General features: G+C 46.0%; 2 protein-coding genes and 1 long non-coding RNA gene across 3 annotated transcripts in view; 1 reads left to right on the top strand and 2 right to left on the bottom strand.

Moving 5' to 3' along the window:
* The first annotated feature begins 57,873 nt into the window (after positions 1-57,873).
* LOC144142076 (uncharacterized) lies at positions 57,874-82,731 on the top strand. Its single transcript, XM_077673502.1, has 4 exons — positions 57,874-58,009; positions 58,076-58,155; positions 81,311-81,400; positions 82,564-82,731. The coding sequence occupies exons 1-4, from the start codon at positions 57,987-57,989 to the stop codon at positions 82,704-82,706; spliced, it is 336 nt and encodes a 111-aa protein (XP_077529628.1). The 5' UTR covers positions 57,874-57,986; the 3' UTR covers positions 82,707-82,731.
* Positions 82,732-90,430: 7,699 nt separating this feature from the next.
* LOC144143378 (uncharacterized) lies at positions 90,431-96,802 on the bottom strand. Its single transcript, XM_077675143.1, has 3 exons — positions 96,736-96,802; positions 92,538-93,574; positions 90,431-90,631 (listed from the first exon to the last, which is right to left on the bottom strand). The coding sequence occupies exons 1-3, from the start codon at positions 96,800-96,802 to the stop codon at positions 90,431-90,433; spliced, it is 1,305 nt and encodes a 434-aa protein (XP_077531269.1).
* Positions 96,803-134,570: 37,768 nt separating this feature from the next.
* The window catches only part of LOC144142075 (uncharacterized), an 18,148-nt gene continuing 8,539 nt past the window's right edge, over positions 134,571-144,179 (bottom strand). Inside the window, exon 4 of the long non-coding RNA XR_013316814.1 lies at positions 134,571-134,657. This is a non-coding gene — a long non-coding RNA (uncharacterized LOC144142075). The remainder of the gene's footprint in view (positions 134,658-144,179) is intronic.

Here is a 144,179-nt window from a genome sequence, read left to right as displayed (position 1 = left end):
CGGTGCTGAAAAATGGACACGTCCTATGTTACCGTGGTCTGGAGGACAGAAGAGCACTGAGAGTGGGATTTCTAGTCAATAAAAGCATAGCTGGCAACATAGACGAATACTATAGCATTAACGAACGGGCAGCAGGTCTTGTAATTAGGCTCAATAAGAGGTACAAGCTCAAGGTGGTACAGGGCTACGCGCCCACATCCAGCTATGACGACCAAGTAGTGGAACGCTTCTATGAAGATGTGGAATCGGCAATGGCTAAAGTAAAAACACAGTATACCGTAGTAATGGGGGACTTCAATGCTAAAGTAGGCAAGAATCAGGCTGGAGACAAGGCAGTTGGGAACTATGGTCTAGGCTGTAGAAATAGCAGGCGGGACCTACTAGTTGAGTTTGCAGAACTGAATAACCTCCGCGTAATGAGTACCTTCTTCTGTAAACGGGAGAGTCGGAAGTGGACCTGGAGGAGCCCGAATGGGGTGCACAAAAATGAAATAGACTTCATATTATGCGATAACGCTGGCGTCATGCAGGATGTGGAAGTGCTAGGAAGGGTAAGGTGTAGTGACCACCTTATGGTAAGATCTCGAATTAGGCTAGATTTGAGGAGGGACCGCAACAAGCTAGTACGAAAGAAGCCGATAAACGAACTAACAGTAAGACGTAAAGTAGAAGAATTCAGGATCGCGCTGCAGAACCGATATTCCGCCCTCAACGAGGAAGCCGAGCTTACGACACAGGAAGCCAGCGACAACCTTACACGCATCATCACGGAGTGTGCAATAGAAGTCGGGGGCACTATGACTAGACAGGATACTGGTAAACTTTCACAAGACCCGAAATATCTAATCAGGAAACGGCAAACCATGAGAATCTCTACCGCAGCTGACAGAATAGAACTAGCCGAGCTCTCGAAGTTAATCAAGAAGCGTAAGACAGCTGACATACGGAAGTATAATGTGGAGAGGATCGAATACGCTGTAAAGAACGGAGGTAGCCTGAAAGCAGTGAAGAGATGTCTTGGCGTGGGAAAAAATCATATGTATGCACTTAAGGATAAGCAAGGCAATGTCATCACAAATAGTGATCAAATAGTCACAGTGGCCGAGGAGTTCTATAGGGATCTGTACAGTAGCCGGGACATACAGGATAATGCCGAACGAGACAGTAGCTCAGAGGAGATAGACATCCCACCAGTAACGACCGAAGAAGTAAGGAAGGCTTTGAAAGAAATGAAAGGGGGCAAAGCACCTGGTGAGGATCAGATAACAGCAGACCTCTTGAAGGATGGCGGAGAAATTGTACTTGAAAAACTGGCAAACCTGTATACGCAATGCCTAATGATCGCAATTGTACCGAAATCTTGGAAGAACGTGAACATAATCCTAATCCATAAGAAATGCGACATGAAGGACTTGAAAAATTACAGGCCGATCAGCTTACTGTCAGTCGTCTACAAGGTATTTACCAAGGTAATCGCTAACCGAATCTCTGGAACCTTTGATTTCAGTCAACCTAAAGAACAAGCAGGGTTCCGTAAAGGTTATTCAACAATGGACCATATTCACACGATCAATCAGGAGATCGAGAAGTGCGCTGAGTATACTGAACCCCTATATATAGCCTTCATAGATTATGAGAAAGCATTTGACTCGGTCGAAACCCTAGCAGTCATTCAGGCATTACGGAACCAGGGGGTAGATGAGCATTATGTAAGAATACTAGAGGATATCTACAGTGGGTTTACAGCTACAATCATCCTCCATAGGGAGAGCAGTAAAATACCTATAAGGAAGGGTGTCAGACAAGGAGACACAATCTCTCCAATGTTATTCACAGCATGCTTACAAAAAGTATTCAGAACGTTGGATTGGGAACAGGTGGGATTAAGGGTTAATGGAGAATACCTCAGTAACCTCACATTTGCTGATGACGTTGCCTTGCTAAGTAACTCGGGGGACGAATTGCAAAGCATGCTTTCCGCACTGGGCGAACAGAGTAGAACCGTGGGCCTGAAAATTATTATGCAGAAAACTAAAGTAATAATCAATAACCTCGGGACAGCACAGCAGTTTGAGATAGGTGGCGAGGCAGTGGAAGTGGTAAGCGAATATATCTACTTAGGCCAAGTTGTGACCCCAGATCCCAACCATGAGGCAGAGATAATTAGAAGGATCAGAATGGGGTGGGGTGCATATGGCAGACATTCTCAGATAATGAATAGCAGCCTACCATTGTCGCTGAAGAATAAAGTGTATGACAGCTGCATCTTACCGGTACTCACCTACGGGGCAGAAACTTGGAGGCTTACTAAGAGGGTTCAACTTAAATTGAGAACGACTCAGCGGGCAATGGAACGGAAAATGATAGGTGTAACATTAAGGGACAAGAAGAGAGCGGAGTGGGTCAGAGAGCAAACTGGTGTTAAAGACATATTAGTAGAAATTAAGAAGAAGGAATGGACGTGGGCAGGGCATGTAATGCGAAGGCAAGATAACCGCTGGTCATTAAGGGTAACAGAGTGGATCCCTAGAGAAGGCAAGCGTTGCAGGGGGCGGCAGAAAGTTAGATGGGCAGATGAGATCAAGAAGTTTGCGGGGATAAATTGGTCACAGTTGGCACAGGACCGAGGTAATTGGAGAATAATGAGAGAGGCCTTTGCCCTGCAGTGGGCGTAGATAGGCTGGTGATGATGATGATGATGAGAAGGGCGAAGATTTTGTTCTGAGAAGTCGCGTTTTATATGCGCCCTGCCAATGCTAAAAATATTTTACACAGGATGTGAACAGTTCTTACTCCTGAATTCCCCTGCGTTGTGGTTCTTTTGCATTGTTCAGACGGGCACACCACCTGTTATGTCTGCTGTAGGAATATGCACCAATGCTTAAATTTTCCCCAATTGCGCAATTTCTATGATATCATGATTGCACGTTTTTTCGAGATACAGAGATACGTTATTGAAGCACGTGTTTCCGGAGCGTGATGGCCACTGCCCGAACTCTGGTGGCGACTTGAGTGGTCAGAGGCCACGGCTTCTAGTGGCGAAAATTCGGCACTTATCCGGTCAGAGCAAGCCGACTCCTCACTCCACTGCTCGCGAGTGGTATTTAGATTGAAGCAGTAATAGAGAATTCTTGTATCGAGCGATTCACATTTATGCACGTGTTGGTGGTGGGTTCTGCTTAGAAAAGCATCACTTAGCACACGCTGACAATTCGCGACTGGAGTATTTCAAGAAACTATTCAGCTGGAGGTAATTGTCTACATGCGCGGACGTTGGTTTCGGTAATAAAAAAGGGTTAGAACTTGATCCTGCCAACGTTCTCCAAAGTTCACCCTGCCAAGCTAGGGAAGTTTAGAGGTAAAAACATTACAGGAGCTCTCGGACATTAAGCGGGATATAATAGGGATAACCCAAAGATAGAACAGCTGGAGAAGCCTTCATGGAGTTAACTAGCGCGCATATTCTGTGCTACAGGGGACCCCCAGACAAGAAAAACAAAGAGTGCGAGTGTTGCTCCACAGAGAAATAGAAGGATAAGTAGAGGACGTTACTGGCGACAAAGTCACAGTGGTGCTGATCAAGCTAAACAAGTGATACAGGTTAAAGATAGTACATGTCTATGAGACAATAACCAGCTATGATGATGAAGCCGCAGACAGCTTTTATGGGCATGCAGTATCAGCTATAGAGAAATAAACCGAGTTTACAATTGTTATAAGAAACTTAACCCAAAGAGACGACGAGAAGCAAAAGAGAAAGTTCGGCGTAAAACTTACGGATAGACAATCACAAAAGTCGCGAAGATACAACAGTGAGATTTGCAGAAAGAAGTTACCTAAGGCTGATAAACACGTTCTTATGCACACAAACAAATGAGACATACACATTGAAAAGTCCGAATAGTGAGAAAAAAATTGACCTTCTTTTAGGTGACAAACCAGGAAAAGTGAAAGTCATCGAGGTGCAAATGAATATTTGTAGGAGCGATCACACCAGTGTATATGCAAGCTAATACTGAATCTCATTAGAGAAAGAAGGAAACTTTTTAAACTGGCAAACCCTTCGTGGAGTCATCAGCAGTTTTAAGTAACTCTACAGAAGAAATTCACGATTCTAGATGAGCAGAACGACTTTAGTGTACAAAGGCTCAATGACGGCATAGCATCCACTATCGGTAAATCAGCAGCAGGTGGTGGAGAAGCAACATGTAGAGAACAAACTGAAGCACTCAGAAAACTAAGGAACAAATTTCCAAACGTAACATACAAATGTTAAGAACGGCAGATCAGATTCAACTAGCCGAACCATCAAAACTGGTTAACAGAAGTGCGCATAACATAGCGATCACCGAAAAACGCTGGAAGTAAGAGAAAGCTTGAAAGCAACTGAAGGAAAGCTAGACGTTGGCGAAGACCACATGTACACACTCGGAGACCAAGAGGGTAACAACGGCAAAATTGGAGAAGATAATAAAGGTAGCAGACTGATTCTACAAGTAGCTGTATGCAAGGGAACATAGATTAGGGTAAACTACTTAGAGTGCAAGGTCAACTTACCATGTCCCACTAGTAACAAAAAAGGAAGAGGAAAAGGCCCTAAAGGCATGAGGATGAGAAGAGCTGGTGCTGACGATTGCTAACTGCGGATCGTTTGAAGCATGGAGAGGAAATTGTACTAGAAAAGCTTGCTGTACTTTTTTCGGAATGCTTGAAGACTCACTATGTAATTCATAGGAACAGAGATTGCAAGAACCAAAAAATTACAGACCCATCAGCCTCTTTTCGGTAGTGCACAAGATTTTTACCAGTATTAGAGTTACCCGCACTGACGACAGGTGGTATTTACAACAAGCAAGAGAGCAGGCTGGGTTTAGGAAACATTACTCAACAGTGGATAAAATCCATGTATTTATTCAAGTGATAGAAAAATCCGCCGAATATACGAAACATATTTACGTGGAATTTAAAGACTATGAGAAAGCGTTGATTTAGTACTCACCGCCGCAGTGCTGGAAGTGCTAAAAGGCAAGGGATTAGAGGAGACCTACATAAAGACATATTTATTGAATGCAGGGTCAGGATAACTCTTCCTTATAAGCAAAGTGATAAATGCTTGATCTGAAAGGAACAAATACCAGGAGATACCACCTCGCCACAGTTCTTCACATCATTTCTGGAGAAGGTATTTAGAAAGCTTAGAAGGGAAAACATACGGTTAAGGAATAACAATAACTGTTGAGCCATTCCAGGCTAGCAGACGACATGGTGTGTGTCAGACTGCGTAACACCCGAAACAATGGTCGAGTTCAGACTGCTTAACACCCGAAACAATGGTCGAGTAACTGTAATCAGAAAGCGCGGCCGTGGGGCTAAAAATATATATGAATACATTTGAAGTAATGAGGAATAAGCATGCCAAAAAGGCGCACCTTAGCATAGAAAACAACGATAGAAGAATTAAAATAGCAAAACTACCTCGGACAGTTTGATAGTGCTGACCACAACAACGACAGAAAAATTCGGCTCAGAATAGGTATGTGTAAGGAGCCCTCGGCAAGCACTACAGAGTAATGAAAAATAAGCCACCTCTGTCACTCAAAAGCAAAATCTACAACCAGTGCGTACCTCCGGTTATGACATGTGGAGCTGAAACTTCTCGACTTACTAAACAAAGAATAAGTGAACTAAGGTCGGCTCAGCGGGCCATGGAACGGATATACATAGGAGTAGAGTTTTTTGACCGGAAACGAGCTACCTAAATAAGAAAGCAAACTAGAGTAGACGAATTCATAGTTGAATAAAAAAAACAAAAAAATGGGCTTCCATGTAGTGAGACGAACACAAAAACGGTGAACAATTAAAGATATCGAGTGGGGAAGAAGGCGAAGCCCATTGATTTGATGGGGATATCAAAAAAAGTTATTTCGCTTCAAACTGTGGAGAGGAAAAGCGTAGGGAAGAAGCAGTTAGATGACAATTGGAGAGGCCTACGTCTTGCGGTGGCCTCAGTAGGCTAATGATGATTATGACGATGATAGTTTTGACTGATCGAGATTCTTCGTTGGGAACGATACTCGCTCTGTGTCGGTGTGTGAATTCACGGCCCATTCTGGCGTCCATATAAGACCCACTGAGCCCTTTCGTGGATTTTGCTTGTGAATATGGAACGCCACGCGGGAGTTTTCACAAGGACAAATTTTGAACGGCTCTTTTGCAGTCTTTCATCATAATTGCGGTAAAGGCCCGATGTGTAAAAACAAGGCCCTGCAGCCTTTTCAGTGACAGTGGGGAAGATGGCTATGAATTGGATCAGCAAATTTGTGACCGGCGATCGCTACAGCCTACGTGACGTTTATTGGCCACAGCATGAAAGTACACTACCCTCGATATATTTTGGAGCCTTCGCCGGAAACTTCACCCGTCGTCCCAAATTATGGATTACGAGCAGGGATTGACAAGTTATTTGAGTGTTGGCGAGTTCGCAATGTGTTCTCGAAAAAAAACTTCTGTACCGTGTGAGGGAGATTTATGCATCCTCTCGGCGACCAGAGATGACCCTTATTGATCACTTTAGCCGTTTTGTAGACTCTTTGTTAGGCGTGTCAGTAGACGCATTGGGGGGACGTTGGTAGGCAAACTCTACTCTGTCCTAGTACGGCCAATTATGTGCACTAGTGTGGTTTGCTGCACAATTGTAAGGCATAATGCACAGGAGTAGGCTAATAAAGAAGGCTTTGTTAAAACGAAGTCTCTGTCGCTGATCCTTGCAGCAATTTCGATTGGCTTCTTATAAAGAGTGCAACAAGAAGGTACCGTGAGTCTCCGGCCTAGTGAGCTCTGTGTTAGACATAATCTGTCGCATGTCCTCGCCAAAACGTGACTTTTGAAGCCGAGAGCGGTGTGTTCCTCAGCACCCAGAGAGAGATTTTAGGTAACGTAGCCGCTCGTTCTCTGGTGTGCGCACAAGTAATTGGTGTATCGGATCTTACCCGTCAATACCAGCCAGGACTGCCTGTTTTAATACTACATGTGCCCCTGCTTGAAGGACGCTCTCAATGTGCTCATCGCTTGCCCCTGGAACACTTAAGGTGATACCGAACGTGCCCATTCCTTACACTGAGGTGTGGGACCTGTCTCAGTGCGTGGGCGACCGGCAGGAGGACTAAGAGGAAAGGAATTAACCACTCCTAAGTCAATGTGCACGCTCGGCTCGCATTTCGCTCACATTATTGTAGTCCGGCGGTCGGTCAGACACACCCTAACGTGGGTAAGAGTGCTCTGGCGTAACGCAAAGAAAGGCGTTTTTACAATCCACCGCTACCAATGCTGTGTTTTGGTGGGTCAGCATACTTACACCAAACAGATTTATAGAATAAGGTCGCGGGTAGACAACTTAACACGAAAACCAACTTCTGGCGTCGTGCTGCACCCGTGTGTTAGATGTGTCGGGTAAGCTGAGCTAGGGCAAACGCCCGGAGGACTTGGATCCCCTCGACTTTTATGAAGGTAGAGAACTCTTCCAAAACAGCTACGAAACGATGCCTGATCCAGGGCGCCTACATGTGCGCGTATTGAGGCACGTAGGAGCGCAGATGTGCGCTCCGAAGTCGGAACTTGAGTGCCTTAAAAATCTAGGATTAGGTACTGCCAAGGTAGTGCCGCTAACCAGATAGACGTTGGTTTATTGCTGTGTATTACTAGCGCCATGCCGAGGTCGGTGCTCTAATCTTTGTTCCATGCGAAGAGCGCATGCTCGTGTTAATATTGTCAAGTTTTATAGGAAATAATTGACACCACCTTCCCGCGGAGGAACCCTGAGTTGATGCGAAGCATCTCGGAGGTTCCGAAACATTTACGAGATTGGGTATTCAAATAACAAAAAATGACGGAACTCCGGACAGGGCAGCGTGACTCAACTGAAGCACCAACTGAGGGAACGGCGCGCAGACCGGGTTAATTAGATAGAGGAGATAAATTGGAGAGTAGGAGATAAGAGACGGACGCGCATGCGCGCTTATCGCGCAGCTGCGGTGATGAGTAGAGCGCCCGCTATACCACTGCTGGCGTGAAGAGGGCTAGAGGAGGAGCAGCGCTCGCGCTATCGCACAGCTGGCGTGGAGAGAGGGAGTGAAGGAGAAGCGCGCGCTCTATCGCACAGCTGGTGGGGAGAGGGGAAGAGGTGCGGACGGACGACGGACGGACGACGGACGACAGAGCCGAGAGCAAGATAAGCTTTGCATATCAAAGCTGAAGCTTTTTTGGTCTTTTTTCGAAAACGGCTCTTGCCGCATCTACAGTGTTCTGGAACTAACTTTATTAGTAGCGACAGCAACGGAGATAATGTTGCAGAAAGGAAATATCTTGGCATTTCTTTCTCAGGTGATCGTCTGTGTACTCAACTCTGCTTCTTCCGCACATTTGTATTTTTGAAGTTCTTGGCGAATTAAGAGTTCGCATCGGGAAACCTTATTTCTTAAAGAACTGAGTCTTTTTTGGGCACGTGACTACTGCTTATGAGGGGACACGATGGAATAATCAGACTTTTTTTGCGTGCAAATACAGCTGTAGTAAGTGTGTTCAAAATCGCCCTTTCTATATAGGCCACTGCTCCTTTATCCACGAAAACAAATATATAAAACACAAAAGGAAACCAATATATCAATAAAAGCCACTATTACTAGGCATAATCGCAAACTATGGCAATCTATTTCAGCAGCGAGCAACAGAATTGCTACTTTAAGGTCCATCTTTCCAAACATGCTGAAAAAGCAGTTGGCGCACCCGCCAGAGAGAACACAGTTGCTCAACCATTCCTCCTCAGTTGCAGTGATGGATCATGTTAGAGCAATTTGCTCCTTCTTAGGTGTTTCGAGTAAAAATAGGACAGGCAAAGACCAAAGGACCAGTTTGACTCAAACAACAAATAATTTTTTGAAAATTATACAGGTTTCAGGGGCGCTTCTCTTTTTATCTCGGGGAGGATGCTAGCAGTGGGTGCCTTTTCTCATTTCTGTGAAGATCATATCACAATGGCCATCAGAGCAGCTCGTAGTCACTATTATTCTAGTTTCGCATAACACGCGTTGAAAATGTTGGTGATAGCAGTTGCCCATATGGAGTGAGAGCGAGAACCCTTTATCAGAGAATAAATTCGGGTGTAAGACATCGTACCTCACAATATGAAAAAGAAGTGGAGCTTGCCTGTACATGTCATGCGGCGAACCAGCCACTGGTCGCCAATGAGCAGCATTTAAAGGCAGGTAGTATAACGACTGGGGAAAAGTAAATGCCGCGGTGTGCACCTGAAATCAGATGTTATTGCGGGAGAAAATGACACCTTCGATCGAGAGAAAAGAACGCCTTTAGGAACATGGTGGAGGCTTCATTCACCACTGCGGGAGAGCAACACAGTTTATGATGTTAAATGTGAATGTTTTCACAGGGCAAAGAATGAACGTTTTCAGCCCTATTTATTTATTGTAAATTCGCACATTTTTGTAGATTTGGCTTTACATTGTTCGTTCGTTTCCTATGTCAGTTCATTATTCATCAGGCTCACTAAAATAAAACCTAATTCAAGACATTCTAGCATCCTGTTTGTATCAGTGGATTCCCTTTACAAAAATTCGTAAGTTAAAATCAGCCTTTAGAACTCGTTTCAAACGAGTCGCACAATGAACGGGCAGCTTTTTTGAAGTGCTATGTCAGAAAGCGCTTATTACACGAACCCGGTGCAGCGAAGCAGTGATAGAGGAGATGATCAAGACCCCATGCACGTGAAGCGGGCGATGGTTGTATATTGATTGATTATGAGGTGTAATGCGAGGACGCATCGCAGGCGATGTGCCGCGCCATAGTCGAGGGGATCTTAACTGGGAATCTCTAACATGCACCGAAATCTGGAATACATGGGCATTTTCGGTTTTTGCCTCAAACAGAAAAGTGGCCACCGTGATTAAGGGGATGGGTTTCCTCATTACGAGTAAAACGCTGATGCAGTTTTTTTTGCAAAAAACCTGTACATCTGGCTGTTCGCACTACTTTTATGCATGCAGAAGTACGAATTTTCAGCAGATTGCATTTTTATGTTCTCCAGACTAAAATGCTGTTTTTTGCCTTTCAACGACCATGTTTTAGCAAAAAACGTTCGCCAAACAGGACTTCGCACTTTTTATCAACGCCGCACGTCTGAAACCTGGATGCTATGCTCAGTGGACGGGCCAGTGGCCACCAAACACAGAGTAAGTCTTAGGGTCAATTCCAAATCATCAACTCAAACTTTCAATATACCCAAAGTGGAATGACCGAAAACGCAAAAATACGCAAAAATAATCATTATATTTGAATCAAGAGGCTGCAAATTTGCTGCGTGAATCTGTGACTAAAGCCCGCTTTTGTAACCGAAGTTAGGAATGATTTACTAAAAGCTTTAACCCACTAAACATACACTTGGTCTATGATGCGCACTGTAGTGTGGTGCTCACGATAAATTTCACCACCTCACCACCTGCGGATCCCTAACTTTTGCGAAAATGTCGTAACACGGGAGTTTGCGCTATTTTTTCTTTATCCCAAATGAAGCCGCCGCTGCTTCATTCAAAACTGCGTCTTTTGAATCAGTAGCTCAAAACATTACAGATTCAGGCTCAGCTGAGTGTTAAATGAGACCACCAAATCGGACCTAGAAAACATTTATTTCAGATGCGAAAATTTATTCCAAAGCAGAGTACGGTGGAAGACAGTATACTCATTGTGTAGTGGAATATATGACCATCCGCAATCAAGTCCAAGAGGCTACGGTGATATGCCCCACAAAGGCAGAGTTGGTAGACGCAACGCTGGCCTACCTACAGTACCGCACAGTGTAACTTCTGTTGTCTTTTCCACTGCACATCCCGGCAAGTCAACAGAAGTTGGAAGATACCTGCGGTGAATAACAATGATGAAAAATATTGGCAAGTAAGCGAAAATAGTACCCATGTATTCAGTGGCCAAGTATGGTAGACAGCCAGTGTCGGTGCCGCACGTACACAAATTATTCGCAGTGCCACCTCGTGACCACTTGTGAGCCCACCAGGCTGGTTTGATCCATGTGGTGGAAATGGTCGGTGTGTGTAGCGCCGAAGGTATTCTTTGTCGAAGAACTGCTTCTAAATTGATTAGAATAAAAATTAAGGAAGTAGATGCGTCGTGAGAGCTATACACGTCGTCACGTACCTCCGTTGCTGTCCAGGGATCCCGTCTTTGAAGCCTATGTAATGTTCACTGTGAAGCGAAGTGAAGCCACTGCGCATCTCTGGACATGGGTGCTTTATGTATTATGTACCTAAAGTACATTCGCAGGATCTTTAAGGGCGTGCATTATACTCCTGGTCAGAATTGTAGTCTTTGGAAGCTGGTGCGGTGCTCATTAAACCAGCCAAAGCTAATCTGATTCGCATATCACGTGCTTGTGAAAACATGGTACGACGCAATGATCGCAGATGCATGTCATATGCTACCTCGTCCCGCTACCGCTTCTTGCCAGGTCATGCACCACCAAAGCAGCAAAACCTGGCGGTTTTGTGGGCAGGACAGAACTTAAACAACTATTTTCCAGGGAGAATTCCCAGCCTCACAACCCGAAGGCATACAATGCTTGGAAATTTACTCACAATAAAATATGTCATTTGCGAAGCACAATTTTTTTTCGGTGTCAGGAAGACCCGCGCAAATGATCGGCCATACCACAAGTGACAGTTCAGTTTCCCAAGTTTACCATCTCAGCCCCAACCGCCTCATTGTTGAATACAAATAATCGTGTTAGCCTTTCGGGGCTACCAATCATCGCAGATGAACCACGACGCGTAAAGGCGAGATGCTTTCGCTGACGAGAGTGTGAATTTTGGGCTTTTTGGTGATGCATTGTTGTTTGTTAAGCGAGAGGCAGACACAGGAGGAGACAAGAGATTGTACGAGGGCGAGCGCTAACTGCCAACAAAGTTTATTTGCCGAAGCAAACAATAATATGGCCTCCAAAACAGTGAAACATGTGATGCAGCTGCGTCGACGCAAACAACTGGATCTTTGTTTCTTCGCTGAGAGTTCATAAGGGTGCGTGAAGGGTGACGGTTACAATGTGTACCTTCACATAAATCGGTGGGAGCTATGGGCCAACTACCTCAATCTCATGTTTCTTCCCAATTTGTCAGCTGTCATCCGGCAGCAGTGTACAAAGATTATATTGCAATCGAGGGTATGTTTTGTTGGAAAACGGAAGCAGCGAGTTGCAGAACCTGGATCTCGCCTGCTGCGTAGCCTTCTGCTTAGCAAGGTATAGTGGACAGAATGTGATGCAATCGTTAATCTCTGAAAGAGAACAAGTGGACGATCATCGTTGGCTTCAACCACGCTCGTGCGTGCGTGTGTGGGTATGAAGCGTTCTATGACCGTGGGGGATGAACTGCATATGGAAGGTTCGATAAAGCTTTAAGAAGCCATCTCTAGTACTACGGATGTATGAGAAGGTTCATTTAGTTTCCCAAGTAATGTGCGTCGTTTTCCGATGTACCATGCTGCACCCACGCGCTTAGAGGACATTTCAGGTTTTGTTAAACAGTTGGTGAGTCAACTCCATTCCAAAATTTATTCCCGAAACAACTTACCGTCAGTGCTTTTTGCAGGCGGAACCGGTAAAGTCAATTCTTGAGGAGAAGAAATAAACGTTTATTGGTTCTTATAAAATAAACATTGAAAGCTGAACGATCTTTGCTGTGGTAGCATTATTCATCCAGAGTAGGTGGCGTGCTAGTACAGGATGCCACGGCGCTCAGTTGATTGTATTGCCCGGGTAACAAGGCCGCTCTGGGCACCCAGGACCTCGCTCGACAGCCGGGCCTCCCACTGCTCCGTCGATGGCGCCAGGACCTCTGGGAGTTCTCTCACACCTTTTCACTCGCACACCGTGTGATAGAGTCTATTGGGGGCTTACGGAAGTTTCAGTCGCAACTGTACAGACTGGGATGAATCATGGGCAGCTGTTAGGCATGCACGAAAGAGTTAATCCAGAGTTTTCTCGCTATGTTGCTAGTTTGGTGAGTTCCAGATGATGACGAGGATATTTCCGTCTGCCCAATCTGTAATGTTTCATTTTATCCGTGGTGCATCGGGGGATAGGTGGGAACAGCGTCGAGGGAGTGGCTCTAGCTGCGGTGACTGTGGTGAGGGTAGCGGTGGTTGCCGGTGATAATTTGCTGAGGCCGTGTCATCAGCCGCATTATTGCCATCCAGAAACTCGAGCCAGGTTTTCACGGGATGTATATGTCCGGCAGAACATCTTTTTGACGTGTTATCTTCAGTACTGCTTGGGATTCTATGATTACAATCATGCGAGCTTGAATTTTCGTTTTTCGTTATAGTTGCAGCCGCGAGAGCAATCACTGCGTGTTCTTCGGAGTCAATGTTTCCAGTCGTGAGAGTTGTCGAGCTTAGCTCCTTTCCTTCGCTCTTGGTCACGGTAATCGCGTGTGCTGCATGGCTTGAGCTTGAATATTTTATGGCGCCCACGTACCTCGTTCCGCCATCAATACCATAGGATTCTTTTTTCAGTATCTTTACCCTTGCATTTCTTTTTCGTTTGTTCAGCTGTGAGGCCTGCGGGGAAGAGTTATTGTTGAGTCTTCTTGATTGATTGGAAGGTTTAACGCGCCGAAGCAACGAAGGTGATGAGTCGCGCCGTAGTGGAGCGCTCCAGATTAATTTTGACCACCTGGGTATCTTTAACGTGCACCGAAATCTGGTACACACGGGTGTTATTGCTTTTCGCCTCCATCAGAAAAGCGGCCGCCGCGGCTGCGAATCGAGCCCGCGACCTAGGGCTCAGCAGCGTAACGCCTTAGCCACTGAGCAACCGCGGCGGGTTCTTGAGTCTTCTTAAAGGCGTTGCTTCTTTTTTGGTGAGTTGTGGATGACGAAGTGGATATTTCCGTGAGCCCAATCTGTCATGTTGCGATATGTCCTTAGTAAGTGGTGGGATAGGTGGGAACAGCGACTGGGCATTGGCTTGAGTTGCTGTGATGGTAGTGAGGATAGCGGTAGTTGCCCGGTGGGAATGATATCGGGAAACAGCATCAGATGCCATGTTACCCTCCAGAAACTTGTGCGGCTGTATTCACACTATGTATACGTTCCGTACATCATCTACTTTCTCATCCTTTAGCCACATGAGTACATTTACCGCCACTGTGAAGACACGACCTCCAAAAATTTCTGGCGGCTGCTTGAGATTCCGTGATTAAAATCATGCCAGCTTGACTTTTCCCGATCCTTGAGCAGCCAGAGCAGCCGCTGCCTCTTCTGCGGAGCCAAATTTTTAAGTCATGACAGTTTCCAAGTTTAGCTCATTTCCTTTGCGGTTTGTCACAGTTATCGCGCGTGCTGCATGGCTCGCGCGTGAATAATTTATGGCGTCCACGTACCTCGCTCAGCTATAAATACAATAGGTTTATTTTGGTGCCTTTACTCAGACATTTTAGTGCCTTTACTCAGCCATTTATCCTTGTTCTTGATAAAGAGGGTGCATGTTTCAAAGGATATTGTCAGCAGTGGCGTACTCCCGCAGAAATCGTGGGATGCTCCTTTTTTGGGTTTGGGAATTCAGGATCACCTGAAATGCGAGACGGTGCAATGTGGTGTGATCTGTTTCTGTGAGTTTGAACCGTTCTTTTTGGTTAACCTTGTGTGCCTCAACTAGTTCCTCCCACGTGTCATGTATTCCTGGTTGCAGTGGCTCCTCTGTCCAAGTCATCGCTGGTAGACCTAGTGCCAATTTGTATGTTTGCCTAATGAGGATTTGGAGTTTCTCTTTTTAGGCGTTTCAGCCATAAATATGTTCTACAAAAGGCAATTCTTCTGATAATCAATGTTTGTAATTATCAGTTTTTATCTTCATCCTTGAGTCCATGTTTTTTGCGCGCATCCATCTTGACTAGGTGGGTTACCTGGGGGATACTGCTTCGGAGTTTGCGGAGTGTAGCAGCTACTCTACCGTCCTTTTGGATAGTGAGGCGTAGTACTGAGAGTGTGTCGAACCTTCCAAGGGTGATTCCATGAAGATTCACGTCCGGGTCCGGTGCTTGCAGTGGGGGTCTGCCTCTCGTCCTTATTCTGGGTACAAGAAGTTCCGACTATTCTCGAGCAACGGAAATTCCACGGTGCTTGAAGCACGCCTCAGAGCGATATACGGTTCCTGCAGGGATTCTGTTGGTTATCTGTTCACCCTCTGGTTGTCCAGAACGTGAGATCATCTGCGTAGATGACATGTCTAGAGCAGAGATTGTATTTAGCTTGTCGGGTAGTTTGATCATCACGATACCCAAAAAGTAGTGGCGAGAACACTGAGTCCTTTGGGCTTTCTTTTGTTGGAACCAGGACTTTGCCACTCTGGAGCTTTCCGAGACCCACTGTCTGCCGTCCGAGACGAAAGGAAGTCCTGAACGTAGTTATTGGCCCTCTTCCCACATCGCCAGTGTTGTAAGTTCTTCAGTTGTAAGTCCCGCGCGATACATTATCAAACGCACCTTTAACATCAACCGCCAGGATGGCGCTTTTCGGTGACCTTCTGAGGTCGTCAATGACCTCCTCTTTGATTTGTATCAGAATACCTCGCATCAAAAAGTATGGCCGGACACCGCACATAGAGTCAGGGATCATCGTTTTGGTGTCCTGCATGTGAAGGGTTAGGCGTTCCAGAAACATGTGCTCCATGAGTTTCCCTACGCACAAGGTCAATAAGATCAGCCTGAGGTTAGACATTCCGAAAGGCTTGTTGGGCTTCGGAATCATGGTCACGTTGACATGCTTCCATTGTGCCAGTATACTCTCTCATACCTCACTCATTCTGTTATAAAGGTCTCCTTGAGTTTTTTCTTGGATGTTGCAGAGTATTCTGTTGTAATCTTGTGCGCTCCTGGCGCAGTGTTCCTTGTGAGGCTCGCGAGCGCCCCATCCAGCTCGGCCCTGTTAACTTGGGTGTCCATGTCGGGGTTCGGAGCCGCAAATTTCCCGAGGAAAAACTTCAGAAATTTGTTTCGTGCACGTGCTCGTCGTCAGTAATGTTGCCATCTTCATTAGGCGGCAATTGGCACATAAATGCACCTTCGCGCTCCTCGTCGGAAAAGCTGAACAAAACATTATTGGTAGCCTCCAAAGGAAGGAAGCGTTGTGCTATAACCTATAAACTGAAGTTTTGTTGTAAATAACGGTGGTAGTACAAAAGAACACTATTTATAAAGTCGTTCCTCACTTACATTCACGAGGACTGAGGCGGATGTTTGCTGCAATTTAATTGCGCCCCTTCAACGTGCCAGAGTCTCAAAATGACGCCAAGGAAAGGCGGAAAAGATAGAATTCAAGCTTCTGCAAGTATTAACTAAAGGGCGCAACCAACACGGGAAAACAAATAGAAAAAGTGACGCGAAGTGCGGTGGTAGGTCTTGGTGTTTCTGGCTCTGTGAAACGCCAATGCTCCAAAAAAGGAACACTCCGACAAAACTCTGACACCAGAAAGGTAGAGTGTGTTTATATTTTTTTATGTCACTCGCAGAGTAATTCCTAACTATCTGCCAATATTTTGGTTCAGTTTTGCAGGTTTCAACGTTATATTTTCCCTCAAAAGTTCGCAACAATCATAAGGTGGTGGAGAAGCACGAAATATGCCTTTTTGTAAACATTTATTCAAATCTTTTTATAGGCTATTAACAAAAATTAAAATTGTGAAGTTTTCCACAAACACCAGTGAGTGTGCGAAAACGATAAATATTGAAATTTGTTATATTTGGCCGGAAATACAAAATCAGGTTTTGCGGGTTCCAATTTTGGAACATTGGGAAGTAAAATGTTAAACACGTTTCAAAGATAGTTGAAAAATCATTAGCCAACTATCCAGCAATTATTGCAATTCATGTACAGCATGCTTTTCCCCGACAAGCAATAACGTTCTACTATCATGCGGCATTTATTCTGTAAACGATTCCATTTCTGTGAAATTAAACTCGTTTCAAAGATAGTTAATAAAGTTACGCAGGTGTCGTTCATCGCAATTTGGTCTTTGAAGTAACTCAAAGAAGGCCCCCCCGCCCTGCCCCCACCTTGGTCTTTCTCTTGTACACGCCGCCGTTTCATCATAAACTGCCAAAGGCCAGCGCCGCAGCATTCCTGAATCGGTTGCACGCACCAGCTTTGTGGAAGCATTTAGCTGCAATATACTCATCGATACGCCGAACTGCATGCAGGCATGAAAAAATTGCACGAAAGTACGGTCTGTCACTTCCAGCTTGACTTGCAGCTTGGCGCATTGAGCATCGTCTGCTATTTGTAGTTACTGAGTAAGGGCGTAAATCACACACATGGCATGCCTCGTAAAAGTCACCTCCACACTCAAGATTTACCCATCCAAAAAAATCCTAGTGATTCTATACGCTTTGCAAGCCATGCTGCAGCAGAACGACGGAAAGCCATGCAATATAACGGTGCGCTGACGGCCCGCCGGCATTCCACTCACGAGCGGTTCGCCAAGGATGGCGTGGTTAGCTGAAGCGACGGTGGTGCCATGCAACGGCCACCCGTTCCGTATAGGGGCGCTCGCCGATGGCTGATCATACACTCAGCTACCCCCGCTGATATTTGTAGTATTGCATCGCTGCACAGACAACCCTCTTCTCCGTCAGAGCAAGATAGAAGTATCAAACGGCTTGCAAATGATTTCAAGCGGGAAAATGTTTAACAGCGCGGAAAGCGCCGGGGTGATGATGGAAGAACGGCAGGTTCTGCGAGTTAAGGGGCGGGAGAAGGATCAGGAGCAAGAGCTGTAGAGGTGTAAATGGATGCATTCTCCTCAACTTGGACAACTGCTTCGGATGTTAAACAAACGATTGTAGGTAGTGTTCGTAGTATCAAACGTTTAACAAGCCACGTCATTCTCTCGGTAAACAGTGCTTCGGCCGCTTTCGAATGCATAGCCTGGCCTAGCCAATTAAGGAAAACACATTTTTAAAAAAATATCAAACACTTATATTTCTTAAAAACACTACTGAAGACCTACATTTATTTTCATTTTTGGGCACTCGGCAAACTTGAGGGGTTGTTCTCAAAGAAACACAAGAAAGAGGAGTAAGTTCGGCGCAATAATTATAATAGTTTGCCATAAAGGAAGCGTCGTTTACCAAAGTGTTTACCAAAACCTGTGAGTCTCACAACAGCGTGATTGTACGTGCGTTCTTCTGTTGGAATGACAAATTTGTTTGGTAGTGATCTATCGCAACACAATATCAATATATAACGCTTATCACTTTACTTTAGGCAAAACCTTTATAGAGAAAGTTGTAAACTGTGACGGGAAGCCTACCACAACTGTTCCTAAAATAATGTAATGTGTGTACAGCCAAAGCACACTCTTTAGGCTGGCGAAACGTGTTAAAAATGTCCCTTTAAAACATCTTGGTGCTAACATTTCTGTCACCCCGATAAAACAAATACATTTTTGAACATTTTACTTGGGGTGTTCTATAAAATCTACAATGTTTTGCACAAATGGGACGATAGTTTGAGCGAAGTTACATAGTGGCAGTTTCAGAAATACATGTCTTCATTGTGTTCTTGAGGTTACTTATGACGCCATTAAAAATCGCCTCGGCCTCTGATAGTTCGAAACATGATCGCCGCCACCAGCGTCCACTGCAATATTTATAAATGGCCACTATCTTGTCCTAACAATGCACATAAAAATCACAATAAACTAAGAACCAAATAGGTGGTGATGGTTTTCCTACTTTTATTTCCAGCTCCTCCCTAGAAGCAAGAACAAAAATAACTGTATTACACCTACAAAACTGTACTACCAGTTCGCGACAAATGCGAATACCGATTCTTCTAACCCTCCCTCCTGTGCGCCACCTGGTATCAAAACACCTGCTGGCATTTTGGGGCCAAGAGAGTGCCTTAATTTATGTAGGCCATGTTCATAAACTACTCTTCCTGCTTAGGCCCTACATTTTCCTTTTCTACTCTATGTAAATTCTTGTGATCTGGATTGTCAAAGTTTGATAATTTGTTCATCATTCCCTCTATCTTGCAGCTTTAAAGTGTGGTTCCAAAACACTCTTCTCGGAAGCCTGCCTGTCCCTTCTACGGGTACCCTGGTAGCCATTTTGAAGGTTCACTTCGATGGCGTTCAACTAACATATGCAAATCCTCCACCTGGGTTTCAACCTGTAAAGGCAAAAGTTCCAGCGCACTTTGGGCTCGGCTTCCTCAAATGCACACCTCCCACAAGCTTCACGGAGTTTGAAGCTGTAAGTTGCGCACAACACAGAAAAAATCATTGGGAGTTTCGGTTTTTGTTTAGGTTTTCCACTTGTTATTAGAAAATTTTGTTCAATTCCCCTTTTTTCTTATTGTTGCAAGGTGGCCTTCTCATGTAATGTCGGAAAAAAAGCAAAATACACGCAGAATACTTGGCAAGCAGACTTGGCTGTAATAAAATTACAGTAATTACAAACAGGAAATACATTACATTTTGCTGTAATGAGTAATGTCGTGACTTACGTTTGAGTAAGGATAAATTAGCAATGTAATAAGGTTCTTCAGGCCAGTAATTTTATGAAAATTACTCCTTACTTTCTCAATTACCTTTCACTGCGATATAGCCTGACCGCTTTTTTATGGCATAAAAATTTAATCAGGAAAAGTTGGCCAAGCACAGTTCCAATGCCCAAGCAGTCTGTGGGCGTTGGACGAAAAAACGTTCTTCATTATGTTCAACTCAAGACTGCCCTCATCTGCGCCAGTGGAGCCTACATATACACTGTTTATTTACAGCGCTATACATTGGTTTGTCATATTCTGTCGTAGAAAAGGGGACACCTTTCTGAAACCCAATTTGAATCACACCTTGTTTTGTCATGTTATAAAGATATCTAACATAAAAATATACAGTGCTGTAAATAAACTGTACTTAATTTGTGTACAAACAAATATATTTGAGATTGCTGTGAATATGTATATGAGTGTAAGTGCAGGTTACATGAATCGGTGGTGTATGAGTGATGAATTTTTGGTAAAGTAATTTTATACTAACTTCATTTCGTTTGAAAAGTAATATTATTTTAGTGTCCTTACTTCCGGCCACCTGTGTTTTGTGATGTAATTTACTTATATTTAAGGTAATTCTAGGAGCGCAATGAGTAAAGTAATTGATTTACTTTTAGTAGTAATTTTACCATCTTTGTTGGCAAGCTCTGGTTTCAGTACTCGTGAGTAATCACATTTTTTATCTTTTTCAGGTCACTATGGATGAAAAATAATAGCCTATTAAGGCTTTCGACGAAAACTGCTCCCTGAGTGGTTGCACACTTATTAGAGCACACAGATTAGCCCGCAGGTCAGAGCCTTCACCTGACTTCTGTTTTCTTTCAATGCGGTCCTCACTTTATTCATAAAAAATAATAAACTGTTATGAATACCTGGAATATTGGGTGGATTCCGGTTGTCATTCCTTCAAATTCTACTTTATAAAACACCATTAGATAATTCATTATCTCTCATAGCTTTCTCTATCTAGCTGCGATTTCTCGCTCTCTTTATTATCCGGGCAGTGGAAACCAAACTTCACTAAATTCTCCAACATGATGCTAAAAGAGTTAATTAGAGAAACTTTGAGCCTTTTTTGCCTGTTTTTCTAAGCACAAGAAACATCGGAAAAGAAATCATGCGCCATTCCGAGCATTGAAGGCAGCCACTTTACGATTTCCTTAAATACATTTACCTCAACCTTGATCCGCATGTAATGGGTACTTATGTCATTACGCGGAAAATATTTTCCCGGTTGGCAGCTATACAAATGGGTTTAAGATAAGTTGTTACAACAGTAAAGAGGTTAGGGAGTCGAGCAATAGCTCACCTGGGCATCGCTAGGTAAAGTTCACCTACCATTTTTGTGTGAAAGTGTAGATTGAACCTAGCTTTGCTAATCAAAAAGTGTTACAAAAGAGAATTTAAATTATTCGCGTAAGCTTGAATGCTGTTGTAACGTACCACCTGTCATTGCCAAATGAAAATTTATAGTGATGCTGTTAGTAACTGAGGAACTACAGCTTTCTGGGGCCAGTTGGTACGTCTTCAAAGATGAGAGATTTTTCAACAAAGATGAGAGATTTCCACCTTTCAACAAGCAACCTTATTCCAATAGGATCCTACTGCATTCATATTTTATGAAACCCGGCGCATATTGCCCTTTGACAAATTTCTTTAGAGCGCAGCACTTCTGTTAAGAATGGAGGCCGACCTAAAGCTATCGGTGTCAGCTGGTCAGAACAAATATTGCTCCCGTTACGAATATATATATATGCACTTATATAAAAGTTTTATCTATAAAATTGCCTGAGACAAGAGCCGGCATATTCTATAATTTCAATGATTCCAACTGAAAAAAGGTCAATTCACGAAACACATTACGTTCCCAAAGGCGCGAAAGTGGTGGCAATTTTTCACTCTTAGGAGGTGCGCATACCCAGTTCGCCGATAATCGGAGCAGCTCCTGGCGTTGGTTGCGAGCCAGGTGACCGAGACTTACTTGGGCCCAGCCCCACCCCCTAATGTCTTGCCTGCGGCAAGCGGACGCGCTTGCAGAGTCAGAAGCGGTTCAGGTAGCAACAATCTCCATGGAGAGGGAGGCTGATCCAGTCGTTTCAGCTCTGCCAGCCCAGGACGTTTGAAGGTGTAGGAAACATGAACACCAGGAAGCCCGCAGCCGCTCGCAACCTCGCCTCACTGTCCGTGCCACACGTAGAACCTCTGACACGTTCGTGTGTGGCGTTTCGAGCTAACAGAACCCGTAAGTGTAGCCAGTCCAAGAAGCCCAAAGAACCTCGGATGAAGACTTGGACGTCGGGAAATGGTTGACAGCTTCACAACAAAAAGGACAGGCCCCTTCGTCCAAGCCTCCCTAGAATTCAAAGAAAGCCAAGCCACTGCCCCGGAAGAGCATGCATAAACTGATTAATAAAATATTCCGAAGAGAAACAGTACTGAAATTGTAAAAACCTTATTCAAATTGTTGATGCTGTATATGAGATCCTGAATGCCAATCAACCGAGCGTCATTTGTCTGCAAGAAACGCATCAAAAGAGCGCACACCGAAACTTCCTCTATAATCAAACGGACAGAGATGGATGCCGAAATTCCTTGGGCAGTGCGGCGATTTGAACATGCAATATATGGACACGCAATAATTTACTGCGGATTTTATCGATGCGTGCCATATATGAAATTATCTACACCATTCATGATGCGGCAATAAATGGGTGAGGGTCTTTATCGGGAAGCCATATATAGTTGCCCAAAATTATATGTAGCTGCCTACACCTACACACGCGGACTGCATACATAATGAACATCGCCTTTTAGCTTCCATTCAAACTGCATACCGAACGCTTCACGACACAGTTCATTGTATACCATCCACAGGTCATACCTAAAACTCCTACGCGTGCAGGCGATTGTTCTGCGGCTTCCGTATCCTTATACAGCTTGTTTCCATTGATAAAATCAAAGGTTTCGGGCGGCACTCTTACCCTTTTGGATTTAAACATGATTTTTCCTAGCCCTGTAAGTAAAACGAAACAAATCGAAATAACTTCAGGTAATATTAGTGCTCTTTATATAACCTTACAAATATAGAACTAAAATTGCGATTTTGTCCTCAAGTATCTGCCCAAAGATCTAACCGGTTTTTTTTATTACTTTTAGTCTGCCTTGAAATCTTCACTATAGGGAAACAAGTAGGAGAAAAACTTTATTTATCCTATCAATTGAGTGCAGTCGCTCCAGACCAGGGAGCGGTGTCCTCTGTCAAGGACTCCCAGCTGTAGCCGGCCTTGCATGCCCTATTCAGCAGCCGAAAATGGGAGTAGGGATCGGAGCTGGTGAGCGCCGCCACCGCCCACTGCGAAGGGGTAGGGTTGGGATTGTTGGAGATGTCTGGGATATTCGGGCATGCCCACACTATGTGGTATAGTGTTCCTGATGTGCGGCAGAATATGCACTGAGGGGAGTATTGGGTGGGGAATATTTTGTACCAGAGCGTGCTTCGGGGAAGGTATTACTTTTGAGCTGGGGAAGGGAAACTCCTTCCCCTTTAGTGAGTTGCTTATGTGGGGGAGGAAACTGTTGGCGGCATAGTCGGTAGTGAGAGAGAGGATATCCTTGTACGTCAGCAGAGGTTGGGGCGTATAGTTATTGGTTGTGGTTGACAGAGGGTTGTGGCTGCCCGCAATGGCCCGGTGTACTGTTTTTCGAGACGCGGTATGAGCCGCTTTATTGCGGACTATGCCTGAATGACTTGGTACCCCAATAATGCAAAGGTCAAGTAGGTGAGTGACATTTTCGAGAATATGGAGGACTGCTGATGAAAGTGTGCCTCGCAGGATGTTGCGACAAGTCTCTTAAGAATCGGTCAGTATGGTAGTAGAGCGCAAAAAATTTGATTCATGAGATCGAAAGGTACACTATACTAATTTTGTCACGATAGTCTTGATATGAACCCTTGATACAGCTTTTATGCGAGAAATTTTATTCATTTAATCAGGAACTCCTCATTGTAAATTTTCTTCATGCGATGTAAACAAATGTATATTAACTAATTACATGATTCAAGCGCAAACCTCTAATAGCCCACAGTCAAATATCTCTGCCTAAGCAGACAAACTTGTCTAAAATGGCACATTTCCCTGAACGGAGACTCGGACACTTTATATGTAGAATGTGTAAATGTTTGGCTTTTTGGCACCTTAAAGAGGACGTCAAGGGGCTAATTTGACTATTTCCTTAACCCACCTCTGTATTGTGTGGAACACCTAAAAAAGAATAAACAGACCGTGTCTAAAATTTCTCAGTATTTAAATTTGGGCTGACTTGACATGGAGGTACTGCTTGGCATCTTGCATTAGCACGGACATATATTTACGGAATTCCTTGTAAACTGTAATAGAAATCTTACTGGAATAATGTGTTACGAGTATACGGAAAAAAAACGAGTTCCCGAAGGAGTACTGTGAAACCTTGATATAACAAACACTGACATAGCGAATCAGCAGCTTTAGCAACAAAACCCGAACATTGCTTGGGCACGCTTTATAGCAGTGACACAACCTTTCACGCGAAACCAAAACCACGATTCGTGAGCGATATCGAATGTGGCAAAAAAATTTGGTTCGCGCTTGTGGCGAAAGCTAACATTAAGAAACAAAATAAAATCAGCAAAACGTAACAAATTTTCTTGAAGAAACTTGTGAAACATCAACACGTTCAAAACTGTGGAATTCAGAATCCCGCTGTCATATGTAAACGCAGTGAAAAAATTACACCCACCTCCCCTCGCGGGAACCCTGGTGTGATGCAACGCATCTCATGGGGGTTCCATTGGCGGGGTTCCATATGGGGGTTCCATAACTTCCATTGATGCCGAAGGACGCTGACTTAAACTTATAGATGAGGTAGGACTCACGCACCTCGCGATCGCGATGCGTTTTAAAACTAGATTCAAGGATTGTGGCCTTCAGTTGTTCAAATGAATGACCAGGAGTGTTAACAGGCTTTAATAGAGGCAAAGAAGGACAGGTTTTTGCATGAGAGTGGTGATTGGAAACATCAAACGAAAGGGGGTTCTGTCTGGCCGATGTATTGTTTGCTGCAGAGGGTTATTCCAGCAGGTATACGACGTTGGAGGAATCACAGTTAAAGTTCCCTTTTACATTAACCTAATTGTTTGCAGCTGTGCTGGCGGCGCACTGTGTGGGGGTCATTTCTGGGTATATCATACACCGTGGTTTGTTACAGGGCATGCAACCTGTACTGTGTGTTCGGCTGATGCTGGAAGTTTTTGCTGCGTCTATAAACAACGCGTGGAGGCTCGGGAAATATTCTTTCATGCATTCACTTTGAGCAAGGATATTGTGATGTTTCATTACTACAGACGCAAGTTTCGGAGAAGAGGCCGAATGGGTCAAAACGAGTTTTTTTGTGTATTGGGTTTTAGAGTTTTTTACACAGAATGTTTGTGCTGTTCAACTGTTTAGCTCGTGTAATCGCGACATCGATCACCGGCTCTCGGTATTTTTTATTCAAAAGCGCGGTTTGAAAGGCACACTGAAGTGATATGTAAATATTGCGGGATTACTAGCGCAAATTCTAGTCTGGAGTACCCAGGCCATGTTTCGACCACTCTGGGTGCGTTTACGCGATTTTATTTAGTAGAAAAATTAATTGGAAAATGCTGTCCTCCTCTCTTTACGCTCGCCTATTTTCTGTGGCGTTTTCGTGTGACGTCGGGAGGAGCCGAGCTCGCAATTGGCTGCGCTACTGCACGGCTCCCCGGCCTTCAGAGTCAGCCGGCCCAACGTTTCGTCCGCCGGCCGCCGACAGGTCGTCGCAATTCGTTCGCTCAGTTGGAACGAAGCCAGGGCGCAGGACACGTTTGTGAATGGAAGAATGTGCCTTTCTTTACTTGGTTAGTTTGTACACAGTAAATAGCTCCAAGTCGAGGTCGCTTCACACAAGCGCTGCACAAGCGCACATGCGACGCTTCGTTGACTGGTACGCCAGTAGGAAAATATAAGGGCTCTTGAAGGGGGGAGAAGAGTCAGCGAAGTCAATATAGGTGTTAAGGAAATAAAAGCAACTGATAGTTTTACCGTACAGCGTAAACTAGGGTGCGGGAAGCACTTTTTTGCGCTGGGCGAACGAACACAACGGCCAGCTGCACGATTACGCATCTGCGAACGCTTTTCCGTCTAAGAAATCAAATTGCTAGACCTGAGATATTGTGGAAACTAGGGGGATGCTTACTGCACGAGCGCAAAACAAAAAATAGTCACCTAAGCTGCTTGGAATGTTAAAACTAAATAAAAGTGTAAACTGAATACACATTATATATCTTATATTTCCAAGGTCGGCAGCATTCGCGTGTGGCCGAGTGGTTTGGGGCGCTAGGTATTTCTTCACAAGCGTTGTGCATGTCGCAAGTTCGAATCCCCGCCGGAACGTGTTTTTTTTATAAGTTAACATTTTCGTTTTCCGCCGATGTTTTCTATACTGAGTTCACCTTTTTTGGAGCCGCAACGTTCATTGCTCCATGAACTAGTTCACAGAACGCGCGCAGGCTGGCAATGGCGCGCTAGCGAGGTCTCGTTGGCGTGCTGTTGCCATAAGAACCGACTGCTTGCGGTCAGTGGGCACAGTCCAGAATCAACAGATCCTTGGCCTCATGCGCACACGTGTTTTACGATACAGGCATTAGTGAGGCAAGTTCCAAATATGGGGGGAAAGCGCAGGGCATTTGAGCGCCTGCGGGGACGCGGAGGGCGTTCATGCACGGCGTAGGCCTCGGCTAGTGAATGCTACGATTCCAAGCCGTCCTGGGAGGCTTATCTTATGCATTTTACAGCCGACAACATGGCAGAAGCGCGGTACGATGATTACTGAGGTATTGAGAATGCCCATCCAACAACGCCATCGATTGTGTTTTACAGAACCGAAACCGAAACCGAAACTAGTTTGATTGCTAACCTTGGGTATCGTCCAATGACGGTGCTCTCTCCTCCCAACGTCACAACCTTAGTTGGTGCGGCCGCCGCAAACCGCGCATGGTAGTTTTTCTTCTTTCACATTTTGTAAAATAATTACCGATTTGTCAACCAGATAAACGATAAAAAGTATGCCAATTTGAGCCAGTCTACGCGGTGGAAGCAAGAACTGGACCTTGTCAAATTGACTTCAGTGTCCCTTTACGTTCTCTGCCATTAGAATCGAAATCCGTTTGCTTAGTGCAGATTTGCCTAAAACGGTGAGATTGGCTATAGGTTATAGCAGTCTTCCAGTGCCGGACATGGCTGCTGTGGAAGTGCAAATCCTGGCGGGAGTATGTAGGTTTTCTATAGAGATTAGTCTGAAGCCGTCCCTCAGAAAATGTGACTGTAACATCCAGGAAATGTATGCTGTGCTTATATTAGGAATGAAAGAGTGAGATAGTAGGATGCATAAGGTTAAAACCTAAATAAACGTACGAAGTTCCAATTTACCATGCTGCCATATCATGAATACATCATCTGTATACCTTTTTTAGTACAGTGGCTTTAAATCTTCGGTTGCGATGAAGTTTGACTCTAGACATTCCATAAAGATATTCGCGTACTTTGGCCCGATTTCTGTTCCCATTGACGTTCGACTGACTTGCACGTAATTGACACCACCAAACTCAATAATATTAAGCTCAAGGATAAGGTGAAGGAAAATTTCACGGGTGAGAGATTCGATAGGTTTGTCACCCGCCGACCGGTCTTACGGAATGATACAGCGATGATTCCAACCGCATGCGGAATGTTAGTGTATCATGACACGACATCCAGGATAACAAGTAAATAGTTAAAATTTTCAATCTTCATGATGTCCGAGAGAAAATTCTTTCTATCCTTAACGAAGGGTGGAAAGCTGTGGGGATTGTCGCGAATGAGAGAGTCGACATAGCGCGAGAGGTTCTGGGTCGCAGTACCGATGCCAGAAACAATGGGGCGACCTGGGTTGTTATTTTAGATGCCGAGCATCTCATCCTCGAGTCTGTGTCACTCCCTCCCTTGTCGTTGCCGTTGTTGTCCGCCGCCCGCAACCCCCACTGCGCATGCCTGGCCAGGCACCGCTGATGATGATTGTGGCAGGATGCCCCTAGGAATCGGACAACCAAAGAATTCATCACGAGATAGCTTCACGTTCGACCACCGTCATTATCTTCTCGTAGGGGAACCGCTGAAGACGAAGAAGAAAAAGAAGACAAACCTGCGATGAGAAGGGCATTTACGTTTCAAAACAACCCTCACCTCAACAACCCTGACGAAGATTACCTATTCTGCAACAGAGACGACAACATCGACATGATGAACTAGTTTCGGCCCCTCGAGAACGACCGCGTGCTCACCGTGACAGAACAGTACTTGCATGCCTTTGCCACCGGTGTGGACCGAGACGCGGAATTCACTCTGGCCCTACTAAACACCAGATCACTTGGGCCTCACGTGAAAGACATCGAACGAGACCCAGCTCTCACCAAAGCCACGGGGCTCTGATTAACCGAGACTTGGAACGGGACACAGTCCAGGATTGACGGCTACAGAGTGATCGTGTGCACCACTGACGCAGAACGCTCGCCCGATGGTGTGGCCATCTACGTAAAGACCCCAACTGCTGCGGTCGACCTAGAGTGGCCGCTAACGAGTCAGAGTCACAATGGTGAACACGCAGCCGTTACGCTCCACACCGACGCTGACATCGTCATCATGACCATGTACCTCGCACCCAAAATCTCGCGCGCAAGCATTGAAAAGTACACCGAACGCGCCATGGTCGCGCATGATATCTCGTACAAGTACACCGTGCCATTTATTCTCGCGGGTGACTTTATTGTCGAAATAATCAAGACTGAGTGGATGGTGCAGTACAAAGCAACGGAGTACGCACTGCGCTGCATTTCCTACGACTACAAACCGCCCACGACCGTCCGTGGGACGTGCATTGATATCGTCTTTGCGAATTTCCACATCGCGCCGCTAATACAACAACAACCCTGGACGGTGCACTTTTGTGATCACAATGCCGTCATACTTGAGGCGCAACGTCGACCTCGACAAGACACTACTTACGTTGACTAAATAAAGAGACCAAAACACACTCGTTTACGGCACCTAACAGGCCTCGCTCTTTACTCTAACACACGCATACACACACACCCTCAATAAAATTACACTATCTTCCCGAGAGGAACCCTGATGAGGATGACAAGCATCATGGGGTTTCACATTACGTTCCCATTTGTCCTCCGATAAGTCAAGCAACATAACGGCAACACAATGGAAGCCCACAGAACCCTTTGATACTTCGCATCCTCATCAGGGTTCTCAAGGCAAGATGAAGTAATTTCTAATTTTGTGTATCTTAGAAGGTAGAATCTACCGGTTATTTCCTTAAGGGGATAAGAGAACGAGCGGTTGTTTCAGTTATTTCCTGGTTTGAACAAGCTCAGTGAGGTTATCTATGACAATCAGCTTATAATCATTAGTGGGATCACTAGGGAGGTCTTCCTAGAACACATAATCTGATAATTGCCTATCAGCCTGGTTGACATAGGCAGCTTTGTCGAGGATCACGATGACGCGTACTTTCTCGCCCGGATTGATTAGTATTTCGGCGCAACCTGCGGGTTCCTCCGGACCTTTCTTTTTCTTTTTGTGATGTTAGGGCGGAAAAAGATTTGCTTTTGGTATGCTGCTCGTACATCGTGATGAGAGGCTTTAATGTACATGTCGAAGCATGTATCGCGCTGCGTGGGAGGGGTTAAGTGCTTATGGCTTGGTAATGCAGTTCGGGCTTCGTCGGTTGGACGACGTTCATGGAAGTACTCCTCTGTCTCATATTCCTTGCGAAGTCATCTAAGTCCTTAAAAGGTTGAAATTCTTCGAATCCGCATGTTGCCGGGCAAAAGTTCAGACCTTTACACAGGCCCTCATCTGATCTGCTGACAGGGTAATACTAGAGATGTTCATCACAATACCAGTGAACTTTTTGGTAGCGTTGATAGCCTGGGAAGAGTGGACAGAAGGGGAATAAAAATTTGGGGTTGCGTTGGCAGAAATAATAATACCCGCGATAATTCGAGCTGGTGAATGGTCAGTATACGAATGTACACTCATTTCTGATCAAAACTGCCTGTCTTACTGCTTTTGGGGGCGACCCTTGCCTCCCACCAACAGAAGCCAAGTATAGTACTCTCATGTTTCACTCACCGGACCCTGATTCTTCGAACGGGTGTGTAAGGCCAGATGTTCGTCCTTGGCGGGCAGGGGTATGTCTTCTTTGGACCCCTCTCTTGCCCCAAGTTGACCCGGGGCACTGAAAATGGCAATTACTCGCTAATTTCTATGTCTTTGTACTTCTTTCTCATGTTCGTACCAGGCGACTGTGATTTCCTTGTTATCTTTCTTTTTTACGCCGATGCCAAATACGGGCAAAAGCATATCTTATTTTTTCCCGCTATCGCCAAGGGGTGAAAGAGTAATTAACTTTTAAATATTTCCCTGTTCTGTTTCTTCTTTATTTAGTTGTTGTTTTCTCCTCGTCGTTCCTTGTGACTGTGATTTTTTGTCGATGTACAATACGTGCATGAGTAATGTTGTTTTGATCCCACTTTCACCCCTGTTGCCACGGGGGAAAGGGGGAATTATCTTGTTAAGTTTTTATTTTTTTGGTTGTTCCCTTTCTTGTTTGGCTCCCCTTTCTCATCTTCTTACCCCTTGACTGTGGGTTCTTGTTATCCTTTTGTCCCCTCTTCCACTTCTCTCATTGTTTTGCTGCTCACCAACCATGATCCCATTGTAAAAACTCTACCTTCCCTTGCCCTGCCCTCGCCCTTGCTACATTTTCTTTATATATATATAACCCTGGAATCAACTTATTCTGTACTCTGACGGAACAAAGTCCCCTTCCTGAAAGGTAAGTAAGCTTTAATTTTTCAATGTTTTTTATGTGTCTCTGCTCTAATACCTTATTTTGCTGCGCTCTGTAAATATATATATATATATATATATATATATATATATATATATATATATATATATATATATATATATATATATATATATATATATATATATATATATATATATATATATATTTATATATATATATATATATATATATATATATATATATATAAATATATATATATATATATATATATATATATATATATATATATATATATATATATATATAATACTTTGGAGAAGGTAGCGACCTCAGACCTTTGCCAACGTTTCGACAAGGAGACTTGTCTTTTTCAAGGCATCGGGGTTCATCTCTGGCACATTGTTTTATAGATCCAGATTGAGTTGGAGAGAAAGGGGGAGGTCGTTAAAAGCGTGGCCGGAAGGAGGACAGCAGAGTGGGTCAACGCTCGGTTGAAAGGGGCGAAATAGTGAGAGAGAAAGGGAGGTGTGGTTCTTGTGACAGGACCTTGCAGTAGAGAAAGAGGGAAGACTACGCGAGAGTCGGAAAAAACAGGGGGGAACGGCTTAAGCTGGGCTGCGGTGGGGCCGGGCGACCTCAAAGGAGGCTTCCGGGAAGATCGGGGACGAGAGGGGTGTCTTGGGGGTGCAATTACAAGGTTACTGAACTGTGTGCAAGAGAGAAAACTCGTAAACAGCAACAGCCCGTATAGTTTGAAGAATTCCGACTGCGGAGGTCAGTTTTCACAGAAGAATAGAAGGGGTATGCGCGGGTGCAACTCCCGCGGAGCTTTGCGGTACATGCAAGAACTTTTTTTTTGCGTGTGTGTGTGTGAAGTAGGTAGTAAGACGAAATGCCGAAGGTCGCAGGAGGCGCGTGCGCGTGGTATGTCAAGATCGGCTTGGAGCAACAGAGAAAAAAAAGGGGGGGGGGAAAGAAAAGCACAAAAATTGTATTCAAGTATCAGCATTGGGGATGGGCAGGCAGGAATATTGCGATCGGAGATGCCCACTTTTTGTAAGAGCATTATTTTTCTGTTCGATTCAGATACCGTAAGGTTTCTAAGCTGCCTTTCGAAGCATTGATTCCAGCCGGCTCCAGGCAGTTGAATTTATGGATTAAGTACGATTCTCTGTATTTCCGGTCCCTTGGTGACTTAAAGATTAACTGCAGAATATAGAGTTTAAGATCATCGAAATTGTGGTTCGGCTGGTTGAAGTGATACGCGACTGCTATGGAGGCACTGTTATGAGTGTCGGCCCGATGTCAATTCAGGCGTAAGTTCATAGGTTGACTCGTTTCTCCAATGAACTGCTTTTGACAGAATGAGCATTCTAGCATATACACAATGTTAGAATAATTGCAAGTGAAGCTGGAATTAATCTTGTGAACTTATTGGCTAGCAGTGCTATTGACAATGCAATCTGTCTGCAGATGTTTGCAGGTCTTGCATCTAGGGCGGAGGCAAGGGCTGATGACTGGTTCTTGGGAAGCGCTAATTTTGGCATGCACTAAAATGTCTTTAGGGTGTTGTTTCTTCTGTAGGTAACTCTTGGGGCTTCCGGAAACGTCTTTTTAAGTGGGTCATTACTGGCTGTAATGGGGTAGTATTTCCGCAGTATGTTGTTTATGTTAGGGAGCGCGTTTCAGAATTTGGTTATTAAGGCTGGTGGTCGGGCGCTTTCGTTTCGACGTTGTTGCTTGAGCACTTCGTCCCTTTCTAGCTTGGATGCTCTTTCGTAAGCCATATTTAGCGAGCTGACCGGGTGATTTCTTCTTGCCAGGGTGGACTTTAGTTCATTAAGGTGTTTTATATAGTCTGTGTTTACACTGCATACTCTTCTTAGTCTGGTAGCCTGTCCTACAAAGATATCTTGTTTGCAGTGTCGTGGGTGATGACTAGTGTAGTCTAGGTACTGTTGCCTGTCTGTTGGTTTCCTATAAAGCGTGTTTTTCAGTTTGGCATTGCCAAGAACAACAGTGGTGTCTAGGAAGTTCACTTGTTTATCCGAGTACTGGCATGAGAACTTAATGGTCGGATGCGAATAATTAAGATGCAAAATGAAACTTTCAAGGGCTGTGCGGCCGTGCTCCCAAAATATGAAGATGTCATCTATGTATGGAGGATAAACCTCCGGCTTGAGGGGGAAATAGTCTAAGAGGGAGGCTTCAAGTTGTCCCATAAAAATATTGGCGCAGGTGGGTGCGAAAGGGATGCCCATGCTGGTTCCAAAAACTTGCAAGTAGTAAGATGAGTCGAACTCAAAATAGTTGAGAGTTAGAACTAATTTTAGTAAGGTAATGTAGACTTCCAACGCATGTTGGTGCCGGTTTTCTGCTAAGGCCTTTGATGTAGCTTCTATTCCTTCGGTGATGGGAATGTTCGTATAGAGGGCGGAGACGTCTAGCGTGACCAGAAGGGCGTCATTGGGTATTTGCCCATCATCGTTTAATGTTTCTATTATGCGGAGGAAGTGTGGGGTGTCCTTAACAAATGAAGGAAGAGAAGTCGGAATGTCTGCCAAATGGTGATTCAGAAACACAGACAATGTTTCCGTGGGGGTGTTGTTGTTAGAAACTATGGGCCTTCCCGGAATGTCAGCTGAAAACAATGCTTCTGTGGAGACTTTATGGATTTTAAGGAGGAGGTAGAAACGTCCTGCATGCTTGTTCGTCGGTCTCATGAAGTTTAGTTCTGTTGTGGTGATTATTTCTCTGGCCAGCAGATCTGTGAGAGTGCGAAGGATCGTTTGACTGTATTCGTTGGTAGGATCATGGTCTCAAGGCTGGTAGTGACCATGGTTGTTAAGCTGCCTATAGGCCTCATCTTTATATTTTTATATTGGTAGGATGACAACGCTACCTCCTTTGTCTGCAGGTTTAATGATTATGTCCGCTCTGGCTGCTATGTTATTTAGAGTGACTTCTTCTGAGGGGGTCAAGTTCTTGCGTTTATTTGATTTCTTGGTTGAGATTAATATTTCTTTTAATACTGATTTTATATACAAATCGAGTTCTGGAGATTCCTCGGCATCTGGTGTCCAAGTGCTTGGTGCACGGAGTGCGCGGTCATTTATTTCACTATTGTCTTGCTTATCGGAAAAGAATTCCTTCAGCCTCATTCTGCGGGAAAATTCGGTGAGATCCTTGTGTAACTCGTATTCATTCACGTGGTTGTTGGTAGGGCAAAAAGTGAGGCCTCGTTCTAGGATAATTTTTTCGGTACCCGATAATGTTTCTGAAATACCTATGACGTTGCTGTTACACGTGACGGGGGAGGCGGATACAACATTCTGTTCGGGAACAGGTGTCAGGTTGCTGTTATTTGTGGGTTGATTATTAGCGGGAGGGAAAAATTCCACCGTAGCAGATTCTGATCTGTCCGCGAGGGACGTCGGATGATTAAGTGCCACGCCTTCAGGCTTAGCGAGGACAGGAGGTCCATTGGTGCAATGTGTGTCAGGCAAAAGGAGCTGGTCACGTTCAAATTTAGTTCTTTGTTTCTTGCACAGCTCGTGTTCCTTACGGTCTCTAAAGGCATCAAGATCAATTTTCTCTTGCTCAGTGAGTGGAATGAGTTCAATGTGCTCATTTAAAACGCTAAGTTGTTTGTCACAGTGCTCTCTGAGAATTTATAGAAGGGAAAGCGATGCATGCGTCAAAGTGTCCTGCCATTTAGCTTCTAGTTGAGGGGGGAGAACTCCAAGGGAACAAATATCTTTAAGGCTGAGGCCTTTGGGGATTTTTTTGGTTCGGAGGTAGGAGGAAAAGGTGTTGAGATGAAATCTGTAGTGTGATTGTTTGCCGGCGAGTTTTCGAACCCTAAGGAAAGCGCGGGATTTGAGGGGCAAGGCGTCGGGTCTGCTTGGTGCAAGTCATTTTCGTTTGTTCCGAGTGGACCTACGGGATGGTTCTTTTTTGTTCGGAGTCAGTTGTTTAGGGGGGCTGTTAGGGGTGGTGTCAACGTCGATGCCTGTTTGCGTGCTTGTTTGCGATTTAGTGCGTGTTAGTATCTGCGTGAACATTGAGCGTGATGTCCTTGGTAGGTCGGGATGTTGTTCTCCTTCGTGCTGTTCAGCTGGTGTTGTGGCTGCATCTACCGTTTGTGTGCTCGCGTCGCATGTGGGGTTCTTGGGTGGTTCGCAATTGTTGGGAATGTCAGGTTCGGTCTGCCGCTCGGTGCTGATCACTGACGGGCCGGTGGTGCCGGTAGTAGAGAGCGTAACCTCAAACGACTTGCTCAGCCTGTACTTGATGTTATTTGCCATTATCCAAACACCTCGGAAGTTAGGGTGTAAACCGTATTTGGCCAGATGTCCCTGAGGGTCATGATAGATTTCTGTGTGGTAGATGATGTCCACGTTTTGTTGGGTGAGCTCTAGGTCAAGGAGGGCGTCGTTGAGCTGAACTGTTCGCTCGTAGTGAGCTATGAGTCTGTGTACCTGAGGTGTGAGTGGCTGGTGATCGTTTTCAATTCTGGGAAGTACTGTTGTCAGGGTTATCTTCACGTTGGGTCGTTTGGTCTGAACATCTCGCACGAGAGATTTGATGTCGTCGAAAGTGTTTTCAGGGCTGTTGTATTTTAGATCATTAGTTCCGAAATGCAGTATAAAGTGCGTGATGTTGCGTGGGGCGGAATCTATGAGCTTCTTAATGTCCTGCGTTGTGGCGCCGCTTTAGAATCTAATGTATGGTTCATGTTGTCCGGACGGAAAGTGATCTTGTATGTATTTGAAGTGGCTGTCTCCAATTAGAGCTACGTGTGCCAGAGAGAGGAGAGGTCGCTTACCTTGTCCCTTCATCTTCGTTGATGAAATCCAGGGAACGAGAGGGCTTTGAAGATGGTCACCAGATAGGAATAATACTTTGGAGAAGGTAGCGGCCTCAGACCTTTGCCAACGTTTCGACAAGGAGACTTGTCTTTTTCAAGGCATCAGGGTTCATCTGTGGCACACTGTTTTATAGATCCAGATTGAGTTGGAGAGAAAGGGGGAGGTCGTTAAAAGCGTGGCCGGAAGGAGGACAGCAGAGTGGGTCAACGCTGGGTTGAAAGGGGTGAAATAGCGAGAGAGAAAGGGAGGTGTGGTTCTTGTGACAGGACATTGCAGTAGAGAAAGAGGGAAGACTACGCGAGAGTCGGAGAAAACAAGGGGGAACGGCTTAAGCTGGGCTGCGGTGTGGCCGGGCGACCTCAAAGGAGGCTTCCGGGAAGATCGGGGACGAGATGGGCGTCTTGGGGGTGCAATTACAAGGTTACTAAACTGTGCGCAAGAGAGAAAACTCGTAAACAGCAACAGACCGTATAGTTTGAAGAATTCCGACTGCGGAGGTCAGTTTTCACAGAAGAATAGAAGGGGTATGCGCGGGTGCAACTCACGCGGAGCTTTGCGGTACATGCAAGAACTTTTTTTTTGCGTGTGTGTGTGTGTAAAGTAGGTAGCAAGACGAAATGCCGAAGGTCGCGGGAGGCGCGTGCGCGTGGTATGTCGAAATCGGCTTGGAGCAACAGAGAGAAAAAAAAGGGGGGGGGGAAGAAAAGCACAAAAATTGTAAAATGCTGATACTTGAATACAATTTTTGTGCTTTTCTCCCCCCCCCCCCCTTTTTTTTCTCTGTTGCTCCAAGCCGATTTCGACATACCACGCGCACGCGCCTCCCGCGATCTTCGGCATTTCGTCTTACTACGTACTTTACACACACACACACACGCAAAAAAAAAGTTCTTGCATGTACCGCAAAGCTCCGCGTGAGTTGCACCCGCGCATACCCCTTCTATTCTTCTGTGAAAACTGACCTCCGCAGTCGGAATTCTTCAAACTATACGGGCTGTTGCTGTTTACGAGTTTTCTCTCTTGCGCACAGTTTAGTAACCTTGTAATTGCACCCCCAAGACGCCCATCTCGTCCCCGATCTTCCCGAAAGCCCCCTTTGAGGTCGCCCGGCCACACCGCAGCCCAGCTTAAGCCGTTCCCCCCTGTTTTCTCCGACTCTCGCGTAGTCTTCCCTCTTTCTCTACTGCAATGTCCTGTCACAAGAACCACGCCTCCCTTTCTCTCTCGCTATTTCGCCCCTTTCAACCGAGCGTTGACCCACTCTGCTGTCCTCCTTCCGGCCACGCTTTTAACGACCTCCCCTTTTCTCTCCAACTCAATCTGGATCTATAAAACAGTGTGCCAGAGATGAACCCTGATGCCTTGAAAAAGACAAGTCTCCTTGTCGAAACGTTGGCAAAGGTCTGAGGCCGCTACCTTCTCCAAAGTATTATTTCTATCTGGTTACCATCTTCAAAGCCCTCTCGTTGCCTATATAAATATATATATATATATATATATATATATATATATATATATATATATATATATATATATCAAGGTTGCAGTCGTCATTGCCAGTGCTATTCGGCGGTTTTTGCAATATTTATTATTGCCGAATAACGTGTGTTTGTCATGTTTCTTTGATACAGTGATAAGTAAGCGAAAATATAATTCGAGAAAAAAAAACCGCCGTTTTTTCCGGGAGCGGGAGACGAACCCACATCTCTGCATAACGCGTGCGGTGCACTGACCATCATGGTACCCCGCAGCGGCTCCCTTCTCGACTTTAAATGGGGGGTTTATATTTACAAGTTCTCTGAGGACGGGTATGAGGAAGGCTATATATATGCAAACAGAATCTACAGTCCTGGGATATCGCCGTGCTCCGATAGGACGCATTATCGTCATAGCTTCGTCATCATCGTCATGGTTTCTCACATGGTATTCATTGCTTCCTGATGTTGGCTTACTGGGCCATAGGAAATCGGAATAAACCGTTCTCTTTCACAAGTCATCGACTATCTCAAGTGGTGGAGGGTGCCTTCGATCCTGCCGTCTACCTCTCCCGATCACACAGCTTGAGCTTCGTTCACATTGGCGCTTACCAACTAGCCAATGCAGCGCGCGAGCAGCAATGATGGCAGCAATGCTGCAGTGCCCGGCCAGCGCACCTTTACTGTTACCACCCCAAACGTGAACCGAACGGTTTCGCTAGTCTTCGGGTGAGACGTTTAGGAATGGCTTGACCAGTTTGAGCGAGTGAGTGCGTTCAATCGGTGGGATGACGCATTCAAACTTAAGAGTGTTTGCTAGTCCCTGAATGAAGTGGCAAATACGTGGTTCCTCAACCAGGATGATTTCTGTAATTGGGCGAGCTTCAAGGAGGAATTACGTAAGATCTTCGGAACGACCTCTGCTCGGTCGGATTCAGCCAAACAGAAACTTGATGCCCGTGTGCAAAGCCCGGAGGAAACCTTCGTTTCATACATTGAAGATGTCCTCACGCTATAGCTAAAACGGAGAATGTACGCGACATATTGGAAGGTTTCGCTCATTTTGCCTTTAATGCTATTCCAATTCAGAATCAACTACCATTGCCGTTGTGCGAACAATCTGTCAGCCGCTCGACCATCTCCAGTCCATCCGCATTATAAGACACCATGCCTGCCTGCCCCTCTGCCTATTCCGACCTCCCTACTCTGATTCGCGCATCATCCACGAAGAGTTGCATCACCGTGACACACTATGTTCTCAGAGCCATGGTCGTGCACCTGGGCTCCGTGACATGATCAGAGAGGATCTGGTGTCCATGACAACACTTCCTCCGCCATGTCACATTGCTCGTCAGCACAAGCCGACTATCTCCGAGGCCGTATCCCGATCACCTGTGCCCATGGAGCATATCGTATCTCCGCCCTCGCACGGCCACTTGACCGCCCTTTTTTTGCCTCCGGCCGCACCGCCTTTCCGTTCATTTTGGCGAGCACCCCGTCACAATAGCAACCGGCCCGTCTGCTGCTACTGTGGCATCCGAGAGCAGAATTCTTGTTTACGCCGTCGACGACAGCTGGATGAGAGCCGTGGCTACGCCCCAGACAAGCGAGATAACTGCTTAAACTACGCCCCTCGCCAGAGTGTGTACTCGCCACCTCCGCCTCGCACTACGCCCCGAAATGATTGAAACGCCCGGTCCCGTAGTCCACGCTCTCCCAGACGCCATTCGCCTTCGGCTTTCCTCCAGTCTTCGCCCCCTCTCCAAACCACATCCAAGTTTTTGACCGACACCCATAAAACTGAAAGCAGCTGTTTTATGGGGGAAAACTGCATCACAGGAAAAATCTCGAAGTCCCCCCTGACTCACCATCGAACGCTTTAACGGTTTTCATTGAAAGCGTTCGGGTTGAAGCTTTAGTAGACACTGAGCCTACCAATATTGGTCATTCACAAAGATTTGTACTCCAGGATATGCAAGGTGACCTCGCCATATCACGGTCCTGCTCTGAGTGTTGCCAACGGTGGAAGGATTCGACATTCTGGACTTGAACATGTTTTGATTGATGGCTTTCGCCACCACATACAGTTCGCGGTATTGTCCAAATGTGCACATCAAGTCATTAGGGTTGGGATTTTCTGTCATCAGAACCGGCAATCATCACCTGTTCTCAACCCACCATTCACATTACTGACCCCTTACCCAGCTAGTGGGAAAGAGGAACGCATCGTCTAGTCGCCAAAACTGATTGTGTGCTCTCTCCATGCGATGTAGCAGTTTTCTCCGCGTTGTCCAACAGAGTCACCGATGGTGACGTGTTGATTGCACCAGCTGGCAATTTCATTCTGAAACTCTAGTCCGTTTTTCGTCTCGTTCGGGTTTCGTTGCCACGGTTAACAAGCAGAGGATGATGATTGTGAACGAGACTTCAGAGACTTTGGTTCTGAAATCACACAATATAGCGATCCAAGCTCGCTTGTTCTATAGAATTCCGGGAAAATGACCCTACTATTTCACTAACCTCGTCGGCTAAAATGAAGTTATAATTGCACTGCTCAAACTATAATTAACTGCAAGGCGTATATTAGTAGTTTTAGTCAGACCTTAGGGCCGTATATACTCCCTAGAAAACTCACCACTATCACCCTCCCCGTCATTTAGCGTTCACCGAGTTATGAACTCACGGATATGAAATAAGTTCGTTTGATTTACTTGTTTTTTTGACTCAGGATACAAATGCCAGATGCAGTCATAAAGGCTATTGACTTGCCCAGGTGAAATTACTCTTTAAGCGGGGAGTCCACATTAGAGCAGAATTTTTTAACCATGTCGAACAGAAGCTTCAGCGGTCTTATTAAATCTGGTGGCCTGTTGAGCATCGCCCTTGTAGCGACATAGTGAAGGTGCTTCCATATGATCCATGTAAATGCAGTACGAGCAAAAGAAAAATTATGTCTCTATACCGCTGCAGAGTCAATTCGGCTACTATGGTGCATTTCGCCCCTTCTGTGGCATTTACAAGCATGGACATCTTCCCATAATTGGTTCAATCAAGCACGAGCTAACTGGAACACATTTACAGAGACATCGAAACTACACCACACATTCATAGGACACCTACACGTTGGAGAAGCTACCCAACTCCTCACGGCGCACATCCTCGTCGCCGCCGAAAGGTCCATTGCCCACGCCTCTGGTGCCCCGTGCAACCATAGAAGGCCTTGGTGGAATGGGGACTGTAGGCGGGCGCGAAAAGCCCAGAACAAGGAATGGGGTATCCTTCATAAGTACCCCAGGTCGGGTAACCTTATTTTGTTCAAACGTGTGCGCCGTGAGGCAACACGACAGAGTTGGCACACCTTCTTGACATCCATTAATTCATACACGGACACACACAAAGTCTGGACACGTATACGCAGGCTCAAAGGACAACAGACACACAGCCTGCCCCTTATTAGCACAACAGGGTACACACTGAAAGACAAGGCGAACACACTTGCACAACACTTCGAACACGTGTTGAGTAATGCACACTACAAAAACTTTCATGAAACACAAAACATCTGCAGAAAAAAAGCCCTTGCACGACCAAGACAAATCATAGACTTCTTACAACTCTGAATTACTATCTATGAGTTGAGGGCTGCCCTGAGCACGTGCAAACCTTAAGCTCCAGGCGCAGATAAGATTACATACACCATGATACCGCACCTGCACCCAGACACTCTTGAAACACCATTACACCTATACAATAAAATATGGCTTTCTGGGCACATTCCACGCTCTTGGAGGGAGGCCATAGTAGTGGCTTTCCTAAAGGAAGGTAAGGACCCTTCCTCTCCCGCCAGTTATCGTCCCATTGCCCTGACAAGCTGTCTGTGTAAGCTCTTCGAGAAGATGATGAACAGGAGACTCGTGTACGTCTTAGAGTACAACGGTCTGCTTGAGAGCTGCCAGGCAGGCTTCAGGGCGGGGCGATCTACCAACGATCAACTCGTTGCGTAAGAGTCATATATTAAAGATGCTTTCCTCCACAAGCAGTACTGTACGACAGTATTCTTTGATCTTGAAAAGCCGTACGACACTGCTTGCGGGTACGGCATCCTCATCGATGTGAAGTCCTTTGGTATGTCGGGTAACATGTTGAACACGCTTGCCAGTTACCTGTCAAAAAGAACGTTTCGCGTGCGAGTTGGAACTGCACTCTCTAGGTTTCATGTGCAGGAAAACGTTGTGCCGCAAGGGGGAGATTTGAGTTGGACTTTGTTTATTGTAAAAATAATTATCTTCGAAAGGCGCTGCCACCATTCATTTCCTGCTCAATCTATGTAGACGACGTACAATTATCCTTTAGGTCTTGACTTGTCTAACTGCGAGTGCCAAGTCCATTGGTGTTAACAAGCTAGCTGGCTGGGCTGTTAGAAACGGTTTTAAATTTAATCCAGGGAAGTGCACTTGTGTCCTGTTTTCCAAGAGGCGTGGCATTCGGCCGGATCCAGACATTCAACTCCACGGTGTCTCTATCCCGGTCAAAAAGGAATACAAGTTTTTAGGTATAATCTTTGATGAAAAGCTCACATTTATACGTCACATAAAACAACTAAAACATAAATGCTTAAAAACACTGACTATCCTCAAGATTCTCTTCCACATTTCTTTTGGTGCTGACAAACCCCTGCTTTTACGTGTTTTTACCAGCTTGATAGGTTCACGCTTGGACTATGGTAGCGTTTCTATGGGTCAGCCACTAAAACATCCCTCAGAAAGCTTGACTCAGCGCTCCATCTGGGGCTCCGCCTGGCGTGTGGCACCTTCCGGACTAGTTCAGTTTAAAGCCTGTATGCAGAGTGCAACAATCGGAACCCACAACGTCAGTGAGCATACACAGATCTCCTTTATGCTTTTAAAATTTCATCCATGCCTCGCCATCCTGTTAAATCGGGTTTTCATGATACATCGATGACTGAACTCCTTTTAAATCGACCATCGTTCTTTGCTCCCTTCTCTTACAGAGTTAGAGAGGAAGCGTCAGAGCTTGCTGTCTCCTTTTTTAGATACAATCCAAAGTTCTATAACAGATTTTATAGCTCAATGGCATCTCCACCCTGTATCATGCGACACATCTTTCACACAAGTAGATAAAAACAGAGCCCCCACATGTGCAATTCTGAAGCACTTCTTGTAACTACAGCAGAAGTATCAGTGTTCTGAATTTTATATGGATGCCTCTAAAACTTCCACCTCGGTGTCCTGCGCGGCGCAAGGGCCCGGCCTTAGTGTCGCTAGAACTCTTAACAGTAATACAAGTATCTTTAGGGCAGAGGCTTATGGTGTACTTCTTGTTGTTAATCATATACTGCAAAGCCACACCCCACAATACATTATCTATACAGATTCCCTCAGTGTTGTGCGGGCATTGTCATCAACAAAGTCTTCAAAAAATCACGTTGCAAATGTTATCATCAAAGGCATTACGTCGGTGTATGTCAACAAATTTGAACTCCTCCTTTGCTGGGTCCCAGGCCACTGTGGTATAGTCGGGAGCGAAGCAGCGGATCGAATGGTCGCTGCTGCTACACTGTTGAATACAGTAGACATAACCACATCAACCTACACCGACGTGAAACCACACACCAGAGAACAACTTCGCAAAACATGGCAAATACACTGGAGTGAACAAACAGACAACAAGTTACACATAATAAAACCTCACTTGGGACCATACACCACCGAAACACTCAATAGATACACTGAAGTCGCCTTGGCTAGATTACGGATAGGGCACACACATGCAACGCACTCGCACCTTCTCACTGGGTCTCCAAGACCTCTGTGCAGCAGGTGCGGAGAGGCCCTATCCCTGATCCACATCCTCATTAAATGTAAGGCACTCGACATTACACGACGCAAACACTTCCCATAACTACACACACGACATATTCCACCACACCCGTCATACTTCATAGGAGATGATGATATGTTTTCTGTTCAGCGCACCTTTGAGTTCCTATCAGAAGTTCACTTTTTACAACTCCTCTGATACCACCCATAGTTTTACCCCTAGTCCTATACACGAGCCACCTTATTTATTTTTTAACCACTCTTGTTCTTCACCCTGGTGCTTTACACCAGCCGTACTCATAGTTTTTAACTGATTTTATTTCGTGTTCTCTCCTCATCAAATAACTTTGCGTTTGGCGCTCTTTGCCCATTTCGGCCTTGCGCCAATAAAATAAAACCATCATGAATCCGTGATCTAATAAGTGCTGCCGTTACTGTTTCTGCACATTGCTCTAACTCCGGCTGCTAGTTAGATTTTAATTGGTGCTTTAAGGTTTGAGTATACGCAGCCAGTGCAAAGTTTTGTGAAGAGACCGCGAAGAGCCTTTTAAAGCAACATTTTTGCATGACAAATGAAATTATGACATATGACAAATGTAATTATTGTTCAAGAAAGCTGAAATATATTGATAGACATATTGCATAAACAAGAATGAACACGTCGAGCGCATATGTCTATTCCCAGTATGAGGCCAGAATCCCAGAATTCTAATCCCAGAAGGAGTTGTTTTAAACAGCTAAAAAAATGGTAGACGAGATATTTAACTGAAGGAGTGTATTATCATTTTAAACGAAATAAGCAATCGTCTTGTAGTTTACTCAGCTTCATTATTATATAAAAACACAGGAATTACCCAAGTGCAGAAAGCAGCTATTAGGGTAGCTTTCAGAACTGGTGAAATTGCATTCTGCCGCATACAACTTTTAAGCATCGCGGTGCCTATGAAAACGCTCTGGCAGAAAGCCAGCAAGTTAGAGTTTACGTACCACAAGGCAATTATTCTATTGAAATTTCCTAGGCCCTCTTCTCACCTCAGCTGTACTGCTTATGAACCTTCATGAGCATCAGGATAAAAACTTTCCCATACCTTTTTGAAGAATAGCGATAATCGAGAAAGCTTACCCAAACCAAAACTGTGCGAAAAGTGCCTCAAATGTCTTTGAACGTTTTCCTAAATATCATTGAAAGAAAGGTTAATTGATCGTCCAACCTTCAAAGGGCCCAATCGAGAAACGAAGAACAAAGACAAGCGAAGATTTTTAGCGAGCTGTGTTAACTCTTCTACGAATGATCTACCTGCATAGTGCTAGGTGGTTTATAACAAAAAGAAATACAATTGCGCGCCCTCTTGAGTGTGAATGCGTGCGCTGTGTTGGCTAGAACCGACGATTTTTTTCGTCTTTCCTGCAACCTTCTGACACAATTGATGCCCAGTTTGAGGCTTGCCCCGTGTGTAGAAGATACTAGCGGCCCTCTCAGTCAACCAATCAGTGAATAGGTAAAATAATTAGTTTCAGTCAGGAAGCCATCAGCCCCACTAAAAAGCTTTCGCTTTAAAACGTCGCCCCGCACCATACAAAAACAGCGGCGCCCTCAAGAAAAAAGCTTCAGCCTGAAGCAATATCTATGTGCGTCGAAAACTACAGTCTTTACAAACTGTAGTTCAATTCAACCTTCAATTCAACCTTCAATATTCAACCTTTACAGGTATAATATTGGTCGTCCGTCAGTATTCAATAACAACACAGACAAGACAAAAGTTCCGCCACACTGCTTCAGCAAGCACCGAGGCGCACTGAATCGTGTGCTCGCCCATTTGTGCCATTTTGGCTCTTAATATTTTGTTTTATTTTGTTTGCTCTGAATATTCGCAAATATTCAAATAAGCAAGAATCTATGCATCTTTGTTCTGTATCACTAAACTACGGATTGCATCGAGGCAGTGGTTGTTTACTTTCAATACCTGTTTCCGCGGATTTTTTCTGACGAAGGACGTGACGGAAAAAGTTAGGTTAAAAACAATGATTACCAGTTTTTGTCCTTCACTTCCGATCTCTTTTATATTTTGGGCATACCGGGATGAATTTGTGTTGTGTACTTTATATTCTTCAGAATGGGCTGGACATAGAAAAGCTTTTTTCTACTTGAAATCATTTCCCAGCTATAAAGGGGGCCCCCCAAAGAGGTTAGGCGGGTACACGGGTGCTCGCAATAACAGTTAAATAAATGTCCTGGTAACACCTCCTTGTAAAATTTTGTTAAAGTAATCATAATTACTGGATTTTTTAAAATAAAAGCATCGCATTTTCCGCCGCATTGTGGTTCTCCCTCGTGTCTTTCAACTCCTCGCACCGCGCGAGCTGAACTGCCCAAGACACCTCGCTTCTGGGTGACGTCTGCGAGAACATCCGGTTGCGGGCGTCATCTGCTACTGCGATATTCCGCACTGAAGTGTCACTCCAGGACGGGGCCATATGGCTTTATGGGCTCCGTTTGGGCCATGTTTTATCATTTTACTTATCCAGCGCTCCACTCACGACTGGGAAAGCAAATCAAAGGAACTTGGAGGCAGTTTTACGCTTCCACACCACGCCGAAACTTCCCGCGAATAGAGAACGACCATGTCACCTTGCGTTCGCGGCGTCGACTTGTGGGTACTTGTGAGAGTCCTAAATATGTGACTGAATGACTGAAGAATCGCCTCAAAATACTTTATTATCAGCACGCACACGCGGTCCGAGTCAACTGCAATTTAAATATTATTTTACTTGCCGATCAGTTGCACTGATGTCGAGCTTGGTCGTGTTGTGGGTCACGCCTTGCACGCACGTACAAAGGCCGTTGTAGCATTCTTTTTTATTATTTCGATAGGCTGCAAATAATTTACCGTAACAAAAAGCAGCCCTAGCGTTGCATGGTAGTTCATAGGGGCTGTTTTTAAAGTGCGCCGTTCATTTCATTTCCTCTTCTTTAGTACGTGATTGACCGCGAAACCCTTACGCGTACCTCTGCTTATCAGCGATTAGCCAAGCACACATTAACAGACGTTAGGAGTTGTCGCGGAAGGATAGTGTGAGCTTGAGGCCTCTGCACGTGCCTCTTTGTTCGATTGCACGCATGATTGCACAAAACAGTACTCAAACGTTGTTTTTTCCTTGGAAAACCTGGAGAACCTCTTCTCTCTATAAAGGCGGTTCGGTAATGTTTTACCTGCCAAATGCTGCCAGTTGCTATGTGTGGAGGGTTTGCCTCCCGCCAGCAGCACCATATTCCAATACCTCACGCCCACATAGTGTATTGTTAGCGCGGATGTGAAGAAACCATGTTTTCTCAACTAACTACTTAACAAATCTGCAAAATACACATCTTAAATTTACGCCTTCTAAAATAATAGTGACTTTAAGTACATACTTAGCACGAGTTGCGTGTGTGCTTGTTTAAATGTTTGTGCGTGGGTGCACGTGCATGCGTGCGTGAGTGTGTATGTGCTTGCGTGTGTGCGTGCGTATGAGTGTGTGTGCGTGCACGTGCCCTCAGGTGTGCATGTGTATGTATTTCTGTGTGTATTTGTGTGTGTCTGCGTGCGTGTGTGCGGCCGTGTGTATGGGCGTGCGTGTGTATGTGCGTGTATGTGAGCGTACGTGCGTGTGTTTGCGCCCGTCCATGTATGGGGGCGTTTTGCGTGTGCGTGTGCGTTCACGTGTGCGTGTCTGCGCGTGGATGCGTTTCTCCGTGTGTGTGCGTGTGTGTGTGCATCGACATGGCGTGTCTGTGTTTGTGCGTTTGTGCGTGTGTGCTTGTGTGTGTGCGTGGGTACCCTGTGTGTGTGAGTGTTTGTGCGTGTGTGTGAGTGTGGTGGGGTGTACGTGCGTTTTTGTGTGTGTGTGCGCGCGTGAGTGGCGGGTGTGTGTGCATTTCTGCATGTGTGTGCGCGCGGAGTGTGTGTGTGTGTGGGTATGTTTGGAGGGTGTATGTGCATTTGTGCATGTGTGTGTGTGCGTGTGCGCGTGCGTGCATGTGTGCGTCTGTGTGTGTTTGTGTGTATCTGAGTGGGTGCGCGTGTGTGTGTCTGCGCGTGCGCATGCGTGCGCGCTTGTGTGTGTCTGCTTGTGAGTGTATGTGTGCGTGTGCATACATGCGTTTGTGGTGTGTGCGTGTGTGTGCGTGCGCGTCTGTGTGTGGTCGGGCGTGCGCTTGAGCATGCGCGTGCGTGTGCGTGTGCGTGTGCGTGTGCGTGCGTCTGTGCGCGTGTGTGTGTGCGTTTTAGCGTGTGTGGGTGTGTACCTGCGTGCGTGTCACAGGGTGTGTGTGCGCAGATGTACGCGTGTGTGAGCGTGTGTGTGTGAGTGTGTGAGTGTGTGTGTGCGTGTGTGTGTGCGTGTGTGTGCGCGTGTGTGTGTGGGTGCGTGTGCGTGTGTGTGCGTGTGTGTTCGTGTGTGTTCGTGTGTGTGCTTGTGTTTGTGTGTGTGTGCATGTCTGAGCGTGTTTTTGTGCGTGCGCGTGCATGGGCGTGTGCATTGTGTGTGTATGTGTGTACGCGTGTGTGCGTACGTTTTTGCGTGTTTGCTTGTGTGCATGTGTGTGTGCGGGTGTGTGTACGGCGTGTGTGTGCATGTGTGTGGGCGTGCATGTGTGCGTGTGTGGGGCAGTGTTGTCGTGTGTACGCGTTTGCTTGTGTGTGCATGTGTGTGCGCTTATGCGTGTGCTGTGTGTGCTTTTGTGTGTGTGCGTATGTGCGTGCGTTTGTGTGTGCTTGCGTGGGTCTGCGTGTGTGAGCTTGTGTGTGAGTGTGCGTATGTGTGCATGCGTGTGTGCGTCTGTGTGTGCGTGTGCGTGTGCGTGTACATATGCAAGTGCGTGTCTTTGTGGTTCTCTGTGCATTTGTGCGCGTGCGTGTGTGTGCGTGTGCGTGCGTGTGTGAGCTTGTGCGTGTGTGTAAGTTCTGTGTGTGTTCGTATGTGTGTTTGGGTGTGGTCGCGTGTGCGTGCGTGTGCGTGCGTGTTCTAGTGTGTGTGCGTTTGTGTGCGTGTGTGTAGGAGTGCGTGTGCGTGTGCGTGGCTGTGTGAACATTTTTGCGTATACATGTGTGTGTGCTCGCGTATGTGTGGGTGTTGTTCGTCTTTGTGCGTGTGGGTGCGTGTTTGTTCTTTTGTGGCTGTGGGTTCCCGAGGGTTCACGTGTGCACTTGCGCGTGAGCCTGCCTGTCCATGTGCTTGTGTTTGTACGTGTTTGTGTGTGTGTTAATTGGTGTATTCATGGGAGGTTGTGGCCGTTACTCCACCAGGGTGGCCAATCCTGCTCTGGTGAGGGAGTGCATTACCGGCAATGGTCGCCAGGGTCAGGCCGCACCCCAAGCCCCTTTGTGCAATTCCATCAATACAAATTTTTTTTAATCCGGTGGGAATTGTCCGGCGATGCAATTCGAACCACGGTCCTTCTACACGAGAGGCGGGTGTTCTACCTCTATGCCATCGCTGCGCCCCGTACAAGGCAGTTGGGAACTATGGTCTGGGCTGTAGAAATAGCGGGGGGACCTACTAGTTGAGTTTGCAGAACGGAATAACCTACGCATAATGAATACCTTATTCTGTAAACGGGAGAGTCGGAAGTGGACCTGGAGGAGCACGAATGGGGAGCACAAAAATGAAATAGACTTCATATTATGCGATAACCCTGGCGTCGTGCAGGATGTGGAAGTGCTCGGAAGGGTAAGGTGTAGTGACCACCATATGGTAAGATCTCGAATTAGCCTAGATTTGAGTAGGGACCGCAACAAGCTAGTACGAAAGAAGCCGATAAATGAGCTAACAGTAAGACGTAAAGTAGAAGAATTCAGGATCGCGCTGAAGAACCGATATTCTGCCTCTAACGAGGAAGCCGAGCTTACGACACAGGAAGCCGGCGACAACCTTACACGCATTATCCCGGAGTGTCCAGTAGAAGTCGGGGGCACTATGGCTAGACAAGACACTGGTAAACCTTCACAGGAGACGAAAGATCTAATCAGGAAACGACAAACCATGAGAATCTCTACCGCAGCTGACAGAATAGAACTAGCCGAGCTCTCGAAGTTAATCAAGAAGCGTAAGACAGCTGACATACGGAAGTATAATATGGAGAGGATCGAATGCGCTGTAACGAACGGAGGTATACAGAAAGCAGTGAAGAGACGTCTTGGCGTGGGGAAAAACCAGATGTATGCACTTAAGGATAAGCAAGGCAATGTCATCACAAATATGGATAAAGTAGTCACAGTGGCCGAGGAGTTCTATAGGGATCTGTACAGTAGCCGGGACATGAAGGATAATGCCAAACGAGAGAGTAGTTCAGAGGAGATAGACATCCCACCAGTAACAACCGAAGAAGCAAGGAAGGCTTTGAAAGAAATGAAAGGCGGCAAAACACCTGGTGAGGATCAGATAACAGCAGACGTCTTGAAGAATGGCGGAGAAATTGTACTTGAAAACTGGCAAACCTGTATACGCAATGCCTAATGACCGCAATGGTACCGGAATCTTGCAAGAACGCGAACATCATCCTAATCCATAAGAAAGGCGACATAAAGGACTTGAAAAATTACAGGCCGATCAGCTTACTGTCAGTCGTCTACAAGGTTTTTACCAAGGTAATCGGTAACCGATGATCTGCAACCTTAGATTTTAGTCAACCTAAAGAACAAGCAGGGTTCCGTAAAGGTTATTCAACAATGGACCATATTCACACTATCAATCAAGTGATAGAGAAATTGGCTGAGTATACTGAACACCTATATATAGCCTTCATAGATTGTGAGAAAGCATTTGACTCGGTCGAAACCCTAGCAGTCATTGAGACATTACGGAACCAGGAGGCAGATGAGCATTATGTAAGAATACTAGAGGATATCCACACTGGGTCTACAGGCACCATCATCCTCCATAGGGAGAGTAGTAAAATATCCATAAGGAAGGGTGTCAGACAAGGAGACACAATCTCTCCAATGTTATTCACAGCATGCTTACAAGAAGTATTCAGAACGTTGGATTGGGAACAGGTGGGAGTAAGGGTTAATGGAGAATACCTCAGTAACCTCAGATTTGCTGATGACGTTGCCCTGCTCAGTAACTCGGGGGACGAATTGCAAAGCATGCTTTCAGCACTGGGCGAACCGAGTAGAACCGTGGGCCTGAAAATTAATATGCAGAAAACTAAAGTAATGATCAATAAGCTCAGGACAGCAAAGCAGTGTGAGATAGGTGGTGAGGCAGTGGAAGTGGTAGGGGAATATATCTACCTAGGCCAAGTTGTGACCCCAGATCTCAACCATGAGGCAGAGATAATTAGAAGGATCAGAATGGGGTGGGGTGCATATGGCAGACATTCTCAGCTAATGAATAGCAGCCTACCATTGTCGCTGAAGAAGAAAGTGTATGACAGCTGCATCTGACCGGTACTCACCTACGGGGCAGAAACTTGGAGGCTCACTAAGAGGGTTCAACCTAAATTGAGAACGACTCAGCGGGCAATGAAGCAGAAAATGATAGGTGTAACATTAGGGATAAGAAGAGAGTGGAGTGGGTCAGGGAGCAAACTGGTGTTAAAGACATATTAGTAAAAACTAAGAAGAAGAAAGGGACGTGGGCAGGGCATGTATTGTGAAGGCAAGATAACCGCTGGTCATTAAGGGTAACAGATTGGATCCCTAGAGAAGGCAAGCGTTGCAGGGGGCGGCAGAAAGTTAGATGGGCAGATGATATCAAGAAGTTTGCGGGTATAAATTGGTCACAGTTGGCTCAGGACCGAGGTAATTGGAGAATAATGGGAGAGGCCTTTTCCCTGAGGTGAGCGTAGATAGGCTGGTGGTGATGATGATGACGGTGTGTGTGTGCCCGTGTTAATGCGTGTAGGCGAGTGTGCGTGTGTATGTGCGTGTGAGTGTGTGTGTGCGCACGCGTGCGTGTGCGTGTGTTCATGTTTGTGTGTGTGCGTGCGTGTGTGTGTGTGTGCGTGCAAGCGCGTGCGAGAACGCGTGTGCATTTGCGTGTACGCGTGCGTGCGCGTGTGCGTGTGTGCATGTGTGTGAATTTGTGGTGAGGTGGAAATGACCTTTTTACATTTTTCTTCTGAATAGGTGGAAGTGTAGTGATTCTCCCCCGTAAACTCTTGGGTTTCCCTATCAAACTACTATGAGGCACCTGTGCTGCCATCTTAGAGCGAACGGTAGTGGGACTATGTGATTAAGGGGGCGGGGCAATTCCTATCACGGGCAAAATTGTAATTTTAAGCACTGCCTTAAGTGCTGTCCGGATAATGGTATTTACTTGACTTTTGTAGGTCCCGGAAGATTTGTGTTATGATATGCTCTCATTATTCGGTTCATGATCAGTGGCCGCGTGAGTGTAATAGTTTATTCTCCTGTTTTTTTCTGATCTTACCGTGGTTGGAGGTTTCGTTGTAATTCGTTAAAATTTGCTTTCCTTGGCGATTTTGAGTTTGGCAATTCAGTTTGTCTGTACGCCAAGTATGCTGAAGTGACTGTTCTGTGGGGGAACATACGTATCGGCTTTAGGTTGATTTTTTTGGATGCGTGTCCCCACGTATAGTTTGCGAAACGGAGCTTGAAGCGGATACAGGAACGTCGCCATATTGAAAACTCTTATACAAATTTATGTAATTGGACGCCATGTAGTGCTAACAGTTTATTTCCTCTAAGCCTATATTCAATGCATTTCTTCACTTCTGAGAGACATGTGTTAATCCTCTCCAAGCTGTTTTAGATGCGGAGCATCTTATAGTCTGGGCGTGTCCCGCGTCGGGGTCCGCACTCACACTGCGCATGCGCAACTCTCCTTTTCCCTCTCTCCCACAGCTGCGCGATACTCCCTCCACTTCTTCTCTCGTACCAGCTGCGTGCACTTTGCTTTCGCTTCTCCCGGGTTCTCGCTTCTGCTTTCGCGGCGCATGCTCGGTGCTTGCGCATCTCACCTCCTCTCGTCTCCTCTCCTTCAACCTTGAATGTAAATCGGGTAGCGCGCTGCGCGCGTTCAGTTCAGCGCTTGCTGCGGTTCACTCCACTTCACTCCGTTCTTCCGATGAAGTGTGATGGAAGCAACAGTCCCGTCAGTTAGTCGGTTGGCGCAAGCAAGCGTCCGCAGCACTCCACAAACTAACAGCAACGCTACGTCCACTGAAGACAAAGCTTGGCTGCGAAGGGCACGCGACGTTGAGCCCAAACGCTTGAAGCGAGCGGCGGATCCTCAGCTTCGTCGGCGCGAATGCTCGCCGCTTGCCGATCTCATCTCCTCTCGTCTCCTCTCCTTCAACCTTGAATGTAAATTGGGTAGCGGGCTGCGCGCGTTCAGTTAAAAGCTTGCTGCGGTTGACTCCACTCCGTTCTTCCGATGAAGTTCTACGTACACAACGGAAACACAACTGAACCCCTTCAGGCTCTGCTTCTACTCAGCGTTTCCTTTGGGAAGACGGGGCTTTTTTTGTTAGGCGACTGAATGCTGTTGGCGGCAACAGTTACTGAGGAAAAGTCGGCGAGGTGGCTGATGAAAAGGTATTGCTCTGCTGAATATTAGTTTGGGTAGTTGGTACATATCGAAGTATCGAAGCGCACCACAAGACGACAAATGCTGTTGGCGGCAACATTTCCACACGAAAAGACGGCGAGGTGGCTCAGTGGGAAGATATTCTCTGCTGAATATTGGCTTGGGTGAGTTGGTACATAGCCAAGTATCAGAGTTCAGAACAAGAGCACAAACAGGAACACCGAAGATGACACACAGAGGGCTCTGTGTTTTGTCTTAGGTGTTTCTGTCCCTCGTCTTGTGCTGCGCTTCGAAACTTCGCATTGTTCTTTTCAACTCGCAGATGCGGCATCGATTACCGGCCGTGGCCGCTGTCCCAATAGAATACTTGACCGGGACTTTCATGACCAGAGAAGCATTGAAAGATTCTGCTTTTACGTTCTCCTGCGTAGGTGCATATGCCTACGGTCGTATGGCGCCTGTAAATGTAAGCTCACTTGGCTCAAACCTAAGGAAATAGAGTTAGAGGGTTCCGGCTACAACAAAAGGGCAGACAGTACGATTTTAAATATGTTACTTCATAAAAAATGAGAAAGGTGATGTGGTTTCAAGCAATGACGCTACACTTGCGTAGTTTAATGTTGACTTCCTCATGACCTAGGAGCTAACACAAGAAAACGTTAGGCCTTCAAAGAAGTTTTCCCCAAGAGACACCAAGCGAGCTATCGTCCGATATTGAGTTGAATTATCGCTGTCCGTTACATATATTATCAGCAAACTCAGGCAAGTATAAATTTTATTGATATTTTTTTGCTCAGATACGCAGAAATGCACCCACACGAATGAACGGAAGAACATAAAAAAATGTATGGAAGATTGTATACGAGTTTTCTGGTTATTGTACTTGTTAACCATACTTCTTAAAAGTGATCCACGAGTTGGGTTCCAGCTGACTCCGATAGGTACTGGCGAAACCGTATTGACGCTGAAGCAGTAGTTTTCAGAAAAGAGACCTCATCAGGGTTTGAAAAAATAAATTTACAGTAGACGCTCGGCTTCCGGAGACCACGTCGTGTGACTGGCAAACTCGCAACAGGTATGCCTTTTTTTCAATTCCCTCAAGTGCGTACCATCCACCAGTTTTTAATTTCAATCTATTACATTGACCGATGAGGCAAAAGAGATGACCAGAAGAGAAGTTACGGCTGGTGGATACTGGCCTTAAGTTCAAGTTGACGTTGGATCTGAACCTTAAATAGGAGTGTGAGAGTTTCTGCGTACCCCACAAATGATAAACTAAAAAGCCATCTGCCCCACTGATCCGGCGGCGTAATTTAATAGGTACATTTCGGGAGAAATCACTATAATTTCCCCATATCGAACAATCAGGACCCATTTATAATTTTTTTGTACCTTCACATTTTCTATCCCCCGCACTGCCGGGTAATGGGGTCCGCCAATTCCAGTGAACTATATCACAGCCATCTGGTATGCAGGGATAGATAGCAAAGCTTCTAAAGCATCTGCTTGCAAGCTTGCCTTGCGATGTGAAAAAAACCCTGTTAATGAACTGAACCTGTCGCGGCAGCCTTTTCCCGCACCGTTTTCTGCTTGGAATTCCTTGCAGTTGAAATGCCTGGCAAAATATATAAACCGTTGCTACACAGAAACTGTTAATTGGCAGTCGACTGATTACAAATGTTGGCGGCAAGCACGTTTTCTTCTTTAATAGACTATTCGTTCAGAGATAACGGAAGTGCTTCAAAGAGGTCTCACAATATCTAAGTTAGATCGAAATCGTGAGCAACACTTTGTAATGTCGTCTGATTTTACCCGCTGTATATTTCGAACTAGAATCTTTTGTTCACTTTTTTGCATCCTAACTTTAGGCAGTCAATGGGGAAATTTCATACCAACCAGTCCAATATGCCATATGCCAAATTCTGAAAAAACGGGATATGAGGACATTGTAGAACTATCGACAGACAGTTTCCGAACGCGTATTACGATGTCTGCAATGTGCCACATTGACATCTTGGAAATACCATAAATGCGGGTTTTTTTTGTTTGTTCCATAGTGTGATGTGTCTATACTAGATGAAACATAAGCATAACAACAGCTCATCAGACTGGAAGTAAATAACACCAATATTCCGCCACACCACAGAACCATTTAAAAAATGTTTAACGATCCTTGTATTGCGAGACGTCGCCAATACGCCGCACGCTGACGAGTCGCGCTAACAGGAAAGACTTGCAACCTGTTTTTATTTCAAAAATACCAGCTATGCTCGATGATCAAGAATCATTGCCTAATATTAAAAGTTGGAATTTTCTCAACTAGGCAATTCGTCCACTCCAAAACCTCAGAATGCATAGAAATAGCTTCCCGGGTGGTCACTTCCGTTGTTTTTTTGCAGAGGACCAGCACCATGGCCAACGCTGTTGCAGAAAGAAACCTACACCCGTAATCTACCGAGAAACGCGCTGGGCAGGAAAGGCGTTGTTTGATCGCCTACGCGTGCACTCACAGTCGTTGCTGAATTATTGTCAATCAATGATTAAGAAGCATTTAAGGTGTTGGCATTAACGATTATTTTCTTTTAAAAACGCCATAAACGTTCATATTTTCAAGCAAGCGCTAACAATACACATCGTGCACATCCTATGCAACTACTTTCATCCTTGCAATGACAAACTCGAAAACATTTTTATTACCTAAGCATGGATTTTTGACAGAACAAATGGGTCATTTCTGAAAGGCGCTCTTGGCTTTTTAAGCCAAACACATCACTTCTATTAAAAACTCATCACGATGGTACAATGATCAACGAAAAGCTGCGCCATAAACCCCTATTCCCGGAGCATTTCTTTATAAACCATTATGTCGTCGTTCTCACTGTATGTAAAGCCTTTGGTATATTCAGACCGCTAACCTTTTCAAAATTTTTAAAACAAGCCGTTACCCTTAGATGGTGGGGCAATTTTTCTACGATACAATACGTTTCTTTATTTCGGTAAACCAATTCTAAAAATTCAGTCATCATCAAATTGAAAAAGCCTCCCCTCAACAGACCGTTTTCTAGGTCAGTTTTTCTCTGCTTTCTTCCCTCAGTTTAATCTGGCTGGCAACAGCAGTCTCCGGATCCACGAAATGTACGTATCATTGTTGCAGGTCGCGTTGATGTTTCACTTTGCAAATTTTGGAAGCTTTGCCAGAAGTTGGAAATACGGTGCTACCCGTCTTGACCTTAAAGAGGTAAGTTTACTTTATTTGCTTGAGACATTTAACGCAAATGTACCGCTGCAGCAATCGACTATGTTGTAAACCTGTGCCGTAAGTTAACACTAAATGTACAAGGTACTGTTTTAAGGTTGGCTTCAGTAGTTTTCTTTGAATGTGACATTTTGGGACACCTGTTTCTAGGATTTTACTGCAGTCTGATTTTTTGTGCAAACACAATTGCTCTGTGTATCCTGAATATTTATAGTGTGTATAGGCAGAATATAAACATAACACAACTAATATTTAAGTAAATTCTAAAACTCCAAATTAGGCGAAGGCTTCACATTGAGCGAAAAGAGAGAGAAGAGCGTGGTTAAGACGTGATCTATTCGGCATCACAGATACTGATGTTAGTACGGCTGTCTGAATATCATATTTCCTATTGCGGTTACGGCCAGGAAAAGTATATGTTTATAGCGCATGAAGGTAGATGTTCAGGAAGTCGAAGGTCTGAAGGTTGCGTGAACGGATCCGGGCGTTGTTCGGTTACTTAATTACGCAGGATTAACACGAAAATCAGGTTTATCCCAAAATACACCATCATCCCGCGAGGGGAACGATGGGGTAGATGCGGCGCATCGGGGTTGCCGTTGCCTTTCCGTTATATTAGCGATGTCAGCGTGTGGATTGCTGTTGTCGTGTATCCTATTTACGCAGCATGTTCACTCCCGATGCGTAGCGTCTACCCCATTGTCCCCTCGTGGGAAGATGGTGTAAATGTTTATTTACCCCAGCGCAAGCTGCGCGCCAACACACAGCTCTCACGGCGACGGGAGCGAGCGCAGCCGAGCGCAAGCTGCGCGCTGACAGCGCTGGCGCACAGATGGCGCTGTGGTGAGAGCGGCGGAGCGCCCAGCTGCCGCGGCGAGGAGAATGGGGAGGGATGCGGGCTACGCCGCGACAACGACGCGGGACAAGGCGACTTAAAGAGAGGCGTTGCATCTGTTATACGGATCCCATACACACTTCTTATAGATATACGTACTTAGGTGGAAAAATGCACTGCATCATTGCGGCCAATTATTGACCACATTGTCTAATAATATGAGCGCTCTCCTGCTCAATGCCGCTCCTCTAAGTAGCATAAAAAATGTGGTCGATCCGTCTTTTATAGGAATCGAGAAAACACGCATGTGAAATGTGCCTTTACAGGAGCAGTTGATTGTTGATCGTGCATCGAAATGAACTTGCAGATCGTCATTTATATTTTGTCAGTATGGGACCGTAAGACGCATCAACGTTGGACACTGGATTCCACGCGCCGGAGCATTGCGTGGATACGATAGACACCCCATGCACTCGCAAACCATGCGTACGATACAGAACTGGTTGTGAGAGAATCCTTTGGTGAAGTCCCGTTCAGCTGCCGTGAAAAGGAGCATAATGTGGGGGTCTGCCGAAGTTCTGTGGGTGGGCTTGGCGAGCGACCTCCTGCTGGCGGGTCGCTTCGGCAAACGTGCGGCCACTTCAGCCCTGCGCTGAAGCGTGTATGGCCGACACCTGCGCTGCAATGAGCTCAGCTTGTGGAACGCGAGAATCAGGGTTCATAGCTTGGACCGCGAATGCCTGAACGCCGTTCCGCTTCACGCTGGCGTCTGTCATCACAACAAAGCAGTCAGGCAGGCGACATTCGCCAGTTTGCGTTGTTGCCTTTCTGCCTTAATGTACCAAGTTTTTTTACACGGCACTACGGTGGAGGGTGTATTCATCTAACCGTTATTGAGGGCATCACACCCGCATCATTGAAAAGGGCGGCTATACAGTGCCCCATCGAGGAGCCAGCTATCGGCGTTCATAAACGTCATGACGCGCTACTTCGCTTCAACTCTCTCAGATGGGAGCACCATCTGAATAGAGGAGGAGAAAAACGCGCCACATGAGATGTCGCAAGTATATGTTTGGGTCTTTTTTCTATAAACAAATAGTTTCGCGTTGGTACCGCTTCGTCTCTGTTTCTTCAGTTTTCGTTTCTCTGGTGTGGGTGCTTCCATCTTTATTATAACGAACTGTTTATATAATGTTTATAGAGGGTAACAAAAAATGCCGCCTAAATCAGTATTCTTTTAACAAGCGAGCTTTATAGGACCGTGCCATTTACCTGTAATATTGTTTCGTTCTAAAATTTATAATAGTTGTTTTTACAAGATCAAGGAACCAGTCACAGTTCCTGAAATTTCTTACATTGCCGGCTTGTATTGTATACGAAACAGCAAAAAGTGTGAACAGAACCGACTGCATCACCTTCGCATTAGATGGGGAGAATGATATGTGGCAATATTTTCTGATTCACTAAGTTGATCATATAACCTTGTTACATAATGAATGGATGGCCAATTTGCAGTTTTACAGTGGAAGGGGCCCCATTTGGACACTTCGTGGCTCACCTGCCGATGCTAAGATAAGATGCAAGGTAGACAGTAAGAAAGAAGTAAACAACACGCATCTTACATTTCTCCGCATGTTTAGGAAAGGAACCACAAAGTAAGTTTGCATGATTAAGTCTTTTTAATCACTAATTTGCTCAAATATTATCCAAAATTTCTGCAGGCACAATCAAACTGTCACAGGGTCGTTTGAGGAGTACGATGCAAGCAACCACTCAAGAGCAATGAGCCTAATATCAACAGGTACACAAAAAATCTTTATTACCTCATTTTATCCAATTTCATTACCAATAACTCAACCCAAAGAAAATAATATTACGAGAAAATATCGAAGTTGCCTGAAAAAATTCTTCATAATTTATTCATAATTCATAATTCTTCATAATTCTTCATAATGGCAAAGCGGTAATGCATTTTAAGCTGTAATATAATACTATATTCCCTTTTTACGCCGAATTTGTAAAAAGACCCCTTTATATTTCTTATGAGTCTGTAAGTTTCTCAACAATATAACCACGATTTCACTGGATTTTATTTTACAAATATTCCGAGCATGTCGCCGGACAATTGTTCCCTGCATGCCGCTGGTTTCTATTGAATATTAACTGTTCCGTGAAGGTCGCGGATTGCCCCGTGCAGGTCCCGTGCCGTAGGCTGTTCTCTTTTCTAACCTTGCTATTTTATGCCTTCAGAGGGGAAACCTGCAGCTTATTACCGAACATTGAAGTCCCTTCTAATGGAATGAGAATAAGTTACTGAACTTATTTCCTTAGAATGCAAACAAAAATGTGCCGCTAGATGGCGCATGGAAGACGTAGCACTCTCCTCGCCTCTACAAATATTGGCCAGATCACCAGACAATATTCTAACAAAACCGATAACTACATTTCCAATCGACTCCTAAGCACCCTATTCAACGGGTGAGGGGGTGGTGTTCTACCATCCGCCCTCCATGTTTATAATCTGTGTTCCTGTTTGTGGAATCGAGGGCTCTCGGCGGCTGAAAAATCTAGGTCACCAATTGGCTGGATAGAGCCAAATTCAATATCCTGTGGGCATCCTGTCACAGTAAAGCAACAAACGTTACGCGGTGCTTCATGGGGCAAATTCGTGCACACAAAGTGTGCACGCATTACACTGCAACATTTACACGACAACCGCCACAACAGACCACCCGCCACCCGCCACCCGCCAAAACATACGAGAACTCCGTCCAGCTGGCTGCTGCAACAGGTTCTCCCTCGTTCCGCCTGGCTCCCGGCCACATGAAATTCTTTCCCTACCTGGACCACCTTGGCAGCCATCTGTGCGGGATGAATGAACTTCTCGTCAACGCGTTGGAGGTCATTTCCTTCCTAACAGATGCTCACAACCAGGTACTGAAGGAGATCGCCCGCCTTCAAATGAAAGCGACGAAGGAATCGGTATTACATGCGGCCGGGATACCGTGCGGCGCCGTGGGCCGCCTGACGCCGTGGAGGTGCTCCACAGTGCTTCATGAACCTGCTAAACAGAATTCTTTTGGCACAGACATGGCTTGATCAGCCACCGACCATACATCCTCGCCCAATCTCTTTGACGGCGCTTCCGCGTGGATCCGACCCAGCCCTGGCAGCTTTTACAAAAAGCAACTCCGCGGTCGCCTCCGCGGCGCTTTCGTTAGGGATACTAGGTACAGTGAGCTAGTGATCGCTCTCCACCAGCACCTCTCAGCCCCCCCCCCCCCCCATCCGAAAGAAATACTTGTTTGCGTCCACTCAGACGCGGTTACCTGTGTGTACACGGTGACAAAACTCGTCACGGCTATTGGCAAAGATATGAATAGTGTTTGTACGCTTCAAATCACGTTGATTGGGAGCCCTTTGGGTCTTAACCTTTAAAAGAATTCGAAGTATGGCCTACAGAGTGCTTATTCTCTAATTTGGCGGTATACCGAGGGAAGACCGACCGCTGAAGCCCCTCCGAAACAAACATTCTTTGAGTATTTTTTTTAGTTCCTGAGCACGTGAGTCCTACCTACGATAGCGCAACATTCCTTTTACAAAGTCAATGCTTCTTATCATGGCGTGTAGAACATTACCGTAACGTGGTTCTCAAGCCACATTTCTTCCGCAGAGTACTTCCCCGACGAGTTGACTATCTTTAGCAACGACAGAAAATACGAACACGCCTGTGAAAAGTACCGCGGAGGAGCTTCAATCTCTCTGCTAAAATCCATGGCCGCGTTTTGGTGTGCTTACTTATAATTTGAGAATGAAGGCATTTTCGTCGAAGCAAAGGCTAAACGCGGGAAAACCTTGCTGATTGAGTTGTATTATTTTCATCCAAATGTAGACATTTCTGCATTCGCGTTTGTTTTTCAGCATTTCTCAGAAACTATAGACCTTTGCAACAACACGTATTGTGGGGAATTTTAACGTAAATTGCACTTATGTTGTCCAGTGGAAAATGATGGAAATTTTACCAAATGACCTGAGCTGATTAACGTCTCCTCATTAGAGGAATATGGCACACGCTTCACTACATTCTAACCACACAGGAAACGTTGTAGACATCGTTTCCCCAACATAATTTCTTCGATCCTAATCAGGCTCTAGAAGACCCCTTCTTGGGGTTGCGTTTTCGTTGGAATAAACACTTCTGGTATGTTTTTTTTGCGTGTACGCAGGTGTAAATTATTACTAATAAAATTTTATTGTCTCTAATTTTTTTCTTTATTTTTCTCTTTTTCTTGCATGCTTTGCTCCCATTTGTTCAGTGCAGTATATGAATGTCAGCCATATTGTATGTATGCTTTGCTATTGTTTCTGTTGAGGCGCTTCCGTACTGCCATTACATTATTTTGCCATTATAAGCTAAAGGATTGCTAACTTCCAACAATGTGTTTTTACATGCTGGCGACCTATGATGTAGAAGCTTAGGAGTTACCGCCCGCAGTTTCGTACTCCGATATCTCCTCTTGTACACTCCCATTGTGTAATCGCACATTGCTTAATTTTTTGCAATAAACTTTGATAAACACGCTAAACAACTTGGTGTTCACACTACGGCTGAGGAACCTATAATTTTTCTTGTAATCACTCAATATTCCCTTGTAGCATTATACGCTAAGAGAAAAACTATTCTCCGCCGATTACACATCCGTATCTCTATCTTCACTAACTCTGCCCACTCGATTCTACCTACCATTCTATACAATATCCAAACTGGTTGCTATGCCGCAACACGCACGCTCAAAAACCACGTCGTTCGTAGGAACGACGAGCATGATACGTGGCTGAAAAATTCGCCATAAGACCGACAACTCACTATGTGAATGCCGCTTGCTACCGAAAGTATACAGCCTGTGCCTTGGTGGTCCTCAACACTCCTAACTCCCCCGCGAAGTACTTCTTATGGTTTCCGAAGTACTTCTTTGCGAAGCGCTTCTATTATGGTTTATTTCCATAATTGTTCAATGAATCCGCCATCGGCAACAATAAGCGATTTCAATCGGCTTCACAAACGGCTTCATGTACAGATCAGGTGCTCCTTAGAGATGTTCGCCTTTGAGTGATAAATGGCGCCCTACAGCGAGTATTTTGCGGTATTCGTCCCATTGTTGGCCTATCCCTCAAAGAAACCCCAGACATAGCAGTCGAGCAGATTTATATCTGGAGAACTAGAAGGCCACAAGTTCGCAGTGACGGGGTCGCAGAAGTTGTCAGCCATCAGCCAGAAGTTGTCAGGTGACGAAGGCGGTATGGACATAAGCCGAATCTTGGTGAAAGACAAATGGACTTCCTTTACAAATACTCTCTATTCAACGCTTTACAACGGTGGCAAGCATATCCATAAAAACATCATCATTAACGCGGAGTCCTGCAAAAATTGTTGTGGCATGACATCACCGACATGGCGATCAGCGGAAAACGGTACTGCCGGAGAAACTGAGAGGTTGTTATGATGTCTCACCCCTGACCATGTTTTTTTACCTTTTCACCACAGATGCCATTACCGACCCCACATATCGGCTCTGTCCGCACCATGTAAACGAATTACTTGGCTACTTTCAAAAAGTTCGCAGTTCCCATGTTGCTGGGGTGCGCGGCCAGGGTGACGAAGACTGCGTGGTGTTTTACTTCCTGCTTGAACTTGCACACTTCAATGTTTAGCAAACTTCGCAGTATGAGTGATATGCGGTCGAGGATCAAGAAGCCTTAAGCCTTGATATATATGATAAGGCTGCTAGTCTGTATTACGATAAGTCATAGCGTTCTCAAGTACCTAGCGCAAGATCTATATATATATATATAGATATATGTTTATATACATATATATATATATATATATATATATATATATATATATATATATATATATCTTCATATATTGTGAGAATCAATCAGTCCAATGCGCTGGCGCCCACTTCAAGGAGACATGGATAAGTGCCATTGTACTGTCATGGCCCATTCATCGTATACTTCGTCTGCTTCCCAGGACAATTATCATCATCATGCCGTACCTCATCTATTCTTCATACCGATCCTCATCATTATTCATGATGCTGGAGTTCTGGGTTGCCGCTCAGAATAAACGTGCTGTTTGCAGTGCCTCTGCGACGTATCTACTGGGTGACGGCTGCACGTGACGTCTCCCTCAGTATATATATATACCGCAACAAGCTAGTACAATGGAAGCCGATAAATGAACTAAGCGTAAGACGTAAAGCGGAAGAATTCAGGGTCGCGCTGCAGAAGCGATATTCAGCTCTTAACGATGAAGCCGAGCTTACGATACAGGAAGCCACCGAAAACCCTACGCTCATTATCATGGAGTGTGCAGCAGAATTCGGGGCCACTATGGCTTGACAGGATACTCGTAAACTTTCACAGGAGACGAAAGATCTAATTAGGAAACGGCAAATCATGACAATCTCTACCTCAGCTGACAGAATAGGACTGGCGGAGCTTGCGAAGTTAATCAATAAGCGTAAGGCAGCTCACATACGAAAGTATAATATGGAGAGGATCGAATACGCTGTATAAAACGCAGGTAGCCTGAAAGCAGTGAAGAGGCGTCTTGGTGCAGGGAAAAAACAGATGTATGCACTTAAAGATAAGCAGGGCAATGTCATCACAAATAGGAATAAAATAGTCTCAGTGGCCGATGAGTTCTATAGGTACATGTACAGTAGCCGTGACATCGAGGATAATGCCGAACGAGACAGTAGTTCAGAGGAGATAGATATCCCACCAGTAACGATCGAAAAAATAAGGAAGGCTTTGAAAGAAATGAAAGGGGGCAAAGCACCTGGTGAGGATCAGATAACAGCAGACCTGTTGAAGGATGACGGAGAATTGTACTTCAAAAACTGGCAAACCTTTATACGCAATGCCTAATTACCGCAAGTGTACCGGAATCTTGGAAGAACTCGAGCATCCTCCTAATCCATAAGAAATGCGACATTGAGCACTTGAAAAATTACAGGCCAGTCAGCTTACTGTGACTCGTCTACAAGACTTACCAAGGTAATCGCTAACAGAATTTCTGCAACCCTATATTTCAGTGAACCTAAAGAACAAGCAGGGTTCCGTAAAGGTTATTCAACAATGGACCATATTCACACCATCAATCAGGTGATAGAGAAGTGCGCTGATTATACTGAACCCCTATAGATAGCCTTCATAGATTATGAGAAAGCATTTGACGAGGTCGAAACCCTAGCAGTCATTCAGGCATTACGGAACCAGGGGGCAGATGAGCATTAGGTAAGAATACTAGAGGATATCTACAAGGGGTCCACAGCTACAATCATCCTCTATAAGGAGAGCAGTAAAATACCTATAATGAAGGGTGTCAGACAAGGAGACACAATCTCTCCAATGTTATTCACAGCATGTTTACAACAAGTATTCAGAACGTTGGATTGGGAACTGGTGGGAGTTAGGGGTAATGGAGAATACTTCAGTAACCTCAGATTTGCTGGTGACGTTGCCTTGCTAAGTAAATCGAGAGATGAATTGCAAAGCATGCTTTCCGCAATATACGAACAGAGTAGAACCATGCGCCTGAAAATTAATATGCAGAAAACTAAAGTAATGAACCTCGGGACAGCACAGCAGTACGAGATAGATGGCGAGGCAGTGGAAGTGGAAAGCGAATATATATACTTAGGCCAAGTTGTGACCCCAGATCCCGACCATAAGGCAAAGATAATTAGAAGGATAAAAATGGGGTGGGGTGCATATGGCAGATATTTTCAGATAATGAATAGCAGCCTACCATTGCCGCTGAAGAAGAAAGTGTATGAAAGCTGCATCTTACCGGTACTCACCTACGGGGCAGAAACTTGGAGGCTCACTAAGAGGTTTCAACTTAAATTGAGAACGACTCAGCGTGCAATAGAGCGGAAAATGATAGGTGTAACATTAAGGGACAAGAAGAGAGCGGAGTGGGTCAGGGAAGCAACACGTGTTAAGGACATATTAGTAGAGAATAAGAAAAATAAATTGACGTTGCAGGGCATGTAATGCGAAGGCAAGATAACCGCTGGTCATTAAGTGTAACAGAGTAGATCTGGAGAAGGCAAGCGTTGCCGGGGGCGGCAGAAAGTTAGATTGGAAGATGAGATCAAGACGTTTGCTGGGATAAATTGGTCACAGTTGGCACAGGACCGAGGTAATTTGAGAATAATGGGAGAGGCCTTTGCCTGGCAGTGGGCATAGATAGTCTGATAATGATGATATATATATTTATATAAATATTTATGTATATATTGTGAGCAGTTAGTCGTGCGCCACCCCTTTGGGACATTACCCGCTACCACAGTTACCCAGTGGTCGCGATCCCATACCTCATCTTCCTCTCTTCCTCTGATAGTCATCCTCATCATCTTCTTTCATCTCGGGGCTCGTGTCCTCCTCCTGGCCGCCTGCTGAGTGTGTGTTCCGCGAGGGCTGCTACTCCTAATAACCGTCCTGTACCGCTCCCCTTCAAGGCCCTTACAAGTGGTAGATGTCTACCTCGTACCTCTACGTCTGCCCACTGCACCCCTGGAGCTACGTTCCGGACGCCATTTACCACCAAATGCCATGCAGCGTAAAGCCGCAAGCCAAACCGCATGGTGCCGCCACTGCTGCTGCTCCGATATTTGCGATCACCAGCCACCAGCGAGACCCACTGTTTTTCGCCGGGCTCCGCGGTGAAGACGTGGATGACTGGTTGGACCAGATTACGAGGGTGAGTGCATTTAACCGATGGGACGACTCCTTCAAGCTCTACAACGTTGGTTTCTACCTGACAAAGGTGGGAAAAACATGGTTCCTAAACGAGGGCAGCCGTATCACTGATTGGACTTACTTTAAGGAAGAGATTCGGACGATTTTGGGCACTCCAAGCACCCGTTCGGATATTGCCAAAAGGAAGCTAGCTTCCCGTGTCCAACACCCTGAAGAGACGTATGCCTCATACATTGAGGATATCCTTGCTCTCTGTTGCCAGGTGGATGATGCGATGCCAGAAGCCGACAAAGTTCGCCACCTCTTGAAGGGCATCGCTCCTTTTGCATTCAACGCTCTTGCAGTTCAAAACCCCGCGAGCGTCAGCGATGTGCGAACAACATGCCTACGCTTGCACGAGCTACACTCTATTCGTCTGCACCATGATGCTGGCGCAAATGAGCTGCCGGGAGAAGTGGATTTGCGCGCACTCATATGCAGTATCATCCATGAAGAGCTGCAGCTTCGTGACCCACCTCCTTCCTCACGGGATAGCATTCGCCCGGACGCCCCTTATGTTTGCGACCTTGTAAAACAGGAGTTGGCCTCCATGTCGGGTATCGTCCCAACGATCCCTTCGCTTCCAGCCCCGACCATGCCGTCATATTCGGCGATTGCGGCGAAACCACACTTACCAATTGAAGTCCAGCCAGCTCATAGACAATTCAGGGCCATCTCATCGGCAGCCGCTTTCCAGACGTACCACAACGGCGTCCGACCTGTCCGGCGGGCTTTTTCGAATGATCGACCTGTCTGCCTACTATTATTGCGGAATCCGTGGACACATCTCTCGTTTCTGTCGACGACGCCGGCAGGATGAGAGGCGAGGATATGCACCTTCTGAACGTGACATCCGCTTTGCCTATGACACTCCGCGCAACTAGTACGTCTCTCCAACGTGACGGTACTCGCCGCCTCCGGCCCCAGTTGATACACCTCACAATGAGCGTTCGTCACACAGCCGCCGATCACCCTTGCCATATCGTCGCTCGGTCTCGCCCCTACTACCTGCGTCCGAACCCACGAACTACCAATCGGAAAACTAGCGCCTGCAGTTTTTGGAGGAGAAACTGCGTTAGTCAAAAAGCCAAGAACTCCACCAATAAGACCTTCGAATACATTATATGGGAACGTTGAAGGTTGTGATGTTGATGCCCTCATTAACACCGGAGCCAGCATATGAGTCATTAGCGAAAATTCGTGTTCACTGCTTCGAATAGTACGAATCCCGTACACTGGCCCCTCATTTTGTGGTGCTAATCAAGTTGTGCTAGAGCCGTCTGAATTCTGTACAGTGCGCTTTTTCACTGAGGGAATTCTACACCACATGCAGTGCGCGGTCTTGTCTTGCTGCACCGACGAATTCATTCTAGGGTGGGATTTCCTCTCGTCGGCGTCTGCTGTCATCTCCTGCTGAAACCCGGACATTGCGATCGCCCCTACCGGGCATACGAACAACAACCCCGATGTTCCGCAGTGTCGCATGGTGGCGAGTGCTGATTCTGTTCTTAGGCCTGGCTGTGAGACAACAATTCCTATTTGTGGTGGAAATTTCCGTGATGGAGACCTGCTCCTAATTCCCAGGGCTCGTTTTCTACCAAGGGGAATTGTTGTCACCACTTGTCTTGTACTTTTCTCGCATGGATCTGCGTTGCTAGTCGCCCCGAACAGAACACCGGAAACGATCCTCCTACGTCAAGGCACTACGATCGCTACTTCTGTGGACTCCGAAGCCATCTCTGTTCTTCCGCTTTGTTCTGTTTCCTCCCCTACCCAATCTAGCAATGTATCCCCACCCTGACCTTGCCGCGAGAATCAGCTCTGACCTCTCCCCACCGCAAACCGACTGCTTGCTGAATCTCCTGCACCGGCACAAATCTTTATTTGACTCTGAATGTCCTACACTTGGTCAGACATCCGTGGCAACGAATCGCATTGAAACAGACGGATCCCGTAATATTCGCCGCCGCCCATACCGGGTGTAGAATCTTTTTGAGATCACAGCTGCATCGCCATCGACCGCCATCAACCTGCTGCAGCCAGCTAACCTAATCGACTTGATGGCCTCCAGCCAATCTCCCTTGGCTGGCATCAGCATCATCAGGGATCGCGCTTCACGAGCGCACGCATTGTTTCTTTCTCTTACCGCTCGACGTTCCATTAAAGACAGGCCTCTATGGTCGCTTCTTTCCCCCCTAGACGTTCGAGTCTTGTCCTTGGGGGTCGACGGATCCCAAACCGGGTATCCTCATCTAAGTGGAAAATCATCAGCGACAATGTTGCCGACATGATGCAGCGCAAAATTATACGTCCATCTAAGAGTCCTTGGTCATCCCCTGTGGTATTGGTGCAGAAAAAAGACGGCTCTGTTCGATTTTGCATCGAATACCGCGCACTGAATAAAATCACGTGGAAGGATGTATATCCAATGCCTCGCATTGATGATGCCTTGGACTGTCTGCAAGGAGCAGAATATTTCTCAAGCCTGGATCTCCGCTCTGGGTATTTGCAGATTCCAATGCACGAGGCCGATAAAGAAAAGAGAGCCTTCGCCACCCCTGATGGATTCTATCAGTTCAACGTGATGCCGTTTGGACTTTGTAAGGCTCCTGCAACATTTGAGCGTGTGAAAGACACTGTACTCAGGGACCTTAAATGGAAGGCTTGCCTCTGTTACCTGGACGATATTGTTATTTTTTCTTCAAGCTTTGCTGAGCACTTGCGACGACTGGATGAGGTCCTCTCGTGCCTCGCCAGTGCGGGCCTTCAGCTAAATACAAAGAAATGCCATTTCGCCACCCGCAGCATCCAAGTCTTAGGCCACGTCGTGAGCAGCGAGGGTATCCGACCTGACCCAGAGAAGGTGGCTACTGTCGACGAGCTCCCGCGTCCTCAGCAACAAAAGGCGCTGCGTAGCTTTCTTGGCCTGGCGTCTTACTACCGCCGTTTTGTACGCAACTTCGCAACAGTGTCTTCCCCGCTCAACAAGCTCCTCCACTCTGGAACTTCCTTTCAGTGGTCGGAGTACTGCGAAGAGGCTTTTCAGCAGCTGAAGGCCACGCTCACTTCAGAGCCTATACTGTGCCATTTTGACGAATTAAAGCCTGTCATTCTTCATACAGACGCTAGTGGCCATGGGATCAGTGCAGTTCTCTTGCAGTCGGATCAACAGCGTCGGGAGCGGTTTATTTCGTACGCCAGTCGCTCCCTCAGTTCTGCGGAGAAGAACTATAGTATCACTGAGCAGGAGTGTCTTGCCGTGGTATGGGCTGTCCAGAAGTTTAGACCCTGCCTCTACGGCAGGCACTTTACGGTCGTGACAGACCACCATGCGCTATGCTCGTTGCAGACGCTAAAGAATTTATCAGGACGCCTCCGACGCTGGATACTTCGACATGAGGAATATGACTTCGCTGTCACTTATCGATCCGAGAAGAAGCACCTCGATGCCGATGCTCTTTCTGGTTGCCCACGGCAGCCGCCTGACACTATTTAAACATCGGTGCAACCTTACAAGTCGCTCCCTGTCGCACCTATCACCTCGACATCGGTTGACCTGTCACGCCTCCCAGAACTTCAAAGACAAGACCTCTACTGCCGTACTATAATCGACCGTCTTACGGGCTCAACGCAGCCTCCCAACAGTCGGTCCCGACGTCAACTTCAGGGCTTCCGACTTTTCAATGGTGTGCTGAATCGTATCACCCATCACGTATCTGGCCACATGTGGGTTTCCGTTGCACCGCGCGCCATCCAGCCGCAGATTTCGGAAGCCCTTAACGACGATGCCACAGCGGGTCACCTAGGCTTCAACAAAACATATAATCCCGTCCGCGGTCGCTTCATTTAGCTTGGACTTTCTAACTACGTGGCCCGATACGTCGCTTCGTGCACTTCGTGTCAGCAACGCAAACGGTCCACACCACCACCTGCCGGAATGTTGCAGCCACTTCCTTGACCTTCTACGCCATTCGAAACCCTTGGCATAGACCTTAACGGAACGTTGCCCTGCACAGATTCTGGCTACCGCTGAATTGTAAACATCGTGGACCATTTAACACGTTATGCGGAGACAGCACCCATTCGCTCTGGATGTGCTTCAGAGGTCGCAGATTTCATCTTGCGTTCAATTGTACTGCGCCATGGGGCCCCTCGTAGCCTTTAAAGCGATCGGGGCAGGACATTTTTAACGACTATTGTTGAAGAAGTTCTCCGTACAGCGAACACAGTTCATAAGACTAGATCCGCCTAATCATCCACAGACCTATGGGTTGACTGAACGATTTCATCAGGCTCTCTCTGATATGATTGCAATGTATATATAGCCTAACCATACCATCTGGCACGTGATTCTCTTGTTCATTACGTTCGCCTATAACACTGCAGTTCAAAAAACGACCAGCTATTCTCCATTTTTCCTCATCTATGGCCGCGACCGACTATTCATGAACGACGCTTCATTTTTATCGGCTCCTGTATCTTCTCCTGTATCATCGGCTCCTGCTCCCGCTATCTGAGCAGTTCGTCTCCCGCCTTACCCACTGCTGCCGAGCTGCCCCTCTGAATACAGAAACCAGCCAACAGGATCGAAAGAATCGCTACGACGCCACTCACTGTGCTGTTCGGTTCCGGTCGGGCGACGAGGTTCTACTTTGGACTCCCACGCGTAGGCCAGAATTATGTGAGAAATTTTTGCGCCGCTTCACGGGTCCCTACACAGTGCAAAAAGAAACCTCCCCAGTGAAATATCGTGTCGCCCCTAATTCCGCCGAACTGGACTGCCGCTACCGTGGCATGGAAGTCGTGCACGTCTCATGCCTCAAGCCTGTACGGCACCTTGCCATGCCCTCCTTCCGGCAACCAGTGGATTCTTGTTGCGGTCGACTACCTATCCCGCTACGCCAAAACCGCAGCGCTGCCAACCGCTACAGCGCGTGATGTTGCTGGGTTCGTCTTGGGCTCCCTTGTCTTGCGGCATGGTGCACCCCGTGAATTCCTCAGTGACAGAGGCGCGTATTCCTCTCTGAGGTTGTTGAATCCCTCCTCACTCAGTGCAGAATTGTTTATCGCACTACGTCGCATACCACCCACAGACGAATGGCCTGACCGACAGATTCAACCGCAGACTCGGAGACATGCTCACGATGTACGTCGTTCGTGATCATTCAAATTGAGATGTGGTGCTACATTCTGTAACGTTTGCTTACAATACCACCGCACAAACCACTACTAGCTTTTTACCATTTTTTCTCCTCTATGGACGCGAGCCGTCTTGCACAATTAATACAATACTGCCGTACAGCCCCGATTCTTCTGAGTGCCACCCTATCTCTGACATAACCCGACAAGCCGAAGAGTACCGCCAGCTCGCCCGCTCACTGTCAACAAATGACCAGGGTCGCCAGAAGCATCTTCACGACAACGACCACGCCTCATCTTCCTTTCGTTCTGTGACCTTGTGTGGCTGTGGGTCCCCACTACAACACCGGGTCTATCCTCCAAACTGCTTACAAAATATCACGGCCCCTACCGCGTCCTCAAGTGTACTTCATCCGTGAACTACACAGTAGAACCACTGACGCCCTCTACAGAACTTCACTGTCGTGCGAAACCGTCCACGTCAGTCGCTTGAAGCCCTATTACGACCCCGAAGTCGTTTCATCGCCTTAAGTCGCCAGTATGGCTCCTGCTTCACCGGGGGCAATTTTAATGAAGATTGCTTGAAGTGCTCTCGCTGTACACTTCCTCTTCACCGACCGGGCAATCCCCGAATAAGCATGTAGCACGGATCAACGGCTGTCATCACCGGTGTGTGATCGCGCGGCTCGAGATGAATCGTCTCTGCCTGGTTCACCTTGGACGGTTTCCCTCGTGATACCTGTCCAGCGGACTCTGTCTTCCTTCCAATAAACCACTTTGCAATCAATCAATCACAATATATATATATATATATATATATATATATATATATATATATATATATATATATATATATATATATATATATATATATATATATATATATATAAATATATATATATATATATATAGCGAATCAGAAATTGCAAATGAGGGGCTCAATGAATTATGACAGAACGAGGGTTGGCAGCCGCGAAAACCTCGGAAAGCAAAGGGGGGAATGCGGTATGCCATACAAACAGATTAGGAATTTTTTGGAGCCAGAAAGAAAGTGTCGGATCCGAACCCACGACGTCCAGAATACCAGTCTAGTGTAATACCGGGATGCTGGACCCCTATTCTGGACTGGTATTCTGGAGGTCGTGGGTTCGGATCTAACCCGGATGGCATTTTTCAGCCCTTTCTTTCTGACTCAAAAAATTCAGCACCTGTCTCTATGGCCCACCACATTCGTCCTTTTTTCAGGGGTTTTCGTGATTGCCAACCTCCCTTATTCTTGGTAGACATATATATATTTATACATATTTTATATATAAATATATATGTATATATATATGTATATATATATATAGTAAGGAAAATGAGGGGCTCGTTGAGGAAATACAGAAAGATAGGTCAGCAGTCTACGACGCCAAAGGAGGCATAGGGGTGTGGTTAGGCTCTTTTCTTTTTTTTTTTTTACTTACGATTAATGAAGTGAACATTTTTTTTTAAATATACAAAAGAAAGAAAGAAAAACACGCGCCCAGAGTGGGGACCGAACCCTCGCCTTTCGATTACATGTAATCAAAATGTAATGTAATGTCATGAAATGTGATGTAATCGAAAGGCGTGGGTTCGGTCCCCACTCTGGGCGCGTGTTTTTCTTTCTTTCTTCTGTATATTTAAAAAAAATGTTCACTTCATTAATCGTAAGTAAAAAAAAAGAAAAGAGCCTAACCACACCCCTATGCCTCCTTTGGCGTCATAGACTGCTGACCTATCTTTCTGTATTTCCTCAACGAGCCCCTTATTTTGCTTACTATATTATTCTGCGAAAGCCTAGCGAGGGTCTCGGTTCTGGCAGCCTTGATGCCTAGGTAGCATAAGAGGGCTTCCCGCCAGTAACCCGCTCATGACAGGCTGTAGACGTTGGAGTCACGCCCCGGGGGTTGAAAAGAAGCTCCCCTTCTCCCCGTGTAGTCAGAGTGGCGCTGGCTACCACCCTCAAGTGTCAGATACACTTCTAGTAAATATAAATAGCCCAGCAAGTGAAGGAGAACACAGTCGCCCAGATAGCCGAATTGGTAAGGCATTCGACATGTAATCGAAAAGCGTGGGTTCGGTCCCCACTCTGGGCGCGTGTTTTTCTTTCTTTCTTCTGTATATTTAAAAAAAATGTTCACATCATTAATAGTAAGAAAAAAAAAAGAAAAGAGCCTATCCACACCCCTATGCCTCCTTTGGCGTCGTAGACTGCTGACCTATCTTTGTGTGTATATATATATATATATATATATATACATATGTATATATATATATATATATATATACATATATATATATATATATATATATATATATATATATATATATATATATATATATATATATATATATATATATATATATATATATATATATATAGGAAATGATGGGTCGTTCAACCCACCGCGGTGGCTCAGTGGGTAAGGCGTTGTGCTGGTGAACACGAGGTCGCGGGTTCGATTCCCGGCCGCGGCGGCCGCGTTTCTGATGGAGGCGAAAAGCAAAACCGCCCGTGTGTACGAGATTTCAGCGCACGTTAAAGATTCCCAGGTGGTCGAAATTAATCTGGATCCCTCGACTACCGCGCGTCTCATCGCCTGCGTTGCGTCGGCGCGTTAAACCCTACAATCAGATCAGATCAGATGGGCCGTCCAATTAAGACAGCAATAAGGGTTGGAAGGAAAAAACCCTGGGAAAGCAATGGGGAGAATGCGGTAGGTCATAGAAACAGATGAACAATTTTTTGAAACAGAAAGACATCCCACCCTGCGGGCTTTTTTTCACCAGTTTATTTTGGTCTCAAAAAATTGTTCATCTGTTGGTATGACCTACTGCAATTTCACCTTTCCTTTCCGCGGTTTTTCTTGACTTCCAACCTTTTTTTACTTATATATATATATATATATATATACATATATATCTATATATATATATATATATATATATATATATATATATATATATATATATATATATATATATATATACAGAAATAAGGGTTGGCAGTCGAGAAAACCTCGGAAAGCAAAGGGGAGGATGTGGTAGATCATTGAAACAGATTAAGAATTTGGAAAGAAAGAAAGAAAGTGAAGAAAAAATGCCCGCCAGGTGGGATCCGAACCCACGACCTCCAGAATACCGGTCTGGTGCGATATATACATATATATATATATAGACATAAGAGGGCACGTGGTACACAAGCACGCTCTTTTATGTATTGATGTGATCCGGAACGGGCGTGTATTCTAAATACTTGCAAATGCTGCTCGATATGTATTTTGCGATATCTGTCTCTGCCAGAATTTTAAGACGTCTTTAACTTTTACAACAAGATCGAACGCACATGTCGGTACTTTGTCATTAACCCGGAAGTTGTTTGTTCTTGTCTACGCGTCGGTAACGTTCCTCTGTAATTTGTCTACTAGACATGTGGAATGTGTGTATATCATCTGTGTTGTGTGTGTGTGTGTGTGTGTGTGTGTGTGTGCAATACTTTATGATTCACTGCTCTTCGCAAGCCCTCTGCGTATTTTTTCATTGTGTCGTCGTTGTCACCGGGTACGCTTTGGTTCTACCTTATAAGGCCAATTGGCACCTAGAGAATGCTGTTGCCGGGCAGTCTCAAATTAATCAATTAATAAATCATTCATTTCAAATAAATAAAGAAATATGCAAACAAAAAAAGAAAAAATAACCAAAAGGTAAATAAAAAGTAAATCAGTACAGTGGCAAAGCGCTTTGTGACATGCTTGCAAAGTATCTGTCGACACTTCGGAGGAAAGGCGTAGGACTTCAATACATTGCGCCTTCATGAAATTTTACATGCATTTATTCTGCGGGCTTTTGAGTAAGGTACTTTCGGGATGGGCAGAAGTTCATGTTTCTACTCATAGCCACGTGCAGGGACGACACTCTTTACGTGCCGGATATACCTTCGGAGCTATTGCAAGTGGATTCCTCCTGTGAGGCCACATGCAGTCGTCGCTCGGTGTCTTAACGAACACTAGGAAAACTCTGCCAACTCTATCACGACATCTCGCATTTTTCGGCATATCCAACGATACGTTGCACCTGAATTCGTGAATATTGAAAATTGCGGTGGTAAAAGAGAAAGAAAGGACAACATCTGGCGTTGAGTAAGCAGTAAAGATTTTATTCACAAGCGGTGCAAAGTAAATCAAGAAATAAAGAGAAGACATACCCTGCATACGAATGAAGGAAACACTACGCAAGGGGAAAGACATGTTATAGCACTGTAGACAGTTATACTCGTGCAATTCAAATTGTCAGGCATCAGGATAAACTTGCTTGTTTAGTAAATTTCTGAACGCCACGGTCAGGCAAGCTTCATCTGCTTTCTGTGTACTTTCGACTTGCCTGGTCGTTTCTAACCTTTGGCCACGCGGATATTTGTATGTTTGGGTCATCACCGCATCAACGCCGATGCACTGAAAGATTGCTGCCCGCTGTTCTTTTATGGTTTTTTCATACGCACAAAAACTGGCAATAAAGCAGTAGCTCATTTCACCCACGTTCGACTTCGCATGTGCGGCCAGAAAGCCGTGAAGGACATTTAACACCCTTGTACCTTCCTATGACCTTGTTTATAGGAGGTAAAAATTGACGTTTTTTTATGTGTTGAGACAGCTGTAAGAGGAAAATCTTCCTGTCCCATTCCTCTTCTTCACCAGTACAACTAGTGATGCCCAATGACTGCACAACGGCTCTATAGTGTCCTTTCTCATTGTTTTCACGTGGTGTTTATTAACACCGTGTTCAAGGAGCAAAACGTGGCATGCAACCGTAAAAGTTTGGCTGGAATCACCAGTGAAAGTACGCTGTGTCAATGTTGCAGCATGTTGCAGAGGCCGAACGTCGCCGTAGCTTGTTTTTACGCACCTTCCAGATAACTCATTTTCGCGTATTTATTACCTGTCGCGTTCATCAGGAAAAAGATCACATTCGCCAGAAAGGTATTTTGCATTGAGCCGGAATGAGCCTAGAAGCGGTCGCACTGAACCACACGTACACAACGACGTCTTATCTGGGGCAGAAACCGCCAGAGCCAGGAGAATAAAACCGGAAGACCAAGAGTGTAATCCGTTGGTTTTCTGAATAAGCAGTTTGGTTGCACAGCCGATGCAGAGCATATTTAGAAGCTCCGTTGTAGATACTGGGTGCACCGATTCGTAACAGGTGATCACGACTCCTTGACTTCAACCAAAAATGTTTCAAGACGACGTGGGGACGTTTCGTGGTGGTGGGAGTTACCATTCATACGAAAATTGGGAGTCGGCTGTCCCAGGTGACTGGCGATCTCACAGCGTACTTATTGTCCTTTGTTCCGAACCAGACGTGCCAACCTTTCATTGCTGTCTTGACATCGCCACTTTTGAGGCTGACTCTAAAGCGCACTTTGCAATGTATCAAGGTGGATATTACAATAAATATATTCTTATTGAACAATAATTGATTGGATACATACTTCACAAAGTTGTATTATTTGATATGGTACTGTGTTACCAAGAACGTGTGGTGAATATAGGCTGCACAATATTTCCTTTTCTTACGATGTTCAAACAAGTTGTCTACGCATTGTTAGGAATAATGTAGATAACGTCGCTACGGGAATGAGCTCAGGGTAGAAAAACGGTCATACTAATCGAATTTGATAAATTGTGTTTATGCGCCTTCGCTGAAATATTGCGTTAGTATGGTGGGAAGTAACTGCATCTGATACCCATGTGTTCGCTCTTCAAGCAATAAGGCAGAGTATATTGCAGCAGAAGTTTTCTGCGGAGCAGTATATGAGTGGCGTTTTTTTTCCAAACGAGCCAATTGCACCTGAAGCGTAATAAACAAAAATGCAAGCGTTTTTTGCCAGGCCTAAAGCAACATCTCCAAAGCTTTTATATGGTAAGTTTTTGATGGCCGCTAGAGGGATTATATATTAAAGAAGTAAACATTTTTGCAGTAACTTTGAGCAGCATGAGGATGACAAGTTTGGATTTGGCCCGTATTTGATGGATGCACTGAATTTGATGCCGCATTTCTACGCAAACTTTATTAAAATAACATTTGAGACTGGTACAATATATGTCTGGAGGAAACGCCACCAGACACATGGAAAGGGTTTTAAAAAATCTGAAACACTAAATGAACAGAGGAGGCAGCATGAACGCGGCCCTTCAAATTCTTCCCCAGGATCATTTCCTTGGCCACGCAGGAAGGGAATGCTGAAGTGAAAAGTTTTAATTGCCTTGCCACAAATTCCCAAATGCTTCACAGGAAGGCTGCTCATATCTTCTCACATTATTGAAGTGTCTCATAACCATAGGTAGGGGGGAGAGGGGATTCACTCGGTAATATAGGCGGCGTTTAGTTTGTGCTAAAATGGCAAATATGGGAGGAAAAATTATAAAATAACCAGATATGTTTTGTAGGGACAGCTAAGACGAGATAAAATTATTTTTCTATATCTTTAAGTAGCATTTCGTTTACTTCTTCTTGTGTCCACTTTTTTGACGACGACTGGGGACAGATCTTTCTGCGATCACTTAATTACCGTCTGAAGTCATAATAAGCCTGCTCTGAAAAAAAATCGTCTGGTTGCACCCACGAAACAGTCCGAAGATTCACACAAAGCCCACTGTGATTGAGTAAACGACTTTCGCTCATTTTAATCCGTGGCGCTGCAGGACCTGGCCCCGTTTGGATTCTAAAGTCTGCGTACATGTTTAAAGGGTGTTATCTCATCTACCCAGGCAGCACAGGACTGTTCGGCCTAAAACAGGCCGGTGTACTTTGGCCGGTGATTTTCTGTCCGGCCGTTTTCCGGCAGCCATGTTCGGCCCATGTCCAAATGTGGGCCTTTTGGCCGTATAGGGCCGTACTCCCATGGCTCTCCAACGGCCAGTGTCCGTCGGCCATTCGACCGGCTTACGGTCATACGGCCAGATTCCAGCCATAGGGCTCCGGCCATTCTAAAGCCACGCGTGTACGGCCGAAGTACAGCCGCCGGAGGACAGCCGACATGCGGTCGTCGGACTCCAGCCGAACTAAAGCTACGGGAAATACGGCCGTGCTACAGGCATTGGAGTTCAGCCACAGTACGCTAAATGTACTGAGGCCGGTCACTGCATGTCGCGCAAGCAGATGACTCATTCGCGCAGTGCAGAAGCAGCACAAACCCAGCATTTTGGGTCCAATGCAGCCACATCAAAGTGAGCTCGCGCGCAACCACCAGCCGTCAAGCTTTCAGCGCAGCCTTCCTTAATTACCAGCCTCAGCTGACAGCAAAATTCATTTATCAAACAGTGCTCACAAATTGTCGTTCCTTTAATTGCTGTGCCTCTTTTACTGCCGAACACAGAAAATATTCAGTTCTTTTTAGAGCTTGAATTAATGTATTGTCCAGGTCCTGATATCCTCTGTGGGGCGGCTTACCTGTAATAAACGGGGAAAGAGGTGGGCGGAGGGAAACAGGTGGGAAACAGGTGGGCGGAGGGCGCATACTTTCGTTTGTTGAATTTCAGAGAGATCAATTGCGCCGCTTTTAGCCAATTTCTTTTAAGGCAATATTCCGGAACACTTTCATGCTATGACTACATAAACTATTTTTATAACAGTTGCTTGACCAATTTTGATGTATATAAAACCGGCGTGAATGCCTTTACGAAACGTGTTGGTTTTCAACAAAACACTCAGGAGCATTTAATATAACTCCTTCACAAAAACGTGTGTCCAGTTTTTGCCCATTTTCTTGCAAAGACGTTTTCTACTCGATCAACTTTTCTGATGATCTTGCGCAGGGCTGATCCTAAGAAGGAGCGAACAGGTACTTTCATTTTCAATTTATTTTAATGTTGCTTTCATGAGTTAAGTCCACACCACTTAATAGTCCGAAAGAACTTAGTTTTCTTCTAATGTCATACTACGTTGAAAAAATTCTGAACGCGTTGCGAATGACTCCCTGATTCAGGTGGCTGCAGTTGTATCCCTCTGTGTTCCCGCAAGGAAAGGCGTAAAATTAGAGTTACATAATTTGTTTCAAACCAATAACATAGCAATGGTACCATACATAGAGCAAACCTTGCATACTGCAACGGATAGGGCAATAAATATTTTATTGGTCAAGGTTGAATGCGTAGGGTTCTCAACCGGTCTGAGGCAAACTTGCGTCTCTGGAAGTTTATTTATTTATTTATTTATTTACTTTTAGTCATTTATTTATTCATTGTTTTATTTATTTATTTATTTATTTATTTATTTATTTATTTATTTATTTATTTACTTATTTATTTATTTGTTTATTTGATGCCTGCTTGCCTTTGCATGCATTACCGAAGGGAGATACATAACACTAAGCAATAAATATGAGACAAAATAACAAAATAATTTAACAAAGCGCGCTGAAAATCGTCAATATAAACACTTAATGCAATCATACGTGGAAGATAATTACACTGCAGTATTGATGTAAAATAAAATGAATCGCGCAAGGCGTCATTTTTAAAGGAAAGTTAATAATTTGCTTTAAGCTAGCGGTCCCACTTGGCTATATGTAGAATGGTGCTTGGACATACTTCTCCCCTCCTACTCCAGTTTTCCAATGATAGATATTACGAAAAAAGTTCAACCTCTGGTTTCGTCTGTGATCTTTCACGTCCTGCCATTTCAGTTTACTTTTACTTTCTCTCATGCTAAGCTGAGCGTGCCAATTACCTAATACGAATCGCACTGACATATTCTGTATGTTTTCCAGCGTATCAACCACCTCTTTGGTGTAGGGATCCACGAAAACACATGCGTACTCCAAGAATGAGCGCACATGCGTGAAATACGGTTGCTCTTCTCAGTTAGATGGAGGTTCACTGCAATTTTGTCTCAGAAAGACAAAAACATATGCAGCCGTAACTTTTATGGTGTTAACCTGCCTATTTAACCTCTAACCACCCCCTAAATAAACTCCTAGGTATTTATCTTTATCTAGCCATCTTTTTCTAGGAGAAAGTTGCCTAGTTTCGCTTGCCACTGCAGTTTTATGTGACTTAGTGCCGGTGTTGGGATTTGGCTCATTTCGAAACAAAAACGCCTTATACGTCGGACCCCCCGCCGTCCCCACAGATGACATCCCAGTGAGGCCACTTTACTCGGAACCGCTAGAGCGTTCGTTCTTGCAACCGCCTACCCCTCTTTCACTATTGCTATCACAACTGTTTTTCCCCTAGCCACCATCCATGGCTCTTTCAAAGTTTCAACAATCGGCTGATCATGGCGGTAGCGCCGTTATCAGATGATTGCGGAAAGTCAACAGAAAGTGGAAGGGGCGCAAAGAATGCAATCAATATCATAATTCCAGGTAATCCTAAATTACTACACAGCACGAACTGCAGTCTTCTTGGTAACGGCACATATCTGCCTTGTATCATGAAGTGATCGTGCTATCAGCGAACACACGGCAGCATGCGCTACCCTGCTACCATCTTGCAGGGTGTCGTCACCGCCGGGTACCATGTTGTTGCAAACCGCATTGAAACTCCTGCCAAGAGGTCACGCGGTTCGGATGAGCAAGCACGGAGCATCAGCGTCCACCAAAAGTGTGAGAGGGAGGCCACGACATAGATAGCGCCAAATGCTCCGAGGCCAGGTGCTCCGACGAGCCAGATTCGCCGACGAGCGTGTCGTGCGGTCCCTGCATGCTCCCTACCCTCACACGTTTGCCACATTTCCCGTCGCCGTTCACTTCCTTCCTCCACCCGCTTGTTTACGACGCTGACGCTGTCACCATTGCCACCTCTAAACTGCAGTCATGGCCGGCAAATTGCTTTCACTATAAAAAACAATCCCACCTCCGCCTACAGGTAGCCGCCGTCGTTTCCGCATCACATTCCACCTACCCCAGTGGCTGCTAATCCTTTATAGATTGAGAGAAACTTTCCCGCGTGGAATGACGCTGTGAGTCAAGATTAGTTACTCAGCACAGCCAGCGCAGAGAACCGGTTGCCGGTTTATCCGTGCAGGGTTTGGAAGTGGATCAAAAAAGGGGTTGGGTGTCCCGCTAAATCTGTAGGCTTCGTGGTGTTACTGATAACATGTCCGCTTGGTAGGTGGGAGTTCTTAGGGGGTTCGTCAAACGGCCGAATTAGACCCGTTCGGTGTCCTCAGTGATCAACTGGATTGGCTGTGTCTTACACCGACAATGAGATGCCTGCGACGCGGGACGGAAACATAAGGCTGTATGGTAGTCCGCTGGAATAAAGGCGGCCTCTTTAAGCTACATTTATCTAATTGGCTAAGACGAATGCTCAACCGCAAATTACAAACACATGCTTATAATTTTCTGCACTCAGCGGACTGCTTCCACCTTAGCAGGTCGTCCTTCTTCACAGAGTGGAAGGGCACTAGATTCTATTGTTTGATTACTGGCACCAAAATCCGCTACCGCTATGTGGAAAGACAACGATGGGGCAACTGGAAGCTTTCCAGATCAAGTTAAATGAGAAACGCACCAACGTAAAAGCGAGCGCCTGTTGCTTATCGGGACGCGTTTACTAGACAGCGGTTGTGCTCTTCACTCCTTCAAAGATACGAGCATTCCACGGCTTTTACTAGTGTTCAACCATAGTCCCCCGTAAAGAGATAAATACATTTTCTTCTGAAATTTTCTCTTCTGCGCAATCCACTCCTTATCTGAACTACTTCCACGTTGCGGGAATGGAGGAAACGGCTTCATAGTGGCAGGGAGCCGGTCTCAATTCGGACAGCCGGAAGAGCACATTGTTTCTTCACTTCACCTACGATAATAATAACTGTGAAAATATTGATTGCATGATGTGGGTTTTATGTGGACAACAGACGATATCACTAACCGTCTGAAAGCTTCGCTCTAAAAATGTGTCCCTAAAGATATTTTTGGTTTGACAAACGAAGAGCAGTGATGTACTGATCCTGTAAAATGCTTTTTTTCACAGACGGATGGATCACGTATTATGAGAGTTTACTGTATCAAGATGCACAAAACACGTGCGGAGTAATCTTCCTCACTATAAAAAAGAGTGGTCGTAAGTTCGATGTGTAATACAACTGGAATATTTCCTTCGTTCACCACATCGGCGCAGATAATATTTTATGAGACACAAATATTTATTTTATTTTTTCTTTTATTGAAACACAGAATAAAAATAACACCATGCACACACTATTGCAAGTCTTTGTATCTATTTATCAGGTTCCAAATGTCTGCATATCAAACACACAGAGCAAACGTTTAGGAAAAGTGTGAACCTATGGCATGTCTGGTGCCGTGATTCATAAAGATGGTTCTGTAATAGCACCAGGGCAAAATAAATAATTTAACCACTCCTTTTTGTGTGGTTACCTCTGAAATAGCAGAGTGGTAAATGACCTTTCTATGTACATAACAACAAACCCTATTGTGGCTAGCGAGGTGTCCTACCATTAGGTATCGTGGCCCAATAAATCCCCTGGGTGCTAACTGCTAATGCTAGTATTTAACTGCTTCAGAACCAGGTTAGGTTTATCTCTACTTGTTTTGGGTAAAACACCGCCTACACTTAAGACACCGCCTATTCAAATCTTGCCGAAAAAGAATGCTGATTTTTTGCCGGAAATAAGGTTTTATTTCTAGAGGAGGGACAAATACCGTGATATAAATTCTTCTTTCTATCTCTATAGTGTGTCCGGCGGTATGAACAATTTGTGAAGTTTCTTCAAATATGCCCCACCAAGTGCTGATTTGTATTAAGGTGTCGGATAGAAAGCAACAAATTTGTGGCATTTTTTGCGACTATGAAATTTAAGCTATCGTTGATCGGTACCAAATTGCGTACGGATTTAGTAATAAAATAGGTGGGGCCTTTGGTTTTTATTGCTACATGTCATGTATTGGCCCTCGCAACTGTTTTATACTTTGTGAGAAGAGCACATAAATTCAAGCGACGAAACACAGCTGTTACCCACGAGGCGTGAAGCCTTGTAAAGAACATAGTTTTTTGACCTGGCTAGCTGCCCTCGTTATCCCTAGTAGGATGATATTATTAGGATAAATAATTTGCTTACGTCATCCCGTACCCTTTAAAAAAGACAGCCTTTATAATCCCTTTTAGGCTGAAGGGGGAAGAGAAAGATTTCTTTGGGTTTCATAGTACACCATAATCCTGAGTGATGTTAATTTGTATTTTTACATCTCTTCACGGTCTTTCAGGTAAAAAGATTAAAGTGTGCGAGCTGCGAGTGAGGTCTAAGAAACGTCCGCCGGTAGCAACCAAGGACTGCAACTATGCTTTTGAAGTAAAATGTCGACGACCACACAAACAAGTTTACGAAGACACCTGCCCCGAGCAATAAAGATCCAAATCTGAAGATCTTGTTCTTACCTTTGTCACGCTTGCTAGTGGTGCTACCGATCAAACAAACAAAAAAAAAACAGTCACGGCGCGAATAGCCTGTCATGAAAACCAGGCGTTTATATGCGCGCTCGGCTTTCGCCAACAACAGGGGAGACATTAAGACAGGTGAATAAATGAAAAAAGTTACAAAGCGAGATTTATATGTCAACAGTAAGGACAGTGAACGGGTAAAATAAAACAAACAGACAAAAATAAACATAATATTCGAATCGTGACAGAGTGAAGAGTTACACAATTAGTACAAACGATGGTTTCGAAAAACCAAAACATTACAAAGTGGAAAATAAGAAAGGATACATTTGTTGCCTAAATAAGACATGAAAATTCTACAAAAATAATTGGCCGTGTAAATTTTGTGCCGCTGCCTCGGGGTAGAAGGTGGCTGCCAGGGAAAGGTTGCAGTATTCTAGGACGGGCTGTGCACTTACAGTCATGGTGGGTCAGCAAACCAGTTGGATGTTTGGCTCTTGAAAAACACAAGCCGTCAATTGCGGTTTACGTACTGAAATTGAGACAGCTTGGTTTCAGCATGGGTATACACTTTGATAGCTTCACTCTCTCAGATAATCTAAGAAATTCGCCAGCTTCGCTATCCAGATTAGAAAACAGCGGATACAGCGGATCTTGTAGCCTTTACAATCTTTAACTGGGCTGTCTAAAGTCGACCATAGCGACTCGCAGATCGGACACCGATTGAGCTGAATACACGCCGTGTATCGCAACAAGGGGAACACCTGCACCTTCAAGATCATGTCATCACTGGGTGCAGCCGGCCCCCGACGTTCTGCGAGGCCGCAAAAGGGAACATCTGCGCGGCGACGGTACTTGCCCGCACCTTTTTGTCGGCCGCGTGCAACATCATAACTTCTTAGAACAGCCTTTTAAAGCACAGCTTTCTTGCTCTACCCCAAAACGATTCTTTCGTGGTGTGCGGGAAAACAAACTCGCCAACGCAGCGAAGGCGTAGCTGAGGTATTACAGGTCAAACAGACGTTTTTCACGCGTTACATAACATAGCAGAACAACTGATGGCCACGCGTGGTAAGACGATAAAAAAAGAAAATTCAATTGCACAGTGCACACCCATAAAATCTTCGCACCAGAATAAAAAGTGAACCCAATACAATCACGGCAGTACATGGTGGAAACAGCAACCAAAGATATCCGGCGATACGGACGCGACGGGCACCAATGAGTTCCTACAGTTTCTAGTACACACAAAACAAAAACCCGAAGGAAGAACGCAGAACCTATGCGCACGCGCACAAAATATTTTCAGCATACAAGATTCATAACAAAAGGCAAACAACATTCATAACAAAACAACATTACAAAAGGCGAAAGTAGCAACTTGTGATAAATAGCTAATAAAACGTTCCTTCAGCTTTCTCGGAAATCTAAAACTGACTAAACAAACTAGTTTAAATCGATTTAAATGGAAATCACTAAGCTCACACGCCGAATTGTTTTGGGTGCCTACGCTTGCGTCACGAGCTGGTGCAGCTGCAAGCTAGCATATGAGGATTGGCTATGTGCCGCTGTCTCAACCTTCGAAAGACGTTCCTGTCCGTTTTCTCTCACTTTAACTCACGACCGGCCTACAGCGGCGGCGTCGTCCGCCGTTGCAGCCCGGTGTTAGCCGACGCTGCTTCTGCATTCGGGATGCCGCCCCCGCGAACTCCAGGTAACGGCTGCAGAATCTTAGGTTTCACTCTTGGTAGAGCCACGTGTAGAAATGCAAGTGATTTTGCGTTGGAAATTGGTTGGGTATCATTTAAAGCTTTGCTTTACAAACCTTCACAGCATTAATTGGGGTCAATTTTTTTTCTCGTGTAAACTGTGCTGCATCGATTTTTAGCGGAAAGCCCTGCGTGAATGCAATTCGTCTGAAGACGTCTATCTGTACCCCAGCTTAACCGGCTCAGCCCTCAGTGCCACGCCTTTTTCAAAAGGTTACGCATCCGTTCAGCCGACTTCCCTTACTTACATTGGTGTATCGACTAAAAGCCTCCTGGCCTATAGACTTTGGGCGGGCTACCCTCATTGCGTCTTACATGGCGTGATGTGCTTGGCCCCTGGTCATGTGCAAAGATGGCCTAACGTGTGACGAAGACCATCCTTAGCTTCCTTCGCCGGTCAGGCCTAGTTGACATTCTTTAACAGTGTCGATCATTGAGGCGACGTCTTAAACAGGACCATGTTCATCACCTTTCTACTCTCAAACTGGACGTGGTGTCCAAGCAAACATTTCGGCGCTGTGTTCATCGTGACGTCTATGATAGTGCTGAATGTGCCATGAACGCGTGTGGTCACTCCGCAGTTTTCTTATCTGTGATCAAATTTAAAGCGAACATTTTGCCAATGAATTTTACCAGTTCTTCTATTTTTACCCCGACCTTCTCCAGCCCGCTGGCCAGTCGCTCATAGTCAGACGTCACTAACCTAAGCTTGACGGTGGTGCTCTTCTGGATTTCCGGTTTAAAATTTCTCATTTTTGCTGGCAGTTTTTGCCATGAACGTCAATATTTTCGCCGTCAGATTCTTTATCTCGCAGAACCTTTGAAAATATGGTTTACGAGAGCCCAAAATGTTTAGTGCAATTTTTCTTTAACGGAGATATAGAAGATCAGTAATCATGATTGTTTTTTTCCTTGCTGGTTTTGATTGATGGCATCTTGTGTACTGACACAGACACATGCTTGCACCTTCACACAGCATAAATATTCAGCATTTCTTGTCTGGGAAATATTGAGTCACATAAGACACACTTGCAATTTTTGAAAACCGATTGAGGAGTACAGGGAGCCTTTGATTGTATAGATAAATAGTTTAAAAAAACATACAAACTACCTGTTTTTCTGATTACTATAATCCAAGTGTACCCAATTTATTCCATGCACCACGGAATATCCAACCGTTACTTAATTTAAAACAGTCCAGAGATATTTGAATCAAGTACCAACCAAATTATTGTCGGCAAAACCCCCAAGTAGGTTGGACATGAGTGTTTTTTTGCGAACTTAGAAGCAGCTTTGCGGCCATTTTTGAGCGTCCTGTGACTATTTCTGCATCTATGAGTATATCTTGCACAGGATGAGCATGGATACGAATTATGAAGGCAAAACATTGCAACATGAACGTTTTGACCACAGAGGACCGCATGAAATCCAAGCAGAGTTTTGTTTGTGGGGAAGGTTGAGATGACCCTTTTTGTGAAATGCCTACAAGAATACTGTCATAAAGGCATTCAACTGCAAAAACAAGATAGGTGTAAGGCTTACGGACACAAGCCGAGCAATCTGGATTAGCTAGAAATCTCGAGTAGAAGATACCCTTGTTCCAATTAGGAAAATAAATTTATTTATTTATTTATTTATTTATTTATTTTATTTTCCTCAAGGGTCCCTAACAGAAGGGACATTACATGAGGGGTGGGTATACAAGGCATTGGTAAAGGCAAAATCGGATGTGCAACAGAGTAAAACAACAAAACATTTTAGGATATAGCTGAAGCGGCAGAAACAAACAAAAAAATGAGGAGGAGGGAGAAACAGGCACAGTTGTTTGTGGACTGTGGATGAAAACAATTTGCAGTGGCAAAAGATACCACCTAAAAGGTGCAAAACTTTGTCAAGTACAATATTTATATACACATATATGTACATATATATACTTACATATACACATATACATACACATATATACACACCGTACGAGGAAAATGACAGCAGTAACCATTATATCAAAAATATCATAGGAGGTCAACCGGGAAAAAAAAGTTGAGCACGTAAGAAACTTACCAGGCAATTTATTACGGTTCAATGATCGTCGTCAGGGCATTTTTAAAGGTTTGTGCATCCTGAATGCTAACAATGGTATCTGGTAGGGCGTTCCATTCCTTAGCTATCCGAATAAAGAAAGATTCTGCAAATGTGGTAGTTTTGGGGCGAGGGTAATGAACTTGCATATTGTTGCAACAACGATCAGAGAAATGGGGGCGTTGGGTGACGTAAATGCTCGATGGGGATGCGTGATACAATTTGTGGAATAATGCGAGTCGCGCAGTTTTTCGGCGGTGACTAAGAGGAATGAGTGCGGCACGTTTCTTTACGTTCGTTACACTGGTGAACGATGAGTAATCGGAAAAGGCGAATCTGGCAGCGCGGTTTTGGATGGCTTCTAGGTTTTGGATGAGGTAATTGTGGTGTGGGTCCCAAATTGGTGCGGCGTACTCGAGTTTGGTGCGTATTATTGTCGTGAAAGCTTACATTTTTAAGTGGCTGGGAGCAAACTCCAGGGTTCGTTGAATATAACTTAAAGATCTACTAGCTGTTGAAATGACGTGAATAATGTGGAGGGTCCAAGATTGGTTACTTGAGATATGTATTCCAAGGTATTTATAAGAGCTAGTCAATTGTAGAAAACTGTTATGTAGGGCGTAGTCGTACAAAAACGCATTAGTACGTCTGTGAAAAGACACTGATCAACATTTAGAAATGTTTAAACTCATCTGCCACTTGTGGCACCAATTTTGAACGGCTGTTAGGTCTGCTTGTAAAGATACTTGATCTTCATGACTAGCGATTGTTGCGTAAATAACCCAATGGTCGGCGAATAATCTTATATTGTTAGTATTAGTGTGTGGAAAATCATTGATGTAAACCAGGAAAAGCAAGGCGCCAAGTACTGTTCCCTGGGGAACACCGGAGAGGACGGGAGAGATTTGGGACCTAGCTGTATTTATGACGACGAACTGTTTTCTGTCAGTGAGAAAGTTATTAATCCAAGACAAAACAAATGGGTCGAGGTTAAGCAAAGAAAGTTTGGTAATAAGGCGGTGGGGAGGAACTTTATCAAAAGCCTTTTCAAAGTCAAGAAATATGGCGTCAGTTCGGATATTCCGGTCACGATTTGTGTGCAAATCATGAATGAAGGCAGCAAGTTGCTTTTCACACGGCAGGCCTCTACGAAAACCATGTTGGGAAGGGTGATTGAAGTTGTGCTGTTCGAGGTGAATAATGATGTTGGTAAATAAAATGCGCTCCATAATTTTGGATGGAACACTGTTAAGCGATATGGGCCGGTAGTTTTATGGGGATGATTTGTTCCCATTTTTGAACAATGGAGTGATTTTACCGAGTTTCGAATCGCTCGGCACCTGTCCCTGCGAAAGGGATTGTGAGAATAGCAGCTGAAATGCTGCGCTAATTATCAATTGTGTATTTTTTAATACTTTGCTGTTTATGTTATCAATTCCACTTGCAGATGAAAGTTTCATGTTTCTAATTACGTTACTTATTCCATTTGTTGAAATTTCAATAGGTGACATTGGCTCGCTTATGATAGATTCGGGGGTCTCTCCGAAGTTCGCACAAAAGCTATGTTCACACGTGAAAACAGAACAAAAGGCATGGTTTAGGGCATTGGCCGAATCTACGTCACTGAGCGGTTTGTCATTCGTACCGGATGAAGTTATCGGCAAGATGTTTGTTGGATTTATTGTTGGCCAGAATTTCCTAGGGTTATTTTTGAGCATGTCTGGTAGTGTTGTTCGAAAACAATCGCGTTTCGCGTTTTCAATGCTAATCGAGAGGCATTTTACGGACTCGGAATATTCTTTCCATGAGGACGTTTGGTTCTGTTTTCTGGAATGTCTGAACAGGTGTTTTTTCAGGTTTATGAGTTCTTTACTCGCGTTGTTAAACCAAGGGGCGGATGTTTTGTGTTTAATTTTTATGCTTGGTATATATGCATCAGTTATTTCGTTCAGTTTTTCAACTAGCAACTTCCAATTATTTTTATGGTGCGCTTGTTGAAGCCATGTTCTTATGAAATGTAACATTGTTCAAGTTCGGTGTTAATTCTCTCATGACTGCCATGGCCGTAGAGTTTTATCTGCTTTGGTGTAGGCTTATTTTCTTGGAAGGTACAACTGAAAGAAGCAAGAATAATTTTATGATCACTTATTTCTATAAGGTACTGGAGAGAATGCAGGCTACTTGGATCTGAAATTAGAATAAGGTCTAATATATTAGAGCTGTATAATGTTTCTCTGGCGGCATGATTTATTACTTGGGTTAGTTTGTAGTTTTCTAGACAGGCTAGGAATTCGCCGCATTCACCGCTGCGAAGGGAATCGTTGTTTGACCATTTCATAGACGGATATTTGAAGTCATCGCAAATTATGAACTTTGCACGGGGATACATTTTGTGCAGGCTGTCGAGGGTGTCGTTAAAGTTGAAATTAAAGTTGGGCTCTGATTTGGGGCTACGGTAACACACACCTAGTATGATCAGCCCATGTGAACTTTCGCAAGCTAACGAAAGGGCTTCCAGTGGACCCGTAATGCTAATATAAAGTGACGGATTGTATGTTTAATAGCGATGAGCACGCCACCACCTCGACTGGATAAACGGTCCTGGCGATGCAATGCGAAGTTGGTTAGGTAAGAAAGAACTTCAGTATCCTTGATGGAAGGTGAAAGCCATGTTTCTGTACACATCACAACGTCACAATCAGATGATTGAATTATGGTGCATATTTCGTCCAGTTTCGGCATGATACTTCTTGTGTTTGTGTAGAGAATAAAAAAGGTGACGTCATTTGTCTGTTTGGTGAGATGATTCTGGATATGGCGAGAGGGTGAGGTAACTGGCGATGCATTTACTGGAATGCGAAATTGCTAGCTGTCACGTGGAAAAATTTCTTTGACTTCTTTTCGGGCTGCATCATAGTGGTACGATTTTTTCTCGAAAACTACCTTTTTGTAATGAAGCTTGAAAGGGCCGCCGTGCTCACGTGCGAAACGTAGAAGCTCTCTCTGGGGAGTACGGGTTGCAAAACAATAATCCTGAGCTACACTGTACGGCGTATCTTTCAGTTTGGAACCGTTAGATAAGATTGCTTCTTTTATTTTTAACTGGGAGAAGTTAACAATTACTGGGCGTGGTTTATCCGGTTGAATTTTTCCGATTCTGTGCGCTCTTTTAATATCGTTCGGCACAAGGTTAATTTTGATGTGCTTCTCGCAAATGTCAGCAACAAACCCTTCACTGTCTGCCCAAGTTTGTTCTTCTTTTTCGGGGATTCCATAAAACAGAAGATTACACCGACGTAACCTATCTTCGGCAGCGTTCAGCCTGTCTCCCATGTTGGAGAGCTGGATTGTTGCGTCGGTTGATGATTTTGTTAAATTCCTACGCTGGAAAGAAGTTCCGGGATAGATGCGCACATTTCTTCAGATTTTGTGATACGAGTTTCAAGGTCTGTTAATGTTTCTTCGGTTGCTGCAAGACGTTCATTTATAGTTTTCAGTGCGGAAAGAATTCGAGCCTGGCCTTCGTCTAGTTTTGTTAGAAGTGCATGGATAGTTTGGTCGGTTTGACGGTTTGTACTACGCGTGGTAGGGCCTGGATTAACTTCTAAATCACCTGATAACAGTAGGAGTTTTAGTACAATGTTCGCACATGTAAAGATAATCATAACAAAGCACAAGAAATACTGTGGGCATGGCAGTTGTACCAAAAAACGGTTGCCAGTTTTTTTTGCATAAAAGGAGTCGGACGAACGATGCTGCGCAATAAATGCGAATGGCGTGAAGGGAATCCGCATGTCGGCACAACTGTCAAGCCCACGAAGTGTCGGCTGCGGAGCGCTGTCTTTTATGCCCGGTCGGGCAGCTGATGTCGCTGAGGGTGGCGTTGTTGAAAATCTAGGAATACGGTGAGGGGGTCAATGCAGGGGCTATCTTTCGGTGTTGGCTGGAACGGTGCTGGAGCGTCATGCAGGAGAACGGGGTGTTGTCCGGATTGGCTACTGCTGATAGCGTCGAAGGGCTCGACGCGGCATGCGGCAGCGAGCACCTGCGCAATAAATGCGAAGGGCGTGAAGGGAATCCGCATGTCGGCACAACTGTCAAGCCCACAAGGTGATATATTAAATTTGAGCACACTACCGTAAAAGGTTCATGTAAATACGATGTAAAGTGGTAAAATCAACGTTTCTGTAAAAGCTTGATTGCACTTAAAAATTTAAAAACCGCTCATGCAAAAATGACGTGACATGGTACAATCAAAGTTTCTGTAAAAGCTCGATTTCACTCAAAAATTTAAATTCCTTTTCCAAGAAAACTAGGGCTTCATCGCCAAGTAGTAAAACAGGTTGCAAGGGAATGTGAAATTCATAAAAGTGGGGTGTTGGACCTCTGGGTTCTCCAGCTGCGGCGCGATGCTCAGGAAGGGGAGCGACACGTCGTGATAGTATGAGGCTTTTAATGGAACTAGAAGAAGAAGCAGGCGCGAGCCGGCGCCGCCACATTAGCATGCGGCAGCTCGTGAAGCGTAATGAAATGATGATGGTTAGCGTCGTCTGCTGCAAGGGGTGACGAAGAGGAAGTTACAACAGTCTCCCCCGCCGACAGATGGCGCTAAGGGGCTTTCAAAGGGTTAAGTAGGGGTACGGGACGCTTGGGTGTAGTGCCCCAGGAAAAACGTACACTGCTGGGCCCGACGATGCCATCAAGTCTACCAATGAGATTTGTCCCAAACTACAGAGTTGCCGAGATCGTTTTTGCCGCCACCGGTGCTTATAACATCGGGCGTGTTGCTGCACCTTCAAGTCACGCCATGGTTCGTTTGCAAGCCAGGTTCCCGTTGTGAGGGTTTGAACGACCGAGGGTTTTGTGCTCATTGTCTGGACCATGTGAACTTTCACTTGAAGCCTCCCTCTGTGCTCGGCATGACGTCTTCTGACTCGTTCTTTCTTTCTGCGTTTGCGTCTTTTGGACTCGGTTCGTAATTCGGACGTTCGCTCACGAAGATTTTCTGCTGGCTGTGGCGCCAGCTCCCTGGAGTGCAGGATTATCTTCGACTTGATCGGAAAGGTGTCCGACTGCTTGTTGCTGTGAAATCGTAGAACTTTTGAGCCTCCAGAAAGCGAGGAAAAAGACTTTTCCGATGAAGGAGTTCTTTGTTCCGAAACGGAGGATGCAACAGGGTCGTTGCTTGCCAATTGTCTTGTGTTCGTTGACGCTTCTCGGAAGACCTTATTCTGGTGCATCGCTTCTTCACTAGGGAACTCTGCTCCAATGAAAGGACCGTCTAGGGAGCCTTTCGGCAGTCGGGCTGTCAGTGGGTAGCTGTTTTCCACTGATTTGAATTGGTGCTTCGACGTAACCGTTGGGAGTACAGTACTCGAATTTGTTCTCAAGGGCACCTTTGTGATTTTCCACGCGTCTAAGTCGGGTAGTGGATGGTCTGGTTGTGGGGATGCCCACTTGTCTCTCTCCGTTGTGTTTTGCTCGGAATTCGGCAGCAGCGCGGAATCGCTGCTTGCCACTCGTCCTTCTGGGGTCTTGACTCCGACACTTTTAAGTTCGCAGAAATTACGAAAAAGTTTAGAGACCACTCCATCTTCAACGGACGATCGAAGGATAACAGCACTGGCACACTGAATGATGTCGGCTGCAGCACACGATGGGCCTTGCACAGTCCATCCTAATTTGGTCTCTACAGCCTTCAGCTTTCCATGCACAGGTTTTACGGTACCCGTTACCAGCTCCCAGTAATAGTCCGAGCCAACGAGGACCGCAGTCTGCTGGTCATTAACTCCTTGTACAGAGAGAGGCTGCGTATTCAGGTGCATCTCATTCATAGCCGTTAAAACTCTCTCTCCTGGTAGGGGAATATTTTCGCTGCATATCGTCTCCACTTCCAGCGCTTCGATACTAATCCGGCGTATGTTGTCTGCAGCGAAAAGGATGACTCGTACCTTCTTCATCGTTTTCCGCGTATTGTGACCGCCGAACACGCCTACGGTTAACGTTTCCTCGCCCAGCAGTTTGCAACCGAGTTTTTCAGAAGCACTGGCAGTAATGAAGCTCCGCTGGCTTCCTCCGTTGAACAGAACTCGGTAGCGTCCTGACGTTTTCGCGCCTGCTGTTGTGGCTGAGAGTGTCTGCAGCAGCACGACGGAGCCTGCTTGTTTCGCGACCAGGTTGACCGGTGCAGACGTCACGTTCTCCATGTCGTTGTTAGGGCTGTCTGCAGGGCACACGCATCTTGCGTGCCTTCTCGTGCACTTGCCACATTTTAGCTGGCTTCTGCAATCTCTCGCCAAGTGACCCTTCTTGAGACAACGGAAGCATCGTCCAGCTTTGGCGAGCATCTCCTTTTTGCACGAAAGGCTGAGTTCTTCGGCTTCACATGCTTCGGAAGAGTGTTCTCCAGAGTGGCAAAAGAAGCACTGCTTCGGCGGGTTCACTGAGCTTTGTAGAGCAGCTGCCGTGGGAACATCACACGGGTGGTTCCGTTTTCGTGCTTCTTTCTCTGCGGTGCGATGAAATTTCTGTTCCGCGCGTTCAGCAACAGCCTCTCGACACATAAGATGGTGGTCGAAGAATTCCAGAAGCACTTGAAGCTCCTGGTCAGGGGAGGCCGTTAAACCGGATGAGTCGCCGTGTGGGTTCGATGAAGCGCCATCTGGGGAAAATGACGTCTTGCGCCCCTCATGGAACCGCAGGACCATGTCTGTCGGTAGTACCCTTGACAGGATTTCACGCAGCATGGTGCAGTAGGTCGTGGAGCTCGTGCCAAGCGCCTTGAGGCTTCGGATATGAACCTGGACCCGATCGTAAAGGTGCCTCAGTTGTAGGACGTCGGATGACGATGACACCGGCTTCAGGTCCAGGAGGCCTCGCAGATGATCTTGCACAATGATGCGATCATCTCCGAAGCGCTTCTTCAATATCTCGATGGCGTCCTTGTAGCACTCTTCGGTCGCTTGCAGTCCAGATATGGCCGATGCAGCTGCTCCAGTCACGAGGCTGCTCAAGTAGTTAAACTTGTCAGCCGTGCTGAGCTCGTCGTTGTTGTGGACGGCTGCCGAAAACTGCGTCCAGAATCGCTGCCACGATCTGCGGTTCCCGTCAAATTTGAGGAGCTCTAGCTGGGGAAGCTTGCATTTGCTAGTCGGTGATGGGTGGACGGTCGTCGGACGTGGCGTTGAAGACCGGGATTCTTGCAGCTTGAGACGAAGGTTCGCGGTAGCGCTGACAACCTTGTCGCGGTATTGTCCCGCGTCTGTCGTCTCGCTGTCTACTAGGTCATCCGGTGTCTCTTCAAATATCGCCTCGTCCAACTTCTCTATCTGGCCATAAAATGCATTGATTCGTTCGAGCAGTACACTCACCGCTCCTGCCGTCGCCTCTCTGTTGCCACTTATGTGGCCTTCCGCTTCCGTTAGAAGGCCATCCAGTTGCGCCCGTAGGCTGCGGCGTCGTCGAAGCTGTCGTTCCATTGGGTCGCACGCAGCTGGGAACTCGCCAAGATTGCAGGCGCCGCGTCTTTTTCTGGGCTTTCGCGGCTCCGTGCGTCGATGGACTTGGCGTCGTCTAGAAGTCCCGGGTTCTCGGCACCATGTGTTGGACCTCTGGGTTCTCCAGCTGCGGCGCGATGCTCAGGAAGGGGAGCGACACGTCGTGATAGTATGAGGCTTTTAATGGAACTAGAAAAAGAAGCAGGCGCGAGCCGGCGCCGGCACATTAGCATGCGGCAGCTCGTGAAACGTAATGAAATGATGATGGTTAGCGTCGTCTGCTGCAAGGGGTGACGAAGAGGAAGTTACAACATGGGGAAAAAATTCACAACGCTCTTTTTCGTAACTAGGGCACTCTGTAAGTATGTGTATTACTGTAAGGCGCTTCCCACATTGCTCACATTCTGGAGGGTCTTCTCCCAGCATTAGGAAGTTCTGGGTCAAGCGCGTGTGCCAATTCTTAGGCGACATAACACCAGCTCTACAAATCTTTCTTTATGTCTGCAGCTTTGCCACTCTCTCAGGTGTGGCTTCACATGGTGGAGCTTGTTTTGATTTATTTCTGTTCATTCAGACTGCCACTTCTTCGTTATTGATAATTTTAGTCTCCTTCTGTAGTCCTGGTAGGGTAAACCAGTTTCCGTCACCTCAAGCCCTTTTATCGGGTCTGCAAGGGCATCTGCCTTTTCGTTGCCGACAATTCCTACATGACGCGGTACCCAACAAAAACTCACATCTAAGTGATTTTTGCTACAGTCCATCAGTTGGTGGAGCACTTGTTGAACAAGCGGATTTCTGGTTTTGTTTCCTGAACACAGAGCTGCTAGCGCGCTGAGAGAGTCAGAGAAGATGATTGACTGCGGTGTCCTTTTAGTGCATACTTTGTTTAAAACGAGCTGTATGGCATGCAGTTCGGCAGTGAAGATACTAGCGTCAGGTCTGAGCCTTTGACATTCTTCGTAATAAGGTCCAATTGCAGCTGCTCCCACATGCCTTTCTCCTTTGGAACCATCCGTGAAGTAAGTAGCACATCCGGCATACCTGAACTGGATATCTAAGAACTCTTGCTGCAGTAGTTCCTTTGGAGTGTTGTGCTTATTGTACTTCGGCAAGGAAAAGTCACATTGTGGCTTGCGGTATTCCCATGGAGCATAACCGGTACTGTGGGTGACCAGCATGGTATCATCTACATAAAAGTCAAGGGCTTCAAAAGGAATGCGGTGCCTGAAAAACATGGTTTGAATAGTCCGAGGCCTGTTGGTAAAGAGAGTTTCAAAGTGAGGTTTCAGAAACAGCTGTCGACAAGAGTGAGTGGTGTAGGAAAGAATTCTAATTATGTACATGTTTCCAAGCAGTACTCTCCGTTTGTTAAGGGACCATTGATTGGTTTCTGCATACAGGCTTGGCACCGGAGCTGTCCGGAAAGCTCCTGTGCTTATTCTCAAGCCACAGTGGTGAACGGTGTCGAACGCTTTTAGTACAGATTCGCGAACAGATTCATAGATAAACCAGCCCTAATCCAACTTGGAACGAATTAAACTGTTGTACAGCCGCAAAAGGCAGGTGCGATCTGAGCCCCACGTTGTGTACGATAAATGTTTTAAAACATTCATTGATTTCCGACATTTGTGTTTTAGGTAATTAACATGGCTTTAAAGGTTAACTTTTCGTCAAATAATAAACCAAGAAATCTGTGCTCAGTTTGAACAGGAATTTGAGCCGATTTTATGTGCTTCTTAGGATCTAACACAATTCCTCGGTACAGACTGAAAGGCGCACAGACTGTTTTTTCTGCACAAAATTTGTATCCATTTTCCTCGGCCCCCCTGCACTAGACGGTTGATGCCAATTTGCAGTTGCCTTTTGCAGGATGCTAAGTTGCACGAGGAAAAGCTGATCTGAATATCGTCCGCATAAAGCGAATACATCAAAGATTTCGGTATTGCACGTGCGACTGAGTTTAGCTTCATTAGGAACAAGGTAACACTAAGAACACCTCCCTGAGGTATGCCATTTTCCTGAGTGTACTTATCCGATAATACTGTTCCAAATTTCACTCGAAAGGAGCGATTGGAAAGGTAACTTTTCAGCATCCCAAGCATTCTGCCTTTTACACCATAACCCTGCAGATCCAGCATTATACAATGTTTCCATGTGGTGTCATAAGCCTTCGACAAGTCAAAAAATACGGAGACGCAGTGTTCAGCTAGAATGTATTCAGCTAGAATGTTTGCCTGCTCGGCAAGGCCTTTGTTACCGTCAAAAAATGGCATGGTTAATGCACTGTAAGTTCCACTCACTTTCCTGACCCTATCCCAGACCGTTTTTAAACTTACGTTACTACTTATGGAACTTACAAAGTCCTGCCATGAAGCGTTTTTCGACTGCCGTCTAATCTCGTGGGCCTCTGCTCGGAGTCGTTTGAAGTTTATTAGACATTCGGCAGTGGGGTGGCGTCTGAAACGGGACCTTCCGTAGTTTTGCTTCCTACGGGCGTCCCTGCAATAAGAGTTCCACCACGGCTTTGACCTCCTCGGGAGTGTCCCGGAGTACTCAGGAATAGACACTTTTGCAGCTTCCAAGAGCAATAATGTTATTAGGCGGCAAGCTTCATCTCCACTCAAGTCCTGTATTTCGCGCAATTCGATTTCACCTGCTTCTTCAAACAGGGACCAATTGGCCTCCGTCAACTTCCACCTTTTGGTGGGCTCTGGTAGCATGGGTCCGCCGGTGTTGAGTCCAGAAAAATTGGGTAGTGGTCACTCCCGAGAGGATTATGAAGTGTTGACCAAGTGAGAAAGGCACTTAGGGATGGCGTTGCAAGAGAGATGTCGATGCATGATTCGATGCGGGTAGATGAGAATATGTAAGTGGGACTCCCACTATTGAATAAATGCAAAGGAGTTGCCGCCACTACAGCCTCGATAAGTCGGCCTCGTCTGTCACTTCTAGCACTTCCCCACAGTACATTGTGTGCATTGAGATCTCCCAGCAACAGGAAAGGCTCAGGCAACTCATCTATGAGTCTGAACAGATCGTTCTGGGTCACTGAAACGGTTGGTGGAATATACAAGGAGCAAATCGTGAGGGCTATTTCAATGTGCGTTCTTATGGGTATTGCCTCCAAAGTGGTTTGAAGCTTCAGTTCGTTTGTTAGGATCGACTGGGGAGTGACGATTGTCACATGCTCCAGATGATACAAGTGAATTTGTCCTGTTTTTGCGGTGAACATTGTATTTTCTAAATGAATTATTGTGCATTGAAGATAAATGAGTTTCCTGAAGACAGATGATAGATGATTGGCACTTCTCCAACAATTCATGAATGTCATCTATTTTACAGAATAACCCACGACAGTTCCACTGTATTATTCGCACCATACCAGTCTTTTTGGGTTTGCTCTTTTGTATTCAAGGAGGTGTGGGTGAGCTGCCGTCCATCTCCTCTTCTCCCTCTTTCCCACCGTTTCCTGCAGGACGCCCAGGCTTCGCGCGGCACTTCGGTACCCTTCGAGGGTCGGGGGGTTCCCCAGGCCGTTGCCGTGCAGGAGCCACACCTGCAGCAGTGACACTTCCCGGCGGCGCCTTCTGGGGCCTGTCAACCGTCCACGGGGAAGGGGGAGCCGACCGTGCAGCGGGGGCACAACCCGCTGAGCTGCGTGTTAGCCCCTAATCCTCCTCCACCACATCAGTAGCCGGTACACCGGATTCTGGCCCGACTTGTGTAGAGGGCTGCGGGACTCAGCAGTCCGCTGAGCGGTCCACTGCGTGGACCGAGTCAGTGGCGGGCATTGAGGCAGCCCAGCCTCTGGGACAGGCGGGGGCCGTACCGCCGAGACTAGGTCCCTCAGTTCCACCTGCTTGCCTACAGACACCAGAGAGGGCCCGCACCACTTCCGCAAAAGTCCCTTTTTGCTGAAAACTAAGCCTTCTCTTAGCCTCAGGGTAAGACACATTGTGTGCGGTTTTGATCGTCATGAGTTCTTTTTTATTCTTCCAGACCGGACAGGATCTAGAGTATGCATCATAGCTACCAGAACAGTTGACAAAGTGGGGTTCTTTTTTCGCATCTTTCGTTTTCGTGCGCTTTTCCTCAACACCTAGCGCATGCGGGTTTCCCAGGACATTATCCAGACACGTGCCCAAACCGTTGGCACTGAAAGCAGCGCCTTGGGTTTGGAATGTGGGGACGCACTTTGCAACGCAGATAAGCTGCATTACTGGGTCTGGTGGCCTAGTAGAGTTGAATGTTAAATCAACCTGTTTGCTTTTAATTTTCTCTCCATTTTTTCTGATGAATATTCTACGTGCTGCGCCCACTCCTTGTTCCGCCAGTTCGGTCTCAATCTCCGCGTCGGAGCAGTGAAATAGCTCGGACTAAGAGACCACGCCTTAAAAGAAGTTGAGCGAGTGGTGCGTTGTCACTGTAACATTCGTGTTGTCGATTTTTGCAAGTTGCACGATTTTTGCACTCTGTTCTCTGCTGTGCACTTCTACCAGTACATCTCCATTCTGGAGTTTCCTGGCGTTGTAGTTTGTCCATACTAGCTGATTGAGGGCCTTGGCAATTGCAAATTGAGACTTTGTCTGCGTGGGCTCCTCGACTCCTTGAACGACAAAGAATCGTGAGAAGTTGTCATTGTTCTTTAGCGGGACGTACTGAGAAGTGACTTCGGTACGGGCCCTTTTCAGAGACCGATCAAGAGATATCTTGTTTTTATCCATGAATTTAGCTGGTGTTTTGGTGGCCAGGCTGGCCGCCCACCACGGAGCCCAACCAGGAGAGCATGCAGATAGTCACGCCAGCCATACGTGGCCACTATAACTGCATGTAAAATAGTCTAGGTAGGCCATTTTGCACAAAGTTAACCCTTGCTGCCTGAGGGTAAAAGGGAAAAACAGGAAAAGAGTAGGTGACAGGACAGGCATGGAAAGATGACCGGACAGAAAAAGAGAGAGAGTGAGGGAGATAGGAAAAGGCGACTGGCTGCTTTCCCCAGTGCCGGTGAATCCTGGGGTACCTTCTGCAGGAAGCAGGACCAAAGTGGCGTGTTGCCGCCACCAGGGGGCCGTAAAGGTCCAAACCAACCCTGGCTGTGGCTCACCCACCAGGATGCCCTTTTGCCTGGACACGGCTAAGCCACGCACAGCCAGGGCGTGGGTGGGTCAAACCCACATGGGCTAGCGGTCCGCGGTGTCGCCACTACCGTTACCTTGAACACACAAGGTGCCCCTGTGGGCGACTAATCAGCGTTCGCACCAACAGCTTCTCAATGGTCGTCGTGATTGGTCTTGGTCCAGGTTGGGGATATCGGTACACGGTTTACGGAGTCATGTAATTGTAGTAGCATCTTCTTGCAGCCAGGCCGGGGATATTCTAAACGTGACCCATACCAAATTGTTCGCCTCTAGAAGCCCCACAAGTGATCCAAGAACCGCCAAGGTGCTTGAAAATTTCATACGTTGTTCTATCTGAACCTGGCGGTCTCAGGAGTGCAGGCATGTTTATTGCCGCAGTTTGTTTTGCCCTGTAAATGGTGAGAGTATACCCCCGGTTGTTGGTTCCAATGGCTGCCCACCGGCACATTGCAAAAAAGAAAATGGAGGATGCCTGTTAGTGGGGCCTCGTTATTATATGTTTATAAAGCAGGAGACCATTTATCCGTAAATTGTAATGTCCTCTGGTTGGAGATGAGAAACGCAGACGCCGAAAAATCCGAGGACAGTGGTGATCATCCTGTACAAAGAAAACGTATATGGAGCGAAATCCAGACTGCGCCCCTGACGAAACTGGCGTGTAAAGCCAGTGCTGGTGGGATAGCTGGGGTTGATGGTGACAAGCCGCAGCCGTGAGCTGCTTAAGGCAGATTAGTCACGTCCGAAGGGGGGGGAGCAGGCGATACGTGCGACATGCAGACAATTACGCCAGGGGATGCTCCTCCTAGAACCGAATAAGGCGCATATCAGTGTTAGGGAGGCTATCGTCCACCCAGTTTGCTGCTGTTGATACATCATGAGCGTCAGGGTGAGGAATAAATATCTAGGTGCATAAGGTGGTGGTCACTACCCCTGCTGTCTGGCTACCGGACCATAGGAAGCACAGATGGACTAAGCCACCAAGCTAGCTCCTGGAGGCATAATGGGCCTCCAGGAACAGAACGTGTTGACTGGCAAGTCGATTTGGTGGTGTCTTCAGTAGAGTGGAGCGAGCACGTTCCATAATCACGAGTAGATCTAAACCGTCCGCACTCGCCAGGTCATTGGCAAAGGCTTGGTGATGCTCATAAATGCATCGTCAGTTGTCTTGTTCCTTTAGAGTTTTGTGCACACCAAAAAATATAAGCCCGATTAAACCTTTGTCTCTGGACTGAAATAAAAGTAAAACGCCCCACATTTCTCAAACATAAAAAACTGAGGGTTATTTCCATTTTCTAAAGGGTCGATACGAACGTTTGTATTTATTTTTATACCGGAAAGAACACAATTTTATTTATGCCCTTCTTTGATTATTCTTGACTGCTGGCTTTTTTTATGCTTGTTTAACCAGCACGCTGTCACTGCTACGATAAACGGCATGCGTAGCCAGTGGCGCATGTCTGTTGGCTTTGATTTCAAATGTAGCAGTCCAGGGTACCCCACTATCAGAATACCTTTGAAGGACGTTTAAATATAAGAATACGCTTATTCTAGGTATCGTTTTCACCTTATACCAGTCCATAAAATTGTTTTTTGCTTGATCCTGCCCTTTCCATAGATTATAATAAACCTACGTTCTTTACCTACCGCCAAATATAGAAATGCTTTATTGAATAACGTTTATAATTTGTATGCAGGTTGTGCTTGAATAAAAACTAGTTAATGCGGACGTCATCCTATAAAACTTCTAGTTGGACACTTTGCCTATCCTGTTAACTCAAGCGTTATGCAGTAAGCTTTACCGTGACGTTTTGAAAGATGAGCACGTCATGGTGACGCATAACCAAGATGTCACCTTCAGATTAGTGGCCCCATGCTCAACAGCACGGCAACATTCTGTGCGAGCCACCGGCGTGGGCCTGCTTGGGATGCTGTATTTTACTGGTTGATTGCATTCACTCTTACAGATGCAACATATATCTGCGCTGTCTTGCCGCTCTGCTGTCTGGTTTTCTGTCCATTTTTCGGTGTGGAACGTGACCACATCAGAGTAATTTGACGGTTACTCCCGTCACACACCCTTTGCATCTGCTTGTGCCGATAGGTTTTAAGAGGATTGGTTTGCCTAGTTCCCAATTGCATGAATTCCTTTCTACGTGTTCTCACCGTCGTGCCTCAGTGGCCAAGGTAGTTATGCTGCTGAGCCTAAGGGTGCGGGTACAAGTCCCCTTCAAGGCAGCTTCTTATCTGATGGAGGCGAAAAGAGAAAACATCCGTATGTTCAAGATTGCCGCTCTGGGTAAAAATCCCCATGTAGTCAAAATTACTCTGGAGAGCTCCACTATGGCGCGGCTCATATCCTGTGTACCATCGGGTCGTTAAACTTCACAGTCAATTAATTAATCGTTCTTTTCGATGTCAAGAGTTGTTCCTGGCTTGAGACAATGGCTCGTACCCCGACATGTTGGCGTGAACAGGGAAAAGCGATGTCTTGCAAATATGGATCCGGATGAGTTCACTGCTTTGTGTATGGGTGAAAGGTTATCGCAGAGCAACCATCACTCTATGCTCGCTATCGCTCAGACCATAATTGGTGTAATGCCACCCGGGCTGCAACGATTCTTTCTGAAAACGACGCGCACTGAAACATTAATGCGCTTTGTTCTAGGGAAACTGCGTTTACGGGCCCACATACCGTGACTGGCACCAACCTCAAATTGTGCCGGTGAAGCCGGGAACAATTTCATGGATGTGCATGCCGTAAGTATCATTGCATCCGTCGCCCATAAAAACAATTATTCCCCTTCCACTCTGTGAAGAAGGATGACCTGCGAGGCTGGGCGCCGTTCCGATGTGCTCAAAACGGAACACGTTTTTTTGTTTTTGGTGATCGAGCAATTAGCACTTAGACCAATAAAACTTTGATGGACTTGATATTTATTATAGAGGACAACCATGGAGCTTTTTGTTTCCCTCCCGCATCGTAGGCATCCTGTTGTCTTATATTAACATCTTTTTACCGCATCCTAATAATATCTTATAACCACACCATCTATTTTATCAATTGCATCTTAGCATTTTATTAACACACCAACTCAATCCGCTCGACCACTGAGGACACCATAAATTTTGCATTGTGGCGTTGGCCTTATGCCTTAAAACCTCGCGCCAGCGCAACGGACACGTCGTCCCTCAGGGCATGAAAACTATATCGCCACGTGCACGCCCCCCGCCCCCCCCCCTCCACCCCTCCACTCCAAACTCGTGCTTCATAAACCGGCCACTATTTATGTGCCCTTGCTTAGACGGTAAAGGCACCACCAAAATTGTGGCTCTGAAAGCCCTTCAAGCTGAACAAGAAATATTGTCTCACGTTGACGCTGCTGTTTACCGTGACGAGATTCCCAGCAACTTGACGAGCTCGAACTTGCTGTTGAAACGGTGGTGGCAGCGTCTTCCTGTTCTCGAGCAATGATTCCTGGGCGAGTTGGTGTTTCCTTGCAAAAAAATTCATAGCGCTACTTTGAAATCTGAAGTTCAAAGCAGCGCTCCGTGCTGAACCTCCTTTCTTGCCTTTTCCCGCATCCGCAATAAATTTTTCCGCAAGACTTTTTCTTGTTTTAGCACCCATTCACGCATCAATTCCGGCAGACGCTCGTCCGATTCCGGCTGTTGTTCCTCCGAGTGAACGACACACTTTTGTCCATAGGGAGTTAAAACCTGGAAGAGATTGAGCTTTATACTATGGGCAAGCCTGTGACTGTCCGTTTCCGTCCCGCGTCGTAGGCACGTCACTGTCGGTGTAACACACGTAACCGAAACCCAAACCGCTTCACCATTCAGGACAGCTTACATGTCGCATTGAGCCGCCAGCACAACGCCCATGTAATTGGTAGCGGCATGGAGACTAGCTGTGCATGCACTACCAGAAGCTGCACAAACAATCGTATAATAACGGCGGTGGCGGACTAATCAGGCGTTACCTAGGTTGCCTCGACGATAGCGCCTTCGTACGGCGGAGGCACGTGAATCGAACATCCTAGGGTTACCAGAGCAGCTTGACCCTTTGAACACCGACGTGACCCCATAATTTTTTTCAGCATGAAAGGCTTTTTGCGCGACATTTTCGCCCGTGCATTTCACGCCTAAGCACGCGTCCATCACCGATTGCTTGTTATGCGAGCACTGGTTGAGGGTGGAATTGATTGATTGTGGGGTTTAACGCGCCGACGGTACCCAGGCGACGAGGCACGCCGTAGTTGAAGGCTCCGGAATAACTTTAACCACAGGGGGGATTTAACAGGCACCAAAATCTCGAACACTCAGTCGTTATTGCTTTTGGCCTCCATCAGAAAAGCGGCAGCCTCTTCCTGGGCTCGGGATGAAAGCAGGTAGGCGCGGATGCATGGCTAGTCACCATTCCGCTACCAATTACATGCGATTTGTGCTGGCTGGTAATTTAAACGTGAAACTCTCCCGGCTCAATGCGACTTGTCAGCTGTCGTCAGTGGTCGAGTGGTTTGGGTTTTGGTTTCGTGTGTTACACAGACAGTGACGTGCCTACGACGTGGGGCAGAAACGGACCGCCACATGCTTGCCCGCTAGCATAAAGCTCGGGTTCTTCCAGGCTTTACTCCTTGTGGACAGAGGAATGTCGTTCACTCGGAGGAAGATCAGTGGGAATCGAAGGAGCGTCTGCCAAAATAAAAGCGTGAATGGGTGCAAAAGCAACAGAAAGCCTTGAAAAAAAAAATGATAGTGCATGCATACAAGGGCAAGAAACAAGAGACATATGGGAGCGCTCCTTTCAACTTGATTTAATATAGTCTTTAACGCCCTGAGGCAACGCAGGCTATGAGGCACGCCATAGTGGAGGGCTGCGCATTAATTTTGACCACCCGGGGATCTTTAACGTGCGCCGAAATCTCGTACACACGGGTGTTTTACCTTTTCGCCTCCACAAGAACTGTGGCCGCCGCGGCCGGGAATAGAACCCGCGCCCTTGGGGTGAGCAGCACAACGCCTTAGCCAGTGAGCTACCGCAGCGGGTGCTACTTTCAACATCACAGTTGCAAGTACCCCTATATATTTTTTGCAAGGCAACCTAAACTCGCCCAGGAATCAATTCTCGTGAACAGAAGGCCGCTGCCGCCACCTTTGCCTCCACCGTTTACACCGGAAGTACTATCTCGCCGAGTAGCTGCGAATCTCTGCCGGATGAACAGCAGCGTCAATGGGAGACACGCTTTCTTGTTCACCTTGAAGGGCTTTCAGAGTGACAATTTTCTCGGTGCATTTCACTGCTATGCAAGTGCAAAAGACTGGTTGCCGGTTTATCAGGCATTATTTCGGAGTGGAAATAAGGGGGGGGGGGCGGCGCCCAAGCGCCAATATAAGTTCCATGCCCTCACGGATGACATGTCTGTTGTGCTGGCGGGCGGTCTTAAATTGTACGACCACCGCCCCAACGCAACGCAGCGGCCTAGCGGATTGGGGTGGTGTGTCAATAAAATGCTAAGACGCTAATAATAAAATAATAAGATAGTGTGTAAGTTTGATGTTACAAAGATGTGTTATAAAGATGTTATAATAAAACAACAGGATGTCTATGACGCGGAAGGGAAACAGAAAGCTTCATGTTTGACCACTATAATAAATATCGAGTCCTTCAATGTTTTGTTGGGCTAAAGGCTAATTGCTCGATCGCCGATTACAAACTTGTTTTGTTTCGTGTATATCGGGAACTCCGCCCAGCTTCGCAGCTCATCCTTCTTCCCACATTGGAACGCCACTAATATTTTCGCGCTAGTTCTTTAAAGAAGTGGCGTCAGGTGCAGTATGTGTTTTGCTCTTTAAAGGAGCCATGAAGGCAAAATACAAGTTGGGTTTATTAGAAAGAAAGACTGTTTGTCCCGATAACAATGATGCCAATATCATCGCAATCTTCGAACAAATAACAGAGATATTAAAGAAAACGTGTGAAGCAGGCGCGACCCCCTAGGCAATTTCACACAACTTTTGTACGATGTCAGGGAGCCTTGTTTGTGCGATTGCCGGCCGCCTAACTGGCCTGTCGCCACGTCACATGACTGGACCTCTGTAATGGGGCCCCTAGTTCCATTTGACCGTATCACTTGAATGCTAACGTGCAGTTAACGCAATGAAAATTATGTTTTATTGTTGGCCCGTATGACGTCATTCTTGCTCGTAACACGTCACTGTGGCGGAAAATTTGAAAGTTTTTAGATACTTTTTAATTTTCATTAAAAACATCTTTTGTGGCTGTATGGAGCTGAGTGAGATACTGAATCCTAGTTCTTTCAAATTAAACGAAGATGTATTTTCTCTTCATGGCTCCAAAGCTGTCGTTTATGCCAAATTCCACCCCCCCCCCCGTGCTTACCTCTAATGTTCTCATTAGATTTGTCTCGTGTCAAAACTCGGCTTCATGATTATAGTGTTTGAGAACCACCCGTCGTGGTTTTGTTTGACCATTAAAGGAGTACTGACACCAAATTTTGACGACTAAAAAATGATATAATTGGCTTCAGTAGTTTGTACAGATGCCTCACAGAAAAGTTTGCAGCGATCCGAGGGCGGAATCACATCCAAAATTTATTTTGACTGTCACGGCCGCGAGCTTTCACAAATCGGCAGCACTTGCGAAATCGCTTTCTGCGTGGCGAAACATTGGCCGGCGTGTCTGGCCGGTTCAGGGTGACGTCATATAGTCGTTTTCGGAACCGAAAACAGTATCCTGCGCTTCAGTTGTAGGTGGTATTCGTTTGGGCAGGACACGTGGGCGTACCTGTGCGAGCAATGCTTGTAAACTTTGGCACTTCGCGTGTTCGACGTCTTTGCCCTTCAGTTCATGGCCGGCGCATCGTGTTCCCTTGCACTGGGGCGGAAAACTGCGTGGTACAGCCACCGTGCAATGTGCGGTGGTAACACGCACCACGGCGACGCGGTGGTGCGCGGCGCCGAGCTCGCCCAAGTTGAGCTAGTGCAGCTCGCGGAATGGGAAGTACTGCTAGTGAAGCCTGTCCGAGCACATCGACAGCGACGCCAAGATGCATTATTTTCTACGCGACGGCATGCAGCGCAAAACGTTGAATGAGTTCGTGTGCGGCAGCGGCCGGAAGGACAGTCGCCCAAGCCAGCAGGCTCGGCGTTGCTAGGGTCAGCTTGGGTGTTGGGAGCTTTGGGCTTAGTATGGTGGCGAATATTTGATCGCCGCTATCTGTACAACTGCGAATGACCATCTCCTAAACAACCTTTCACCAGACTATAATCCGCTTTTTCGCAAGTGGAGCTTTATTTTGGCGATAATTGCCGTTTCAAAGATCGGTGACCAAGACATCTGCCGTGGCCTGTGTTGATTCTAGAACGCAGGTGGCGCCATCTTTCGGCCGCTCGCCGCACCACGGTGCCGGCAGTGCTGTGTCGGAGCGCCGAACCTCTGCAGCCGGTGAGCGTAGGCTTACCATTGCGGCAAATATCTGAACGCCCCTTTTAAATTCAGCGCTGATAACAACCCCTGGCGCAATTTTTACCACACTAACATCTACTACCTGACATGTGGAGCTTCTTTTTCGTGATAAGATAATAGTAGAGTGGCGACAAGCTGTTGCTATCACGGTCTGCACCGGTTCCTGCCGCCGTAATATTAAAAACGGATGACGGCGAAGACATCCCCGCCTAATCGCCAGGCCGAATAAAGTTGTTCTGTCTGTCTGTCTGTCGGGTGGCAGCGACTCATCAAAGTCTGACGATTCAGACGCCATGTCGACTGCGTGGGCGAGTGCGGACCATGTGCGATCGTAGCACACGATCCGGTCAACGTCCCTCACGTCACAGAAACCATGACGTAAGATTCGCCCTCATGCATTGGAACGGTTGTTTGGCGTGCTACGACCGAATTTAGAACTGATTGGAATAAATGCGTTACAATTATTTCTACCCTGGTGGCTGACCGCTTTTGCTCCTATTTTTTATTACTGGACCACTAGGTATCCCTTGCAGCATAAAAACCGAAAGCGAGAAAGTTAGTGTCAGTACTCCATTAGCATTCAGCTGTCCTTGAGGCGCGCAGTTACGCAAAAGATAAAGATGCAACGGTTGGAAAAAGATACAAAGTTTATTTCGCAAAGCGCTATGAATTCCATAAAGACCGCACGTCCAGGCACCGCAGGTCTACCAGCTTTTAAATTCTTCACCACCTATGGGAAAGCCGATTGCTTTTCATACATTTCAGCATCCTAAAAATGAGAAAAATTCTGTAAAGCCCAAAAATGATACGACGCATACCATTGAGGCCTAATTTGAGAATAGAGTGACTGCTACGCCGTGACGGCAGTGGTGGGCTCACTGGAAATACAACAGTCCGGCTGTTTATATATTTATTTATATGCACCCTTGCGGGCAATTCTGACGCCATGGGAAGATTTGGAATATGTGAAATGCAAGGCACAATATTCAAATTATCGCACGGCTTGTTACAAGATATCATCCGGTCCTTCAGAAGTGTGCCACACATACCTAACGTCGAAGATGTTTTGCCTTCACAATTTTAAGATCTAAGAACAGCAACGACCCCGCCCGTGTGGAAAAAAGTCCGGTAACTTGGCTGCACATGGGAGAATTAATAATTACAAAATAAATAAAACGACGGTCGTCGGTTCTTTATATTTTGAAGCGTTTTGTTGAGCCTGAAAAAGTGTTCCCAGAATTCAAAATATTTATATTAGTTAAACCGATTTTAAAGACATCCGTTGTTTTCCACATTACGTGTTGTCATCTCAGAAGGCAGCCTGGTTGCATGCCCACTTTCTACTCCTCTCTATTGCCGACGCTTGTTTTGCGAGTCAGGTACACTGCTTCCCATGCGCGGAGTGCAACTCTCTCATGCCATTTTACAATGCCGTGTGCTCTTCGCAAAGGAGCTGCACAACGAACTAGAGCCTGCGCTGTGGTTGCCTCATCGGCGTTACAATAAAAATCATTGCCTTTACCCAACAAGTCTTGGCGCCAGTTTGTGACGTAGAGATCGGCCCACAGTGCTTCCACTACAGCACGGTAACTTTCCAGTGTAGGCAAATGCCAACTTAGGAAATCCAACAGGGCGCGCATCATTGCTGCACATTATTCTTACTTGGGTAGAAAGGCTCTATTTTTGAGGGGCGAAGCCCCTTAGCTGGCGCTGTTGGCGTCTCCTATCGGCGTCGTCTTATGCAGTCGCGATACTAAAAGGTGAGACACTCGTTTTCCAACGCCTCGCGCCAGAACGCTTTGTGCTTCAAAGACATTAGACTTTTCAAGCGAAGATGTATGCTTCTAACCCCAATGGTTTCATATCCGCGGGCAAAAACGCCAAAGCGCAAACAATACACCTATACACTGCATGATTCGCCTTTACGCAGGTTTCGCGTTGGTGAAGGTAGCCTGGGATTTTTCAGCTTGATAAATGCTCAGAAGATTTGCCTACAGTGCCGAGCCATAACTGAATTCTAGAAGCATAGGTCTACGCGTAGGATAGCAGTCGGTGCAAGTACAGATTACCACAGCACAATATACATCTAGTCATGTGTTTACTGTCGCCACAATGAGGAACCTTACGTTAACAACGAATTTATGGAAGAAACAACCTTAAACTAAAATTCAGGGGGTGGATAATGGATTCAATATTAGCGAATACACACGCAACCAAACGGGCGCACGCACACCAACACGCGCACACGCATGCACACACACACGCACACACACTCGAACACACACACGCGCGCGCGCACGCACAGGCACGAAGGCAAGCAGGTACGCACAAGCACGAAGGCAAGCAGGAACACACGCACGCGCACACATACTTTCACGCACGCACGCACGCACATGCACGCACACACACGCACGCAGGCACGCACACACGAACAGGCACACGCGCATGCGCATGTACACACGCACACGCCCACACAAACGCACGCACGCACACACACACATACACGAACGCACACACACGCAGGCACGCATGCACGCACTCATGTACGCACTGGCACATACGCACATAAAACATTGTAAAATAGTAAAACATTGATTCAACTGTTACCTCCTTATTTCAGCGATCCTTTGAGTAAAACAGAGAACTTTGTATCTTTGAAGAGAACATTTTTGTTCAGAATGAACATCTGCCTCACTACATTTTCCACTACTTTTGCACCCCCTACCTTTCGCCCCTCTCACGAGAAGACATCTGACCTCCTTTTCCCGATTAAGTAATTTCCTTTCTCTCCGCCTACCTGACTGACAGTAGGAACTCTCACCAAGCAAAGGCAGAGTAGCGGCCTATTACGTTAGCACTCTCGATCGGGGGCCCACCTCATCAGTCACAATCCCTGCCACTGAATTCAACGTTCTAAATTTCACTAGGGACCTAACCTGCAATTAGCATTCAAAATTCTCCAACAAAATGCACCCGGTTTTGCTGAGCTACTTATCTTGACTAGACCACAGGCAGACCTGGCTGTTTTTTTTGGTCAAAATTCATTTTTTTGAAGAATTCAGATTTCGCGCAGCGAAATACACGGACCGTGAAAAGGACGGGACAGGCGCCCGTCCCGTCACTTTAACAGTCCGTGTCTTTTTCTGCGCTGAAACTTATTTCTGCAATATGAACCAGCTTCCCCAACAGCACGCCTAAATCTAAAGTTTGTGTTCTTTGTAGGCGTTTCGCTAGCAAAGCACGAATCATAACGAAGCTAAATTAGTTTTCGTGAACAGTCTAGCTATATATCAACTCAAGATGGAAGTATTACGGTTACATTTTCTTTCTTTGCCTTTCTGTAAAGTGCCTTTCTGTAAAGTGTGGGAGGTAGCACGATGTTTTGCTAATCTTACAAAGCCAATAGAACCCCACAATTCATGTTCCACTTCGATTTAAATTCTGGTTTTGTTTTTACCGCCCCCTCCTGCCAAGGACCTTCTACTACGGGTCAGAAGTGCCGTGTAAATACCTAAATAAATAAATAAATAAATAAATAAATAAATAAATAAATAAATAAATAAGCATCACAGAACAACATAAGCGGTATGTTGGAAGCAATATTTTTGAGTCTGTAGTTTTATTCTATTTCGGTTTCCCGCAGAACATTCATGTATCGCCTGCGCGACCTAAAACATTTTTTTGAGAGAACTACATTCAGCACACCTCGTACCCTTAATCTAGAACGAGGCGAATTATTTTAACAAATTAAGGATGGTTCATTTTTGGTCGGGGACGTTTATCTTGAAAGTCCCATTATTGAAAAACGCGAAAAAATAAAATTAGAAGAAATCAAGAAACGCAGAAACCGAAATAAAATGCGGTTTTTGCGCATCGCACAAAAAGTAACTGTGAAATAAAATCGCAAAAACGCGTAAAACACAAAAAAACATAACGATTACCCGCCAACCGCATGAAACGCTGTATTTTAATAAAACTGCATATATCCCGGAAGGCTCACATTTGATCGCTATAGCAGTTTTAATGGAGATAACCGATCGAATAAAATTTTAGAAACATACAAACACTGATTTATAAAAAAATCAATTGACAAAATTATGATTCGAAAAATACATAAAAACTTAGAAAAATGAATCGAAAAAATAATAATATGGATGCCCTGCATCTTCTAAACAACGGGTAAACATAAAAAAAATCCTGGAAAAATAACTTCTCAAGTGCGCGATAAAAATTCTTAACTATCTAGTTTGTAACTCTAAGCGTTTGCACAAAATTATACAAGGTATTGCGAGGATAACTGAAACACTTTAAAAACATTTCCTCAGCGAACCGACGCTCTGTTCGTGCTCAAACTTAACAAGAAGGTTGGATTTTGTGGTCCATTATGTTTGACACCGGGAACAACGACGGTAGTTACCTGTTTATTATGAAAATAAATAAAAACGATTTTCGCCTATGAGGAAATGGCGGCTGATTTGTACGTGCGAGCCCAAAAAGCGGGTGTTCTGATCGTCTGCTGACTCATTTCTAGACGCATTTTCCGATCGTCTGCTGCACCATTTGCATCTTTCCTGCCGTGAATCCCAAACTTGCGTTAAGCTCGGCTTACCCCAGGTGGTTGCGTCGTTCTAACATCAACTTGCGCTGGCTCGCACGTCCAAATCAGCCGCATTTTCTCATAGGCGAAAATCGTTTTTATTTATTTTTAGAATACACAGGCAAGTACGATCGTTCTTCACGGTATCAAACAAAATAGACCCCAAAATGCCACCTTCGTTGCAATTTTGAGCGCGAACACAGCGCCGGTTCGCTCAGGAAAATGTTTTGAAGAGTTCCAATTATCGTCGCAACAGCCTGTATTTGTCGGAACGGATTCGGTTAATGGGCATAAAAGTGTAAACGGAAGAAAACGGAAGAGTGTAAACCGCAGTGGTCGAGCGAAGTATCGACTAACGAAAAATTATTATGCAGAACAAATTTTTTCCAACAAATCAAGAGCTCTAATAAGCAGCTCAGACTACTTCTTTCAAAAACGAAGACTAACACAATTCCGAAAAAAAACAACAACGAAAGCACAAATACAAAAATTTAGTCCGGCCAACGGTGGGATGTGGCTTGTATCTGTACAAATATGCACAATTGGTGAGATTGGGGCAGTTAACTGCTACAATTGCGCAAAGGCACAGAATGCTCTAGAAGAAACGAAGGAAAGATTCGAAAACCAAGCCGCTCGTTGTATTCGGCCGGTAATAATAACTACGCATAAAAACCAGTATGAAAATTAACAATTCTGTGGTTTAGTAGGAAATTATTTGCATTCCGTTGATTGTTGGTTGCTCTCTTGCAAACCAGTATACCATGTTTAGTAATATAAATAATATACAACTGTTGCGTGTGCAGCCAAAAATCTCCAATCTTAAAATTCCCTCCTTGCCATAGGCCTTCTGTGGCAGCGAAGACAATTAAAGCGCAACGCAAAGTACCATTAACCGCGTGTGCAAGAAATGAAACGCTGTAGCGTGCAATTTGGGGTTGACCTTCCGTTGAAATATTGCACTAACTTTCTCTTCCACCTCACCCAACCCTCTTACTGTTTCCTTAAAATCTCCCAACTCAAATAAACTAACTACGGGAGAGGCTAGTTCTATTCAAATCAATTGTTCTGCGTTTTTATTGTCAGCTCACCATTGTTGCCGCTGCGCCGTGTTCTCTGTAACCTCAACCCTCCGTACAAGCTGGTGCGATCCGCTTTAAAAGGCAACTTTTCCTTTCCACCTAAAACATCTCGCGCTTTTCTCGGCTTTAGCAACTCGAACGGCAATAGTTGTGCGGGGTTGTTCGAGTTGATTTTCCCGGGTTAGCATAACAACGCGGCATCTGTTGGAAGAGCCGGCAACGTTTTTGGTAACGACAAGCCTTCAGTAGGTGCCGATGTTATTTTTTTAACTGTGACTGCTAGTTATCTTACATATGCTGAGGTAGAACTTACAATATAAATGTAGCCGTTTGAGGGAAGCAGCGTGGTGCAATTTGTATAGGAATATCTCTAATAAAACGCAGGTTCCAGCCGCTGTGTACAGGCTCATGGCTCCAGAAGGAGCATGGGTATATGCAATAGCCCAAAATTCTAATCTTGTACAGCTCCCCAATGAACTAATTATGTGAGGTAACGTATAAAACAATATAGAAGATATCAAATGGTATATATGCGAAGCAGAGATTCCCGTGCCCTACCCGTATTTTAGAAGGAAGAGGACACAGTGAGGCCTCGATAGCCGGCTCATATGCTTGTATTTCCCCTTCTATGTGTCGTTTGATTACACCCACTCAAAACGTTTACATTGGTGCTGTTGCGGCTCCCACGTCGCGTGTGCTGCATCATCGGCGCCTTTCAATGGAGACGCTGAGTGTGGGGAAAACATCGCCAGAACGAAATACGTTTACGGCACGTTTGTGCGTTCTTTGCAGTGGACGCAGGAGAAATGTTTACGTCAAGTATTATGAACACGTACTTCGCTAGTTGTACGTAGTGCAGGGATCGACGAAAGTCTGTCTGGTCAGGTTAAAAATAATAGCGAAGTGGCTGCCGCTGACCAAGTCAGATGAACGAAAATGACGTTTCAGACCTCTTACGTTATGACTGATCAGAACGCGGCGAGCAAGAGGTTGTCCTGGTCTTTTCTAGGGTGCGCGGGTAATAGCGAAATCTAGATGATTACAATTTCAGGCTCCTTGAAAGCATTCCTACTTTTGCTACAAAATTAAAGAGTTTAATAAATTTCTCTATGTTTCTTTGAAGCACAGCGCATTTCTATTCAATTTTGTCGCAACCTTCACTTCCTATTTAAAATTTTAAGTTATGAGTCAGTGTAGTTCTGCCTTTTACTGGGATGAATTTGCATGACCTATGTGGTTCTTACCCAACGCATCCGAAGAACATGACAGTTTCTCGAGAGGTATGGGAACGTGTTAAACAGTGGTAATGTTGACGTGACGAGCTTGAAATCTGGGCTAAATGAAGACCCCACAACCCACCCGTTCCGAATCTTCCTCACAGTAATAACGACTTCTTCGTCTTGCTGCACGCCTATGGGCGGGAAGCATGCTTGAAAGTTTTGTCCTCCGTATTTATCAAGCGTGACCACAATGCTGAAAAAAAGTGTCACATTCAAATTGGAGAACGCTATAAACATTAAAAACACATTATAAATTACTTGTCAGGTAACGTGCTACGTCTAATGTGCTAGGGTCTTGAGCGGAATATAAGGTGTTTGCTACCGTAGTCTGCGCCGGTTCTAGCCGCTTAATGGGCCGAGCGAGCAGGCACGGCCATCGTGTGCGCGGACTGTTTCCGAAGGCAGAAAACGCTTCACGATTGCCTGATTTATCATTTCTTGCGAACGACGGGCGTAATCTACCAACTCTACTTAATGAACGGTCGTAGTTGATCTTGTGGATCGAGAAACGAGCCGCAGGTTTTGCTGCAGCCATGGTCATGCGAAGTCTCGCTGGCTGCGAGGGCACCGCATGAACGCGAGCTCCACCTTTTGGCCACCCGATATTTTGGAAAAATAGCGTGAGCGCTAAACGCAAACCCAAAACTTCAAGAAGGGCTTATGTTCTGCGCATGTGCAGTGCGGTGCCTCAAGGCGTTTGGGCACCCCAGAGCGTTGGAGCCCCCTATTCTAAAACCACCTTGTCATAATACACGACCCTACGCCTCCCACAATACCTCACCTGTCACAAAGCACGAGCTGCGCTGCGATCAGGCGAGACCTTCCGGACATACAACCACTCAAGTAATCACAACTTTCAAACTACTCTCACGTTTCTAAACAACAAAAACGTGTCAATATTTATGCCACCTGGAAAGACTTTCGTGATTACGACCACAAGATTGAGCTACGGGCAACGGCTTGTGGAACGGCTAGCTGTGGCGCGAGCGGTCCCAAACGAACGCTACCATTCAAAATCCCTCGAAACCTTCTGTTATGCCCCAAGTACGCAGCAGAACCTGCAACGACAGTCTCGACCGCCATTTCATACTATAAGCCTGCCCCTGTTTGAGCTTGTGATCGCCCAGAACAAGGGTGCGTCAGTAAGGCCGCGAACGGACACCATAGCGAAAAGATTCCTGAATAATACCATAAAAAGTTTCGAAAACCAATGAATTCTAAAGCCGTGGAACTTTTTGACGAGTGGATTTCTTTCATCAACATTTGAATGGCCAATACTACAAATTTCTACTATTTCCACAAGCCAGCCAATTGAGCGAAGGTTAGTGACACCCATTGTCTTAAGACCATCGGTATCACTAATATTCGCTCAATTCGCTGGCTTGTGTCTGGAAGGAATTTGTTATGCATGACACTCACTCGTCTACCTTATATTTATTCCGAGTATTTAGAAGCCCCATTATTACCACCGTCGTTTCCGGCCAGTACCTGTGCTCACAACCTATTATCCAGCACGAAGATTGCAGCCATCCGTGTATATGATTTCTGTAGTAGTCATTTATTATGCGCGCAAAAGCTCCGATTAGCCTTTTTTACCACGTTATCCACTCCCCACCGGAATACCTGGTTTTTCTTTCCTCCATGCTCGTAAGTATAGTCTTACCTTGTTGGGATCGCGAAATTTCCACGAAACCCTTCCTGGCTAGCTTCCCATCACGGCCGGTGTTGCACAATGCGCCTCGTTCGCGCGAAGGGAGCTATACAGGAGTGCGCCAGCGACGGGAGGGTTCGTCGTGGCCAGGGTGGAGGCGTTGACCCTTTTCCCATCTGCCATATCCAAGAACCAGTTCTTCCTCTGCACTACCGCCAAGGTTGGGCGAGGTCTGGTTTGTTGTCGCGTGACGAGAGGACGCTCTCTTGTCTTGGGGTTGCGGTAGCGCGCGGTCGTTTCGGCGCGCTGGCCCCGACATTGGGAACGCGCCACAATGGAACACGTCCGGGGGATCGTGGAGACTGCAACTTCGGTCGCACGCGGAGCGCCCCGCTCCTCTGGTATCCATCGGTGAGTCGCACCATCTCGATTTCTAGCGTTGTTTAATGTCCCGCTCAAACTGTAACCGTTATGGCCTATGATTAGCCTGTATAAAGTTTAATTTGCATTTTGCAATACACGCTGTCTTTGGTGTTTTGCCCTCTCCGCTTCCTGCCTTTGGATGTCTCCACAAACGATGAACCCGTCCGCAGCCTGCGCTCGCAAGGCATGTTTGCTGAGAGCGGATGGCTGCGGTGTGGGAAATAACTAGTGTGGAAAATGTAGAACCCCACATCTCGCGCCCCAACGTGAGGCCTTGTTTGCGGAGATGACGAGGCGGCACGGCAGCATCCTTTGTTCTGGCGTCGGACGATCTAAGCGTAGACCACAGACTTCAGGCCTAACTGATTGAAGCGAGTGATTAGCAGAGGCGAAATTTCCTGAGAGCGAGGCGAATCATTTATTTCTGTGGAGTTTTGAATTTCTTAAGCGCCGAGTTTGCTGCAATCGTGTTCGTGGCAGGACATCGCTGCCAGTTAACACGTGGTCTCCGAATTTTTGTCGGGACGTTGTTGTTTACGGAAACTACGGTTTCCGAGTGTGCATCCTCGCGAGGCCAGGGAGCCCGCACCGTTGTGTCAGCCCGAAGTACGGAAGCTGCAATTTGGGTCCGAGTTTCCTAGCATGTTTTGTCGACTCTGGGTGTCAAGGCTCTGGGAGCCGTGTGGGCGGGCCACGTGTGTCGCAAAATGCTAGTTGGTATTGTAGCCTGAGCCTGGCACGGGCGCTACGATACCGCTGATTGCGGTAGGCGCCGTTCGCTCACAAGCTGCTTATTTTGCAGCGAGCGTGTAGGACCCTAAACAAAGCATATGTCTTCTCACGGCTGCACGTACGGGCACGTTCGGGGTTTCTTTCGTTTGGTCCGTTTTATTTTGTTGTGTTTTTGGATGCGGGTTGTTTGCCGAAGTGAGTGACCCGAAGGCCTTCACAGCCGGTCCTCCTGGAGAAGGCACGACCTTGGGGACAATGCGAGCAGGTAACGGCGTGCTACCTCTCTTTTGTTGATCGCCTCCCGAGAGAGAAAGAAATCTCTCCCACCTCAGGAAAGACTGTTGCTTTGACCCCTCGTTGCTTGAAATACTCCTTGAAATGCCACCGCTGCTTGAAAAACACTAGTACCAGCGGTGGCATTGAACGAGCGGAAGCAGGCGCAGGCAACCCGATGTAGTGACTAACGATTTAATCGACGAACGACCTTTACGTCGCCTCTTGTCCTGTAATCCGCTCTCGCCGGCATACGCAAGAAATTTAGGAGGGAGAGATGTGTGGATCGCTACTTTCACGCGAACCTCTTTCTGGCTAGCTTGCCATCGCGGCCAGCGTTGAAAATGCGCCTCGCTCGCGCGACGGGAGTCACACGGGAGTGCGCCAGCGACCGGAGGGTTCGTTGTCGTCAGGGTGGAGGCGTCGACCCTTTTCCCCTCTGCGATACCCGAAAACCAGTTCTTCCTCTTCCCTATCGCCACGCCTCGGCGAGGTCTGGTGGGTTGTCGCATGACGAGAGGACGCTTTCTTATCTTGGGGATGCGGTAGCGCGCGGACGTTTCGGTACGCTGGCCCGGACCTGGGGAACGCACCACAATGGGAAGCGTCCGGGCGAGCTTGGAGACTGCAACCGCGCTCGCACGCGAAGCGCTCCGCTGCTCTGGTATCCATCGGGGAGTCGAACCGTCTCGATCTCTACCGTTGTTTAATGCCCCGCTCACAGTGTTACCGTTATGGCCTACGAAATGTCTGTATGAAGTATATTTGATTTGCACTTTGCAATAAATGCTGCCGTTGGTGTTTTGCCCTCTCTGCGTCCTGCCTTTGTTTGTCTCCGCAAACAACGAACCCGTCCGCAGCCGGCGCTTGCAAGGCATGTTTGCTGAGCGCGGATGGCTACGGGGTTAGAAATATCCAGTGTGTAAAGCGTAGAATCCTAGAACCCGGCCTTGTGAAGTCATTTACTGTGGAGGTCATTTTCTGTTGCCCGAGATCACACTTTCACACTCGCTTGCTGTACACCGATTAAACTACTTTTTTTGTAATCGCAGGTCACAGGGAGAGGCGGAAAGTACTTGAGATCCCGACCATTACATCATATTTGGAAGTAATACCTCAAGAGCTGGTATAGAATCTTACCTACTGGTAAGAGCTTATTTTTTAAAAATTAATTTACCTGTCCAATATAATGGACTATGCATTTTCTATGAGGAAATATTACGAGTAGACATTGCTATAAGGCGGTCACATTTTTCCGTAATGCTGTGAGCTTGGCTTCGTTGCACAAGAGCTAACACGTAGTGTTCCGCTGGCGATTCTTCGAGAAACGTTTCGATTGAAGTATATGCGTTCAGCCACAGTGACATTTTATGATACTTACTCTTCCGAGATGTTAACGACGCGACACTCTATGACTACAAAAACCGCCCTGTAGGATTGAAATCGAAAAAGTGCTTGGCTTGGGTCCTGAAAATGAAAAGAAAAGCAGGAAGTCGGTCGGACAGCTTGCGAATTTAAAGTCACGAAAAAAGGAATCGTTCTACGTAAACATCTCCACGAAACAATAAAGTAATGTCGGTATTGATGCGCTTGAGTTTCAATATTAGGCGTGTCCCCCATTCTTTCCTCTTAACGAAGTGATTCGGCTTGCTGGAACATACAAACATCTATGAGTCGGTATAGCGAGTGGAAGGCAGCTTGGCGCGTGAAAAAAATTAGCTAACCTACCTTGCCGGGTACCACCAAAGTCGTTGGTCAGCCAATTTAACAAACAGTATGTCTGATAGCTTGCAAATAAAGATGAAAGCGCGCACGCGAACGCAAAGTGCAACTTGGATTCACAAAAGGTGCCTTTTTCATCCCACTTAGTCGGCACAGCGGCACTGAGAGCATCCTCTGGTCCCGCAATTTTTTGCTCTTTACGCACGTGCGTTTAGAAAACAATAAATCCAACGGTCCAAGTCAACCCGCCTCACTTCTTATGCCAAGGCGCGATTGTGTTTCTTAGCAGCGTCATGATGTATGTCATCATCTCCCTGCGAAAACAAAATGGTAATACAATTGGGGGATGAGATTGAAACAACTCCTGGACCGGAAATAGCCAAGCTCGGAAGCAACCACAAGAAATTGCTTTCTGTAATTAAGAGATAAACGTAACGCAATTTGTGATTTTTAAAAATAAAGTTCCATGCCTTGACACGACTGGAAGAAAAGCTTGAGTCTTATAAGAAACTTGTGGCCACCTTGAGTAGTATAATTTATTTTTAGACAGGAGTGGTTTAGTAAAAGTAAAAACAGGCGATCAAATATAAATATTTACAGCAGTGTGTCGAACTGAAAAAAATATCAGTTCGGTTACTGTTCTGGTTCAGGCGAAATCATTTTGTTCCGTTTCAGTTCCGGTTCGACAAAATCGCGTACTGATTTTGCCACCGCTTCGCCAACCGCTTCGGCAGATTGAAGTGGTTCGCGGAACGGTTCGATGAGTTGAATTATCACTAAAATTACAAAAAAAACATTTATAGATTCAAACGACACTAAAATCAAATACAAACAAAAATGCAAAATGCTGCTGTTCCCCCAGGGCAGTGACGCAATTGCAAAGCAAACTTTAAACAATTAAGAGATAGAAGAACAGATGAGGTAGCGACGATTTACCATATACTTTCTCCCCTAGACTTTAGTTGTCCTAGCAACTATTCAAAAAGCCACCGCCAAGAGATATGATGGTGGGATATATCTTCTGCCCCTTCTTTTTTGTTGAAATCGCAATCATCGCTGTGAAATCCCCCATCACACTAACCTTGAAGCCTTAACTTTAGACCTTCGTACTGACGCGTTCAAATACCAGCGCCTAATACCAACGGCAAACATTTTATATATTTCTAACAAAACAGAAAAATCCTACAACAGGCACATAAACACTACCAGTGACTTAGATTTTTGGTCACCCTGAATAATTTGTTAGCTGTCACCTTATCGAATGTGTTAGCCACACTTTTGTTAAAAGTAAGCTTTAGTAAACGCTCAGTCACTGCATTGTTGCTCTGACCACTGCAATTCCTTTTGCGATAGCTATACCGGATGTGTGCATGCAATCAGTATGTCATCGTACCACCTTATCACCGGACATCGTTCCGTGTGCTACATTGCGAAATTTTATAAAAGGTTATGCTGTTACAAAATGGAAGAGAAATTTGACGCGCGGAGCTTGAGATGGGACTTTTTCGGGTAGACACTCCTTAATTCGTCTACAGCCGTACTCCCCTCCGGAACAAGTAGCAGTAGAAGTAATGCAGTGAGTTGGGCACTAAGTACAAGTGCACCTTCGAAAAAAAGGCAGAGCTGTTAGAGACAAAGCTGCAGAACAAGCAGAAAAGATGATCGCTGGGTGAATAGGGCACTGTGAGGTACCGGTCTGCCTTTCTGCACGTGTGATCTGCTTTATTACTGTTTCTTCTTCGAAGACAACGTTGACGGCTGAAGTTTCTTGCCAAATGAATAAGTGCGTACTTTAACAGTTTTCCAAGGGATATCTGTCGTTATTTGTATCTGTAAAACCGGAACTTGTCAGCTGTACTGTCCTCAAAAACTGACCACGGAACTCCCTTCTTTCGCACTGATGACATGCTTGGTTGTGAAAGGCACGGCAAAGAAAAGTATAGAGCAGTATCCACGCTTTGGTGCTTTTTTTACTTATTCGGTTTTATTTATTTTTCCCTAATATTTGAAAACAAAGTGATTCGCCTTTTTATTTTTGCTTTTTTTGTGTAAACAATTTTTTAAAAACTGGCGGATTTGCTATATCTCTGCTCCGAGGCGCAGCTTATGTTGCAGGCCGGCCGACTTATTTTAACCAGCTGGTGATATTAACCGTTGATTAAAATCTTGATACACGGACGATTTCGATTTCCATCTAGTCAGAAAAACGGTCGTAGGGAAGGGAAATCGAGGCCACTTGTGGTCAGCCGCAAACGGCTTAGCCACTGAGCAGCTCCAGCAGTCACACTTGTCAAGTATTAACAATTTGTAGATGTCGCATCTTATAAATAAATTATGAAATACAATATGTCTGCAAACATCGAGTGTTGGCTTTCGCTGTTGCGTATTGGAGCACTCCTGCGGCCTGATTGCTTCAATCAAGTCACAGCTAGCGAAGCGCAAAGTCGTTTTATATCGCCTGCAAGCTGCCGAGAATGACATGTCGTTTAGTCAGCTTGCACTACGCTCGCGCTTCCAGCAGCAACAGACCATTGCTACATTGGTGCTCATTCATTTCCCTTGTTACGTAAAGGGTGATAGCGACTAATTCTCTGGAGAGGAAAGTACGCGAGCGGGTACGAAGCTGAAATAAAAAACGGAGGGTCGAACCGTTTCGGCATGAACCAGTAACCGTTATTTCTTTTTACAGTTCAATTCCGGTTTGGGTCCAGCGTGCTCGAAAAGTTATGATTCGGGTTCGGGTTCACTTCCGAAAAAAATACCGGTTCACTTCTGGTTTTCGGTTTGGTTCGGTTCCGGCTCGAAACCTTATTTTACAGTATACCAGTCATCAAGGAAACTGGCGAAATGTTTGAGTACGCTGCAGACAATGAGGTTCAAATTTCTCTAAAACTGAAGCCACTCGTAATGATTGGTCATTTGGGAAGATGATATTTCAACAGCGCAATACGACATATTTTTAATATCTTGACACTTGAGACGAGAGGACGTTCGAATCTGAAAAGTACGAATTCTTGATTTTAGAAGGTTTTTGTAATAAATTAGCGGAGCATACACCGGTCGTGCAAGGCGGCACAAACAGCAGAGCTAGCGGGCCCAATCCCTTCATCGTAGTCCCGGGTACGGCGGATCACACGGAGCAAGCCCACGCGCAAGCTTGGGCAGTGCCGCTCTACGCACGCCTTGATGCCATGTGTTGCGGAGGAGCGTCCCGGCTTAACACGGGCGCTGGTGTGGCTCAACACAGCCATGCCTAGCTCTGCAGCTATGCAGAGCGGTGCCAGGGGTTGCTATGCAACGCGCGGTGACGCCATCCCTCGCAAGGTTTTTAGGGTGACGGAAGGGTAAAGGTCGGCATAAAAAGCTCAGCTTATAAACTCGACAGATTCAATTTGCGGGAAAGTTCCCCAACACGTGGCGATAAAAATGAAGAAGTTGCGTTGACATTTACGAATTAGACTCAACGGCTCTGCCTATGTATGTACGAATGGGATAGCGAATGGGATAGCGATAGGTCCACTCCATGACGAAGGGCTCTCCCATTCACCTTCAACCACTACTGCCCTGCGCTGCTGGAGTCCACTGTTGCCCCCCAAATTTCGCTACCTCATCTCCCCATCGTTTTGGGGTCGACCTAGCTTCTGCCGGTTTTGCTAAGTTTTCGTACGTTTTGCTATGCTTTGCTATGTTTTGTTAGGTTTTGCGATGTTCTAAAAAGGCTCCGCTATTTTCTGAGGGGCTAGGCCAAGTTTAGCCGAGTTTTAAAAGGCTGTTCGAGTGTGTTTCCCTTACTGAGGGTGCATCAAAGGGTAAACAAGCTAGGTCAACCCCACTCCAACGTTTCTCCACCCTGGCACCACTACAGCGAGCTGACACTCGAACAGGCTCAAAAGCCGACTTTACTGCAAAATACCCTACCTGCGGAGGTGCAGCCTTTACAGGCACCGCAGCTTCTTTTTGTAGTTTTTTTTTATTTCATTTCATTTATTTGCTCCTGAAAGGCCCAAGCACATTACATCAGGGAAGCGGAGGGAGGGGGGGGGGGGGGGGCTGGAGGCTTGCAGCAAGGTATCAGAATGCATACAGTGAAAACGACAACAATAACAACAAGAACACAATATAGATCAACATCAGTTACGAATAGTGAAACTATTTAAACATCATAAGCTGGGGCGTATAAAACGGAAAAAAAGACAAAAAACAATGGAATTTGCAAGGTCCATTCGGTAGGCGTATCACCTGAAGGCAGAAGATTCGTAGTTTCAAGTTTTCTGCTAATTTTTTAGCGGGTAGGGCATGGAGCTATGTCACTGGGTAGTGAATGGCAAATTGCTATTGATGTGAGGAAAAAAATTCCCCGCATTTCCCCGAGGGGAAGAATGTGAAAGTGCGAATGCACGAGTTGAATTTGCGCGGTTCGGTAATGTTCGCGAAAAAGAGATCACACACACACACACAACTACAAAGAAAGAAAGATGCATTTATTCACAGACACCTATTTGTGTTGTCGTGTGTAGAAGAAGGTGTGTAGTAGGAAAAAAAACGAGCAATAATGCGGCGTGTAGAGAGGGTGCGGAGTTTGATGGATTGTTTAGGGTACATAGTTAAGTAGCGTTTGAACCGGGATGACAGTAGAGAAGACAAACACGACGACGACACACACGACGGGACACCCATGACAATGTAGCGCCGTCGTGTGTGCCTTCTCTACTGTCGTCCCGTTTCAAGCGCTACTTAACGATGTATCAACACCAACTAGCCCAACTGTCGATTTTTCTGTTTCAGGTACTGACTGTGTGCGGGTACTGTGACGTTATAGAACGGGCGGCACGGTTTTGTATAGATTCAAAAGGGCGGGAAAAGTATGGTTGCGCGGGGTTCCATATTGATGATGCCTTGTTCGAACAGCCGTTACATATGCAAGTTTTTAATATCGACGGACGCAGATTTAAGGTTTAGAGGGAGGCAGCCAAGGGTGCGTGAAGCGTCTGAGCAGACGGATTCGATATGAGGCGCCCATGACGATGATGTCAGATGAACACCAAGGTATTTGTACGTGGTGGCAGGGGTTACTGCTACTGATTTAATTGTGTACATGTGTTGAACAATAGTGTGTTTTCGGGAGAATGACAAGACTGCATTTTTCGACGATTAAGGGCATCAGGGATTTATTGCACCATGCAGAAAGTGTTTTGAGATTGTGTTGCAAGGAGTTGTTGTCGGATGGAGAGCTTGTGAAGTTACAGATGACCATCAGCGAATATACGTAATTTATTTGAAGTATTCGTCGATAAATGGCTTATGTAGATGAGGAACAACAATATTGATAGGAACGCGCCTTGCGGGAATCCTGAAGTTCCACTGCTGAGGGATGAGCTTTGGTTGTTAGCTATAGTGTAATGCAAGCGGCCTTGTAAAAACTGTTGCATAGCACCTTGTATATCAATACAAATTCCAAGAGAAGAGAGCTTAAAGGAGCCATGAAGACAAAATACAAGTTGGGTTTATTAGAAAGACTGCTTAGTCCCGATAACAATGATACCAATACCATCGCAATCTTCGAACAAATAACGGAGATATTAAAGAAAACGTTTGAAGCAGTCGCGACCCCCTAGCCCATTTCCCGCAACTTTTCTATGACGTCACGGAACCTTGTTTGTGCGATTGGCGGCCGCCTCAGAGACCTGTCGCGACGACACATGACTGGACGTCTGTAATGGGGCCTCTAGTTCCATTTGACCGCATCACTTGAATGCTAACGTGCACTTAACGCACTGATAATTATGTTTTATTGTTGGCCCGTATGACGTCATTCTTGCTCATAACACGTCACTGTGGCGCGAAATTTGAAAGTTTTTAAATACTACTTGCTTTTTTTCGTTAAAAAAACATCTTTTGTGGCTCTAATGGAGCTGAGTAAGATACTGAATACTACTTCTTTCAAATTAAACAAAGTTGTATTTTCTCTTCATGGCTCCTTTAAGCAAGAGACGACTATGGGCAACCGGGTCAAACGCCGTGGAAAACTTTAGAAATATTGCGTCCACCTGAAAGTTGTCTTCCATGTAGCAAAAGATGTCATCTGTGAATTCCGCTAACTGCGTTTCGAAGAAAAGTGCTTTCGAAAACCGTATTTGTGCAAATAAAAAGCTAATTGTGAGCAGATAATTTATGAGGGCAGATGCTAATATATGCTCGATCAATTTGAGAGGACACTCGCGAGCAAAATGGGACGATACCTGGCGGTGTTTTCCCGATTCCCCGTTTTAAAAAGTGGCACAATTTCCGCAACTGTCCAGTTATCGGAAATAATATTAGATTTTAAGTATTGCAAAAATATGAAGAATCGTATCTGACTGGACATAAAATAGTGTAGTTTCAACAATTTACTGTTGATGTTGACACATCCCGCCTAAGAAGAAAACTGAAGTTCTTTGGTGAGATTAAAAAGGCCTTCGCAGCTACGTGGATAGCGGGCATCGTGCTCACGCAAGTGTTTAGAGTGGGTGCAGAAATAGCAGCTTGACTAGGGGAGAAAATGGAACAACAATACCCATTTAAGGAATCTGCACCCACAGTTATTTATGGGCTGGTTGCCTTAGTCTATAAGTTCTATTAGATTAGAGCCGGGCTCATTGCTGATTATGCGCCAAAACTCTTTGGGGTTAGATTGAAGAATATTTATAAGTGTCTGTATAGAAGAATTTTGTTTAAGCTTCACCTACCCCTGCATGTACTGTTTAAAGCATAAGTGGTACCTGTGCCAGGCCTCAGGATGATTAGTTTCGCTTGCTAGTTTCGCTTGTTTGTTTGTACACACGTTTCTTACAGTTTAGGAGTGATTTCAAGTGTCTATAAAACCAAGGGTTCTTTTAATCAGACTTGACAAATATATTCGGCACGTAATTCTTTTTTAAGTTTAGCATGATACTTTGATCAATTTTCTAGTTTGCGTTGACATGCCGGTTGAGGTATGAATTTTTAAAGTATTGAAAGAAATGCTCTAGCTCCCGGGTACTTGCCTAACGTTTCCTTTCCTGTGGTCACAAATCAATTTTTGATGGAGATTTCCTATGTAGTGGCAGTGAAATAGAAATTTGGATAAGATTGTGGTCGCTGAAGCCTCCAAGAACCGTAACGGTCTGGAAGTTATCAGGGCAGGAAATTAGCAGTACATCTAGAGCATTATCTCTTTTTGTAGGGGACGTTATCATTTGATTAAGGTTAAAATGCAAATTACGTTTACAACCTCTTTTGATTCATTGTGCGCCGAACTGCAGTCGTTGTCGGCAAAGGCAAAGAAATTTCCAGGCATTTAAAATCTCCGTACAGAAAAAAAGGTGCTTCTGGAAAACTTCTCTCTAACGCGAGTAAATCAAGAACGGAGACAAGTACAGAAAGAGGAGGGCTGATCCGGAGGGCGGTAACATAAGTGAAAACTGACTTCATGTTGGTGTTGTACATGAGCACCCATGTTAGTTCCAAGTCACCGCCATGAAAGATGAGGAAGAAGAGAACGAATTCTTTACGCTGATTAGGAGGCCGCCAGCATGACGATTGCTGTGGCCACGACGATAAAGCGTCAAATTGAGAATGCCGGGATATATTTTGCTTTCATTTACGTCCTCGTGCAGCCACGTTTCTGTTAATAGTATTATATCCGCTTAGACGTTTTCAATGAAGCTGCGAAATGCAGTGCATTTTCGAATAATACTGCGCATGTTAGTAAATGTCATGTTAAGGGCCATAGATGATAGGGGTGACTAGCGGAACGGAGGCGGTGAAATATGTCTTTGCGTGTCATTTGCCATCAGCTGCAGCACCTTCTAGTGAACTACATGAAGACGAACGTGTACTTTGATTAGAGCGTTCGGTGACTGTGTCTCCAAGAGGGTCATAAGGATCACACTTCGAGCCGACGAGAAGCTTATCGAGTTTCAGTTTGAAAGCCCACTTTTTCGTACGAATAAATTTGATTAGCTTAGCGCGTGCAAGTCGTGTTGCCGCTTCAAGGGGTCATCAATTGGCAAACTCTGTTCCGTTAAGTTTACGGCTACACTCAAGCACGCGTTCTTTTAATTTTATTAGGAAAGCTATAAATTATGATTACACGGCACTTTATGTTATCCCTGGGCTCAATGGGCCCAGGAGATGAGCCCGTTCAATGTCATTTCGGTTAAGCTAAAGTTCCAACTTGTTAGCTCAAAAGTTTCGAACCGTTTTTTTTCATTCTTTCTAGTTGTCGTTTTCACAGTCGTTAATACCCAAGCAAAGAGTGTTATTGCGGCGCATACAGTTTTTCATTTCGGTGTGAGCGGCTGTCGAAACCTCGACTTTCTGTTTCATCTGGGAAGTTTCAGTTAGCTGAGAGGTGAACGTTGGCTCGGCCTGTTTTATTTCTAGTATATTGATCCAGTTACTCAGTTATAATATCAGCTGTTCATGAGCAGCTTCAGGTGCCGTGACTTCAACTGGTTCGGTATAAATATCTGCTTGTCCGTCTTCCAAGTTTTTGGCAGCAGCAACCAGCCATGCACTGTCAAGCCTAGGAGCCCCTGAGTTGACCTCTACGTCTCCCGACAGAAACAGCAATAACTCACAGAGAAAATGGCATGCAAGCGCATCACTTAGTAGGCGAATAGCGCTACTGCACTGCAGGTCCCTGGGGCACGACACCGGGACAAGAAAACGGTTGCTGATTAGGCATACTTTAGAACAATTAGGGTAACAAACTTGGAACAATAGAAGGGCAGTGAACATGTTGCTGCAAACGATGTCGTGCCCCAAACTTCCTGTGTGGCTGTCGAGCATACATGCACTATGTTGGGGTCCCGTCAGAGATGTCGTAGGCAGATGAGCATGTTTCCAGCCGACGAGTCGAATTTTGGCCAGACCTGGTAGTAATTCTGGTTTAGTTGGAGTTCACGGGAATTTTTCAGGAAGCCGAGTGACGAATGCCGGGGTGTCCGGATCCTCTGGGGTTGGGAGTGGTCCAGGGAAAAGGCATGCGGTCGGGGAAATCTAGTAGGTCAGGACCTAGAACAATAGAAGGCCGTGAACTTTTTGTGGCGAACGATGTTGGGCCCCAAGCTTCTTGCATGGCATTCGAGCATGTATGTACTATGATGACGACACGTGACAGATGATGTACACGATGTGCCCAGGTAACGAGTCGAATGCGGGCCAGAAATGGCGGTTGTGGTTTTGTTGGAGTGCACGGGAATTTTCCAAGAAGCCGAATAATGAATTACGGTGGGTCTGGGTCCTGTGGGTTTGGGAGTGGTCCAGGGAGAAGACATGCTCTCAGGAAAATTCAATAGACAAGAGCCTGGAACAGTGGAAGGCGCGATCATTTTGCGGTGAACGATGTCATGCCTCAAGCTTCGTGCGTGGCTGTCAGCATATATGCATTATGACGAAATCCCGTGACAGATGATGTACACGATGTTCGCAGGTAACGTGCCGAATTCGGGCCAAACCTGGCCGTTCTGGTTTTGTTGGAATGCACGAGAATTTTCCAGGAAGTTAAGCGACGAATGACGGGCTGTCCGGGTCCTTCTGTGGTTGGGAGTGGTTTATAGAAAAAGCATGCTGTCGGGGAAATCAAGTAGGCCAAGGCCTTGAATAAAAGAAGGGCGTGAACTTTTTCCGGTGAACGATGTCGTGCCGCAAGCTTCCTGCGTGGCTTTCCAGCATATATGCACAATGATGATGTCCCGTGACAGGTGAAGTGCACGATGTTCTCAGGTGACGAGTTGAATTCGGGCCAGAACTGGTGGTTGTGGTTTTGTTGGCGTGCACAGGAATTCTGTAGGAAGCCAAGTGACGAATGCTGGGTGTCTGTGTCATCTGGGGTTAGGAGTGGTCCAGGGGGAAGGCATTCTGTCGGGGAAATCCAGTAGGCCAGGGCCTTGAACAATAGAAGGGCGTGAACATTTTGCGGCGAACGATGTCGTGCGCCAAGATTTCTGCATGGCTGTCCAGAATATATGCACTATGATTAGGCACCAAGATAGATGATGTACACGATGTTCCCAGGTCTGGCAGCGACTGATTCTGGGTAATCACTCGAATATACTCCTGCAGCGACACGCGTGAGTCCACGTCGTTATTCTACGTTGTCAATTATTTGGTGAGCCAGGGGTTGAGGTTGATTGAAGCTGATAAGGAGGGTACGTTTGTGATAATTTCGGTGGGTCAATTTAACTAGAAGGAAATCGGAGCGATTAAAAAAAACTTTGCACGAGTCTCTGTTAAGGCCAAGATGTTTAGGCAGAATGCTGTTTCTCTGCTTATTGACCTTAACCTTGAAAACATGGCAACCGAGGTTAAGAAGGCCGAAAAGCCTTGTTTGGACATCATTTTTTTATTGCAAAAACCACCAAGAGGGTTGGCCGTTCCCCGCAATTGTGGTAGAACGAAATACATGGCAGTATGTGGTCTCAGGATTTCTCCAAAAGCATTTGAACACTGAATGTGCAAGATCCCTTACGTATTATGAATTCAGAGGCGCTGGCACCCCTTCTTCAGGTGCACAATCCGGGATCCTGGCACGCCATCAGTGTTAATGTAACTGATCTTTTCTACTCTTTGCCGCACAATGAACTGATAGAAAGTGTTAGATTATGCATCCTTGAAAGCAATGATGAACTGGCCTTCAGGAACTCCTGCGGCCTACTAATTCCGTCTTTTCTGGAACTGCTGCCCTCCTACCTCAAGTCGACAGTTGTTGGCAATGAAGGAGCACTATTTATTCAAAAGAAAGGGGTTTTCATAGGGTACAGAGTTGCCCCGGTGTTGAGTGAAATTTTCTAAAGAAGAGTAAACAGGAAACTTGCCGCAAGCCTAGAAGAAAAGGTTGTTCACGTACTCCTCTACGCTGACGATTTTCTGGTACTGTTTGAAACAGCGATATCCGCAAATTCAGCACGCTCATTTCTTGCCCTTTTCATGACTGTGACGTTGGGCTTCAATTTACAGTTGAATTTCTGCAAGAAGGGGTGCTTCAGTTTTTTTACTTTAGCCTGACCTTCCTGCCATCCCATGTGTGCTGATGCTATAAGCCACATGCTAAGAAACCCCTGCTCCCTTACCCCTCTAGTCACTCGAAGGTAATCAAACAAGGTATAGCATTTTAATCACTCAAAGCTGCTCTAACAAAGTCGTGCCAACACACCATTCTAGGAATCTTTCAACAGCAAGTTAGCCAGCTAAAATGCGCAGGTTTCCCACGTCATGTACTATCACGCGCATGTGAAAAATATTTAAGCACCTCACGGCCTCAGGCTTGGCCTACGCTCTCGGACCAGCAGTGAAGCCTGGATGGTTTGCTGTTGTTCTCTACGCACGTAGGCTGTCCCATGAGCTAAAAAAATGTAGCGCAGCGGTATGGTGTTGGTGTGCGTTTTTCTGTACCAGATAGGCTTACCAAGATGTGTGCTCAAGCGTGCAGCCGAACAGAGGGCAATCGCACGGAGGGTAGCTGTGGTGTGAAACACAGACCAAGGGTTCTTCTGTGCAAGACGGGTATAGTTTATCGGCTTTCTCTGTCTTGTGGCAAGAGCTACGTAGATCAGAGTGGCCGATGTGTTCACACTCGCCTAGGCGAGAATAGAAGGTCGCTAAAAGCGCACATACTCCCGGCTGGCAGACCACTGCCGCGCATGCGGCTCCTGTCCTTTACCTAAAGAAACAATCGTTCTGCCGGACACGCCAGGCCGACAGGCCGGAAATTTATTGAATCATTTCACATTATGAAATGGGGGGATAATTGTGTAAGCCAAACGTCGATTGCGCTGTGTGACAAAGAATATGCGTTCTTGGCTAGCACGTGCCGTTATTCTTGATGTTCCGATATTTTGTATCCAGTTATCAGCCCGGTGTGGCCCACTGTTCATTCTTCATGACTTCATGTTACGGTGTTGAGTGTTCACGATGTGCGACAGGGGCTACGAGGGAGTGTGTTAAATTTGAAGGTTTTGTTTCTCTCTCTCTCTCTCCTGTTGTAAGCGCTTATGTTTCGCACGGATCGCGTGAATAATCTAGTTGTGAGTCAGCGCTCGTCCTGTCCGTTCCCTTCGTCCACGTCTTTTTTCGCGCTGTTGCCCAGAAGGACCCTAGCGTTATCCTAGCGGACAAAACCAGAACTGTCTATTTCTCTCCCCCATTTGTAGGCATCTTACTGTTTGTGCAACACGCCAACCCAATCCACTCTACCAATGAAGACACCGACCGGTCGCATTGCGCTGTTTGACGGCCGCATGGAAACCTCACGCCAACGCAATGAGCATGTCATCAGTAAAGCGATGATACATATAGCTGCGCATTTTCGCTCACCTTCGTTTACTAAAAAACCCGTGCACGCATAAACTGGCAACCGGACATGAGCGGATGCTTAGAAGTGAGATACGCTGTTGAACATGTGTCTCTAGAAGTCTGTTAACCTGAACAAGTGACGTTGGCCCGCGTCGATGTTCCAAGCGGGCCAGTGGCTGTTTATCCGGGAAGGACTCGCAGCTACTCTACCAGTTGAAACTTGAGATGGCGATGCCAGCAGCGCTCCGTTGTTTTCGTGTCCATTAACGCTTGTGCTCGGGCTTACGCCTTTTGAGTTTCCGCTTTTCTTCGTCCAAGTGGTAGACATGCGTCCGTTCCATGGCGAGTAAACACCTCGATGGCCTCGAACTTTATTCTACCAGACACACAGGTAGGTGTCCTTTCCGCTGTCCAGTCGTAGCAATCTTATTGTTTGCGCAACACAGAAACCCACACCCAAACCGCCTAACTGCGGCGGACACCTGACAGTCCGCATTGAGCGAAGAGACTCACACGTTTAAATAACCCACCACCCCAACGGGTATGTCTTAGTTAATGGCAATAATAAACCCTATTGTGCATGCATGGCCCTTCCCTCCACGCCCAACCCATGCGCGCCTCAACCGGGAGCCGGGTATAGGTGCTTAATAAGCGTGGAATACACCGGCGATAGGAGAAAGAAAGATTTTATTTGCGTTAGATAAAGATCAAATATTATGCTTTAGGCAGAAGAACTATGACCAGCTGGAACTGATGATCATCAAGAACTATGTCGCTTGGCACTGCTTTGAAGGTAAAAAAGAATTATGTGCTCACACTGGCGTTCCAACGGTGCAGGTTGCATTAAATGGCAGAGAGCGATAGATAACTGACGAGGAGGAATTTGAGGCGGCAACGTCCGCGGCTACATTTTCATGGCGGCAGCGGTGGCGGGGCTTTGGGTTGTTTTTACGCCCGTTCGAGCTGACATTGATCCTCCGCAATCATCTGATAACAGCACTACGGCCGCTTTCAGCCGACGGCACAGCTTGTGAAAGAGGCATCAGTGGTGGTGAGGGGAATAACCACTGCGATAACCGTTGTGAAGGAGGGGTCGGCGGTGTTGAGGAGGACATCGCAGCGGCAATAAGAAAATCTGCTTCGCCGTTTTAAAAACCGAAGGGGAAGGGGGGGACATATATTGCTTCGCACTAAAAAAAGTAATGGATTCCGCGATGAGTGTGCGTAAAAGTCAGGGAGTCTAGCGGAATGCATGCTCGTCAGCTTCGGTGCGCCGCGCTTTTGCATGCCTGCGATATATGCGTGCTCTTTGATTAAACACTGCTAATTTGCCGCGGTTCTACGAATACATGCTGCAGCGCTATCTTGCAGTTTTATTGCGAGGCTCAAGGAGAAAATGCAGAGAGCTTCAGTAGCGGGAAATATGTTTGGTGATTCCGAAAGTAGTGGCCGTGAAAAAAGTGGTCGGGCGAACTGAGTGGCCGTTCTGTTTTCTTGTGGGCTCTCAATTTATTTTCGCTTTGGCCATATATATTCCTACTTTGTGCTTCATAGAATAGAATAAGGGTCGGCAACATTTCGAGGTGTAGTGCCGAGTTTCATGCATTCGACAAGGCGGACCGCTGGACGGCAAATAGTGTGGGAGGGGGGGAAGCTTTGAAGGCAAAGAGAAATAATTGAGCGAATTGTCAATACAATTTTTACACTAATCTGGCTAAGTATGATGATGGGGAATTTTGCAACTAGAAGCGACAAATTCTCTGCTCTTGTCTCGCCCTCTAGCCCCATTTGATGTCAAAACTGGAGTGTCGGCGTTCAAGTTGTTAGGGACCGGGGGAGGTGTGGGGGTTTGACGACGTTTTGGGGGCCGTATAATAAGCCCACAGGTCCCTTCTACTGCCGACCCTGTAGTAGAAGATAACCAACACAGTCTGGTGCTTGTTTTGCGCCCTTTTTTTCGCTTAACCCTTTCAGGCACCATGTCTCCATACGGAGACGCAAATTTCTTTGTCGTTTTCCTCGTGAAAATAAAGAGTTCATGCTTCAGAGGGGTACGGCTGATGTTCGAAACCTACGGAAGTGAACGGTACCGCCATGTAATATTGAATGGCGAAACCGCACTCATAAACATTGCTTCCAAATGGACGCCACCAAGTTTTGTGGGAGCTCCGGTGTGTGGGCGTCCTAAGTTCTCTTTTACTGCGGCGCAAATCATTTTTAAAGGCTAAAAACACCTCTTTCGTGTGCAGAAGCGATCATTTAACCTCCTTGTTTGTAAACTTACTCAGGATATTTATTAGTTTCCATAAGGAAAAGCAGGATTGAGTAATGGTGTCTCTGTATGAGGACACAACGCCACTTGCATAACACGTATTCCAGAGAGACTGAACTTCGTTTTCTTACCTCAAGACACTTGAGACTGCTAAACCTCCAGTATAGAATTTTTCTGCAGAGAATATAATAATTCGTGACTGAAAGGGTTAACTTACTTATTCGACGCCTTTGCCTGATCTTCTCACTGGCATACATGCACAGTCGCTGGAAAAAGTTTGCGGGATGTACCGCGCGTGGCCAAGCGGCGCAAAACGGCATTGCTGCGGTATCTGCAGCCCGCGAACGCCTGGTCGAGGCTCAAGGAACTAGCGTGCTATGCACACTTTCCGCATGCGTGTTCTTTATCTGGTGCCTGGCATTTTTGATCACTCGCTTGCCCATGATCGATATTCCTGGCAGCCGCTGTCGCGCCGCGTGACCATCGCCGTCGTTCTGCTATCACTGGCGCTAAAAATGACAATGCTCTTTGTCGACCGTACGCAACAAATAAGAACAATAACTATAGTCATCACGTTACACAACCCGACCTGGCTATACTTTCTCACGTCGCGACAATCGCGAGAGCTCGCTTAAAAAAAGTCGATAAATCGGCTTGTTTCAGCCTATATTATTTTAATGGCTAGTTTTTAAGGGATATTTTTATTGGTAAGCGGTTTCGATCGCAGTAAGTACAAGCAACTTTCGCTCTTGCTTGTAATTGAAAACACAGTGCAGCCGACGAGGGTCGTCTGCTTTTGTACTACCCTGAGTTCTCTGGCCTAATGGGGCGTTGCATGTCGTCAAAACGCCTGCGCCGGAGCCATATAAAGTGTTGCAAAAACTAATCTCCATGCATTCACCTTCAAACCAAGGTGGCCGACGTAAATGCCCAGGCAGTAATTTGAGCAACCCTGTGCATGACAATTTTATGCAGTAGAGGTCTGCATGCTGAATAGCTTTCGTAGTATTGTTTAGGGCTAAGTATATTTTTAATCCGCAGCTCCCACCCATGCATCTGCCCTTTTTGTTTTATGTATTTTAGTGGTGGTCAAACATCTACCAAGGCTAGCACAATCTTCATGGAATGAGCAAATTATATGTTCCCCCGGGTGTTTAAATGGTTTTGTATAGATTACACACTCTCATGCTCTTACACTTTTATGTCTGTGAGCTACCCCGGATTCACGTACAGAGACAACAGATTACTCTTATGTAAACTGGAGGGAAGCTGTCTTTTCCGGAGGCTGACAAAGAATATCTATATCTGACAACTTTCTACCCTATTTTTCCAGTTTGACTTACCCATCAACTCTAATATGCCATAAATGTTTTCTTATCATCAATATTTATTCTATACTTTAAAATACTTTTGTGAGCATAAAAAAGCAACTACTCTAATTTAGGTTTTGTTATTAAATCGCCATATAGACCTGATGCCATTGAGCTTTCTATAATAGAGACTTACCAAGATTACCTTATATGAGCCTTTTTTCTGTTCGTCGCTTAAGTGCAGAGAAAGAAGCCGAACTGACTTATTAAGAGAGAAGCGGTAGTTCCAATCAGTTCCTGAAAGAGATTATCATCAGGTACCCTTTAGCTTGAACCGAGCGTTCGAAAAAATGTTAAAAAAAAAACGTGGACGAAAGGCGATAGTGGTCTGTCGCCCCTGATAAGCAACTGCACATCCTGTCCTACCCGCTCATCTCGCAAGCGGTTCCCCTCGTGTTTCGTCCGCCTATTCAAGGTTTTCAGAGTTCAATTTTTCTACATTCGCACTGCGAGCACCATCAGCTAGGACTGTTGAACTTGGCTCTTCACCCCTGGTTGGACGTTTAGGCACATGCATTTTCGGTAATGTGTTATCTAAACATAGCTTTCAAGAAAATTTTTACATTTTCCTTCGCAACGTTTGAGCGAATATCTATTCCCATATAAAAGAACACTGCACGTATGAGGTATGTATTGATGTTTTGACTGAGATCGGCCTAATGAGTTCTTTTGTTGATAAATGTTGAGCTATATTTAACATGTTTTAAAGGTGATAGTCTCCATTAAACTACTTGAACGGGAAAAGTTTTTGTCTGTCTGTCTGTATATATGTCTGTCTCGAATCAGCCAGCCTCCAGAAGTGAAGCAGAAGCTGCCCAACGGGTTTATATACCCACAGCGAAACTTAAATATCCAATTCCGGTGTGAATGTTGATACTTGTAAGCATTGTTGAACAAAACCAAGACATTACGCAACTATAAGGCAGAAAACCAATGCAGAAGTGATATTTGCAGTGTTTCTTTATGAAAAATTATTGGATACTTGGTTTTCGCGATAGAAAATGAAATACTACAGCAACTGCAGAAAACGGTCGTCTGCTGTTTCTGGGGCTACCTGGCGGCATTTAAAAAATCAAAACGCAACAGTAACAAAAAAACTCCCACCTCCCCTCGCGGGAACCCCTGTGTAGATGTGACGCATAGGCGGAGCGGCGAAGGGACCGCGTTTTATAGCGCGGATAACTTTGAGGGGACTGCGTAAGTCGATGACGACGTTGGCGTACATGTAAAGCGGCGTAGACTCTAGGTGTTTGATGCAAGCGTGGATGTTGCTTCGCCGGAGAACGGCACACCGGTTTTATGCGCAGCGCCCGAAAGAGAGGAAACCGCGGAAGATAGAGTACTGCACATGCGCCGGCCCCAGCGCGTCGGCCGCGGCTATGACGCAACGTGCCGCGGCTGACGCAATACAATCCAACACAATCCACTTAAATCCAATCTAATCCAATTCTAATCCAATCAGAGCCAATACAAGCCAAACCAAGCCAATCCAATCCAATCCAATCCAAGCCAAGCCAAGCCAAGCCAATCTAATCCAAGCCAATCCAATCGAATCCAATCCAATGCTCCTCGCGAGAGAGTGTGTTGGACCTCTGGGTCCTCCAGCTGCGGCGCGATGCTCAGGAAGGGGAGCGACACGTCGTGATAGTATGGGGCTTTTAATGGAATCAGAAGAAGAAGAGCGCGAGCCGGCGCAGCCACGCGAGCATGCGACAGCTCGTGAAAAGCAGCATGAATGATGATGATCAGTGTCGTCTGCAAGCAGCGAGGAAGTCCCAACAGTCTCCCCCGCCGACAGATGACGCTAGGTCCATGGCTTCCGAAGGGTGGAGTACGGCATGCTGGACTGAAGTGCTGCTGGGCAAGCTTAGAGAGCAAGTCCTGATACTTCGTCCCATCGATCGATCGACTCTTGTAATCGCTGCGTCAAGGTCCACAGTTTTCTATGACGTTGTTCGCCGAGTAGAATGACTCTGTCCTTCCATAAGTGTCTTTTTCTTGGCTGGATTTGAGATTCCCGTGCATCAGTCGTCCGCCGTCAAGAGAGCGCTTTTTCCGCCATCGGTGTTTGCACTGCCTAACCTGTCGCTTCTTGCAATTTGTCCACAGTGTTTTGCAAGCCAGAGTCGATTCATGAAGGTAGGAGCAGGAATGTTTTCTAAACCTAAACAAGGGAAAGTTGCTGCAAACGGAAAACTTCTCTTGCAGGTGTCGGACCTTCGGGGAGGGCGTGCTTTTGCTGCCTTTTCTCTGTGCTTTCCTCCGCGGACGTCTTGGCGCTCCTGTTTTTGTTCTGTTTTGTTCTTCTGTTTTGTTCCGTGTCTGCAGCGCCACAATTTTCGCTTGATGCCTCACTTTTGGCTCGGAATGGCGTCTTCTGGCTCGTGCCTTGTTTAGGCGCTCGTGTCCTTTTGACTCGGTCTGCTTTACAGACGTTGGCTGAAGAAGGTGTCCTGTATCCTTTGAGGCCTTTTCCCGGTAGTACTGGATTATCTGGGGCGTGAAGGGAAAGATGTCCGACTCTTTGTTGCAATGAAGTCCTACCGCTTTTGAGGTTCCAGAAGGCGACCAAATTGATTTTTCCGGTGAAGCCAGTACTTCTTCTGAGGCGTTAGATACAACAGGGTCGTTGCTGGCCAATATACATGTAGTCATTGAAGCTCCTCGGAAGATCATCTCATTATTGAGCATCTCGATGGCTTCTTCAGTAGTGGACTCCGCTTCAACGAGGGGATAGTTCATACACTTGGACTCCGCTTCCACGAGGGGATAGTTCACAGTGGAGTCTTGTGGTAGTGGGGCTGTCGTTGTGTGCCACTTTTCCACGGATTGAAGCTGGTGGTTCAAAGTAGCCGTTAAAATGACAGGACTCGAACTATCTCCAAAGGGTACCCGAGGTAATTTCCATGCGTACAAGTCCTGTAGTGGATGGTCTGTTTGTGAGGATGTGCACTTGCCCTGTGTTTGTGAATGAATGGTCGCCGGGCGTAGCGTCGAAGACCGGCATTCCTGAATCTTGAGACGCAGACTAGCCGTCAAGGTGACAACCTTGTCGCGGTACTTTCCGGCGTCTAACGTCTCACTTTCTAGCAAGTCGTCTGGTGTCTCCTCAAAAATCGCGTCATCCACTTTCTCAATCTGTGCATAAAATGCGCTGATTCGGTCGAGCAGTACACTTACTGCAGATGGTGTCACCTCTAGATTTCCTCTTAAGTGGCCTTCCGCTTCCGCTAGAAGGCCATCCAGTTGCGCCCGTAGTCTGAGGCGTCGTCGAAGTTGCCGCTCCATTTTGTCGCACGCAGCTGGGAACGCTCGCCAAGATCGCAGGCGCCGCGTCGTTTCCTCTGCTTTCGCGGTCCGTGCGTCGATGTGCTTGGCGTCGGCTAGAAGTCCCGGGTTCTCGGCACCATGTGTTGGACCTCTGGGTCCTCCAGCTGCGGCGCGATTCTCAGGAAGGGGAGCGACACGTCGTGATAGTATGAGGCTTTTAATGGAATCAGAAGAAGAAGAGCGCGAGCCGCGCAGCCACGCGAGCATGCGACAGCTCGTGAAAAGCAGCATGAATGATGATGATCAGTGTCGTCTGCAAGCAGCGAGGAAGTCCCAACAGAGTGTTTGCTATTGGAGAGGAGGGGGGGTGAGCGGCGGAGTGCGAAGCTGGCGCGGCGAGGAGAATTGGGGGTGGGGGGGGGCGGCCAACGCCGACGACGACGACGCCGGAGGGACAAGGCGAGTGAATGAGATGCTCTGCATCTAAAAGATACACTAGATAGGTTCAACGTTCCGCGTGGAAAGCTCTTGGAGTAGAGCAGTGTGGTTGTATGAACGTTGGAGTAGGGTGCCTCGATTCACGCGTGTTCTCGCCGTACTGCAGCGCTGGCATCGAGGTATCCAAAATGGAGCAGTTAAACGCGGTAAATTTAAATTGACTGGAGAAAACCTCCAGGGTGTTAACCTTGCAAAGAGCGTGACGGGAGAGGAACAGCATGAGAGGTGAGCGGGAAAGCGAAGGGAGGCATTTGATTTGTAAATGGAAACTAAACACCATAGACTATCGTCTTTCGTTGATATTTGAAAGGGAAGAAGCAGATACGTGGCGAATGTTTAGACTGTGTATTGAAAAAGTTTCAGCTAAACATACGTGTCCTTAAAGGTACATTTCAAATTGGACTTGGACTGGCAGGCAGAGAGACATGCACAAATACAGACAGACTCACCAAATTTTTAATCATCATTAACACAAGAAACAGTATTTGTTTTTAAAAGTACAATAGGCCGGCCGGACGTTCACAAGGGGCTCCAATTCTATTTTGCGTATTCGCTCGTCGGCAGTAGTCACTCGCAACTTGCTTTGGGTGTAGCAAGCAAGGTTTATTTCTGCAGTGCGGTTAAATATAATTGTGCAACCAATGCGGTTCCACACACCGTGCAGTTGAAGTAACTGGAGTATCAAGGAACGGGATGCCGCAACACATCTCCAAAAAATATATGTAATATTTTGCTTTAGAACGCAAATTATGGAGCAAAATGGCAGCGAGGCGGTTCGCATCACTGTAAATGTCACGTGAAGAGTAGTTTCCTGCTGCTCTTGCCACGTAGCAGCTATTTCTCTGTTTCCGCCCAATTATGATGTCTTCACTCTCCCTGTCGCTCCTCTGGCAGTCAGTTATTGGGAGGTTTGTTCGACCTATAATAAATTTCGTCGTGTTCATTCTGTTCACGCGCACTTTAAACCAGAGCACATCATGGATTTCATTTTAAGTGCGAATGCACTTCTTAAGCGACCCTGAATCACGCGTCCACCGCCGCCCATCCATCCGCACCACATACCCACTTAGGGCGATTGGCCAAGAAGAGTTCCTAATTTATTTAGCACATACCCACTTAGGGCGATTGGCCAAGAAGAATTCTTTCGCATCACCCGTGCATTCCCACTTTCCCATCGACGACTGCTGCTTCGCCAGGAGCGGAAGTCGGGGCGAGTACTGCGGCGTCTACCTCGTCGGTCACGTCTACGCGAAACTCGTGTCGCAAGCCGTGTCCACCTCGCCGGTCTGGGACGAGTCGCCGTACAGTGCCGTCTACACCGACGCGTACTCGGGCGACGGAATCGTGGTCGTCACCCTCTACATCGCGCCAAACATCTCGCTCGACGACGTCATCGAATACATGGACGCGGCGATGGAGAGTGTGGCCAGGCGCGTAAAGCCCTCGGACCCGGTCGTGGTTGTTGGGGACTTTAACGTGGACGTGCGAAAGGTCGGCGTGTGGTTGATGGAATACACGCTCGCCAACGACTCCATGACGTGCCTACCGCTGAGGCTCCCACCACCATCAACGGCAGCTACATCGACCTGGCCTTTGCGAGGAACTGTCTGATACGCGCGGTCTTGCAACAATTTTTGACCGTGCATTTCAGTGACCACAAGGCGGTCATAATGACCGTCAACTACAACGACAACACCAACAAGTGCTGAATAAAGAATACTGTCGTTTCACTTTACTTGCGTGTGTGTGTGATCTCCTCGAACATACACTTTAATTCACCAAGATTTCCAGAGAACGACTAACGGGGTGTGTGAATCCTCACTTCATCACGCGGGGGTGTTATATGCAACTAACGGGCGAATGCCAACACAGTTTAACATAACTCCCCCTCATAGCATCACCCGTGCATTCGCACTTCCCCATGCTCCCCTTCGGGGAAATGCGGGTGAATTTTTTTCTTTTGTCCTGCTTTCTAGACCCCGAGTACATTTTTATGGTGTGCTTTTATTTCCCGTCTTCGCCATGCCTCATCTCTCTACTCTCTACACTACTACGCAAGCTAATCCAATGTGTATTATATATAAAAGAAAGCTTGGTTCTCTTGGTAACGTACTGACATTTTATAATAAAGATGCATGAACGTATCTTGGCGCTGAATAATGCGGACATTATTGGACAATGCCAAAAGATTTAGTTGGTTTGTGTCCTCCTCCATGTTTATAAACTGTGTTAAAGAATTGTGATTGCTGCATCATGAGACAGCATGGCATTGTAACTGGTATGTCGCGCAAGCCCTCCACATGACCATAACCTTCGTTAGCCGCTGGACTTGGTGGCACACCGGGCTAGGAGGGCAACAGTGTAATCCGACTCAAACATCGACGAGCGCAGCTGCTAGAGGTCAGACATGGTCACCACTAGCAGGCGACGCGTAGTCTCTCGGCTGAAGGCTCCCTCGACCTGGAACACCCACGAATGGGGAAAAAATCATGAACCTGGCGATAGCAGAGAAAGCCCACGCATCGACCCAAGCTACCGAGAGTGGCGACACAACCACCCCCCGTTTTTCCACCGTGCCGCTGTACGGGATGCTCAAGCCTTCACAGGAAGAAGAGTTCGCCTGGTCAGTCTGTGAGGAACATTGCGCGTGTTTGGTCCTGGCGAACGACACACCCGAAGCCGATCAGCGGGGAATTTTCCTAGCCAGCTACCGGACCAGCGTCGTCAGTCTCGCACTTCACAAGCCGGCCACACCACTCGACCAGACACTCACAGAACTGCTCACCGCAGTGTACGCGCACATCAGCCCGGCATCGTCCACATTAGTGTAGGGCTTCCCCTTTAACAACTCGAGCCGCCGCGAAGGAATGACGCTAGGGCTGTTCGTCGCTGCGTTACGAGTGTTATCGAGGGCCTGCGCTTTCGGAAAACTCCTCGACCATGCAGACACGACTCCTGGAGCTTCCCAACCCCTCGCTTGATGACGCCGTGAAGGTAGCATTGCGATGGATGCTGCGGCCAAAGATGCTGGCGATATTTCACGTGTGGGCGGCTCACAGATGACGGAAGTAGCGGTCAATAGGATGGCCTCAAGGGGCAGCGAGTGCAGTCGCTGGGGAGATGACCACAACCCCTTACAGTCCCACTTCTCCCATTCAGAACGCTCACGTGGGGCAAAACTAGCGTGATATTGATATTATTGTGCAGGCACCACCTCAACTGGTCCGCTGGCTCTTGATGTTTGTGGCATATAAGTACCAGCTTGTCTAGCATCCGGTAACGGATTTGGCACCTGCTGATGTCCTGATCCGCTTACCCCTGCCGGAGGTACCTGCTGGTGTACCGAAGCATTCTGAAGTATTCTTGCTGAAGCACGGGTACCCTGCGGTACTCTCCAGATCTGTGGTTGCGCAGGTGTCCGGCCGGTACCTACTCCTATCACAGGTGGTCAACGCCGTGTCCCGAGCTGATGATTTGGTGCAGCTCACATTTAGCCACAAGGCTGCCGAGCTTAGCCTGCGGCAGGGCTTCCTGCTGTGGTGCTGCATGGTGCTGAGTCCAGAAAAGCTCTGGTCCAGGGTGTCGCAGTTGCAGCACGCAGGTAATTTGCGCGCAGCAAAGACAAAGGGGGCACCCCGTTCCCACATTTGTTGGCTCGGCCTGAACCACGACATCGCGCACATGGTGTAGATCTGCGAACTCTCCCGTTAAATAAGCGGGCCTCGCGCGATATGGAAACTACCCTTCGGCCGTTCTCACACAGATCATGTTCCCTTCTGCATATAAATTTTCGGGGCCAATTCAAGAGCCACTACTTCCTCGTTGTGGTGGACGACTTTTCGATGTGTGTGCAGGTCCTACCAATCCCCAGTTCATAAGCAGGCGCAGGCCTTCCGGCAATGTGGCAGGTCTTGGCAACCCAGGGGTTGCTGTACCACATCGTGTCCGGCCAACATCCTGCTTTAGTGTGCACAGAGTACTCGTTTGGCTGGCAAAGAACGGAATCCGCCGAACGACGATTCGGAGATACCGCCGTGTGTCAAACGGTGTGGCTGAGCGGGTGGTGCAGACCATAAAGAACAAGCTCATAAACAGTAAAGATGATGTTGGGGAGTTACGTAAGCAGGTGTACCGGGTACTGTTTCAGTGCCAGACCACGTCCCACAATATCACTTACCGAGCCCTCTGCGAGCTCCTGTTGAACCTGATGGTCCGGACACCTTTGTACGCCTTCCATCCTGACCTCCTGTTCGCAACGCTCCTGCATGAGCTGAAGCAGAAGCTGGCAGCTGACCATGGGTGCTCTCCAGGGCCTTTGCCAGAGTTTGACACTTTTGTCTTTGACAGGTTCTGCCATCACGATCCACCCTGCTCTGCCTGGAAAATCGTATCTCGTGCCCTTGCCTAATTTCTGCTCATCCGCATGTCGGAGAGAGGTGACGTGTCACCGGCAGCCGACCATGTGTGTCGTCGTCTCGAAACCCAGTTTGCAACCCAAGCCGCCAGTTCAGGAATCTAACGCACAGGGGAACCAACAGTAGCACCGGTCTGATAGGATATCCAGCAGTAGCACTGGTTGGCTGATAGGATTTGTCGCTCGGCAGGCTCCGTGGGCAACATTATAATCACTCCAAAATAAACACCAATGACCGCAGTGGCTCGAGGTCACTCAGCGTCCCCACTAGCATGCCGGTGGTCGTCTTTTGGCTGGATGGTGTTTCGGCCCTCCCACTTCACGAATGCGCTGGGCATCGTGACACACACAAATTGTTTTACTTTGAGAAAGACCAAGAAAGACTGCCGCCTATGAAAAGGTCATAGGATCAAATCCTGAATAAAAAGTTGACCTCGAGTGAACCTGACGCCTATGTCCAAACGCTTCGCTGCGCAGAGCACCCACGTGACATGTCTGTTCGCGTGATAGAGAAATGTAATTCAACGTGGTTATTAGCTGTGCCCTAAACCTAAAGAGACCTAAACATCCCAAATCACCTATATTAACAAAAACCACGCTTATATTTTAATTTAGAAAGGAAAATTATATTTACAAAAAAAATTGGCAACGAAAAATATAAGAAGTACACATGCTGGGGTTCGAACCCAATCCGTCAGTGTCGGTACTCGGCCCTTTAGATGAAGGCCACATAGCACGAACTGTGGGCTTGTTTTATCAGGCACTCAACATAATATCTCCCCCAGTGAGATCACACATGCCAAGTGGGTGGTCTGTGCAATGAAGCATTTTGAAACAGGCGACCCAGACGACCACACGAATGATGAGAATACACGAGTGAACGAAGAAACGCTAACCGAGAATGAAAGCCTGCAAGTTATGTGTAAGAGAAAAGAAATGATGACATGAACTTAATTATTCATTAGTGATTCGGAGCAAAAATATATAGAGTGGGACAATTGTAGCAATAGATAAACTAGGGTTAATAAGAAGGAACAAATAAGGGTTTCAGTTATTTGTGATTGATAGTCAATGCATTGACCTTAGGAATAAGTATTCTCATTTAGGGTTGGAAAAAAAACTTCAGATAAATTAGCAAAAATTAACGTACATTGAAGTGCAAATAGCGCGCAGTACGTTGTAGAAACGTAGGATAGATATCGTTAATTGTGTCGCTTGGGATACTATGAAATAAAATATTGCAGATTATGGTAGATTCAAATCAATTATCTTAGGTAATGCTGGGTTAAGGTGGGCTCATCTCGATTAGGGTCCGTAAAATGGCATTGGCTGCTGCATCGACCTGTGGACATGTAACATAAGCCCGTTATAATTAAAGGTTGGGTAACTGCCTTTTAGGCACGAAGGAAATGCGAAATATCCCGAAACCTTTTTGGCAACTCAGGAATTTTTTACTAATAGGCACCGTGTACATCATTTAGCAATGTCCTAAGACAAAATTTACATGGGAATTCAACACGCCACCGGCATATAGTAAAGAACACCTTTACCAAGCATACCGAGACTCTTATTTTAAA

The sequence above is a fragment of the Haemaphysalis longicornis genome, unplaced genomic scaffold, assembly GCF_048455015.1.
Source record: "Haemaphysalis longicornis isolate Haplotype H1 unplaced genomic scaffold, Haemaphysalis longicornis Haplotype H1 scaffold_6, whole genome shotgun sequence".
NCBI lineage: Eukaryota > Metazoa > Arthropoda > Arachnida > Ixodida > Ixodidae > Haemaphysalis > Haemaphysalis longicornis.
Note: the sequence above shows the minus strand (reverse complement) of the source record. Positions and strands in the feature narration are given on the sequence as shown.

Coding starts and splice junctions, on each gene's coding strand:
- LOC144142076 (XM_077673502.1), top strand. CDS start 57,987: ATGTTTAGGAAAGGAACCACAAA. Junction 58,010..58,075: donor TTTAGGAAAGGAACCACAAA/GTAAGTTTGCAT, acceptor AAATTTCTGCAG/GCACAATCAAACTGTCACAG. Junction 81,401..82,563: donor CACTATAAAAAAGAGTGGTC/GTAAGTTCGATG, acceptor ACGGTCTTTCAG/GTAAAAAGATTAAAGTGTGC.
- LOC144143378 (XM_077675143.1), bottom strand. CDS start 96,802: ATGCTACCAGAGCCCACCAAAAGGTGGAAGTTGACGGAGGCCAATTGG. Junction 93,575..96,735: donor GTCCCTGTTTGAAGAAGCAG/GTGAAATCGAAT, acceptor TGACTGGAGCAG/CTGCATCGGCCATATCTGGA. Junction 90,632..92,537: donor CGCGGAAAACGATGAAGAAG/GTACGAGTCATC, acceptor TTTATTGCGCAG/GTGCTCGCTGCCGCATGCCG.